The 121,896-nt window shown below is 47.7% G+C and overlaps 2 protein-coding genes across 2 annotated transcripts; one reads left to right on the top strand and one right to left on the bottom strand.

Annotated features, from left to right (window-relative positions):
- Nucleotides 1-303: 303 nt before the first annotated feature.
- On the top strand, nt 304-112,383 carry LOC144158875 (protein tyrosine phosphatase domain-containing protein 1-like). The gene is made up of 12 exons (XM_077690051.1): nt 304-1,384; nt 58,384-58,530; nt 59,394-59,474; nt 76,709-76,824; nt 81,110-81,131; nt 88,148-88,432; nt 96,402-96,440; nt 97,844-97,943; nt 102,118-102,230; nt 106,862-107,321; nt 108,166-108,465; nt 109,230-112,383. The coding sequence occupies exons 1-12, from the start codon at nt 1,299-1,301 to the stop codon at nt 109,584-109,586; spliced, it is 2,106 nt and encodes a 701-aa protein (XP_077546177.1). The 5' UTR covers nt 304-1,298; the 3' UTR covers nt 109,587-112,383.
- Nucleotides 28,128-29,847, bottom strand: LOC144158056 (solute carrier family 22 member 13-like). Its single transcript, XM_077688725.1, has one exon. The coding sequence runs from the start codon at nt 29,763-29,765 to the stop codon at nt 28,128-28,130; it is 1,638 nt and encodes a 545-aa protein (XP_077544851.1). The 5' UTR covers nt 29,766-29,847.
- Nucleotides 112,384-121,896: the final 9,513 nt, after the last annotated feature.

The following is a 121,896-nucleotide window of genomic DNA, read 5'->3' as shown; positions in this document are numbered from 1 at the left end:
AAGAAGAGACAAATGTGCGAGGAGGGGGGAAGCAGAGCCAAAGTGCCTGCGTCGATATATATATGATTCCTGCGTTGCGCCACTATATACAGAGGAAGGTTGCCCCTGGTAACGACTGTATGGTCGGGCCGTGGCGTCAACAGACCACGTGGGACCCTCCATCCGCTTTCCACGCTTTCAAGGGGAAGAGGGCCGGAAGGGAAGGGGGATACGGGGGAAGGAGAGGGAGGCAGGAAGGGAAGGAGGGAAAAAGTAGAGGCTTTGTGTTCGCTCGGGTTGAACACGCCGCAGTGGATGCCCAGCCGCATGTGCCGTGGACGTCTACACGCCTCGCAGCCAGGAGTTCGCGCTTTTGTGTGTGTATGTGTGTGGGTGCCAGCGCGCGTGTAATTTTTTTTTCCGCGCATTTTTGACTGTTGTCGCATTTTACCGCGTCGCAGTCAGCGGTGACCGTGAAATATGCAATTAAGCTTCTAAGCTTGCTTTTTGTTGTCCAGTCGGCGGTTGCTCGCGTTTGAGCCCACGTAAACAAGTCTCTGTCCTGGGACGATTGCTAGGCAGGGAAATAACGGCGACTATAGCTGTCATCCATTGTCTGGGAATTGCGACAGTTCCCAGCAAAGTTTGTCGCAGAGCGTGTCGAGCGCCACGAACAGCTCAGAGGTTTCTGTTTCTTTGAGGGACAACTTTCATCAGACAGCTGGCGTTGAAAGGGGTCATAAGACTCGACGACCCCAACTGTCCTCATCCGCTGCCGCCAACAACAACTAGCTGCATCGGAAGCCCAGTGAACCAGCGCTGAAGCCCTGCGCCACAGAAAGGAAAGCGAAGCTTGAAGAAGTCTTCACCGGGAGCTTCGGTAGGCGAACGACTTCTGGGGCCAGTTGAGGTGTGTGTTCCAGCCAGAGGAATCCGCGGAATATCTATCATTAGCGCACCAACGAGGCTGATTACTGCAGATATCTTCATCGGTTTACCGGCACATAGCTGTCGGGAGACACTTCGTTTACCAGGCATCACAGACTGTGATCCCCCAGCGTACAAGCCCCCGATGGGGAAGGAGTTGTCAGTACCCTGCCAATGTGAATGTTACCTGTTGTAGAGATCCCTATAGTTGACGCTGTCCTCACTTGTTGAGAACGTGAACTGTGCTGTGCCAGCCTTGCCGTACGGTCCAGTCGTGGTTGCGGGAGTGGCGGTCGCCTGCGCACGATGCCCTCGGCGTAGGGCAGCGTGCACGTCATGCGGTCCGTACGTGGCCGCGCCGCCCAGAGGGTACGGGACAGAGCTAGTATGCCATGAGCGAGGATCTGGAGGCTGCCCTGCCGCCTACCGACCCAGAAGGCCAGACCTGCATCAGCTACGGGAATCCGCTGCCGTCGCGGTGAGTGACAGCTGCGATGCAGCACGAAAGTTTTTAAGTTTACGGACACGATAGTTTACGAGACATTCGAAGGCGGTGTCAGAGCCATTTGTCGCTTACTTTACCGGCTGTAGACACGTCGTTTGTCGGCGTAGGTAAGTGTCTTTTTGACAGAATTCAATCCCGCACGATTAGGCGTAGGCATGTGCAGAACAAAATTTGCGAGCTCTGTCGGACCCGATAGTTTAGGAGACATTGGAAGGCGTGGTCAGAGCAGTATATCGCTAAGTTTGCAGGCTACAGACACGTCTCTTGTTGATGTAAGAAAGTTTTTGATGGAGGAACAATCTCCCATGGTTATGCGTTGGCATGTTCCTTCCGGTCAGTTATAGCGTGGCAAGTAACTAAATATATATAGCAAACGTTCTCCCAAAGAGGGTGACTTTCTTTAGGCCTCAAGACAACCTATCATCGTGAAAAACTTCATGAATTTCACCCTGTTTTATTGGAAGCAGACACCATTCGTACTAGACTACAATTGCGGCCGAATGGTGGAGGCAAAAAATAAATAACAAACGGAGCCCGCGTGTAGCTGACAAACTGCCAATTTGTAAGCCAGGGAAGGAACTTAACAAGAATGTCCTTTAATTATAAAAAAAATGTTTGTTATTGTTTGTAAGGGCGGTTTAACGCGCGTGAAATTCATTGACCGTCTCTGTCACCTTCCCTCCAAGAGCTAATCAACGTGTGTTCATGGTTTTTGCACCGAGTCAGTGACGCCGCTCGTCAGGATATATCTTGTACCTACTAGTGCTAAAGCCTTGCGGAAAGACGCTTAAAAAATCCAAGGCCATTGTGCATTGCGAAGGCGGTCCTCCAGCGAATCTGTATAACTGTGGTTACAAATTGTGGTTAGAATGGCTTTATTGCATAACTAATAACTCATTAATCATGGTCACAGCGGTCACGTTGAAGCACACTGAGTGGTGCTTTAACAACCGATCGACGACTTATTGCTTGACAATGTCTGGTTTATGCACGACCGCCGCTGCGTTGTCGACTGGCTCGTATCAGCGCGGAGTCGCAAACCAAGTTCCACCAGCCCGAACCGCGTGCACTGTTCTCTGTGTGGTCCTGAAATAACGCTACTGAAATATCTCACAACGCAATAGAAGTGATATCGTAACGAGCGATTCACGATGTATATCACAATGCCATCATTGGTCTGAACGCTGCAGATGTCACAGTCAACGTCTTCGTTTTCTTGTGGACGCTAACTTATTTGATAAACCTGGGCGCCACGAACGCTTCTTTTCTTGCGTCGTACTAGAAGAACAGCAGAACTATAATAAACGTGTTAGTAGGCGAAACCGACCTAAAATTATACCAGCTTATTCTAATTTTCTGAAACAATGTGCAGAATTTGCCTAAGAGAGCATGTTGCACTAAAGAAAAATGGCAGCATCTCCACTCCGTCGATAATGGCGAGGGTGCGGAGTACGGGGACTCGAAATGACATCCAAGTTGCGCCACGAGTGACATGCGATTTACGCCCTGACCGTCATTCGATTTGAGCCGTGAGTTGCACCTTAATTTCCTAAATGAAACTGCAACTCACGGCTCAAATCGAATTCCGCTTGACTTTCGCTTGATGGTGGTGTGCGCACGGATGGACGCGGACGGACATTGGAAGGTCCTAAGGTACTCCGCACCGTTACAGGCAAGCCGTTTGACTCTCGGGTACTAACTCGCGGTCGTAGCCCAATGGGTAAGACGACTGACACTAACTCTGTCTGGTCTACCAGACACAGGCTCGAATCCTGCCGGTGCCTGTGTGATCTTTTGCGATTGTAAATGCTATGCGCACGGACGCGGACGGACATGGGGTGGTTCTATGGTACTCCGCTCCTAAAATGGATAGTCGTTCGCGAAAAAAAAAATCGAATTACTGGGGCTCGAACCAAGGCCGTTAGCGTGAAAGCCCACGACTCTACCTTAAAGCATGCACTGAGGCCGAACAGGGGCGCCCCTATAAGCAGCTGCTCAAGAGGCTCAAGAGAACGGAAGCAGCGCTCCAAACGAGTCAGTAGGTGACGTTAGTGGGATGCGTCTAGGCGCCCAGATTTGTCAAACACGCGTCCAGTACATTCACACCACAACGCCTGTCCATCGAGAGTGTAAAGTTGGGCTTGTTGGTGATGCATTCTTGTAGGCTAAGCGCGAGGCAGACACAGGACGAGACAAGAGATGGGACGAGCGCTATCCATCCATTCATCATCTTACTGCACGCTGAACGCTTACAGCTGTCAAAAATGATACACGCAACCAAGAACAGGGACCTGCTTTAACAAGCATAGCGCTCAGATATATTTTGCCCACGGGCACGAAAATTTCAACGTACCCTAGCCGTAGGCCGCTTCGCTGCAAAAACAAAATGATTTCGTCAGTTCGGAGCCTATGCAGATTGATTCTACTCGTCCCTCCTGCTTCAAAAGCGAGAAAACATACCCCGAATGTTTCTTCGCTTTGATGACATTTATAACAAATATATCGATTAATACACACAGGAACTATTTAAAAATTACAGTACTTTGAATATAAAATACAACTTGGATATCTGGAATCGGGCTACGAAGTAAATCAGTAAATACGGAGCGATGACGACAGAAGCAGAACCGAGTATCAGTGCGGCCTGAAATAATTTAGGTCAGGGAAACCATTTAGATGGGTTATAATTTCACTGAAGTGCGATATCGAGGATATCACCTGTGTAACGTATACCTAGCTGTCTAATATTTTGTGTTTTTAATTGACTGTACAGGGCTATCAGAAGAAAAAAAAACTGTGGTTGATTCCTCTGTTACAGAAATCAGTCAAACACGAAAGTGAAATGTGCAGCGAAATCTGCAGCTGAGAATGATTTGCGGGTCAGAGGCTATCTTGTGGGTGTGCTTGGCGAGCGACGTCCTGCTGGCGGGTAGCTTCGGTAAAGGGGCACTAGCGTCATTTCCGTGACGGATATGACTTCAGTGAAATCTTGGGGTATCTCGGCATAAAACACTTTCGTGTTAAAATATAAAACCAGAAAACGAACAACCCTAAGTATAACGTACTCTTTAGTACTAACGGTTGCTTCCCCGCAAGAAGACCCTGTGTGCAGGGGTGCACCCTTTACAGGCCGCTTTCTTCGTTGTAAAGGCGTCACTTCCGTGACGGATATGACGTCAGCGAAATGTTCGTGTATCCGGGAATAAAACACTTTCGTGTTAAAAGAGAAAGTGGTAGTGGAGAGCACTGTTGCAGGGAGTTGCGAAATATCGCAGTCGGCGAGGAGTTCAGCCGAAGTAACCTTGGAGCGTTCTTTGAAGGGCTTCCCAGAGCAGTGTAATGTACACGCAGTCAATGAGACAGTGACGAGGTGTTTTCGGGATATCGCAAAGCCGGCAACCAGCAGAAGAAACGAGAACGTTTCTACGGTGGTAATGCAGCCGTGGATTAAACGGGCAAGCTTTCACTACGAAATGTCAAAAATAAAGTTTTTGCACCATTGTGAGCGGATAGAGCAAGATAAATATACATAAAAAGAAGGGCAAAAGTGTTTAATAAATACCTGTAAAGCATTATCGCGAACATTGTACATAAACAGTCTGTAACAATCTTTTATTACCATCCCTTGCAGAAGAAAGTTGAGAGAAGGGCGAAAGTTTTCTCACATCGAAACTGAGTCAAAACACCCGCTAAAAGTGCGTCTAACTTTCGCCGAAAGTGCGTCCAGTCGGTTGTGAAACCTTCAAAGATCCAAACCTCTAAACGAAGAAAGAACCCATGCGTCCATTTCTCTGCACCAAGTAAACGCATCTATGAATGATCTAAATGTAGTATACCGACACGTGGTTTATGAGATAAAGGTATACTATTGCACTCCTTCTTCATGACCGATGCGTGTATTGTCTCACCTAGAACCGTTCCTTCTTTCGCAATTCTCAAGTAAACGTTTTGACCAGATGGAAGCCCGGCTTTACGCTCGCGCCGTGTGTGCAGAGATCTTATCAGAGCTGTTCGGGCGACCAACCGGTCCATGGGGAACTGCATTAGTTTTTTGACAGGACGCCATCGGTACAACTAAGAAAGCTCTCGCTTCAAAAAGCGAGCCAATAAAAACCTGAGAGGAAACATAGATCGTGGGTGGATACTCACAAACATGACCGTGAAGAAATGTAACAACAGCATGTAATATTAAGAAAGAAAAAATCAGATTGATTACTAGCCTAAACGTTTTACTATAGAATGAAAGGTGCGATGGACCTCGGGTTCCTCCGTCTGCCAAGTCGTCGTGAAAGAGCGGAAAGCAAGTCAGCGTCGAGAGAGAGAGAGAAACTTTATTGTACAAGGAGTTAAGAGGGCGGAATGGCCGGTGGCATGAGCCTGACGGCGACAGCGGTGGCTCGGTTCACCAGGGACATTTGGATCCCCGGATCCGAGCTCCCCAGCGCCCCCTCCCACTGCTCGTCACACGATGTGGAGGGGAAGGGATCATTAGGACATGCCCATATGGAGTGCGACATGGTGGCTAGAGCACCGCACGAAGGGCAGTTGGGGGAGGGAAGTAGTGTGGGGTGAATGTGGTGCAGCACTGCACGACATGGAAGAGTGTCGGTCTGCAAGAGCCGCCACGTGCGTTCCTGTGAGTTGTTAAGGCTTACATGAGCTGGGGGAAAGGCGCGGCGGGAGAGACGGTAGTTTAGGACCAAGTCTTGATAGCTGAGGAGGCTATCTCGAGCCGATCTGGCACGGTGTGAGGGGACCAGGCTGGTGCTCGCTCGGATAGTGTTCTCGAGCAGTAGCGTGGGCCACCTCGTTACACCCCACACCGGTGTGGGCTGGGGTCCAGATCAGTTCTATTGGGGTGGTGGGTGGATTTTTGGAGAGAATTTGGTGGGCCTGCGGAATGATGGCTATAGTGGAGCTGGCGTGGGTGCAGCGCGAGCCCGTCGTCTGCTACAGCATCGTCTGCTACAGCGCAGAAGAGGAAGAAGTTTCAACAAAATGAACCACTTGTTGTTGTTGTCATTCATTAATTTAAGGAAGGTCATGCGGTCAAAATAGGGGTATGGAAAGAAGGGGAATGGAAAAGTAGCCCAGTTAACGAGGTGATGCGTTTATTAACACCGCACAGGAGTTCCCTTCCCACCGCGGAGGCCAGGCTAAGGTGACGATCTACCATTAAGGAATTTTCGCCGCTGGAGTAGGCCCCAGTCTACATTAATCTTGACACTGGAAAAAGCGTGAAATGTACGCTAGCTGCTGACTAAAAGTGTGCGAGTCCAACAGCACGGACTGGCCTGAAGAGGTCATCCCATCGTATACGTTCTCCGTACAATCTGACCGATAGAAATGCCGCGAAGGTCTTGTGGAATCGTCCAGTGGGAAGTCGTGCTCAGTGTAAAGTTTGTAGAGCATACAGGGATTTTGTATCGAGAGACGATTGCCCGTTGTAGGTACGCCGGAAACGCAAAGATTGTGCGTCTCGTCTTTGAGCGTAACTTGCTTTCGCGCATGCTGTCGCCAGTAGCGTGTGCTGTTCTTATAGCAGTCCATAGTGATGCCAAGGCAGTTTTGATGGCCCAAGTTATCATCTAATGCCATCATACCGGGATGAGGGGAGTGCGCGTGAGCCAGACAACAGGCCAGAGTTCTCTGTGAAGTTAGTTTTAGCGCCTGAAGCAACCTCTAATATACGGTCAACGACATATCCTATTGTCAATACAAGGCTTGTCAGGGAAATCAAAAACGGGATTGTCAGAATGCACCAGTAGCTTTAGTTCGTTGCCCAAAACCCTAAAAGGCATGAACGCTGCACCATTGAAGAACCGACAAGCGTAGTGGTTCCGAATAAAGGGCGGAAGGCAGATGGAATAGCGGACATCCTTGAGGGTTGTATAAACATACACTTGGAGAGGTGCTTATTAACAATTTATCTACTGCTATAAGGTATCATAACAAATGCGCACGCCTTTAAAACAACTGATTTGATGTTATACTTTACAAAGAAAACCAGAAAAGAGAGGTACATGTGATCGCATTAGCACCTTAAAAACATCAGTGTTAGGAAGGAACGAATAAAGGTAAGGGAAAGGCAGGAATGTCAACCAGGCTGTGGCCTAGTTTGCTATCCTACACGTGGGGAAGGGGAACAATGGCGGAAAAAAGATGAAAACAGTAAAAGAAGGGGAAGGTAAGGATAGAGAGTAGTCTTTTGTGCTCTTAAGGGGAGGAAACTCCTACCACGTTGATGATGCATGCTGTTTTTCAAGGCGTTTTTACAAAACAGCAGCATTACAAGTTTTCATTTTCCCGCATTTAACTGTGAAATTCAATTTTTTGCTAATATCGAAGGACCCCTGACGGTAATTGCTCGGAGGGAGCAGCATAAGCAGCATAAGCATGCATGTCCAACCGAGAAGCGTTCTCTAAACGTCCCTTACAGGCGTTTCCTAAACACGCGTTCCCTAAACTTGATAATTTAGAAATCCGAAGTCGCTTGGACGTTCAAACGCCACGAAAAGGCTTCTCTCAAGCCAAATAGCGAAACCGTCAGCAAGAGAACGTTCTAAAATCCAGGGACACCATCACAAACGAACAGTTTCGTTGGCTCAAAGTCAGAAATTTCGTTCACAATTTCATTCGTCAATGGCGGGGCCTCCACAAACTAACGTGGAACGCTGCTTGGAACGAGAGTACCTGTAGACTCCGCAGCAGCTCATTCGACGAGACCCTCCATGCACGGCACAAACACGCATGCGCGGAATGTGCATGTGTAACCGAAGAGCGTTACGTAAAAGTACCTTAGGTGCCTTAGCCGTTGCTTATACGCCTTCCTAAACAAGCGTTCCCTAAGTTCGACATTTAATGAGCCTCCTCGATTATCAGCCCCGGATCGCCCGCGGACTGCCCAAGACGCGATCCGGCGCTCGATTTTCCCATGTATTCCTATGGGACTTCCGGAACGAACGCAGTCCTCGGACTGCCCGCGGACCGTCCTGGACTGGTAAATCGAGGATGCCCTAAATTGGCTTTTCAAACGCTAGGTCGAGGCTTCTCCAGAGCCCACTACACTCTCTGCAGCGAAACCAATTCGGACGCACAAACATCGTTTCGTTGGCTCCGACTCCGAAATTACGTGCGCAATTCCATTCGCAAATGGCGTGGCCACCCCAAAATGACGCGGAACCGCTGGCTCGAACGAGAGCGTCCGTGCAGACGATGAAAGAGCGGTCGCAAAGCGGGACCCGATATGGGAACGTGACGACAGAGCGCACCGTTCGGTTCAAACGAGCACGCTGCTATACGTGCTTCGGCAGCGCCGCATCGTTATCCTAGCGGACGGGATGGGTATGCGGTATTACACGGTGGGGGTATATGAGGCACTGTAATTGATTTCCCACGCCGACGGAGGCGCTGAAAGAGCCCCGCGGAAGAGCGTGCGAAAAAAGCCACGATGGTAATCACACGCGTCGATCTGCGCCAGGTACTTATTTGACCGCCGAGGGTTTCACACATGTCTTTGTGTGCACTCATACTTTAAATGAACCATGAAGAGAAAATGCAACTTCGTTTAATTTGAAAGAACTAGGATTCAGTATCTCACTCAGCTCCATTACAGCCACAAAAGATGTTTTTTTAACGAAAAAAAAAGCAAGAAGTATTTAAAAACTTTCAAATTTTGCGCCACAGTGACGTGTATGAGCAAGAATGACGCCATACGGGCCAACAATAAAACATAATTTTCAGTACGTTAACTGCACGTTAGCATTCAAGTGATGCGGTCAAATGGAACTAGAGGCCCCATTACAGACGTCCAGTCATGTGTCGTCGCGACAGGTCAGTTAGGCGGCCGCCAATCGCACAAACAAGGTTCCGTGACGTCATAGAAAAGTTGCGGGGAATTGGCTAGGGGGTCGCGACTGCTTCACACGTTTTCTTTAATATCTCCGTTATTTGTTCGAAGATTGCGATGATATTGGTACCATTGTTAACGGGACTAAACAGTCTTTCTAATAAACCCAACTTGTATTTTGTCTTCATGGCTCCTTTAATAGTGAATGGTGTAGGGAGTGTTGGAGCTTTTTATATCAGTCTGGTAGCCAGAACGCCAGCGGGGGCCTTGACGATAGCCGGAATGTGCGTACTGTTATAGGCTTGGACACACCGAGTACAAATGTTGCGTCGCGGCGTAAATCTCATAAGGCCTGTCCAGCGCAGAAATACCGCGGCGCTTTTAAAGACAATAGCCTTTCTTGGGATAACAAAACGCAAAAAAATTGGCATGTCTGTCTGTAACCCGATTTAGCCGCCAGGCCAAAAAACGGACAAAGAACGCTTGAACACGAAGTATATTTAGGCAAGACCGTTTCGAGTAAAAATGCTGCCGTGGAACATACACGCCCGTGTTATTCAGCACAGTGGAAACGTCGGTACATTGGCGGCGAAATGTCACCACATAAAAAAAGAGTACCTCACTATTTTTTATTAAGAATACACGCCGGGGTGTTCCTTACAATAGCAAGCGAAAAAAGGAAACTATTAGTTAAAAACGCTGTCGAAGAAAGGCGACACAAATGTGAGCAGCATAACAAAAGATGTCGGCTCCTATTGCTCCAAGAGCAACAGAAACAAAAGGCCTCAACAGGTGGCGCGCGGGCAGTGCGAACGCGGGAAATTTGAATTGAATTGAGGGTACGTCTAATGCCTTCATCATTGGAAGAGCAAGAAGAGAGTGGAAGAGAGTGAGGGGTCAGACTTGAAGATAGAATGGTGGCAGAAGACTGCCGTCTTTTGGCGACATCTGCAGCTAAGCAAATATACGTGGCCAATTTCACCTGATGCTGTAAATAAAAAAAACAGATTGCAGAACTAAAAGCCAAAGAGCTTGAATTAGCCAACGTAAAGACCTCTGCAGGTATTAAATTACACCAATACGCACAGCATCGACTGGCACTATATGTCGCTGCGCAGGGACATTGCCGCTGCACGCATCGTTACTTTCATCGTGCAGCGACCTGTTTGTAAGATGGAGCACAGCACTAGCCGTTTGTTACCTAGGAAACACTCACTCAGTCTCTCTATTCTAATGGCCACTCTTTGTGACGGCACGTGTTACAGTCAGCGATGGATGTGGCAACTTTCATTCGTTGGTAAAACTAGCCAGAAGTTCGCGCTTCTTTTTTGCGTCACGCGGTTTCGTGTATGCGGTGCGCCATTGGCGGTCTGTGCATTCCTGCGGTCAGTACGCGCGCGCATTGTGTCATGCCGCAACGTTAACTAGCGTTCACACAATCAGACCGCCGAGGCCGCCGCTCAGTGCTTAAAGATCATTGCTGAAATGGATGCGTCAGCACAATATATCTACCTAATGAATGTGTGCGTATACCTTTGACGATCCCCTCTGGATGTGGTTGGCACACAAAGCTGTGAATACTAATTGACGTCGTAAGACATGCTCTGCTGCGCATGCGCACTCCCTCTTTCTCTTTGTGTGTGAGAGGGAGAAAGTGAAAAAGAGGGGCGAAAGAGAAAGACCCTACGGGGTTCCACTCTTGGAAGCGTGGCCCTCATTCTCACTAATTTAGCCTTCGAGGCAGCGTATTAGGACGTGCACGCTTGGAGCAATTACAGAACTGGGAAGCAACCATGGGTGCTCTATTCCCACTATCCCTTCCTTCCTGTCCATCGCTTCCTTTTTTTATATCCAAGAAAATGCAAGGTGTGTCGAAAAACATTCAAATTTCCCGCTACAGTGATGTATTATGGGCAGGAGTGACGTCATACGGGCCAGCACTAAAAATGCAGTTATCAGTGTGCTAACTGCACGTTAGCGCTCAAGTGATAAATAAATTAGATTAACTAGATAAATAAGCATATATATATATATATATATATATATATATATATATATATATATATATATATATATATATATATATATATATATATATATATATATATATATATATACACGGATTAGGTTACGGTTCGGGTTCGAGTGAATTTATTTCGTTCCGGTTCAGTTCCGGTTCGACTAAATCCCAACTCGAACATGTTCGCGAAGCGGTTCGGTGAGGTAAATTATAACCGAAATACGGAAAAAAATGTTTGCGGTTTAAAGAGATCATAAAAACGAAGTACAGTTTTGCTGCATTCAAAATACCTCTTTTTTCCAATAAAAGTTGGGGAATTTTAAACACAGCAGTAAGCAATCAGGCCAGGCGCTAAGGAAAACAGATGAAGTTGCGACAATTTACCAGCAACTTACCCACCCATCCCTTATGTTGTCCTAGGGATTAGTTAGAGGTAGTGTATAGGGACACCAGTTAAAGCAGCAGACAAGGGTCATACTGTCTGTGGAACATATCTTTCCCCCGCTTTCTTTTTATTTGTTAAAATCGCAATCGTCTTTCTGGAATTGCCCATCATCCTAATTAAACCCCTATAGAGAAGGCCTGCGCATACCTCCGTATATTATCTTGGGACGCGTAGGAAGAGACACGTAGAGAAAGAGGAATGGTTTAAACGTTTCGGCCGAGGGACCGGCCTTCGTCACTGAGTCAGAATAACATTCTGAATAACAGTTATTCTGACGAAGGCCAGTTCCTTCCCCAGAACGTTAGAGTCATTCCTCTTTCGACGTGTGCATTTCTTTTCATTCAAAACTTCTGCCGGTGTCCAAGAAACTGCTTCTTGTTACTATGTATATATACATATATATGCAGCTAACAGGTGAAGTTCCGAGCATGCGCAACAGCACGCGGATATAGATATAGAAGCTGATAAGCCGCTACCACGCCATCGTCGAGCGGTCGTGAGTCCTATCAAATACACGGCCATAGGTCGTGCGTTTCCGCAACAGCCCAGGAAAGTAATCTCTTTTGTTGTCTCGGGTGCAACAAAGGGTTACACAATAGGGGAAGACCATCACGCACTGTCCTCAACGACTTCCACGATTTCCCTATCGTATACGACCGACACTGCTTTCGTAAACAACCGCGCGGTTATCGAGCCATATATACGGTTCACGTCCGCGGCTTTCCCAGTGACCGGCCAAGCATCTCCGCATTTCCTTCCGCGAATTGTCGTCGTGTTCACTCAGGCGTTCGCTAAGACATCGGGCCATTGGGCGCTCAGTGTGCGGTCACACGGTAATGAAATCTTACGAACCATGTTCAGCTGCCCGTGCTGAACGTTTTTGTTTTCCATGGATTGTTGCACATTCGATTCGTTAGTCACCGGGAACGCTCGTCTGCAGACAGGCGGTAACTTCCTCGGAGCGCTACCCAACCGGAGCGTTACCGTTGTCACCGATGTTAAGGTTAGGCGATAGCCGGAAGTACCCAGCTGCGTCGCCGTCGTTGTTATTAGGTGCGGAGTACCTTAGGACCACACAATGTCCGTCCGCGTCCGTGCGCATAGCATTTACAATCGCAAAAAATCACACAGGCACCCCCAGGATTCGAGCCTGTGTCTCGTAGAGCAGACAGAGTTAGTGTCAGTCGTCTTGCTCATTGCGCTACGACCGTGAGTTAGTACCCGAGAGTCAAGCGGCTTACTTTCTACGGTGTGGAGTACCTTAGGACCTACCAATGTCCGTCCGCGTCCATGCGTGCGCACACCACCATCAAGCGAGAATCAAGCGAAATTCGATTTGAGCCGTGATTTGCAGTTTCATTTGGGGAATAATCAAGGTGCAACTCACGGCTCAAATCGAATGACAGTCGGAGCGCAAATCGGATGTCACTCGGGGGCGCAACATGGATGTCATTTCGACTCCCCGTACTCCGCACCCTCGCCATCATCTACGGAGTGGAGATGCTGCCATTTTTTATTGTTGTTGTCCGGTTCAGAAAATAGAAACACATGAAAAGTAAACCAGTTACAGTTAAAGCCCAATCCAACGAAGTCACCGGGAGCCGGGAATTATTTGGATAAATCGAGATCTTGGCGAAATCGGGAATGTCAACTTACAAGCAGTTGATTCCATAAATGCCATGTCTAAGGGGAGGTGCATCCCAGCAGGTATACCATATGGCATCGTAATCGCGGCGGCCGCGCCGTTCGATAATTTAGCAATGCGCTTTAAGTTCGGGGTGATAACTTTAACAATGAAACGCTAGGGGTTCTGGGAGAAACGAATTTGTTCCTTGCAAAAAAGCCAATGATTTCTGCCTGCGTGCGTTCAGTTAGCACTGGACGCGCAGACTTTTCGCGGCACGAAAGCGCTTTCAACGCACCCTCGGTTCCTTCGCGAGCCCCACCAAAGCGCCTGGGGCATCCAACACTTGGCCACAAGTGGGCACAGGAGCTTCAGCAGTTTCTGGGTCGTCAGCATCCTCTGACACCGCTTGTGCGTCGGAATTAAACTTTACAGTGTATCTGGTGTACAGTGTATCTGGTGTATAACAAAATTAGGTGCCTCGTTTTCTTTTTTCTGACATGGCGCAATAATCTGCGTGGTCTTCTGACGAAACACATTTAAAATTGCTCCTTTTTAAATGTGTCTGTTTCTCACCATACCTCGTTAAATCGGGAATGGCGCTGAATGTACTTCGTTAGTTCGAGCTCATAAAAGCATTGAGCCGTATAGGCACCTGCAGAGTAATCCGAATTTAGTTCATTAGATCGGGAAATTCCTATGATCGGGTTTCAAAGCAATATAGTAGCAGTGGCAGTTTCAATATAGAATAGGAGGACCCGTAGTCCAGGTAGGGGGAATGGGTGATGCTGAGGATCTATAGAGACAAAAGAATATCAGCTGCTGCCGAAGGAGTTCTCAATCAGCACAGTGAAACTTGAAAAGAAAGCTGGGTATAAATTGGAGTTGATATAGCGATCGAATCGAATATATAGAATCGAATCGTATATATATCGTATATAGAATCGTATATATCGAATCGTGTATAGAATCGAATCGAATATATAGAATCGAATCGTACATAGAATCGCATTTACAGTATACCAGCCGAGTGCGTTACCGCCACGCTAACTGAGCACGCTGCCAGGGAAAGAACAAGAGTGGGCCTATGTGCTCGGGAACAAGTTAAGAACGGCAATAGCTCGTGTACAGTATCACTCCGCCTAAGCGAAGGACCCGGATGTCAACGGGCGCGCGTGTTTTGAAAGGAGATTGCTATGAATGCGTGATATCACCTACCCTTTCTCGCGTAGTTCGTTTGTCGTCGCTGCAGTAGTTTATAAGCATACTAAGTCTAAAAAAATCTCGATGACGGCTCGGGCCATGTTCAAAATATTCCCTGTGACGCACTACTTGCGCCGCGCGGAGTAACATCCGGTTGCGGTGATGAGGCACAACGACAACAACACCATCAAGGCTGTCGAGGGGACAAAAAGAAGATTAGAATGCTGGTGGACGAAAAGCAGAGAGGGGAATATTGCCTAGGACAGTTACCACCTGTAACAGGAAAAAAAAAAGTATTTTGTGCCTAATAAGCTTTTTGTGCCTGCCCTAAGCAGCGCTAGTATTAAACCAAAAGTGTAAAACATATGTATATTAGTCCTTTTTGGTAAGATGACATGTCATCACCCCGATACAAAGGGGAAACCAATAGAAATCATCATAATCATCATCACCATCTTGGTATCAGAGAGGAAGTTATCTTCAAGGCTGTCAACGGGACGAAAAGAAGATTAGAATGCTGGTGGACGAAAAGCAGAGAAGGGAATATTGCCTAGGACAGTTACCACCTGTAACAGGGGAAAGAAAGTATTTCGGGCCTAATAAGCTTTAGTGCCTGCCCTAAGCAGCGCTAGTATTAAACCAAGAGTGTAAAACATGGTTATATTAGTCCTTTTTGGTAAGATGACATGTCATCACCCCGCTTCAAAGGGGAAACCAATACGAATCATCATCATCATCATCGTTGCCGTTCTTATGTTGTACCCGAGAATAGTGAGTGCGGCGCTGGCGTCACATTGCGTGGGAGGGGAACATGAGAGCGCGTGAGTAGAACAGGTTTTCTCCAACCCCAGAGAACTGTGATTCTGGGAAATTTGTGGCATGAAGTGTCGTCAGTGTGCCTGTAGAAGTATAACGCGCGTCAGAAGAGGATGAAACGAAAGCGAAGAAAGAGACGCGAACGCGATGTTTTATCGTCGCAACGCTTGATGCGCCAATTGAAACTTGCTTGTGCTAGAAGGCGGGGAGTACCCGCAGCACCGCAGTCGCCTCCACGGATAGCTTTTTAGTGCTGCCAAGGCATGTAGAAACGTAACTCGAAAGTTCTAAGGCTTTCTCCTTCCCATAGGTGATCACCTCTAAGTGTATCTGACTTTTTTTCAGGGGCGAAGCCCCGTAGGGGCTCGGACTGTCAGCGTCTAATGTCGTCGTCGTAACCGTCGTCTCATGTTGTCACGGTACTAAAACACCGGGACACTCGTTTGCGCTTCGGGCTAGAATGTAACGCGTACTAAAAAAACACCGGGACACTCGCTGACGCCTCGCGCTGGAACGCTTGGTGGTGGTGGTTGTGGTTTGCGACAGGAAAAGGAAAAGAAATGCACTGGGGATATTTTGAGCTCGGCAGGGAGCTCACTTGCATACAACCCAGTGCAGGGGAAGGGAAGTAAAGGGGGAGTGATAGGATAAAGGAGAGAGAGAGAGAGAGAGAGAGAGAGAGAGAGAGAGAGAGAGAGAGAGAGAGAGAGAGAGAGAGAGAGAGAGAGAGAGAGAGAGAGAGAGAGAGAGAGAGAGAGAGAGAGAGAGACTAACGCGTGCTAAACAAACAGCGGGACACTCGTTTACGCCTCGCGCTAGAGAGCTTCGCTCTTTAAAGACGAGAGACTTTTATAGCAAAGCTGTGTACCTCTACCCCCCAACGGTTTCATCTCCGTAGGCAAAAACGCCAAGGCGCCAAGAATACACATGCATGCTTCGCTCCTCCCCAGGTTTCAGGTTAATGGAGATGACCCGGGATTTTTTTTTTTTTTTCTATTTTGTGAGAAGGTACGCATTCACGGCAATGCCGATAATATGGGGCCCGCGGGACTCTGCATCCGCGCTTCTGCGTAGCTGAACCAGTTTGTTAACCTATCGGACCATGACCTCGGGGACCGTCGTTACGACTTTGGGAATGCATGTGGCGAGGATGGCGCAAACAGTGATCTTGTTGCACGCGCTGGATAGAAAGCGTTGCATAAGGTGAACGCGGGAGGGGATACTGAGTAACCGAATCACCTGCAAAGGCCATTCTAAAAGGTGTGAATTCACCTGCGAAATTGTTGTTGCGGCGCCGCTTATGCGGCAAGGCAATCTATTTCCGCTGCTGCCGCAGCTACGGAAATAGGTCGCCTTGCCGCACGAGGGGTGCGGAGCAGCGAATTAGCAGGTAAATTCGCCCCATGTAGAACTCCTCCTCACAGGCTATAGCCCTGAGGAGGAGTGTTTTGAGTACGCCAGCTTTGTGCGCCTCGGTGAGCTCTTCAAGGATGTCGCGAATACCAAGCTGGAAGCATCTTTGGGTTGATGTTCGGATATGAAGACCGAAAGCAGCTCTGTATGTTTTACGAATAAAGGCACTGTGAGTTTCGGTGTGTTTGCTGGCTTCTTGGCGACACCGTACGTGAGGAACTTTCGATAATGCAACATTTTCGATAAACGCTTTCACTCTTTCCTTCGCGTCTGGAACCACTGCGAAAGCTACAGTTATCGCCAGCACGGAGCGGCACTGCGTGATTTGCTCGTCGCATCACATACGCCTTCCGTTTCTGCTTTGTTTTTGTGGGTTTATTTTGAAAGTTGCTATCGAAAAGCGTTTATTGCTGCAACTGAAGGAAAACCGACCAACAGCTGCTACATGGCCCCAGTGACGTAATTCAGGCCGTCGAAGAACGTCAAGACCGGGAAAGAGAGAAAAAACCTTTTGAACAGGTTTTGAAGTTATCTGATGTGCGTAGAGCAGTAATTTTGGCTACCCCCTAATCTAAGTATACTGGATGTACTGGTTGACAACATTTTGTTAGCATTTAAGATTTCAAATAAAGTTGAAAAAAGTGTTTCAGGGTCTCTTTAGGGCCATAGCGTTGGTGAGTAATGCGGCGAATTAGGCCCGTAAGTCACGAGACTGTTGCCTGGTATTGTGCGATGGTACAGCGGCCGACGCCGTCGTGCTGAATTTACGAGCCGGCAACATCAGTAAAAAAAAAAAAAAATCTCTAAGGATGTCATCGTCATCTCATACTGTCGCTCCTGCTGCACTAGCTTGCCATTACGCTGTTATTCGTGCCCCAATTTCGCTGCAATGCCTTCAGAAATCTCCCCACACTCGACTTCCACACTGCGATAAAATACGGCGTGGATTAGCACTCTCTACACTCTTCCGAGGATGTCACTACGAGAGTCTTCAGCTCTTCTTTGATAGCGTTTCCCGTATGGCCGCCCCAGCTGTCGGTGAAAGAAATGAGGCCCTCGAACGGCCATCCGGAGACGTCGTTAAGCACTCACTGAATACGCCCTCCATTGTTCTATACCTTCTTTCGCTATTCTTTTCGCTTTCGTTTGAACGAACGTAGATGTTTTCTTCTTTTTGTCAAATAGACCCGTATTTTAGTTTTGTTGTAGCTTGCCTCGACAGTTTCTCTTCTAGGTTTTAGCGCCCAATATTTTAAGTGCGGCGAAGTAGCGAAAGAAACAAGGAAAAAGCACCGCTCTAGAAGTCAGAGGGGCGCGTCTCAGCGAAGGTGAAAAACGTCTAGTAAATGAGGGGGGAGCGGTCTGGGATGGGGCAGTCTTTTCGTCATAAGGACCTTTGCGCCCGCCGTCCTAATGGACGCAGCCCATCAAGCGGAGAACTCGGTAGAAGTCAGGGTACTCTCAGCCCTGCGCCGACGAAAAAAAGTAAAAATAGGCTTAGCGAAGGAGGGAAAGAGAAATCAGGTTTCTGATGTCGTATTTCTCCTTCCTTTCGAAAGACATAACCGGGAAATGGCCGCGTAGCGAAGTGCGCTGGGGCTGATGTTTTTTCTACGGTTCAGTAACGACGGCGTTGCTTTATTTGGTCCATATTCGTACGCAACTTCGGCGAAGGGGCGGCGGCTTGTTAACTCTGCCGACGCTCGTTGCCTCGCGGCAATACGCGGCAGCTGTGTACACTGCGGCGAAAACTACGGTTCGCTCCTTTCATCTCGCACTAGTTGGCGCCTATACGACGTCCATTTCGAAGGGAAAAAGAGAATAACTAGAGCAGACGTTAGGCGTCATTGCCCTACTGCGAGCTCGGCGCGGATTGGTGCCGCAGGCGCAGGCTGAAAGGGTGGTTTACCTCAGACTTTGTCGCTTTGCACGGGCCGCGCGGGGACCAAACCATTGGCTGGACAAAGCTTTGTTCAGTAAAGCACGTGGTAAGCCACACGGAAAGAAAAGACTTAAAAACAGGTAAAAAAGACCAGGAAATGCCGGATTTTAAAACACACAAAAATAAACATTGTATTTGACATTTCTAGAAAAATCTGCTTTCTGCAATTGCCGAGTGCAAGATTGTTCTTCATCAATACTCTATAAGACATCGCAATCCACTAAAGTAACACTAATTGCATTTCCGGGAAATATTCAACATAAATAGCTCACCGTCTCGCCTTCACGTCATGTTATTTTTAAGCCTCGAAGGTTTAACACCTGGGCTTCGCAGTAACAGAGAGAGAGAGAGAGAGAGAGAGAGAGAGAGAGAGAGAGAGAGAGAGAGAGAGAGAGAGAGAGAGAAAGCGTGTACGCACGTGTGCGCGCGGGTGTGCCATGCGCGCGTCCGTCCGTGCGTGCGTGTGTGCGTGAGTGCGTGTGCGTGAGTGCATGTGTGCGTGTGTGCATGTGTGCATGTGTGCGTGTGCGCGCATGTGCGCTCGTGCGTGCGTGTGTGCGTATGTGTGCGCTCGTGCGTGCGTGCGCGTGCGTGTGTGTGTGTGTGCGTGTGTGTGTGTGTGTGTGTGTGTGTCAGTTTAGAGGAGGCAAGATGGCAGAGAGCTGTGTAAGGCGGTTCCCATTGAACTACGATGGTTATGTGACGTCACTCAGGCCCTAAAATAAAGCCCAGGCCAAGAAAGAGAGAAAAACCTTATGGGGAGTTTATATAAGTTGTTTGCTGGGTGCAAAGCAGTAATGTGGCTTGGGTGCTTCAGGGCCACTTAGTCTATAAGACTGGAAACGCTTGTCGTCTGCGCTCTGCAAGCATTTCTGATGCATGTTGAAAAATTTTGAAAAAAAAAAATGTTGCAGGGAGCCTTAAAAGCAGAATTTTCGGAATTCGAACCCACAGTACTAGAATGCGAAAACAGACAAGCCGTTCACTCAAGTTCGAGTTGGTGAGTTCACTCTCTCACTGCTTATGCGTATATAAATTGGGGATTGTCTGAAGGTTTGTTTTCTTTGACCTTCAGTGGAGCGTGAGCGGCTGTGTCGCGTTCGTCCTTTTCGCTTCCGCATACCGTCTGCCTCTATCTGCTCCTGCACACCAATACAGACACAAAAAACTCCGGCCAACGAGAGGCTAGCAGCTTTTCTGTAACACGGAAGTGCGCATTATGATTACACTATCGTGAAGTTTGTCGTTCTGTGCGACCGCTTTATTGTCCAGATAGTATCGGTTCCAAATGAGTCTTTCTAGACAGCATAACTGCCGCTTTTCTTTACACAGCGAAAGCCTTTGCTACTAAGGCAATTTTTTTTAGCCTACACTGTTTACAGTGGTGCAAGTATGGTACTACGAGAAAATGCCTCTTTCGCTACACTGGTTGCACTACTGTACCTAGTGCCAGTGATAAAACAATCCAATTCCATTTCAGTCTAATTCAATTCAATCCAATCCAATTCCAATCGGTGGAGGGTGAGCGTACCGGGAAAGTGTTCCGCGAGTTGCCTGAGAATGTTTGACTTTGATAGCAGGCCTTCTGACAGCCATCTCTTGGTTCCAAACCAAAAAAAAAAAAGAAAACGAGAGCTTCCTGAATGCTTGTGCACTTACTCGACACCGACAGCCGTGTTGCAGACAATATCGCAGAAGTGCGCCAGCCTGGTCAGCACTAAAGCACCCATACGACGGCGGCATCAGGACGGCGGCCGTCGGGATAAGGCGGTTGACGTCATCGACCTGGACGGGCCATGTAGGCCGCTACCGTATAGCGTGGCTTACTTGTTTCACGCGGTCCCTCCCTCCTAATCGACCTGACCTTGACCCGAGACCGCCTTCCGCACTGGAAGCCCCGACGTTCTTAGTTTATTAATTCCTTCCGGGCGGCCGGCTATTTTCGGGAAGCGGACTGGGGAACAGTGTAGGAGTATATAGAAAGGGGGGAAAGCTTTGCGGTCTTTCCGCTGATACGCGAAGCACTGTACTTTGCGGCCACACGGTGCTGAATTTCGGTTGAGCGCGTGCACGCACGCACAGGCACAGTCTCTCGCACACAAACATACACACGCGCACAGTCTCACGTAGTCACAGAGACACAGAAACGCAGTATACAGAAACACAGTCACACGCGCACGCACACAGTCACACACACACACATGAACGTACGCACACACACAATCACACAGAAATACGCACGCTCATGCATAGAATGCACACAGACACACGCTCATGCACACAGGCGCGCACACCGTAATACTCCCATGCATACATGTGACACGAACACAGACACACACGCACGCACACGCACACACGCCGCCGTACTTACATGCACACACAGTCACACGCACACAGACACAAACACACGCAGTCACACGTACACACACACACACGCACACAGACACAAACACACGCAGTCACACACACACACACACACACACACACACACACACCTACACACACACACACACACACACACACACACACACACACACACACACACACACACACACACACACACACACACACACGCACGCACGCACGCTCGCATGCAAAGGAAAGCAGACACTCAAGAACGCCTAAAGAAGGCATAGGGGACATGTTTCGTCATTTTTGTCATGAAAATAGAAATTTCTAAAATGTTTGGATCGGTAATGATAGGCGCATTGAGCTGCAGGCGTTGAAGGAGGTATTGGACGGGGGTATTTTTGGCTAGGCGGCTTAGTTGGCTCATGCGGTGCCCCTCTATCAACTCCTGGGCAGTGCTGTACACCCCTGTTCCCTCTAGTCTGGTAGTGGAGGTGCCGGGTGGGAGTAGCAGAGCAGGTTTGTATAATGTGCGGATAAGGCAATTGGTTTTGGCCAGTTCTGAATTAGAGGGGAGGAGGTACGGAAGAGCCTAGGTGATTCGGCTAACAACGAATGTTTGAACGAGGTGAAGCCTATCTGCTTCCTTAAGCCCATGTTTTTTGGAAGCGATGCGGCGAAGGAGTCCGATGGTTTGGGAAACATGTGAAAAAAGGCGCTTGATGTACTCTGTTTGAACGATTACTGTTTATGACTAAGCCGAGGATTTTGATTTGCGGGACGATTGGCACAGGCTTTGAATCTGTGTAGATTCGGATGTTGGGAGTTGTGCGGTTTGCGCGCTCCGGAGGGAGGAGACGTAGTTGTGATTTAGATGGAGAGCATTGAAGGGCGGCTACAATGGCTCCCTCAACCACGGCTGACGCTGCTGCTTGGAGGGTCGCCTCTACTTGTGCATCACTACCTCAGCTTGTCCAAAGTGTGATGTCGTCTGCGTACAGGCTAAAGTGTATGTTGGGACTGCAATTTAGAGCCTTAGAAATATGAAGGAGGGCTATATTGGAAAGGAGAGGGGATAGCACGGCTCCTTGCGGAGTTCCTACTGGGGGTAAGTGGAGCTCGCCTGATTCAAAGGTGCCTAGTCGGAGGGTTGCGGTCCGTGAGGAAAGGAAAGTTTGACGTAATTGTACGTTCGTAAGCCAGTGGAGATAGAGGAAAGGCCATGGAGGGCTGACTGATGTGAGACCCGGTCAAAGGCTTTCATGAGGTCTAGTGCTAAAATCGCTGCTGTGCCAGACTGAGCGGGGGAAGGGGGGGGGGGAGGGGGGGATAATGTCGTGGTAGAGTACGGCTCAGAAACCGAACATGGTGGGTGGCAAGGCGTTGATCTGGTTTATGTTTAGTGAGTCTGGCATGTATGATATGTTCTAGTACTTTTCTGATGCAGGAGGTGAGAGAAATCGGCCAGAGGTGATCTAAGCTCAACGGTTTTCCGTGCTTGGGGATGAGTGAAATGTTAGCATGCGTCCACGACGCTGGTACTGTGCCTTCTTTCCAGTACTTGTTAATGTAAAAGTGTGTGAGTGTTGTAATGGTCATCAAAGTTGCGTAATATTTTGTTAGTTACTCCGTCTCTCCCAGGAGCGAAACTGGTTTTGAGAGTGAGAAAAGTGGCTCGGACTTCTGCTTCAGTTATATCCACGTCGAGGAGTGTGTTGGGTGTTCCTTGGTAGTCTGGTAGGGGGTTACGATCGCCAGTAGGGACGTATTTTTCTTAAAGGGAGAAGAGTTGTTGCGGGGTACCTGGGTAGGAGTGGGCAAGTTGGGCCAAGCGGTTGGTCTGCGCAGTTTTGGATTTATGGGGGTCGAGGAGGTGACGGGGGAGGGACCAGGTGCGTTTCACGCAAAGGGAACCTCTGAGCTGCAGATATTTCTGCCCATCGGGTTGCGGCTAATTCTGCTGCGTATATTTCCGTTTTGTGGCTTAGCGCTGCCATTTTCTTTCTGAGGTGCTTATTATGTTTATTTGTTCGCCATTTTCGCCTGCGTAGAGCAGTCCACATATTTTTTAGACGGGAGTCTAACATTTCAGCCGGGGTCTGAGTGTGAAGCGGCTGGTTGTGGGCTTTTTTGTCTCGAAGGAGTTCGGCTACACATGTATCAAGGGACTGCACTGTAGAAGATTCAGTCGGTTGTTCGTTGCGAGTGGACCTGAAGGCGTGCCAGTCTGTTATGTATTGTTGTTTGTGCTGGGGGACATAAGTGTGTTGAAGGGGGATGGTGTGCTGGATGATGCATCGGTCGCTTCCAAGAGTTTGGTCCATGTTGTGCCACTGAGCATTGGATACGTGACGGGTAAGAGTAAGATCTGGCGTTGTGTCTCGTTGTACACTATTGCCAAGTCTGGTTGGTATGTCAGGAGGGGTTCCGAGTGTGAGCCTGTGTGAGTGAGCGTGTTCCCAAAGTAGGCGACCCTTTTTCAAGATTGTAGTGTAGCCACACGCTGTACATTGGACATTAAAGTCGCCTATACTATTACGAAGGGGTGGCTTTGTGCCTCTCTCTTGGCTAGCGAGAGAAGTTTGTTGAAAGTGCTTGTGTATTCTTTGGGGCCGCTGTAAACGCCTCGAGCGCTGCCTGTAGGGGCGCCACTGAAATCCCCCTTGCAGCCCGTTTCGAAAGCAGTCGCGGGAGTTTAAGGTTCGCTCACCACTGTCGCCGTTGCTGTTGCGGCTCATTCGCGACTGATATTTTCCGTTTGTGTGCGTCGGAAATACATATTAATGTGGAGCAGTCACTTTTTTCGTAAATGTTGTGTATTTACGAGAGTGTAAATGCTTCTGACGCGATGTTAGTGTGGTCCATTCGGTCCGCATAAGCGCCAGGTGTGCGTCACAGGCCGGCCTCGCGAAACCGGCATATGCGTGGAGCTGATTGTAATTCCACGGCCCTGAAATCTACTAACAGTACCTCCGTACGCAGCATTCGTTGATATACTCAAGCTACGTAAATCGGTTTTGTGTGCTTACATTATCTAGCGGAGCACAGCTCTCTAATTACGCTTCATATCTCAGATATTGGTCACTACCCCAAACAAGCCAATGTTGCACAAATTTCACAGACATTCTACGAAATAACTACGATGGATAACCCAAAATATATGCTGGAATCAGCACACCACAAAGAATTTACTGCTGGGTCGTCTTGTCGCGAGGTCGTCTTGTCTTGTCATCTGCTACATTTATCCTCCGCTTATATATATATACGTCCGCGACTAAACGCTTCCTCGAAACATCCTCATATGAATAGATAGACTGCAGAATCTAGCAAGAAAGTTAAATCAGAGGGCCTTATCAGGTATCACACTCTTCCAACAACATCTTTTATCGCTTGTGACTACGTATATACTCACTGTATACTTCGAAAAATGCCTCCGCCGAGTGATCATCTGTTCGTTAAAGTAAAAAAACTAAATAAAGTTAACGCACAGCTTGTGTGTGTGTGATTACTAAAACGCCTATTCCTTGATTTCGCTCCGCATTTGACCACAATGATCATTAAGCGACCCCCTCCCGTACCCCCATGTTTTGCGAAATAGCAGTGCATTTCGCATCTAGTGGTCTGGTAAATTCTACCTGGCTTAACTTTAGACGAACTTCTTTAGCATTTCCGAGGTGACACTGGTTTTTTTTTTTTTAATTCCCGTACGAGCTATTTCGTTTCTCCTGGAGTCGCAGACCGTTTATTTTTCGGTGGTTTCATTAACCCACATTGGTTCTTGCTATAAGGCGTTGATGGGCACAATCTGGGTCTTGGCTAGGTTTTTTTTTTTGTTTACGACACAAAATTTTCCCAGCAACGATAAGCTAACAGCTTCGCTGTAAAAAAAGAGTTGTCAGTTGGCGTAGCGCTTTGTTTCGATCGTAAATGGTAGGGCCGAAATTTTCTTATACTTGAAAGCTTGGACTGTCACACAATCTTTTTCGCCTCATTCGCGAATCACCTGATGAAACGGGCTCATTAAAATTCAAGTGCGGGTAAGCTAAACCAGACCAGGTGCAGGAGCGATCCGAGCGTCCTTCCGCTTTTCGCGTTCCTGCACCGGAAGATGTAATGCGAAACAATGCAGAGCTGAGCGATGCTCAAGGTACACAACACTTGTGAAGTCACGCGTGTTGGGCCTGTAGTTGCACACGCTTTGATCGCTTGGTAGTGGTGTTAAGCCGCGCCACGCTGAAGAACTTTGTGTACATTTCCTCCGCACTACTATACACACAGAATAGTCTCTTTCTTGCCTTCCGCTGAGTGATATATTTTCTTGCATCACTCAGGCTACGCCCAAGAACGACGGTATCGATGCTGTACGGACAGGGACTCGTGTATTTTTTTAAGGTTGCGTGACAGTAATGGTGCGGCGTACTGTTCCGAGAACGTGCTTCAAGCGATCGGAACGAGTGAGCGCAGCGTTAAGTTGGGAGCGCCCAGACATGGTTAGCCACTTTCTCGCTCATCAAGCCTACCCTTGCTGCTGCGCGCCAGCGTCATATACCACGAACAAAATTGGCCGCGTATCTGCTCCTTGCATCGCAGATGTCGTCAAAAGACGATAGTCTTTGTAGACATTTGTCAAGGAAATGCCCCCCTTTGCTTTCCCGCTCACCTCTCATGCTGTTCCTGTTCCGTCGCGCTCATCCCAAGGTAAACACACTGAAGGTTTACTCAAGGTGATTTGAATTTACCGCGTCCCACTGCTACAGGCCGGGTTCCTCGATGCCAGCGCTGCAGTGCGGCGGAGACGCGCGTGAATCGAGGTGGCCGACTTCAAGGTTTATAGAACCGCGTTGCCGTGCTCCACGCGCGTTCCAAGCAGTACGTGGAACATAGCTAGTGGAACCTTTCGTTGCTGTTGCCGCGTGATTTCTCATACGCCGCCAGGAAGTGGCGCGGGCAACAGCAGGCGGCAGTTTTCTGCAGTAGATGTAGAACATCATTTGATATCGAAAAGCCAAGCATCCATTAATTTTTAAATAAAGGAACACTGTAATTATCCCTTGTGTACTAGTTTCCTGTCTTATATATGCGTAATGTCCTGTTCTTGTTCAACGAAGTTGACAAGTATGAACATATAAACCGGGTTTACATTTGGCTGTGATTATATAAGAATCTTGCGCAGTATCTATTTTACTTTGGCCGGGTGGCTCAATCGAGCCACAGACAGACAGACCAAAATTTCTGGGTATAAATAGTCCAAGAAAGACTATCGTCTTTAATAAGTTACGAGTAAGAGTACCGACACTTGCTGCACGCGGGTGAGCCGGGGCAGCCATTTTGGGCCCGGGCAGTGTTGCCGGTTCTCCGTCCTTAACTGCCGCCGTTTTTGACGGGCGGTTGGGGACGACAATGACGGTGTTTGGAAACTGTCGGTTAGTGTATGGTCAGTTCGCGCAAGTGCACGGTGATGCGCATTAGCTCTACACTTATTTTTTTTATTTTTGAGGAGCGCATGATGTCCGCGAATTCAATGAACTTTCTCTTAAACTAGTCAGGATCACAGAGGAAATGCGTGAATAAGCCAGCGCCAGGACACGTATTTCGAAACGCTTCGCTGCACAGCACCCCGCGTGTCTTCGCGTGATACAGAACGTTAATTAGTCATATGCTGCGTCCCGAACCTAAAGAGCCCTAAAAAATACGAAATCACCATTTATAACGAGAACTACACGAAGAATTGAGTTCTTCCGCGATAAAAAAAAAAGAATTCAGTTTACGAAAAAAAAATTTTGCAGTTAGAAAATTACAGTATATAAACCGTATGAGGCTCGAACCAACGCCCCCAGACCTCTACTCGAGGCCACACAGGGCGAAGAGCGTGGAATATTTTAGCAGGAGCTCAATAGAATAGCACGCGCATTGACATCAGACATGCCACGTGGGGCGCTGTGCAGCGAACCGTTCGGAAACACGCCGCCCGGACAGCGATACAAATACCTCTATCGTGAACCTGTTGTTCTGAATCTGTTCTTTATGGGCCTTAGCATGCATAAGAATGATTCGATTGCCGGAAAGCATATTTCAGCAAATGTTATCTAGGTTTGTGCCTAAAATGCTGAATCTGAATACTAACGATGCATATAATCCCGTGGAGCGTTGAGTGACCCCCACTTTGCAAAAAAAAAAAGCGCGGTTGATTCCAGTGTCATAGGAATCGGTAAAACACGAAAGTGAAATGTGTAGCGAAATGTGCAGCTGAGTATGATTTACAGGTCGGCGGCTGTCTTGTGGGTGTGCTTGGAGAGCGACGTCCTGCTGGCGGGTCGCTTCGGCAATGGTATACTGGCGTCATTTGCGTCACTGATATTACGTCACTGAAATCTTGCTGCATCCCGGCATAAAACATTTCGCGTTGAAATATAAATCCCGAAAACGAACAACCCTAAGTATAAGGTACTCTTTAGTAGTAAATGTTGCTTCCCCGCAAGAAGACCCTGTGTGCAGGGGTGCGCCCTTTACAGGCCGCTTGCTTCGTTGTACTAGCGTCATTTCTGTGACGGATATGAAGTCAGTGAAACCTGTGTATCAGGAAATAAAACACTTTCGTTTTAAACGAAACATCAAAAACCGTTTCTCCACTCCCCGAAACATGGCAAGATTTGCCATAGTGTAGGGTACGCTTTTGCAGCTCTGTATCGTGTAACAATCGTAAAAACTGACTGTGGCGCGGACACTGAAATTGAACAGTGGCTAAGAATGGCTTCAGAAAGCTCCAGCTGTTTTGAGAAGTGTGTGACGATGCGATATGCAGCGAAGAAGCTGCCATAATGCATTAGAAAGGATGCCAGACCAACGAAAAACGAATTCCATCATGGTATAATTTATGCCTGGAGCACTCATTTTGCCTGCTTGAGCAGGATTATGCGAGGTATATGCTGGCTGTGCACTTCAATAGGGTAATGATTCACAATAAAGTTTCAAGCAATACGAAAAAGTTTTCTGTCCACAAACAACGCTGCATCAACGCTTTGGACGGGCCCTTCGGACCTAACATAATGTCGCTTTCAGGGGCGCTGAAAGTCAGTTCCGGAAGCCCGCGGACTGGGGCTCACAGGAAAGCGCTCAACGGGTTCGTCAGGAAGCCACAGCAGGAGTATGACACTGACAAAAACCGCGAGCGCCACCAGCGCCAGACCGAGGTCTTCCGAGCGCTGTTCCCGGAGCAATTCCAGCGCCGACGCGCACACGGCGCCAACGCGACCGCTGGCGTATCCGGCGCCCACGACGACGCTTCGGATTCCCGTATGAAACGAATCGGTTATGTACAGGAACGTGGCCGCCAGCGTGACGAAGGCGCACTCCCTAGACGTGATGACGACCACCGCTACGACGGCCGGCATGTGCTCGTAGACCAAAGCGCTGTACACGCAGCACAGGATTCCCTGCAGCGGCAGCGTCAGCAGCAGCAGTTGCTTCCGCGCCACCACGTTTAGCGCCAGATACATGACCACGTGGCCGGGCACGGATAGGGCGGTGGACAGTGTTCTCGCCGAGGAATCGCGCATCGCCGGGGCCCAGGTGAAGGCGTAGAAGACCAGCGTGGAGGTGAAGTACAGGACGCAGGCGACCAGGGCCCGCTTCCGCGTGTAGACGCAGCGAAACTGGGCGGCCGGCGACAGCGGAATCCTGGACGGCGACCGCCCGCCTTTCGGACCCCTCAACGATCGCAGCAGGCGCCTCGTCGAGCGCTCCGTCTCCTCCGCAGGCAGGCCGTTCATGCGCGCCGCTGCCACCATGACGCGCCCGGCTTCCCGGAAGCGGCAGTTGGTGAGCAACCACTGCGGAGACTCCGGAATGAGGAGCAGCGCCGGCAGGAGGACGAACGTCGGGGACAGCGCGATGATCTGGAGCGCGAACCAGCCGAGGCTCTGGCGCACCAGCGCCAGCAGGAAGGCCTCGCTGAGAAAGTTGCCCGCGCCGGACGCTATGCTCACGAAGAGCACCGTCCGCTCCGGCGGGGTCACCTCGTACATCATGATGAAGACGACCACGAAGATGGTGCTGACGCAGCCGGAGGCGACGAAGCGCGCGGCCAGGAACAAGGAGTACGTGTCGGCGAAGCAGCAGCCCAGGCAGCTCACGCACAGCGACAGCACAGCGGCGGCGATGACGGGCTGGCGTCCCATGGCGTCGGCCACATAGCCCATGGCGGGGACGACGAGCAATGCGCCGCTCATGAAGACGCCGTTCCCCAGGCCGGCTAAGCGGCCCCGGTAGCACACCAGGTTCCAGTGGCGGCGCACCGTCTGGTGGGCCCGCTCGGCGTCGTAGTCCCACTCGTCGCACTCGGCGACGGCGCGCTTCTCCGAGTCGTTGAACGGCACCACGCCCGGGCGCGCGTAGACGAGGCACTGGCTGTACTGGCCGTTTCGGTCCATGGGGATGCCGATGTTCTTCCAGGCCTGCACGGAGAGATTGGCGAATCTGGCCGGTGGTTTGCACCAGTGGTCCACGGGTCCGGAGATGACGGAGAACACTTGGCTGTGGCACATGAGCACCGCGAGTCCGGTGATGGCCACGCACAGGATGAACCGTTGGAAGTTGCCGTAGCCGTAGGGCCACTGCTCCCGCTCGTGGACGTCACTTGCGGGGCTGTCGGCGGCGCTCTGGGTGGCTGGGGGGACGCTGCTTGCGGTCGCCATGGCGGGGAGGCCGCCGGTTTGTCTCTTCCCGCTGCAGGAGTAAAGCTAAAGCGAGATATAGCCGAGGTCTGAGCGGTCAGACTGGCAGAGAAGACTTTGACGCGATAGAATCAGAGGCTGTGAATGGCTCGTGCCACGCGGCGCGCTCATATATTCTTCTTTCTTTCCTTCGTCGGGAGTGACGCGTGGGGACGGGTGCGTGCACAGCCAAAGCTCTTGTAGGCCACGTTTGGATAGATGGGCTGTTACATTTACGCGTCCCTGGGATAAAACATTGGGGATGTGAAAAAAAAAAACAACAGAAGTGGGAAAGGCAACTACTCTTTTATGCTGACTATTTCTACGTTACCGCGCTCGGCGATCATTGCTCTTCAACTTGTTTTGAAAGGACGCGGATTCCATTTCCGGCCGCGGCAACCGCTTTTCTGATAAAGGGGAAAAGCGGAAACGCTCGTGTGCTCGAGATTTCGGCGCACGTTAAACATTCTCAGGTGGTCGAAATTAATCCGGCGCCCTCCACTACGGCGCGCCTCCTCGCCTGTGTAGCGTCGGAGCGTTAAACTTCACAATCAATCAATCAATCAATCAATCAATCAATCAATCAATCAATCAATCAATCAATCAATCAATCAATCAATCAATCAATCAATCAATCAATCAATCAATCAATCAATCAATCAATCAATCAATCAATCAATCAATCAAATCAAATCAACTTGTTTTGAAGGTTAATCGTTCATAAAGTTAAAGGAAATGGTGGTGAGGCTTCAGGTATAAAATGCTTTTAGCAGTACTCAACATATCCATTTCTGAACTTCGCGTCGTTGGGCACTTTTCGCTCAGAATTGAAAAATATTACGCACATATCAGTACTACGTATTATCGTAGGTGAGAACCACAGTTGTTTCTTATATACCGTATTTTTGCGATTCTAAGCACACCCCTATTCCAAGCACCCTCCCCTACTTCCGGGAAAAGAAAATTGAAAAAAAAGTTTGAATGCGAATCTAAGCGCCCCCTTTTCTAAGCAACCATCGCGAGGCGAAATCCAAACGCGTGGAAGCGGGCCCAAGTTGACGTTTTGTCTAAGCCATCTATGAAGTTTTCAATTACCGTCCGCTTCAACAGACCAGAGGACGAGCTGATGGGGGATGCTGAGATCGGCGGCCCACGCGGCACAACTTACCCGAATGACAGTGATGGTGACTGAGTATCAGACGTAAGCTGTGGGTTCACTGTCTGTAACTATTTCTATATTGAATGTTGCCAAACAGAGCATTACTCCTTGCGCTTGTCTCGTCGAGATACGGCCGCGAAAAACAGTGGCGGGGGGTAATTTAGGTTTTTCGAATCTAAGCACCCCGCTCCCTCGAGCTCACTTCGGGCAAAAAAAAAAAAAAAAAAAAGGAGGGGGAGCGGGAGGGGGGGGGGGCTTAGAATCGAGTAAATACGGTATCTAATAAATATGGTTACAAAGTAACCAGTTACTGGAAATTGCCCAGTCCGAAAGGCAATTTAAACGTGTACCGGAAGGAAACAATAAAAAAAAAAAAAAAACAACCTTTAACTGGGTACGCAGAAAGGGATACAACCAGGGCTAAGACCATTCATCCTGTTTCGACCATCTTAAAAAAAATTGCGTGAAGATACACACGATTCCAGTGGTGTGAGAAATTAAAGAACAATAAAATAAAAGAGAAATTAGAGAGCAATACAGTCAAACCCGGCTATAACGAACCCGGATAGAGCGAATTATGCTATATATCGAACAAAAATATTTCAGTTACGGAAATACATGGGAAACGTATTCCTTATAACGAAGTTCACATCCGATATATCGAACTCTGGGCGCCTAGAATGGCGGCCGAAATGTATGATCTCGGAGCGGCGATTGAGATGTGGATTGACCGCGACCACGGAGCAAGAGCCGCGACTGAGGCATTGCGCCTCGCACGGAGCGACGTGACGCCCAATACTTACCGGAACTGTTTCCGATGCGCGGGGCTCGCGACGGAACCCGCCCAGTCAGTGAGTGCGGACCAAGACAGCATGCAGCATCGGCGAACTGTGGGAAGAGCTCGCCAACGTACCCGATGATGTCGCCAGTGAAATCCGTCCGACGCTTATAACGAAGCGCTTTCGGCCGTCGATGTGCTCCGCCAATGCTTCTTAGATTTTTGAGGACACGGACTCGGAACTGGTGCAAACAATGTTTCGTGTAGAGAATGCTATGCTAGTTGAAGCCGCCAAAACGAAATTGAAAACAAAAATCCCCCCCCCCCCTTTTTTTTGCAACGTGGGCAGTTAAGGCGGAAAGTAGCTTTGATACTTGCAATAAATTGATTATTTTGGTCTGGTAATGGCTACTGTAGTGTGTTCGTTTCTGCATACGCGGATGGCGGAGTTGGGGAGGGGGCGGGGGGCTCTCGCGGGTTGCGAACTCATAACAATAAGCTCGTTATAGGCGGGTTCGGGTATATCGAACTATTGGATATATCGAACTAATCGCGGTGCATATTGCAGTTCGCTATAAACGGGTTTGACTGTAACATGTTACAATCTGAGTCCTCTTAAGCATATGAGCCTGATTGATGCACTTCTAGTTTGAAGAAGCATTCTTTGGCGTGTACCGCAGAGCCGTAACCCTGTAATGCCTTCAATTTGCCCAAAAATTCACAATTACAAAAGTTAACGAATGTAATCGTTATAATAGCGTATAATAAGATAATTGGTCTTAAGAAATTTTGATGACTAGAACGTAAAAATAAGAAAAAAATCAATAATACAATGAACCCACGGAACCAAAAATATGTACCTTATACACCACCCTCAAACGAAGAAGGCAATATTAAACAGAAAAGCTCTGAGAAAGCCAACTGAAGAACATGAATCGTGACGAAGAACTGGCCGTGGAACACTCTGCATTTGCAGAAAAAAAATATATACTTTGGGAAGTTAACATATTTATTCATTGTAATAGGGTAAGTTCAAATAATTGGCCAATGGGAACTAAAAATATCTAGAAATTGACAGATATTATAACCCTAAAAATTGTAAACACGAGCTAAGGAGATCAAACATATCAATCTTGTACAGCGTCCTCATACAATGAAGACGAAAATGGGAAAAGCGTCGAAAAATAAAAACGACCATAACACGGACAGAAAAGCCGTGAAAAAATTTGGGGAAGCTTGCACGCACGCGCAAGACTTGAATGGAGAAGCTGTTGTAGGTGAGCAATGGAGGACACATAGCGAAGTTTCAGTATCATATTGTTTATTTGCATAGTTGCGGTGTGTCATATGCATCGAAGAGGTCATCGTCTTCTTCGGGGTGAGTGGTGGATGCAAAGTCATCCTCAGCATTGTAGACTGCCACCAGCGCTTCGTCATCGACACGAGGCAGCGGTGGCGGGATCTGCAAGTCGTCTCGGGAAGGAGTGGAACACTCGTAGCCATGCTTTCAGTTATCTGTAATGGCTTCTAGAGAATGCGGCGACCGTGGTGACCTCTCCCTAGAAGAATGCGTTTTAGGGGCGAAGCTCCTAAAGCCATGGGTCTGTCCATCCCTTGTGTCTCGTGGTACGTGACCGCCGCATGCTTTCGGAGATGTCGCCAAGTGGGCCGCATTGCACGCGCAAGAACCGGCTGCAACCGGCAGCGCAAACTCGGCACCGGGAGCGCGAGCTTGTCTGTGTTCGCCAACGGAGGCGCGAGCGCACGTGCACTGCGAGGGGGAGATCACGCAAGAGATCACGCCACGAACGCAGGCAGTCGTTCTCGGATATCGAACGAGACGCAAGGACCTTTGCTCGTTTCCTCTCGTCTTGTTCGGGCACAAGTTCGCCCTAAATAAAAGTTATTTCTTTACCGTTGTGTCCCATCCTACGTGACAAATTGTGGTTGAGGTGCGGGGTAGTCCTCCATGGCGCGGGGTCTTTCACCAGGTCTGGGCCTGGGAGCATTGACTCCGAAAATAAAAGTTGATTTGTACAATGTACGCACACAGTCTTACGTCTTTCTTAATGATGTAATGGGCGAACTTTCACGGGAGAGTGACCTTTACCGATGATCTTTCCCTCTCGAGCTTCGCCCCACTTATCATCATTCATTCCGTGGATATGGCGTGATTTTTTTTACCTTCTTTTCTTTTCTTTTTATTTTTCTTTTCTTTTTTTTTTTTGCCGCTAAAGCCACTGAGCGAGCAGGGGACTCGGCGGTTGTTGTTGTTGTTGTTCCTTTGTTTGGGGCGCATAGCCACTTGGGGGATTGGCCCGGATCGGGAGCTTTATTGGGCTAATGTGCCCGATTTAGGAAACTAAGATTTTGCCGCGTGGCACGTGCTCACGAGCGCTGGGCATTTTCTCGCTCCTCGATGTTTTTGCTCTTTTTTTTTCTTTTTTTTTTTTTTTTGCTAAAGCCACTGCGCGTGCTGGGAACGCTCGGCGGTCGCCGCGGGGCACGCGCCCACAAGAGCTCGGCATTCTCTTGTGATATTTTTTTTTCTGCAACGGTGAAAGAACAGCTCCGCTGTTAACGAGCGCCAACGATGTAGAGTAATACCTCGTTAACTCGAACTCGCATATCTCGAAAAATCGGCAAAGTCGAAACTTTTGCTCTTTATTTCGAAGTATTTTTGGGGCCAAACTGCGGATATCTCTAAATCTTGACAGAGAGTAGACAAAAATTTCGCCGCCGTGGACCGCTTCACAACATTCGCGCGACGCTGGGGCACCTAAGTCCCTGGTATTTTTTCTCTCGTTGAGCCGCGCCTACCACAAAGCCTTCCCGGCCGCGGCGGCCGCTTTTCTGATGGAGGCGAAAAGCAAGAACGCCCGTGTGTACGCGATTTCGGCGCACGTTAAAGATCACCAGGTGGTCAAAATTAATCCGGAGCCCTCCACTACGGCGCGCCTCATCGCCTGCGTTGCGTCGGCTCGTTAAACCCTACAATCAATCAATCAATCATCAATCTACCACAAAGCCGAACGTGAAGTCTGAGCCTAGAGGCATATCAACTTCGTCAAGCCATCTTGCCGGTGAACGTCTCTTGTATGTTTTTTTTTCTGTTTCAAACCATTATGAAAAGCAAGATTGGAAGCTGCAGTTAAAGAGCCGGTAAGTTGCAGCGCTTTTTTTCTGGAAATAACTCGATATTTAATGGCAATCCGTGCAACTTTGCTTATCTCGAAAATCCGCTTATCTCGAAATATTTCCCGGTTTCTACCACTTCGAGTTAACGAGGTATTACTGTACTACAAAACGGCATAATTGACGAAGTTGAGTCACTTAATCGCTACAATAGTGTAAATGGGCGTCATTGACGAAAATAAACAAAGGAAAACAAAAAACAAGAAAATTACTGTGTATTTTGGCTACTGTTTGCCAAATCTGCCTATAAAAAGCTCTAAATAAAGACAAGAAACGTCGAATGCTTTCGCATTAGTGTACAATCCTGGGAATTTCCGCACATTTTATTTGTTTGTCGTTGCACATGGATGCTAATGTACAAAAAAAAAACAGCAAGAAGAAACTCAGACAACGGTCTCGAAGATAGCTCCTTTCTCTCCTAATAGTTGCATGAAGACACAATTTTAAGTAAGCACATTAGTGCCTTGAACATTTGTGGCACAAACTCAAGCGCAGACCGTAGGACAAGATGGTTCATGCTTGCAGCAGCCTGTTCATTAAATGTGTCGGCCTCCGTTGAGAGATGTTGGAGTTGCTGTTTGAGTCTCGAGGAAAGATACGAAGGGGCACGTCGGCGATTCTTTAGAGTTAAGACGAAACTGGGATCGTTGGCGTCCTCCTGTCTACGGGACTGAATTCCTGCACAAAACAAAGAAAGAAAAACTCCCCCCACCTCCCCGAAGGGGATCGTGCGGTAATGCGAATGCATTGGGTGCACCGATGAGTGCGCTGCGGCAAGCAGTAACGGAGAGAGGCGTGCGCTCCACTGCATTTATATACATTTTCCGAGCGCAGCGAGCGGAGAGAGGGTGCGCGGAGAGGAGAGAGAGACCCGCGCAACACGCCCGCCCCGCGCGCGAGCTCTCTCTCCCGCCGAGCTCTGCGATGCGAGCGCCCTCACACGCCCGAGCGCGCTCCTCCTCTCCACTCACTCTCCGCTACTCCGCCCGAGCTCCGCGATGCGAGCGCCCTCACACGCCCGAGCGCGCTCCTCCTCTCCCCTTGCCCTCCGCTACTCCCGCCCGAGCTACCACCTGCTCCGGTTGCTAGGCGTGCCACAGCTGTTGCTAGGGGCGAGGAGGAGCGCGGAGAGATAACACCTGCGGGCGCACGCCGACGGAGCACGACAACCCCCGACTAAGAAATGCATTCGCATTTACGACGACGACGACGACGAAGGCAGAATTACGAGGCGCGCGCTCACGTGCGCTCGCGCTGGAGGAATGCAGGCGCACGCCGGCCAACACCTGCGGGCGCACGCCGCTCGATGGACGCAAGACAACCCCCGACTAATAAATGCATTCGCATTTAAAAGAAGAAAGGGTGAAATTAAAGGGAAGAATTTGCAAACAGCGTTTGGGGAAATTCAGCCACGCAGTTTTTCTAACGATAGAGACTGAATGTTAAGTTCGCGCACCTCACTTACTCGACGAAAACCACCAGGCAGCTTGATATCGGCACATATTTCACGACGCAGAGCATTCTAATATACTTAACATTTTCGCGTGGCCTGTATTCCTATAAAAGGCACGAGTTGCTGTCCGGCATTCGGTAATCACATATCGAATCATATTTTTCTAGTACGTATATTTTAGAAACAAATCCGCATTCGTTGTACACGCTGTCGCCGACGCCCGTAAGAGCGGCGAAGAAGCGCGCACTCCGCGTCTCCGGATAGGTCTTGTTGGCGTTCGAGCACTCTATCAGGAAACATCTGTTTTTTGAAGAGCCCTAAACGTACTATTAGCTTATAGACATCACCATAACAAGTTGTTTATGGAGCCGAAAACAAAAAGGAATCGAAAGAGAACCCGAAATACTGCATGAGCCGCTACCAGCTGCAAAGCGGCAATCCCGTAAGCGCCGCGGAGAAGCGGCGGCAGGCGGCGCAGCGATCGCGAAGCTCGAGGCGTACATGTTGAGCACGTGCCGTCGGGGGGAGGACGGAGCTTTGGGGTAAATGATGACCATGTCGTGAGTGATGGAAACTCTGTCAAAATGCACTCGCTTTGCTGAGACGTTACGGTGTACTAAGACTAAGATTGTGGTGTATGGGTTACGGGGGTCTTGGAATAATTGGTAGCCACCTGGTTTGGCGTGCGGACCAGGTTGTTGTAGGGCTATTATTGAGGGGGGTTGGTCGGACGAGGCAGTTATCATTTGTAAGTGGGCGTGTTTTCGTTGGAGGCCGCTACAATTCAACTGCCAGACTAAGAATTCTTTACGGGATGGGGCATCTGTGATGGGGGCATCTTATACTGGAGCTACCGGAACGTTGGTGGTGGTAATTGTTCGCTGGAGGTAGCTATGCATTTCCGCTCTTATTGCCTCTATGGTTCCCTGCACGGTCGCCTGATTGGTAAACAGGGATTGGTGGAAATTAGTGTACTCCGCTTTTTGTTCTTCCAGGGTGTGTTCTAGCCTCCCGAGACGTGCCTCTAGCTGCTGAGGTGGCTATCGCTGAAGTTCATCTTGGGAGGCGGAGCAGGCTTTCCGTTTTTGTGGTGGGGAATTTGAGTTCTCCTGCCGGGAAGGGGGAGCTGAGTGCGATTGATTTTGTAGCAAAAAGTTCTCGTGCTTGAGAGCAGCGTTTTCCTGTCTGAGAGATGTGATTTCAGCGCGGATGGACTGAAGTTCTTCAAGTACGTCTGCTATGGAGGTACCTATATGGGTTTTCCGGGAAGCGTGTTGGAGCTGGGAGCTGGGCGGGGCGCTTGAGCTGCTCACCTGCTGGGTCTGTGAGCCAGGAGATGACTTGAGGAGTTGGCGCTGGGGATCAAAGAGGGCGCCCTGCTGCCTGTTGACTTGTGCGATGCGGACTTCCAGTCTTGGGCTTGCATTGGGGGAAGGAGTCAGGTAGCGGAGGGCAGCTTTGTGACGTGGCTTGTGCGTAGGAGAGCGTCCGTGGTTTGGGTTGGTAGCAGCGTGGGCAGTCCGCCGAACCTGTAAGGTGGCTTCCTTCACACACATGCAGCGTGGGTTGCAGAGGGGATTTTCGTGAGCGTTGGTAGCGCCATAGCAAGAGCAGCGGGTGACAGTTGGTTGCGTAGGGCACACGTCCTGGCGATGACCCGTTTTCCAACGGCTGGTGCATGCTTCGGTTTTGCGTCGGAAGGGTCGGCAGCGATAGGTGGCGGCCCGGTACCGAACACAATACGGGACGTGAGGTTCGTCGAAAAGTATTTGGGCCATGTTGGAGCTGTTCAGTCGGCGGACGTCGAGGATTTTCAAGTGGGGGTTATAAATGATGCTGTGAGCGATTTGTTCAGGAGAGTCCGTTTCCGGGATATTGAAGATGATGCCCAAGGAGATATTTGCCGGGGCCGGGAGGTGAGCCGCGACGTCGTACCGATGTTCTCCAATGAGCAGGAAGGAGATTCTAGCATACTTCATTGCACGCGACTCCGAGGGAGTACTGATTAAGATGAATTTGGATTTGGCGTGAATGCGTATTTGATCCTCACCATTGGGTTCAACATTTGCGTGCTGTTGGATTGTATCGGCCAGAAGCGCAAGGGATAACTTGGCGAGGGCTAGTCCGCCTCGCGGATGCAAGGCAATCTTGTCGCAGGAAGGGGTTCGACTGGAGTGATTCGACGCAGGGGCTTTTTACGGCCTTTGCGTACAGAGCTTGCGGAGGTTGCTGGGAGACTTGCCTGTTGGGATTGTCTCTTGGTACAACGGAGAGCATAGTTTTCCATATTGAACAAGTGTGCGAAGCTGGGCGAGTCTAATCATGAATAGTTTTCCAGCCCGGTTGAAGCAGTTCGTCCGGGGTGATGGGTTCACCGACGACTTCGCTTTCCATAGCGGTGGGGCGGGTGGCGTTCACCAGGGAGCAGCCAGGGAGGCGATACACAACTTGTGTCCCAGTGCTTCGCACCCTCCGAATCGTTCACGGCGCGGAGATGTGTGATTTTTTTTCTACAACCCTTCAATAGTCGTCGACCTGCGGACAACCCGCTTATGCTAGTATACCCTTGGCACGAAGGCTGCCAGAACAGAGCCCCTCGCTATGCATTAATATACTAATTAATAAAGAGGAGCTTGTTGAAGGTCGAGTGCGCCATAGGAGGGCATAGGGGGAGTAGTTTATTTGTTCGCGTAGCAGCAGAAATTTCTGAAATGTTTAAAAGAAAGGAAGAATGGAATAAATAAGTAACAAAAAGACAAGGAAGGGGAGAAAACCGTGTGGATATATGTTGGGGACCGAACCCACGACCCTCAATTTGAGAGCATTGGAGCTATTATGCTGCCTGGATGTTTGCCAAGGGGCAACTGTTTGCGACTGACTTCGAATTGGCTGCCCACATGTACGCTGCTGAGACGCCACATGCTAATTAAGCAAATGAGCTTCGAAGGGAGAAATTGATTCTCGCGACATCAGATGCGGATCCGGATTGCGGTGAGTACATTCGATGGTCGCTTGGTGTTGCAACTTCCGAAGGCGCCGAGAAGAGGCAATCAGCGCCCAAGTTCCGCCACTGATAAGAACGCGATGAGGATGTTGCCTCCTTTTTATCGCCCCACGGCGTAGTTTAAAAGGTCGCTCCTTGCCACCGGTGTGCGCATTTTTTTTTAATGACTTCTCGCCACGAAACGAGACCCTCGCGGCGTCGCAGACACGGCTGCACTGCGTCGACGCGGCAGCAGTCATGGGCGCGGGCGGCCAGCGATGGTGCCCCTTCGCCGACGGCACCGGGTCACGGTTGAGCTGCAAGCTCGCGCTGAGCCGGAATACCAATGTCGGCGGGCCACCCTTACGCACGCACACCCACATGAACAACCCCCCGGTTAACAAGGCCGCCCCACATTACGCCAACAGTCTAACCCCCGCCGTGTGTTTTGCTAGCTGAACATGCCTCCTTTCAACCTTCACGTGATGGCGCTTCTATACGTCTTCTAAACTTGGAAACTGGGACTTCTGAGCGGTTACTCAAGCCTTGCGTTTATCTAGGAGGCGTTGCCCACAAACACACGCAAGCCGGCAGTGCCGAGCGGGCAGACACTTCGGCTCGGCGGCTTCCGAAAGCCCCGGCGCTCCTGCGCGGTTAGTTCGAGGAGAGGTGGGGGGACCGGCAGAAGTGATGCGGCGCTGGCCGGGGCGTGAGAAGCAGCAGGAAAGAGAGGTCATTACCTGGAGGAGAGAGAGAGGGAGAGAGGGGCTCTCGGCGGAGCGAACGGGGCGATTCTTGAACCACTCTGCCTTGACCAGTGGCGCGCCCTTCGGATACAGAGTTGCTGTGGGGTAGAAAGGATGCCATACTTGAGGCTGCTGTGAGCGGAATCATCAGTTTTGATTGGTTCAAATCAAAACGCGTCATCGGGGGTGGAGCTATCCAGCCAATAGTTGCTGCGTAGAAAAGTACAGTGAAGGTGCGCTGCCTCGCTGGCCTTGCGTCGTGGGGGAGTTTGTGTGCAACTAGCTTTGCTGCTGATGCTGCCTACATGATAGGGTTGGTAAAGAGCCAGCAAGTATAAACGGATCGATCCACCCTGAAGATTGAGAGAAAAGATGCAGTAACTAGAGAAGGTGCGAGATGTTGAACGGGTCGGCGTGATGATAAAGTACATAGGCGGCAAGTGTGAACTTGCACGCCTCGAACTGTGAGCGGTGTTGTATGTGGCCAATGTCGGCATGCCAAGTGTTATACTTCCGGGCCTCTCCCTTTTTAGTGGTTCGAATGGTATAGAAGACCATTCGAACCTGCCGGCTAAACTAAGTAAAATATTGGTAAATGTAGTAAAAGGGGGAAAACTACGTTCATTTCATTGTAAACTAAGTATCAAGGGTGAGCATGCTTGTGCATGGTCATTCATTCTCGGGCAACAAAGCAAAGCTTTAAGAAGAGAGCAAAAGACCCAGACCGGATTCAACGTATTTATAAGAACCCTGTACCTGACAGAGGTCGAGCGCCGCACATTTCCTAATAAAGTTGCCTGTAGCGCACGCTGGGGCATTGACAAAGGAGCGGTGATTTCTCGATCCGTTATCACCCACTGCCTGCAGCGTCCCTTGCCAGCGGTCTACGGCAATGACACTGAGACAAGGCGTAAAGGAAGACAGCCGTGATGAATGCATCCATTACTCCTTGCCTATTTCATTACCTATAACATAACAGGTCGGCTGCAATATCAGCGACCGACGTCCTGTCACATGCGCCGCTTAAACTGTTCGTTCGTCGTGGCTTTTGTTATGACATTACCAAAGAGCCTTGTGTGTATACGGGCGCATGATTCTTCATTCGTTATAACCATGGCTGTTGGGATGCCCGTCAGTGCGGCGACGTTTAAGTAAATTGAATGTTGCGAACACAGGTTGTGATGAACATGAAATCTTTCACAATAGAAATGGTGCCCTGAGCTCCCAGGATATGAAAAAATCCCGGACCATCTCCACCAACGTGAAACCTGGGGAGGGGCGAAGCATGCAGTGTATAAGTGTATGCTTGCCGCCTTGGCTTTTTTGCCCACGGAGATGAAGCCGCCGGGGGTAGAGGTATACAACTTTGCTGTAAATGTCTCGTGTCGTTGAAGCACGAAGCTCTCTAGCGCGAGGCTCAAACGAGTGTCCCGGTGTTTTTTTAGTACGCGTTACGAAGCGCTCCAGCGCGAGGCGTAAACGAGTTGTCCATGCACTTTATAAGCGACCCCAAACCATCCACCGCCGGCGGCGTTGGCGTCCGCAGTGCTCCTCTATATTTGAAAAAGAAACAGCATCCGGCGCCAGGTTTCGATCCGAGGACTTTGCGGCCGCAGCGCGACGCGCTACCGACCAAGCCACGGACGCGACGCTGATATCGGTGTCAGTAACGCGCCTTATATCTTTAACGCATTCAAACTACGTCGTCAGCGGCGTGCGTTGGCGACTCAGCGGCGTTATAGCGGCTTGATAACTGCGTGGTGTACACGTGATACTACAAACCCGATGGAAGAGATGGAAGAGAAGGCGGCGAGGCGGTGGGCTGCGGGGGCCGAGCGCAAGCGCCGCAAGCGGGCCGACAACCGTGCATTCGCACTTTCACATTCTCCCCCTCGGGGAAATGCGGGGGAATTTTTTAGTACGCGTTACGTTCTAGCGCGAGGCGTAAACGAGTTTCCTGGGGTTTTAGTACAGCGACTTCATGAGACGACGATTACGACGACGACGACAGGAGACGCCAACAGCCCCTGCCCCGATGGGGCTTCGCCCCTAAAAAAGCGCTGCTGCTTGTGCGGCAAACATGAGCGCAACGTGCCTATAAATACCCTCTAAAATGACGCCTACACAGCATAGTCTAAAAGCGTCAGAGCATTAAAGAGAGCTAATCTCTGCCCGGCTTATGCATCCAGTGCATTAGTTTGATAGGAGTCGTTTACGTAACTCGGGGCAGCTTGTCATAAAGCCGTCTGTGTCCGCGTTGAACGTGGCAACATCACAGTACACAGCCGAGGGCCGAAAGTATGCAAATTTTATTTTTAAACGTTGTTTGTTGTTGTTGTAGTTGTTTATTGATTCAAATGGAAAGGAGAAGGGAACTATGCACTGCGTTATTTTAGAAACGTGCGCATGTAATGGACCCCAAGCTGTTTAGCAATTCGTTGACTCCGGCGTTTCAGAAAACTCAGTATAACAGTACAAAGAAAAGAAATCACTGGTACCGGCAAGATCCCAACTCGTGTTTGATAGGTCAACGGAGTTAGAGTCAGTCATCTTACCTACACAGCTACGGCAGTGAGTTTGTAACCGAGAGTCAAACGGCTTACTCACTCGGCTGTGACTGCGGGGAGAGGAATCACGCTACTTGCTCGACACGGAACACGTAACAGGAACCTACACGTTGCACCTGCGGGGCCTAGTTTAGTTGTGCGTGTCCCGTTCGTTCGTTCTGCTTCTTCGATTTGCTTCTTCTTTGCCTTTAAAGCAACAAAGACGGAGTAAAGGTAGTTGTGGCAGCAAAAAAGAAGCAAATCGGCTGCAATCGTTGACTTAAACCATCGTGATGTTCATAAAGGTTGCGTACAGCTTCGCTACTTTTAAATCTTACGCGTTAATGTGAGCTTACTTCATTTTTTTCTGTTGATTTTTTTCCTGTTGTGTTCGGGTCACTGATGTCAGTTGGACACAAAATGATATAAAAATTGATTTAACGGGATTTGATCTCTCATCACAAGCTATAGCCAAGTAACAGCAGATGTATTTTTCTATGCACGACGAATGTAACGAAATGGGTATGCTTCTTGTAATTCTATGTTTTATTTGCTTTTTATTTAGGAAGTATTGTTTGCCGACGTTGTCGCATTCAAGCGAAGCAGTTCACTTTTCGCCCAGGCCTACCGCATCGGAAGGATGTAAACAAGTAAATTGAATTGAATTAAGGTCTATATTTTTGTTTAGTTGTTTCGGGGCCCCGATCACAGAAGCAGAAGCGATTCCAGCACCACACCAACGCATATTGCTTCGTTAGTAGCATTTTTTAATATGTAGACAAAGTTGCTTGTGATTCTTACCAATGCGCCTACTATTAATAAGCGCTACACTACCGAATTATTACTGTCTGGATAGCGTAATAACAGGGGCATCAGCAAAGCAATCTGGGCGTATGAAGCGAGAAATTAGTTGCAGTTGACCACCTTTCAACTCTACTAGCGTTTATCCCATACGTAAAATTACAGGTGCTACCTGTATGTATTATCGAGGACAGATTCCGTGAAACGCGGTTCCAGCTAACATTGTTTCGCTAGTTGTGTTCTGGTAGATGAGTTATGTTCTTGTAGAAGCTTAAACAATGTAATTGGACGTGTGATGCAGGGCACTTAAGAACTTGAAATTGCGTGCCGCGCTAACTGGCAGGGTATAACTATAATACATACTACACATACATACATACATGCATACATACATACATACATACATACATACATACATACATACATACATACATACATACATACATACATACATACATACATACATACATGCATACATACATACACACACACATACACACATACAAAGAATCAGTACAAACATTAGTTTCATATATGCACCTGCCTGCAGAAATTTCAGGTTGTCTTCAGTCGTTTCAATTAGATCTTGGCTGTAAGTGAAAACCCGGCATATTTTTTCGCTTGCTTCTAGTAAAAACGCACAAAAGCGCTATTTAAATTTGCGCTTTAAGAAGGCCGAAATTCACTTACAGATAATAACCGAAAGAGATACGTCGTGTTTAAAAAAAAATCTGAACTCCAATCTATTTGATGCTATTGTAGGGATCTCCACAAATATCATTTTCTTCACTCTCTGTCAGCATTCAAGCGGTAAACTAGGGGAGCCACTACAATTGCACAGTCCTGTTCTTGTGGTTGTGGCTTTAGTAGGCGGCCGACAATGGCACATAGGGCCATTTTCGTTATTAGATTTATAATAGTAAGTTGCTAGTTGGTCGGCATTATTTTATCTGTTTTCATGATTACCTAGATTGATTGTTTAAAGTCGGACATTAAATTGGTATCATTATTATTAGGACATAGCAGTCATTTCAATGAACTAAACCTGTATTTGGCTTCGGGGGCTTTTCTTTAAGGATGAAAAGCTAGGAAGTTTTCTGCGGGCTTAATTTGGGCAGCATTTTGAAAACAAGGCTCATATGCAGTTCGGTCAACAAACTTCGTGAGGCACGCACATGGTACGACGTACACTTCTGTAACGTGCAAAATTCATGCGGTGGAAACTTGTTGCAAAGAAAATTGACGCGGAGTAAATTTGGTGCACGTAAACTCGGTGAACCCTGAATTCAGTGCAACTCAAGCTGATGCGGTAAAAACTTGGTGCAAATGAGCTTCGTGCGGCATAACCTTGGTACACGAAACTGTGTGCAGTATATACCTAGTGCAAGTCAACCTGTGCGGCGTAAACTTGTTGCAAACAAGCTTGGTGTGGATTAAACTCAATTCGCTCAAACTCGGTGTAGTACAGTCAAACCTGGATGTAACGAACCCCAATGTAACGAATTACTGGATTTAACGAAGTTTTTTCATTCCCCATTGCCAGCCGCATTGAAACAAATGTATTTGCGACCTATATGTAACGAAGACGCTTTGACGGTAAACCGTGATGTAACGAATTCGTTACGATGATGAGCCGTTGTTTTTAGCACTTTTTCTAGAAAATCGGCTGGAGAAACGCAATAATTTAGCAAACTTCGCCTGCACTGCAAACTACCGTGCGTTTGCAGTGTCAGTGCGGTGTCGGTTAGGTGAGTCGGTTAGGTTAGGTGATGGTGTTCTGGTGCCATAAAATGAAAAAAAAAAAGTCTTGTCTTCTCAACACCAGCTCATAATTTTAAATGCCGTCTCCGCCGACGAGAAAGAAGAAGGTCGCCGCCAGGCATAGTGTCCCTCTAAACAATTTTGAGTGCGGCAATGAGCATCAAGTTCGTGAAAAGGCGCCCTTTCCAAATAGGTTTGGTGCTTGAAACGGGTTAAGGCCGTGGAAAGTGCCATAAGGCAAAGGATACTTAAGTTACATTTGTGAATACGGGTTAAGTGACCCCACGTTTTTGGAGTGCCTTAACTCAAAACATGCGTGTGGCAAAAAATTTGCGAATTTTTGACAACTTCGTTACAACCAGGTTTGCCTGTATGAGCTTCGTGCAAGTGAACTGGGGCGGTACAAACTTGTTGCAAATAAGCTCGGGGCGACATGAACTCGGTGTCCGTAAAATCAGTGTCTCATCATGAACTCAGGGTACCCGTGCCACACATACCACACATACACGAAAAATGACATTAAGTGCTTAATGCATTAAGTTTTAATGCCATTGTTTCGCTGGTACACGCTGGTACACGCAAATCTGTAACGCCATTTTTGGTTTAAGGAGTTCCGCACAACTCATTCGCCTTCACAAACGCCTTAAATCTGGCTACTCTCGAACGCGATGGGCACGAAATGGAACCAACGAAATTCTCAGTACCAGCGTATTGACTCGCAAACGTAGCTGACCTTGAAATAAAATGATTTTTTGTGCCCTCTTGGTGGCGAAGTTCTGAAAAAGACAAAGTTCGCTAAAACCGCGGGAAAAGGCAGAGCGTCATGTTACTTGTTGTTTTGAACATTTCGGATTTGGCTACCGCTGGCAGGCGACGGCAGCTGATGAAGCCACTTTTAGAAGCGGCTCACAGCATATGTTTAGAAAACACTCGTCTTCTTTCTCAAAAACATTTTTAACCCTTCTAAGAAGTTTTTCTCCGCTTTAAAGGCTTCTAAAACATAAGCACATTTCCCTTTTTGGTCATTATCACCATCATCCCTAACACATTTAATGGCCTTGCGTTTTGGCATGTAGCACGGACCGCCCAAATAATGCCATTCGCTTACTTAATGCCTTAAGCACTTAATGTCATTTTTCGTGCCCGGGTGGTACGGGTATAAGTCAGCATGGTACGGTAAGACCTTGGTTCAGATAAGCTTGGTGTGACATAAAGACGCTCATAAGCTCCGTCTGTTAGCAACTCAGTGCAACCCGGTGCGGTAAAAACTTCTTAAAAATGAGCTTCGGCGCTACGTAAACTTGGTGCATGCAAACTCGGTTGAATTCAGTTCTCGGTATAGCATGAACTCGGTGCGAGCCGTACTCGTGCAGTATAAATTTAGTACAAATATAGCTGGTGCGGCACTAACTTGGCGCACGTTAACTCAGTGTAGTACGAACTCAGGGCAAGCCAACCTGATGGGGTATAAACTTGGTGCAGATAAGCTCGGTGTGGCATAAACTCAGTGTAGCATGAACTGAGTACAAGTCATCCTGGGGCGGTATGAACTTGTTGCAGATAAGTTTGGTTTGACATAAACTTGTCGCACGCACAATTTGTGTGGTACGAACTCAGTGCAAGTCAACCTGTTGTGATAAACTTATTTCGAACAAGCTTTGTTCGCGTAAATTAGGCGCATGGAAAGTCAGTCTACTATGAACTCAGTGCTCGGAGTAGCATGAACTCAATGTAAGCCAGCATGTGCGGTGTAAACTTTCGGAGCGATCAACAGCGTGGAGACAGAACGACAGGGTAGCACGCAGACACAGCGCTGTATCGCAACTGACATCGCTTAAAAACTAATAAATAAGGAAAACCGGGAACACGCAACTTCGGACTCTAGGAACAAATTACAAACATACATTAAAGAGTACAATAAAAACAAAACGGAAATCTATAACACAGCGATCTGCACTGCTGAGACATCTGCATCCGCCAGAAAACCTCATATAACAGCACATGCACTCTCTCCCCTATCCCTCAAGAAAATCAGTTTCCTTCTCCGTGAGTGCAAGGGAAGGTGGTCATCCTGTTTCGGGGGGTGGATTTCCCATGCTTCTCTTATCTCTCGCCTAATCCGGTCTGGGTAGCACGTGGCTCGCACTTAGCTAGCACGTGGTACGTACTGCTCAAACGAAGGGGAGCAGCTCGGGCATACGCGTAGCAAGCGGGATACGCAGTCACATGCACATGAGACGTTTTTTTTTTTTTTTTTTGAATGAGCCAGATCCAGAAACCGAAACTAAATCGGATAAAACTACAGTGACCAGAAAAAACCGGAAACTTTCCACTAAAAAAGGGGTGGCAAAGAAATAGTAAAGATAACGGCCTGAAAACGTGTACGAAAATCGCAGTTGGTGTAGAAAATGAGCCAGATCCTGTACGTTTCCCGGGTCAAAATGAGTCAAATCCATTTGCCGAATGGGAGTTTGCTTTTGGCTTGACAGCTGAACTGTTTCATAGGTGTTTTCGGAAGGTTTTTTATTGTTTGCTTTCGGAGCTGGCTTATTACGTATTGAGACGGCAATTAGATCGGCGATAGATCTGTCCTCAGATGCCAACAACGAAGTGAACGAAAGAAGAAGGGAACGAAATGAAACGGAGAGATGTGAAACAATGATTTCAGTTCGTCTCACCCGTCCCTACGAATGTTTTACTTCCATATTTACCATTTTAGTACTTAACTAAATACCCCCCTCCCTTCCGAAATCTGAGAATACGAAGGACTTCATTAAGGTGACGAAGAAGATATCAGCAGCCTTCTTGTGAAGTGTTTTGGAAATTCATGGCAAAGCAATGAAGAGCTTGCTTACTTCGTGAGTGGCTTCAGGCGTGCCCAAGAAAATTCGAAAAGAGCTACTAATGGTGCCAAGAATGCTCGCCTGCTCTGCATGTATTGTTCTACAGTTCTTGAAGCCCTTTTGCATATGTTGAGTGCCTTTTACACCAAAAGGCAATCGCAACATGCTTCAAATTCAATTTAAATAAAGTTTTCATAAGAATGCCGCGTCAACTTCAGAGTGTCAATTCAATATCAGCCAAATCCAAACTTATCACCTCAATATTGCTCAACTTCACCGCATAATTTTTAATTACTTCTGGCCATAAACTGCCCCTAGCTGACATGTAAAATATATGCATCGTATATAAGCTTTGACAGCGTTGCATTAAGGTCCGGTAATAAACTTTCGCTTCTTTCTCAAATTCGCGTTAGGTGGATCTGACTTATTTCGAAAAAAAAAAAAAAAAAAACGCCTCGTATGTCTTTGTGTATGCGTAAACTCATCCAGACATGGACACACATAGACACAGCGCTGTGTCTGTGTGCTGTCCTGTCGTCCTGTCCTTCCACGCTGTTGATCACGCCGATATGTACCACCTGTCTCGTCTACAATCCGGGTATAAAATTGGCGCAAGTAAACTCAGTGTATTATGCAAGTAACCGGCGCGGTATAAACTTAGGGCAAACAAACTTTGTGCAGCATTAGCTTGATGCAAGAGAACACGGCGTAATAACTCAATGCCAGTCAACCTGCTACGGTATAAACTTGTCGCCAAGAAGCTTGGCGCAGAATAAACTTGGTTCACGAAAACTCGGTGCAGTATGAGCTCAGTGCAACCTGACGTGGCATCAACTTGGGGAAATGAACGCTTTACGCCACAAGCATGATTAAAAAACTTCGCAGCGAAATAACTTATTATAAAACACTGGGCTAAATTGATATTGACGAAGCAAGCTCTCATTGGTCGCGAAATAACGTGGCGTGAACAAACTTAGTGCAACATCCACTTGGTGTAAATTAAATCGGTTCAGCGAAAAATTAAAAAAAAAAGGCCGGCGATTACGATACTCGCTAATGCGATATTTCGGCGCAGCAGCAGTGCGCTGTTGCATCCCTCACTCGCGGGTTCTCTCGACGGCAGTGATGATGAGCCTGTGCGTCGGCGGCGACCGCGAACTGCGTCTTAAGCGAACGCACATCATAGTCACGCGCACAGCCTCCTCCCGTTTTCGCCAAAGGTCGCGCCGTCGAGGGCCTCGTGCGGGCACAGCATACTGGCCCCTCCCCTCCCCCACCGCACACTTTCGGAGAGCGCTGGCTCACGCCGCCACCGCGAACCACCCTCCCCTCCCGATTTCGCGACACTCTCCACCTTTTCTCTCTTTCATCATTCGCTTGTTATTTCACTCCTCGGCCTTGCCATCGTCCACTCGGTTACGCCGACAACGCGGCTCAGCCAAGAGACGGCCGCCAAAGAGCTGCACCCTAAAAAAGAGATTGGGGCAGCATAAACTTGGTGCACGTTAATTTAGTGCTAGCAGACCTGGTGAAGTACGAACTTTGCACAAGCAAACTTGATTCCCTACGCTTCTTCGAAACATGCCTGTGTCTGACACAGCCGCAGCACGAAAATTAAGCAAAAATATAGCCCGTACTTTTGAAATCGTGCATACCCGTTCGCGTATCGCGCTGTGTTGTGAAACCTCGCGACGTTGTTTCCTTTGTATGCCGACCACAAACACTTCACGCTACTTTAACTACGCAGCTCGTACCGTAAGCTTCTATCTGGCCACACATAAAAAAGGGAACCCCACGTGCCTTCCAGTTCCTCGAAAAATACCAGTAATTAAATAAGTCAGGGCCGAGCTGTTCCCGTTTCTGTGTTCAGCTGCCTGTGCGTGCGTGTGCGTTGCGTTGTATAACAAAGCCACACCGGGCGTCGCGGGTCAGCGCTGCCTTCCCTCGCTCTGACAACTCTGGCAAAGCAGCTAAAGGGATAAACGGGCTGACAACGCGGCTCTTTTTTGGCCAAGGTCGCCCCTACAACACCCGGCTTCCCGCGCGCGGACGCTGGGCAAAAAAAAAAAAAAAATGGGGAGGGGGGGGGGGGGGGCTAGCTCTCTCACCCTTTTTCCTTCGCGGTCGGCTTCCCCTCAGCACATCGCACACGCGTCGCACGTCGGCGGCTTGCGCACTGCCCGTGTACACGTAGCAGCAAGAAACACACACACGCTGGCACATGCCGGGACTGAATTGCCCCGTGGAGACAGTGATACCGCGTTTGCGCGACTGTAACCAGTACTTTTTGTTTCATATTTGGGGAAGAAAGGAAGACATGTGCAGGCTATCCGCAGTAGAATGCGCTCAGTTATACTGTAGAAGCGAAAGAAATCTTGAAACGGATAATGAGTGATTATATGAATTTATAGGAGTGTTATTGAGGGGGGAAAGGCAAAAGCCATTGCTCTCAGTGGCTAAGGCGTTGCGCTGCTGAGCACGAGGTCGCGGGTTCGATTCCCAGCCGCGGCGGCCGCTTTTCTGATGGAGGCGAAAAGCAAAAACGCCCGTGTGTAATAGATTTCGGCGCACGTTAAAGATCCCCAGGTGGTCAAAATTAATCCGGAGCCCTCCACTACGGCGCGCCTCATCGCCTGCGTTGCGTCGGCGCGTTAAACCCTACAATCAATCAATCAAAAGCCATTGTTATGGGGTAATGCAAGCTGGGGACATAAGAGTGCGAGGACTTGTAGCAAGCAGATATAACAGCTCATTATAGTTGATCTTCACTGCAGTCAGTCTTAACGTATGGACATTTTTAACGTCTTCATACTTTTTGTCAGTGGGTTGGGCTTACGGCACTAAATTTGGCGTAGTCGACAGGACGACATAACTGCGCGTGCGAAACACTACCCACAACATGTCCTGACCTTGTCGAGAATGTAAAGGTTTATTCAAATTGCGCTGGACCACGCTTAACCGCGATGATTAAGAGCGACGTAAAAAAATTTGCAGCGTAGCACATTTACTCCTCGTTGTCGGGAGACCATGATATGACTCCGTCGCTCTCGGTACGCATTAGATTATCACCATCACTATCATGGTCTCCTTTATCGACGCAGGACATTGGCCAACAATCTTGGCCAGTAATGATTGCGGCCTTGGTATTCATTGATTATTGGGCATTCAGCAGCCAAAAAATCATTGTCATTGCCCTTGTCGTCCCTGTCGACGCAGGTAATTGGTTACGAAAAGTAAATGTACCATAACTCTCCGCGTGGTTCTTGTCGATGAGGGGACAGTCAGCACCACTGCACAGATTTCCTTCAGTGCATTTGCCTTACATGTTGCACAGGAGACCCGTCAGTATTTTGCAATGCAGCATTGGCGAGATAACACTCCGCCTCCTCGATCAATCGGTCAATCGGCGCACACGAAACCGACGCGGTTCACCGAGCCGGAGGAGGGTAGAGACAGCATGCGCCCACGTTGATAGTGGATCGGCGGAGGGCAAAGAACGTGTTTAAAAACAAAATATTTGTCGTTCGCCCCTTTTTCTCGTGATACGTTTTGACAGATCGTGCGCGTGTTTTTACAGCCAAAAGCTGCGAGTATTTGTGCAGCTAAATGAGGTACATAATACTTCGTATCGAACCTTCTACAGCAACCTGGGCACGATAATTTCCCATGAGGGGCGGGGGGATGCGAGTGGAGCGGTGTTTCTCTACCTCCCCTATTAGGGGCGAATCACCCTAGGGGCTCGGGCTGTCAGCGTCTCCTGTCGTCGTGTCATGTCGTCACAGTAAATCAAGTTGTCAAACTATGGTAAAAAAACGAGTGTATAAGGGATAAAAAACAGGTTCAAAATAAACTTACGTGACTTAAATATTTAAGATACAGGAATAACCAGGATTTAATTGCATTAATAACAGAACTGTGTTATATTCCGTCTCGAAATTGGTTTGAAAGGCCAGGTTTTCTCCTGTAAAGCATACTTCTTAGCATGCTGCGGCGTACAACATGGAGACAACTTATGGGCAGTCTGTCGCTCATTTAATCGCCTAAATCCGGTCCAACGCAAGAGAGGGCGCCACCTCCTCAGCAAGCGCGCGATTGCTCCGCCCACCGGCGCTTCTCCGGTGCCTAATCAGCGCGCGCCGTGTGGAAAGAGAGAGACTTGCAATCTTAGAATGCACTTGTACACTGCATGCTTCGCCCCTCCCCAGGCTTCACGTTAGTTGAGATGACCCGGTTTCCTGTCCCACCTAAGTGAAGCGCAGTAGGGCCGCCAGCAACTATTGTGAACGAGATCTCCGGCTTAGCCTCGCGTTGCTCATCCGCCAGTTACTGAGTCACCGTCAGAATGACGGATATGATGCTAGTCGTGATGTACGGACGTAGGAAGCCATGTACACGACGTATTTAAAAATAAAACTCTTATCCTCACAACGACATACACCAGAAACTTAGCCGAGATTCCTGCGAAACTTGTATACACCAGGAACCTAGCCGAGATTCCTGTGGAACTTACATACACCAGGAACTTAGCTGACATTCCTGCGAAACTTGCATACACCGGGAACGTAGCCGAGATTCCTGTGAAACTTACATAAACCAGGAACTTAGCTGACATTCCTGCGAAACTTGCATACACCAGGAACTTAGCTGAGATTCCTGTCGAACTTACATACACCAGGAACTTAGCTGACATTCCTGCGAAACTTACATACACCGGGAACGTAGCCGAGATTCCTGTGAAACTTACATAAACCAGGAACTTAGCTGACATTCCTGCGAAACTTGCATACACCAGGAACTTAGCTGAGATTCCTGTCGAACTTACATACACCAGGAACTTAGCTGACATTCCTGCGAAACTTGCATACACCGGGAACGTAGCCGAGATTCCTGTGAAACTTACATAAACCAGGAACTTAGCTGACATTCCTGCGAAACTTGCATACACCAGGAACTTAGCCGATATTCCTGTCGAACTTACATACACCAGGAACTTAGCTCACATTCCTGCGAAACTTACATACACCGGGAACTTAGCAGAGATTCATGTGAAACTTGCGCACCGGCAGAATTTCTGGACAGCTGCCAGTACTCTATGGCCTATAAGGTGCTGGGCCCTGGATTAAAATGTGGCGGACGCAGTTCGCGAATTACGGACAAAGTTTTTCCCGGGGCCAGTCACAGGAAAACGTTACGAAAACGAAGACAAATACTCAGAACTCTACCACTTTACAGACGGCCGAATCAGGGATGCGATGCTGCTCGCATCGATGTAGCAGCTACAGTTAAAACAGCGGTGGTTTCGTAAGCGTAGGGATTCTTGCGATGGTGATAGGAATTTTGGCGATAAGAATTCGGGCGATCAATACCAGCTTACTAAGTTTGCTTAATGACGGCGCACTTTTGAGTCGTTTATCCTATAGAGTTTCATACTAATATATACTAGAGGGAAATCTGTCGCTACAGTCGCGGGCCTCTAACGACTTTAGTTCACTATACTAGCGACGTTCCTCGCCTACTTGGCTTAGCTAGCCATATGGCTTCTTTTTTGTCTCGAAGACAAAATAAACAAAAAAGGGTGGCACTTTTTTCATGTTCGTCGTGCATGAAGCTTCTACATAATCACTGACAAATTAATCTTTTTGGAGGTTTAGTTTTATAATAACAAAACAAATTTCATGAACCTTCTACAGTAATATTGTTGCTTTTTTGCAGCCAGAGCCAACTTTTCAGCCTGTCCATGAGTCATGCCAAGGATAAGTGGAACGTGCCTGCCATAGAGTTTCTGACGGAACGCTCGCCGAAGCGCGGCGCGCCTAGACAGTGGCGCGAGATTTCCCTCTAGTGTATATTAGTATGAAACTCTATGGTTTTTCCCTCTGAGCTGCCAACTGCGGCTCAATGCGCCGACACACCCTTCCGATCTGGCGCGACGGGCACGACCACGTGCGCGACGTATCGACGAAGAGCCCCGCTTGGTGTCGATCGACGTGGTGATGATGCGGGTGAGCTGTCATAAGCAACGCGTGCTGTGGAAGTCTAAGCGATCGCTTCCAGTACGCGCTTTCAGCAGGCATGGGAGGAGTGGCAATTTGACTGAGTCGAAATTATACATCGGGGCTTGGTTAGATGGAGCAACAGCTGGGGTATCTGGTACGCCGGTTACAGCTCTGGTTTTAGAGAAAAGCCTCAAGTTCCCGATTCAAGCGCCGTTGTTGTTGCTAGGTCGAGAAAATGGCCGCCCCTGTAATTAGAGAGAGAGAGAGAGAGAGAGAGAGAGAGAGAGAGAGAGAGAGAGAGAGAGAGAGAGAGAGAGAGAGAGAGAGAGAGAGAGAGAGAGAGAGAGAGAGAGAGAGAGAGAAAATAAATAACAAAGAACATGTGTGATCGGACGGGGTTCGAACACGGGACTGCACATGCTCTACCAACCGGGCTATTTCAGCAAAAATATCGACATTCGGGCAATTGGTGTTGCTTAAGTATCTTGAACAGGAGTGCAGTAGACACAGACACGAGGGAAAAAGACGACAGAACGACGCTGTCGCCCTGTCGTCTTCTTCCCCTTCTTCCCCTTACCCCCACCTCTCTCTCTCTCTCTCTCTCTCTCTCTCTCTCTCTCTCTCTCTCTCTCTTCGTTGTCATCGCAGGACCAAATTTGTTGTCGTTATCGTTATTTGTTGTCGTTGTCGTTGTCGTTGTCGTTGACAGGGTTTATATTTCGTGGCACATAATATTGGCAGGGATTCGGGAGCTTTGAAGGGCTAATTCGCCGCTTCAAAAATTCACAGAACCATGAATTCGAAACACAAAGTTCTAGAATATTGTTTGCGGCGCGACACCTGAACATGACGGCTCGTGAGTAGAACAGGTGTACTACAGCCACACAGAACCCTGATTCCAGGCTAGCTGTCGCGTGTGCGTGCTGTCGTAATTCTGGCGCAAGACGAAGACACGAAAGGAAAGAGAGGCGCGTACACGGTGTAGGCCGAAAAAAGGCGGATGAAGTAATTCGCGCCTAAAGACAACAAAACAACAACAAAAGCGAAGAAAGCTGCGCAAATTCGATGTTGCAGCACAGAAGCTGTTAATAAGTATCGCCAGGCATTCGCCTTCAAAGCATTCAAGCAGACCCAAGTGCTCCGAGGAAGTTTTCCCACGCAGGATCTGTAAATAAAGTCTGTTCTCTCTCTCTCTTAAGTGCAGAGCACTTTATGGGCTCGCCTTGTCCTCTTAGCTCACTAACGGTCGATGCGACTGCCGGGTGGCGCACCGTGATAACGGATCCAAATAGAGCCTTCTGTACCGGGGTCAGGTAGTCACGCCGAAGCTTCGAAAACCACGCGGTGCAAATAGTCATAACCGTTCAAACCTCGTGAACCGCTGGCGCTTGTTCCGTTGCTCAGCGCAAAGCAATAACACTGCAGATACATTTCAGGCAAAATATGTGTAAATAACCGGCAGCCCCCGCGTTCCTTTAGGAACGCTCGTTAGGTTGGTTTTTGAGATAGTACGCGAAAAAAGCGGCCGCGCAAGAAAGAAATGACGTGTTCGAAATGCCGCATAAAGGCCCCAGCCACGCATGAAAAATGGCGCATAAAGGCTCCAGCCGCGCAAGAAAAAAATTGCGCGTTCGAAATGATGCGAAACAGCTTTAGCATACAAAATTAAAGCAAGCGCAAGAAGAACAGAACTCCCGCTGGCGCAGTTTCAGGCAGGGGGCGCGCGAGCACTGCGAAAGGCGGGAAATACTATCGCAATAATAATAAAAAAAGAAATCGCCTGAAAATCCGAAGCAATAGTAATCGTAATAGTTTATTTCATCTCTTGAAATATACAAATCCACAAGGGGTCAGCCCAAGCCATGAAAATATTCAAAAATATTTTTGGCTCAAAGTGCCAAAGTGACAAAGTGGCTCAAATATTCTCAATTTACTAGTACGCTTACTTCTCATAATAAATCTTAGTACTAAATACATTTATTAAACAGCCTGTAACAACTACCGTTAACGTGTACAACAAAATGCTTGGAGAGGTGCATGTATATAACGTATTCGTTATATTCGCATGTATATTCGCATGTATATAACGTATATAACGTGTCCGAGGACAGTGTATTTCTCGGACACGTTGCCATTCCAAACGACGAGAAACAAGTTAAGCGTAGACTACATATGCGTAGAATACATTTATGAACAGTGACTAAAAATAAAAGTAAATTACAGGCCACGCGTTCTCTCAGTGATGATTTGTGGAGCCGATAGAGGTGTCTTTCATTTAGTGGCGAATATAGTCGAACTCTGCAGGATGGTAGGGGCTCGAACTCTACCGGAGAAGTCTTTGTCATGCTGTGGACGTAAATAGGTGGATGGTGATGATTGCTAGGGTAATGAACGCAATGATATCGATGGAGCTGTTAGTGACATTGACTTTGATATACCGCTTTGTCATCGAATGCTTCGGACCCAGTACAATTTCGGAACTTTGTTTGCGCAGAAATAGTTTCCTATTCCAATAGGTTCAACGTGCATAAATCGCATGTAACCGCTATTCTACCAAGATCTCGCGCACTGCCATGGCTCCGTCCTTCCGATTTCAGCAAACAGACCGGCGCGCGTACAACGAGGACGGGGGGGGGGGGGGGGGGTGGAGGCGACGTTAAAAGAGTGCTATTACGGCACTATAATACGGTACCCTCTCCTCCACTTAGATTGCCTCTCGTATATCGCAAACCCCAGATCCCCCTATCGCCTCTCCGCTTTCTCCGTTCTCCAGCAGACGTTTTTAATTAGAGGCTGGTCGTCGTGTCACCCATGACCGCACGGAGAACGGCCACCCACTCTACCTCCCTCACTTCCCTCTCGTCATTTCCTCCTCTATTATAAACCCTGCTGTCAGACCAGGGGGCGTGGTTCAAACGGCACTTCGCGGTCGTTAAAGAACCATACTCACGGACAAAAAATATATAAAGTACGCAGGGTAGAATGCCGCCGAGGACCGAGGTGGCGCGCCGCTCATTAAACAACGCAGCGCGGTGTTTTTCGCAACTCGAGTACGATCTCCTCTACATGCGTACCGCAGCGTTTGAGGGGAAGCCAGGCGTGGAAGCGAACGCGCACCACGAGCGCTTTTCTAGGTCGGCTCCTCCTACGGTAGCGCAGGCGGCTCTACAATCACCTCGTTGATGGCGAGAAGCATGTTTGCACAGTCAGCCCCCGCTCTTTGGAGATACCATTTGTCAGATTAGAAGAATTAAATGTCAGGAAACGTCACCACGAACAGGCCGAAATAAGGAGACCCCCCCCCCCCCCCCCTTTTCCCACGTATGGAAATGGGAGGAGGTAGTGGTGAACATGAGGTCCGAGGCCTTTAGATCTAGAAGGCGTTGTCTACCCCTGTTTTGTTCCCTAAGATTCCCCCCAGAGCTAAATCATTCCCGTACGATGCTAGGTACACACGTACGGTAGGAACACAGAGAACGCAGCCATCACGTAATAGGGTATACTATAAATCCAGCTTTGTATAAAGCCTGATTGCAGTAGCCCGAGAAACACACAAGCAGACACACACGGCAAGGAATTGGTGTTTCAACGATTATGCCGTACGTCGGGCGTGTATTAAACGTTTTAAAGCGAAGCTATCTATACCTCACTCGTGGCGTCGTTCCTCCGAGTAAAATGCACTGAAGGAAAGCTAGCTTCACACAGTGGGTTGCACAAAACGATGATGATGATAAGCTATAGCGCATCAAGAAAAAAAAAGAACGCTCACCGTGGTGGGGATCGAACCTCGGTCTCTCGCGTTGTGAAGCCGACGTCTACCCAATTGCGTCACTCCGATTTTTTTTTAATACATGGGAGAATACGCTCAGATATACAAGCAAACAAAAGAATACACTGAAGTTATGAGAAGCACATATACGTCAAAATTCAGGCAAACACACACAAGCGTTCGAAAGAGGGAACCAGTCAGGTGGTTGGTCAAGCAAACTATACACACTATGTACAAATGCCACAGTTTCTCGGAAATAGGACTTAGTTGATCTTGGTGGCTCAGCATGCCTATATGGTCGAAGCAGTTCGGATACTGAACTTTGACTTTAACTCAGGTTGTGTGGGAGAAAGCTTCGCGCTTTAACTATCTTTGTCTTACCATAGGTCCTCCATTTTTTTATCAGTACCCCAGCAAATAATTGACCGCCCAAATTAGTGCTTGAATTAAGTGCCTCCACTTATGGCGAATCTCCCGCTATAGCGTAAACTTTTTTTTCTGCCCAGACTCACCAACCATAACGGGATTGTTCCGCTGCATCTCTCTCTCTCTCCCTCTCCTCCTGCGCAGATACACCAAGCTCTCGGAGCGCCTTCGACGCAGCGCACCAGGGGAGTTCCAGTGTCAGGTGTTCTGCGGCGGCGTCCACTGCAAGTACGAGTCTGGCGCCACTTGGCCGGCCGAAGACTGCGCCATCACGGGACTCTACTCTCACTGGTGCGCGGATTCGAGATGATCAGGCCTTGCAATAAGCAGCAGCTTCCTTCTGCTACCATCCCGGGCAGTATTTTTTCCTGTTTTTTATGGCATTACCATGACATTGCATTATCAGTTTTAGGTCGTTGTCGGCCTAACGATTCTTTTTTTGCGGCAGGGCGTCAATCTAACTTTTACAACGAGGGGGGAATGGAGTGGAGAGAGAGAGAGAGAGAGAGAGAGAGAGAGAGAGAGAGAGAGAGAGAGAGAGAGAGAGGAGAGAGAGAGAGAGAGAGAGAGAGAGAGAGAGAGAGAGAGAGAGAGAGAGAGAGAGAGAGAGAGAGAGAATGCTCTTTAATGTGAACTGGTGAGGTCAGCCCTGCCAGGGACAAGGCTTGCTACACCAGATGGTGGTGGTGGGGGGGGGGGGTGACTACGTTGATGCGTGGTGAATATTAGACATGAAGACAAACAAGAAACGCTAAAAAAAGGACAGAAAAACAAGACAATGCTGGCAGCAGAGTCCGGACAAAAAAACACAATTGAAAAGAAAGTCGTTAATAGAAACGCTGAAACAAAACGAAAAGTAAATGACGCAAAAAAAATGAGTAACAACACAAGCCCAAGAAAAATAAATAGATGAACGCCACAGTTCGAAAGAGTAGATATCGTGACCCACTTGCTCTGTCTGTGACCTAAACAAATTTGCCTAGTTCAGTGTCTCGTAGAAACAGGAGTAGAACTTTCGTACTTAAGGTACTGTCAGCAGGCTATGGGCGAAACTTAAGTGAGGGGAAGGGGGGGGGGAAGCGAAAGGGACAGTTTACAACACAAATTTATAGGACATCTAAGTATAATTTGTGCGCTGTGCGTTTGCTTCGCAGGATAACGGACGACATTCTGGCGATGGCGCGACCAAGCACTGAGGCTATCTTGCGCTACAACATCATCCAGCAGTTCAACGAGTAAGTCTCCTCCGCACACTGGCCCCCTATGCCTTCAAACAACGTAATTTTACTTCTGAAAAAAAAATGACGCTAGTCCTTCCGCCGGAAGAGTCGAGTGCATGAAATACTGATATCAAACCTTCTAGTGGCCGTACAAAGAAGTTATCGAGCAGGCAATCAGACCACGTGACATATCGATTTGTCCATACTTGAGTAGCCGCCAGTGCGGGCATATTCCACGTGTGCATATTTGATGACTTACTTTGCGGAATGCCGGAAGTTTTCCTGGGGAGGCGATTTCTCAAGTGGTCTCACGTCATTTACTTCGCGTGCAAAAACGTCGCCGCGTGTAACGGCGTGCAGAGCCAATCACGGGAGACCACTTGAAAAATCAACCCCGCTGGAAAAGTTCTGGCGCCCTGCAGAATTTGACCCATGGTATTATGTCTTGCAAGGAATTTCGTCCTGCTATTTCTAGCCAATTACCGCAAGACTGTGTAAGCGACGTACCAGTATGTCTCAATCGTCCTAATACAGTAACGGCTTGCTTGTAGTTCTATTAGCATTGTTGCTATTTTTAGTGAATTCGTGTCCTCTGCCTAACCATTTGTTTAACCACTTTCCTATGCTAGTGTACCAACTGCACCTTCGAAAGGGGGAGAGTGGAGGGAGTGAAGTGAAATTCATCAACGCAGGCCTGTCTTTCAACGGGGAGAATGCTACTTGGTTTGTGGGTATCCATATGAAATTTTTTTTCTTGTTTTCGTTGGGACGGAGTATAAGCCGCAATGAATTGTTCCGCTGCACCCGTTATAGGATCCCGCTTCCTGAACCCTATGACAGGCCATAAAGCTTGCATATAAAATGACGCAGTTACTCCTTTTTACCCACAAGAAATCTTTACCGAGGGGCCGTGATCCCTTGCTCAAGTAAAGGAGTCTGGATGCAATCAGAGGAACTCGCGAACGGCTGGCAAAAACATATTTTTCATTTATGTAGGAGCTTAAGGCGCCGCCGCATGTATGCACACAAAAAAAAAATCACGAAAATTCTCAGAATTCTGTATTAATACGTAATAATTCCTAGGCTGCTTCAATAAGTTTTGACTTTTTTGTAGCCATATTTGGTTAAGAGTAGCCAAATTGACCCTCCTTAGACTGCATTGGGCTACTCCTTGTCTATAATAAGTAAGTTTTTGTTTCATTTTAGTTTGGTATTTTCGTTTTCTTTGTTTTTAACCAATGATGTACGTTTACGCCGTTATAACAACGAAATATCTTAACTTCGCCAATTATGCATTTTTGCTGCTACAAGGCCTTGCACGATTGATGCTCTAGACTCAGTATTCGGCAAAAATACTTGCGCTTTAATACAACAGCCCATCCCCTACCAAGTACGTATCACTGTTTGACAGACAGACAGACAGACAGACAGACAGACAGACAGACAGACAGACAGACAGACAGACAGACAGACAGACAGACAGACAGACAGACAGACAGACAGACCAAAATATTTAAAATCTGTTGCTGCGTGCCAAGAAATGTTTGCCAAACAAAAAGAACAGCTTCAGAAAATAAAAGAGTCAAAGTTTTTTAAATAAGAGTACGACCTTTGAAGAATTGAACAAAGTACTTTTATCAACTCAGAAGCAAGATTCGACGAAACAAATATAGTCCCCAATAAGGCGCGAATATTTGCTGAAACTGTTTCTGAATTTCTGAACACATCCATTTTCTCTGCCACTATATGTACAATTCCAGTAACAGTTGCCTCGCCCGCAGTTCAACCGTTTTCGTTCCCCACACACCTCTTATAGTCACTGGTCTTACCACACAACGATTCCTCAGTTACCTGCGCTCTCAAAACATCACCGCAGGGCTCCCCGTAAACCTTTTGGCGTCACGCTAGAAAGCCATTCAGTCAGCTGGAAAACCCACCTGGCCGAGGAAAGTTTCGCCGGACGTCGATGAAGCAACGTCATTGGTTTCGCGCGGTTCACCGCACTACAAGCTCCATCGCTGTTCGATCGCAGAAAAGTGCCCGCCCGCTCGGATGTCCTGTTTTGCTGCTGCTGAGAAACATGCCGGCTGGGTTTCAGTCGGGCCGCCGTTTCGCAGCTAAATTGGGACCATGAAGACACAATACGTTTGGTTCATTAACAAGACTACTTTGTCACGATAAAAAGGGTACCAGTTTTACCGCAAAATTCGAAGAAAAATCTGCAGAAATTTAGAGAATTGTCAATTAACGCGTATCATTCTTATGCCACTTGTCTAGGGTGTGAGTTTTTTACAGCCAAATATAACTATGAGCAGCGAAAGACGTTGAATTATCACTGCGAAGTAATATGCCTGTACCATTCAAGCAAATTTTCGTGGCGATGTCAGCAGAAAACTATCACCATTAAGAAGGCAGGCACATCATACTTACCCAAGGGGACTGGCCATAGCGGTGAAGATTATGGTTGTGTCAGCTACTTCGAGTGAAAAAGTACCAAACAGCATAGCAATTGCGTAGTGACGCCACCAGGCTTTCATATGTGAAAAAGGAGGTCGGTATAGCACCTCCTTCAGTTCATTCCACGCTACCTTGGGAAGACCACGGAAGAACAGCCAGAAAAAGAAGAACGTAAAGTAGTCGTGGATGTCACTGTGCAGTAATAGAAAGTGAGGTTAAGTACACTCCATCTGCCTCTGGTTTCACTCTTTGTAGTGGCTAGTGTGAAAATTCAAGTGACGTCGCTGGGTAATCGAGGGTCCCCTTTCAGTAAATTGACTCTGCGACCCTCGTCTGCATACTAATATGTTTGTATTCCTTTTTTGTAATAAGCTTTCTTTCCAACTAAACTCAAAACCGTTGTGGGTGTCGTTTACAGCTTCGCAGTCCAATCACCTTCACAGTGTGGATTGGAGCCACATTTCTTTTTCGTTCTTTTTAAGTTTGCTTTTGTTTATTTTCTCAAATGATGTAGATTTACACTGTAATAGCGATGAAGGGCCTTTACTTCACTAATTATGTTTTTTTCCCCGAAGATGTAAGGCGTACTGCAGAGTTGGTCCGTTTACACTGTTTTTTATTCGTATTGAAATGTTTTTTTTGCGGACTTTCTTGTTTATTCTATTGTTTTGGAGGGAGATGTATAACGTGCATATTTTTTATTTTGCCAGATCATTTATGTCAAATTTTTAGCTTTTTTGTTTTTTGGGGGGTTTTGGGGGGTTTTTGGTTTTTCGAAATTCTGTTCGACCAAATATCTCCATTTACGCTATTATAACAATTAAGGGTGTTTGTTCGGCAAAATATGCATTTTTGTGGAAATGCAGGGCGTTACACGGTCTTGGCTGGGGGATGAGGATACTAGCGAAGAATGCTACTCATTAATGACCGATATATTAAGGATAATACAGTGCCCGACCGTTTTTTCGGACTCGGAAAATTCGGACTTGCTGGATATTCCGGACTTCCCCGAGAAACAGCCAGTTGTCCCATAGAAGTAATGTGTCGTGGATTTTTCAGACTGCCGTTTTATTCGGACAATTGCTCGTTCCCCCCTCCTTGTCCAAAAAATCGGTCGGCTACTGTATATGAAGCAGTGGCTAGACCTTAGGCACATTCCGACGATTTATCTGTCGTCACCGAATATAGCTTCTGCGATTGGCGGCAGCCGACCGCCACGAAACGTGACTTTGTGACTGTAGTGGGGCCTCTAGTTCGATTTTATTGTGTCGCTAGAATTCTAACGTGCGGTTAACACACTGGTTTTTAATGCTGGGCCACATTGAGTCACTGGTGTCCACACTACGTCACTGTAGGGGGAAATGGGAGTTTCTCAGTATTTCTTGCGGTTTTTTTTTTTCGGCGAAAAAAACCTCTTTCGTGGCTAGAACGGCGTTTAATGAGTTACCAAAGGCTAGTTTTTTTTTTCTTTTTTGAAATTTAAAAACGTTATAGTTTGTCTTCGTGGCTCCTTTAGACATCGAGGGCAGTGATTCATCATTTTTAGGAAAGGAGCAAGCAACCGGGAGCATCGCTTTCGAAATTGTATGTTACAGCTTTGGCGGTTACTGGGAAGGTGTCAGGTATCATAATGTCCGTGCACGAGCATCATCATCACTCACGTGACCTCATAGAGGAGCGGTAATTATGAATTTGATTTGCGGTAATTTCGAGGATAATGCAAAACCCCGTTATAACTTTATTTGGTCCAAAAAGCGGGTGACCAAGCCGGGACCATCACTCACTCACTGGCTCACTCACTCACTCACTGGTTCACTCACTCACTCACTGGCTCACTCATTCACTCACTGGCTCACTCACTGGCTCACTAACTCACTCACTCACTCACTCACTCACTCACTCACTCACTGAATCACTCAGTCACTCCCTGGCTCTCTCGCTCACTCACTCACGCACTCACTCACTGGCTCACTCACTCACTCACTGGTTCACTCACTCACTCACTCATTCAATCACTGGCTCACTCACTCACGGAATCACTCACTCACTCCCTGGCTCTCTCGCTCACTCACTCACACACTCACTCACTGGCTCACTCACTCACTCACTGGTTCACTCACTCATTGGTTCACTCACTCACTCCCTCACTCACTCACTGGCTCACTCGCTCACTCACTCAGTCATTGGCTCCTTGGCTCACTCATTGGCTCACTCACTGGCTCACTCATTTACTCACTGGCTCACTCACTCACTGGCTCACTCACTCACTCCCTGGCTCACTCGCTCACACACTCACTCACTGGCTCGCTCACTCACTCACCCACTCACTCACTGGTTCACTCACTCACTCATTCACTCACTCACTAACTGGTTCACTCACTCACTCACTCACTGGCTCACTCGCTCACTCACTCAGTCACTGGCTCCCTGGCTCACTCACTGGCTCACTCACTCGCTTGCTACTCGCTCATTCGCTCACTCACTCACTCACTGGCTCACTCACTCACTCACTGGCTCGCTCACTGGCTCACTCACTCACTGGCTCACTCACTCACTCACTCACTCACTGGCTCACTCACTCACACACTCACTCACTGGCTCGCTCACTGGCTCATTCACTCACTGGCTCCCTCACGGGCACACTCACTCACTGGCTCACTCACTCGCTACTCACTGACTCACTCACTCAGTGACTCACTCACTCACTCACTCACTCACTCACTCACTCACTCACTCACTCACTCACTCACTCACTCACTCACTCACTCACTCACTCACTCACTCACTCAGTGGCTCACTCACTCGCTCACTCTCACTCACAGTGGCCAGGAAATATCAGTCATTCGAGTGTCTTACGGCAAAATACACTTCAGGGAGTGCGTTTTATTTGTCTGTTGTTTTGGTTAAAAACAGGATTCTTCCAAAACGAGCGTTGTACTTTTATTTTCGTATTTCGTCGTAATTTCGTTCGATGGCCCAGGTTGCGCTTATGTCAGCGAGGGGTATAATATTTTTTGATTGACTCATATCCTGTGTCTTAGATTTCAGAGTAAAATTATCTACGTCTAAAACAAGTAACTGAACGAGGCTGAATTTGGGGCAATAATGAAAATGTAAGAATACTGTAAGAGCGAATAATAGGCATAAAAGTAGAAGTAAAAAAAAAAAACTTTGTACGTATACGATCGAAAAAATAAAACGGTTTACCCGCTATAGCTTACGTAATTAGTCAAGGAGGGCTTTGAAATAATAGATATAAGCAATACTCACCGATTAGACATCAGTAGACAGACGACAGTTCCCAATTGACCAATTAGGGAACCCTTTTTAGATTACTAAGAAAACGGTAACTATTTAGCAAGAATAAACAAGCGTAGTTAAATCCCAAACACTGCAACGTAGAAGCATCAGCGTATGTCTTGACTCAGCGGGAGGGGCCATTCTCGCCGTCGGGAATTTTCATGGACTCGTCATCGTGTTTTGAAGGTTTGTCTGATTGACTGTGAGATCTGACACGTCTTTTCGGATGACAAATGTCACAAGTTGAGTACCGGAAGCACGTGACAAAACTGAGAGCCAACTAGAAACGTTTTCGAAGCAAGATGGGAATTTCACGCAAAATTCCCGTGAAATTCGCCGAAACGCACGGGGAAAAAAGTCGAGAATGAGTGGTCAGGGGTTGCACATTGAACGTCAGACGACAGTTTCAGACGACGCTATGAATGATAGAAATAATGCACTGACGGTTATCACAAGAAAACCGAATAAGCTGGGATACTCAGAACTGACAACAACAACAAAAATATAATAATACATTGGCATCATCCCCCCCGCCATCCGAAAAAAAATTGCGCCCACCTCCCCGCGATGGGAACCCTGTGTAGATGCGACGCATCGTGGGGGTTCACTTGGTGTTTCCGTTGGATTGGTTCTGAAATCGCGTGAAACGTGTCGGGAACGCGTATGATTATTATGTTTTATGATTATTATTATGTTTTATTGGCCAATCTTGGTCAATCTCTCTAAGTGGTATGCTTGGGGCTTCGCTGTCGCAACGACCTTTACTCCATCTTTGTTGCTGTAAGTGGGAGCTTCTTTTCTTTTATTGCAAGTGTTAATCATTGCCCCATCATGTGTTGTATCAGTAGCTTCTTGACGTAGTTTGAATGAGTCAAGGATATAAGGCGCGTTCGTAGCTTTTGATTCTGTCTCGGTTTTGTGGCGCAGTGGGAAGAGCACCATGTACCTCACGTTCCGCCCACAGGGTCGTGGGATCGAAACCGGGCGCCGCTAACTATTATTTTTTTGTTTAGTGTAGGGGGAGGGGTGTGGACGGACAACAACGCCGTATGTAGGGACAAGGCGAGTGAATGAGGTGCAGTCGCATCTAAAAACACGTACTATTGATATTCGACAGAGACCTCCATATTCAATGCAAGAGGTAAGCCCTATGCATGCGTGAAAACCCGAAGACTACAGTCAATTATTTGCATCGTTTCATCACATACTGTCAGCGCAGCACACAAAGCAAACAATAAGCGTAGTTTCAGCCAATCGATATTCAAGGGGCGTGAGCCAGGTAAGCAGCGCGCCGACAATAGCACTGTACTGTAAACACGCGTTCGCTTTTATTCACCGCTCCGAATACAATTCCGAGAACGAACGGTCTGTTTGAGCCGGAGTAGTCGCATTCATCGAATTTCATGTGACTGCAGTGCACTCTGCGTGGCATGCATAAAAAATCATTAGCCCTTCCACTGCGTCAAGAAGAACGAGTTGCGAAACTGCGGTGTGTTTTACCTCGAACGACGCATCCGAGCACGAAAAAAAAAAGACATTTGTTCATAATTTTTCATTGAGCTTACTTCCCAGTTAATTAGCTGAATGAAACTTGAAAGAACTAGAGTTTTATTATAGGGGACAAATGTAGGGCTGTCTTGCTCTGCCGAGCCCAAGGACGCGGGTTCGATTCTCGGCCGCGGCGGCCGCTTTTCTGATGGAGGCGTAAAGCAAAGACGCCCGTGTGTTCGAGATTTCGGCGCACGTTAAAGATCCCCTGCAGGTGGTCAAAATTAATCCGGAGCCCTCCACTACGGCGCCCCTCATAACTCAAGTGTAGCTTCGGGGCGTTAAACCCTACAATCAATCAATCAATCAATCAATCAATCAATCAATCAATCAATCAATCAATCAATCAATCAATCAATCAATCAATCAATCAATCAATCAATCAATCAATCAATCAATCAATCAATCAATCAATCAAAATATAGGGCTGTCCGTTTTCCTGCTGTAGAAGAGCAGACGGGAATCCCACAATATTTACAACTTCATTGAGAACTACGCGATTATGAAAAGTAGATGAAATTCGGGGTGATGTGACAGACGTCTTAGCGGCTAATTACTAAATAATTTGTTTCGAGACAGTTTCAATAAATAGGAGTTTAAGACGTTTCTTGTAATCGTACAACCTCCGCAGACGGGTGTATGGACAGCAGGCGGGAATTCTGCAACGTTTACATATTCACTGCGAGCTTGTTAGGACACGCAAATGAAACTGGGCGTAATGGTGGGGTCGTCATAGCGGCCAATCTCAGTATGATGTGTTTATGTGTTTCAAGATACCTACATAACATTGAGAGCTATAGAGCATTCGTGATAAAATGGAGATAACTTTTTCATGCCAACTTGACGCGAAGGCGGAAGACATTGACCACCTAACAAGCTCACGTCAGCTCAACGGGGCCGTTTTTCAAAAAAAGGTAACAAAGAAGCTGTTCATTTACAATATAGAGAACGCTATCGAATCAACTTGATGAAGTGATATTGTTACTACGCACGGTGTGATTTAGTCCAACAGTCTATCGCTCCAAATTATCAACAATGTTCTTGTACCGAGTTGACGGATAGTATAATTGCTGTGTATTTAAGTTGAGACACTGCTGTCCGATGAGTTAAAAGCGTGGCGTCGACCCCGTGAGGCGACGCTTGCGTCTCCCCTTGCCATGCCCGGTGGACATAATGCGCCTTGGGTTTATGTTCAAAATAAATATTTGATTTGAGTTGATTTGACATAATAGTCATCATGATGGGTTGGATATGCAATACGAGCTCGAGACCATGGCCGTGTGCGTGCGTGTTTTCTTGATCGCTTAGTGCGCCAGCTTTGAGGTATATGGATGCAAGGTCGGCGATAGCCGGACCCACTGAAACTTCATCCCCGCTACACCGACGTAAACACAGCCCCATCATTCTTTTCCCAGCTAATTAATCGACGGGCTATCTCCGTCCATCGCATGTTGTCCTCGGCAATGCTGCAGGCTGTACCTATAAACTCTTTCGAAACTGCGAGATCGGCCTCTTCGACCACTTCGCTTCATATTTAAAACGATGCTCTTGTAGGATCGATCGACCCCTGGGTGCGTGTTCTTCGTCGTCCGCAGTCAACAAAAACCACCGTCAAAAGAAAAGAAAACATGAGGGTCACTGTTTCGTTGCGCTGTTTTATCGATAACTTGCCTTACCTTGTCCGCGCACTCGAGTCACTGCCTTTCGACCCATAGAAAACACGAACACGAAGGTACCTGTAATCGAACTGGCGAACTCGAAGCAGCGTAAGAGAGCTTTAGCGACGCATTTAGTTCCTTCAGCTGCCGCAATAGCGCTGAAGACACCGCCTACCTACTTTTGATAAACTACTTCTATGTTCTTGCCATCTGTGGCCGTGTTTCAACGGCAGAGCTGATTAAGCCTGAGCTTGGTTCGTTGGCGTTTCAAAAAATACCAAGAAAAAAAAATCACGCCATATCCACATAATGAATGATGATAAGTGGGGCGAAGCTCGAGAGGGGGAGATCATCGGTAACTGTAACTCTCCCGTGAAAGTTCGCCCATTACATCATTAAGAAAGACGTAAGACTGTGTGGGTACATTGTACAAATCAACTTTTATTTTCGGAGTCAATGCTCCCAGGCCCAGACCTGGTGAAAGACCCCGCGCCATCGAGGACTACCCCGCACCTCCACCGCAATTTGTCACGTAGGATGGGACACAACGGTAAAGAAAGAACTTTTATTTAGGGCGAACTTGTGCCCGAACAAGACGAGAGGAAACGAGCAAAGGTGCTTGCGTCTCGTTCGATCTCCGAGAACGACTGCCTGCGTTCGTGGCATGATCTCTTGCGTGATCTCCCCCTCGCAGTGCACGTGCGCTCGCGCCTCCGTTGGCGAACACAGACAAGCTCGCGCTCCCGGTGCCGAGTTTGCGCTGCCGGTTGCAGCCGGTTCTTGCGCGTGCAACGCGGCCCACTTTGCGACATCTCCGAAAGCATGCGGCGGTCACGTACCACGAGACACAGGGGATGGACAGACCCATGGCTTTAGGAGCTTCGCGCCTAAAAAAAAAAGCTCCGCCGCGCGCCGCCCGGCACGACCTTCGCCAGGCCGTGTAGGATGAGCCAAGCTATGCCTAGTTATGACGTCATTGCGCGTGCCGGCACAGCTCGACTTTCAAGAACACTGCCCAGCGTTTCTGGCGTGATGTCTCGCGTGCTCTTCTCCTCGCCAGTTCATGTGCGTTCGCACCTGAAGTGGGAAGCACAGACGCCGAATTCACGCTTATAGCACGGGCCTGATTTTAAGGCCCCGGCCCGGCCCGAGCTTGCTTTATGAAGCCCGAACCCGACCCGGGCCAGTAACACATAGCCCTAGCCCAGCCCGGGCCCGGACGTCCATTATTAGTCTGGACCGGGCCCGGTCATTTATTTTTAAGCCTAGGGAGGCCCGCGTGTGCGTGACCACGTCCGGGCTTAGACGCTGAAAATTTGTTTATTATATTTGGTTGAGTGTCTCCGTAGCGGCCAGTCAGACGGAGCATCTGGTTTGTACAAGCACGTCATGAACTGAAATGCAAACAAGTTAGGGTTAGGTAGTGCACGCACTTTAGTTTATACCGGTGCTACACGAGTGTTTGAAAGGACATTTGAGGCAAATGGCCTTCGAAATTTCAAATGCCATTCGAACTGGAAGGAGTTCAGCCGTTCTACACGGCAATTCTTGAAGGCAGGTGAAAGTTTTGGTCGCGACACTAGCCAGCCAAGCTATGGGACCAAAAATGTTTTTTTTTTCGAATTTTTTGTACAACACGATGAAAGTGACAATAAAGAGAAAAGTTTCCACGTTCACCCTCCCCGTTTTGGTGTCGCCACTGCTGCCGAGTTTCGTTCCCGTAAAATCACACAAAAGATAATTTTAAAGTTAAAATGGGCCACAAAAACACATTTAATTAGGGCTAACATTGATTATAACTTACATGAACGAGCGAAACATGCACAGCATAGGCAGTTTTTTTTTTCTTTTTTTTTCACCGCTGGTTTTGGGACTACCAAACTACTTTCTAATCGTAGACCAAGTAATAGTAAACAAAGACAACAAAATAGTGATGACAAGCGAGTTCCTTAAAAACTAAGTTTTGTGAATAAATATTTTTGTAAATACGCCAAGCAGAAACTGCGTGCGAGAGTACAAGCGTTCGCGTTTCAAAGACCTTCGAGATTCCCGAAGATCGGTTGTCGTGCTCCTTTCACTCAAACGACATTTCAGCCAAATGCCTTTGAAAAACGTCGTGTAGCGGCTCAAAAGTGGTATTTCAGTCAAATGACATTCCATTCAAAGGCCTTGGAAATGCTCGCGTAGCACGGGTATTACACCGCCTGCAGTTCGCATCACATCAGCGTATTAATATACCATATTCTTACACGAGAGACACCATCACCTTTGATGACCAGACTCTTGGCAACTTCACGCTGTTGTCTCAGCCAGAAGTTGTTCTTGCTGAAATTTTTCGCTCCGCGTTTCAATACAGGAGTATGTACGTGTATTGAAACATTTGACCTGCAGTGGTTGCTCAGCAGTGGTGTTTTTCTAGCACGCGAGTTTGATTCCCGGCCCCGGCAGCCGCATTTCGATGGCTGCGGCATGTAAAACATGCGTGTATATAGACATGGGTGCAAAGCTCCAGGTTCTCTGAATTAATCCCTTCCCCGCTAGGGCATTCCTTGTAATCGTATCTTTGGTATGCCATACCCCAAAAATATAAACTCTTGATGCAGTACATGAAATGCCATTCAAATTACAGTATAGTGAGTATCAGACCTAGCAAAACACGTTTCTTTTAAACAATGCGTACAAGGAACATCAAGAAGCGCGTAAAAATAAATTCAGAACATTCATTTTATGCTCTTTTATACAGTTCACTTCGGAACTATTAACGGCCGGGCCCATGAATTCGAGCCCGCCGATTTTCGACTTCGAGCGGGTTGGGAAATCCGTGTGTGGTGCAACAGCCGGGTTTACGACGAAAGGAGACGGGCCGCCAGCACTGCTGTTTCTCCAGCCTTGCACCAGTAATACGAGCTGCGCCACGTTTTTTACGGCCGCGACAGAACTGCGCAGCGAAGCCAGTTTCTGTCGCGTCGACGACACGTAACCGGAACGCTGCGCTCGGGAGTAGCCGCGTGCCGTTTACGTGTCTTCGGCGCGAAAGGAACTGGGCTGAAGTCGGCAGGCCACGCTCGTTGACAAAGCTGTCGTTTTTCGAATAGAAAGACAGAAAATCCATAAAAAAAGTAACATGGTTGTTGTTAGCGGTGACTTTTCTTGTCAGTTGAGGACATGTTGCCGCCAGCAAAGCATTGTAGTGCGGGGGCAATAAATGGTTAATTGAGAGAAAAGGACGGCATCGGCGTCGGCATCGGCGTCTGTAGTAAACGAAACGGTTCCTTGACCACGTGTTTTGAAGCGTTGCCTACAGCGGGGCGTTCCTTAATTTAAGTTCAAAAGCACGAAGAAGTACCCAGGGGTCCTCGGACTTTTCATTGTTTGTTCAGTGCAACGTCGAAAGCGTTTTAGCAGGGCTGTTAATAAATGCAGGGTAAACAAAACAATGCACGGTACTTTCCTAGTTTCAGCCATTCCAGTGGAACAACCTCGAAGAAGGAAAGTTAGTGGACCCGTCATAGCGGCGTACATGCTCACGGAGCTCAATTTTGCAGCGGAGCTGTTAATAGGGCTGTCTCACGTTCTTTTTTTTTTTTTTTTTGTGCTCGTAGACCGAGAACAGCCTCTTCTCTCCTCCTCACTTTTGCACCCCTTCTGCCGTTGCCTACGTGTTCGTCGCCATCGCTTCATATATTGACATAAGATGGCATATATTGCCCACGAACAATGTTTTAGCAATGCACTCGTGTTTAGAAATGAAGCCGAACTTTAACAAGCCCGTGTAAGTTTGGTTTTTGTGCGCTGCCTTTCCCGCATTGTATATCGAACAGTGAAGCCTATACTCACAAGAAAAAGAAACTTTACCACCCCTTTCTTACGGAAGTTGAGAAAAGCGTGGAAACTTTCTCACCTTAAAACTGCGCCAAAAGTGTGTCGAAACATTCGCTGGAAGTGCGTGCAATCGATCGTCGAACCTTCAAAGACCCAAATCGTAAACGAAGACGAACCCACGCGACGATTTTTTGCGCACCAAGTAAACGCATCTACGAACGATCTAAATGTGTACCGACACGTGGGTTATGAAATAAACGTACACTATAGTACTCCTTCTTCATGACCGATGCGTGTATCGTGTTACCTCGCAAACCTTTCCTTGTTAACCTTTCCTTGTTAACCTTGTTAACCGCGTTAACCTTTCCTTGTTCTCGATTTTCAAGTAACCGTTTTGATACAATGGAAGCCCAATTTCACGCACGCGACATGTCTCCAGAGATCTTATCACAGCTTTTCGGTCGACCAACTGGTCTATGGGGAAATGCATTAGTTTTATGACAGACAGGACGCCATCGGTCACACTAAGAAAGCTATCGCTTTAAAAAATAGGCGGCAATGGGCGTGAACGCCGCTGAAGGAGACCACCGACGACGATCGGGCCGCGGACTCCAAGCGTAAGCGCGATGTCCGTCGGTATCCCGAAAAACACGAGGCGGAGAATGCAAGACGTCGGTGTGGCTGCAGTTATGCTGAACGCGTCCTCGGAGGGATGGAGCTGTTGGACCGGAAGTTTGTGGCCAACCGTTAACTTACAAACTGCTTCGCTGGTCACCCATCTTCACCGAGTGAAATGGCACTGAATTGTTCTCAAACTCTTGCATCACAGCTCCACTACAAAAAACAGCTTTTCACAATTCCCCTCCATATTTTGGATCCTTGGATCCAAAATATGGATCCTTGTTTAAATATGGATCCTTGTTTGGATCCTTGTTTAAAAGTCAGTGTGCCATCTATTCAAACTAATTTGTACCATGACTCTTTCATTTCCCGAACAATCTCGCGTCAAAAACTTCGTAGGTAGACTATAACAGCTTAACAGTAAAAAATTGTCGAAGCTTGCACTAAGTGGCTCAAGGCTTGAACCATAGCGAAGCTGGAGGACTTCTTTTCATGTAAGCACTGAAGGACATACCACGACGCATTGCATTAGGTTTGAAATTGTTTATTTACATGTTCCACCGTCGCTTTTCACTGTGGTCCCCGTTGAGGCGTGGACGCACGTGAATTGTTTTGTTGGCATTTTTTGCGAGCGCCACGCGCAAGCCTGGACGACGCTGGGCGCTCGTCGTGAGGCGCTTGCTCACGTGTGCGGTAAGCGGCGGGAGTAACTATGACGCAGTATTTTGATGACCCTGCTCACCGCACACAGTACGGCCAGCAACAACAGCTTCGCTGTTCTGTCCTACGGAAGTCTTCCTCACACTGAATATAAAAGCGGAAATGGTCCGTTATGGGAAACTTCCGTGGTCAGCGTTCATTTTTAATTGTAGTAACTTTGCTAATTAGTTTGCAAGTTTTCTAAGGTTACAGCCACGCTAGCACGCACACTGAAATGAGAACAGACTACCAACTGACACTGAATCGCTCAATCCTTCAGCCTTTTTTTAGCCTTCCAATTGTTACATGCGTGCGTCCTTTTGCAGACGTTAAGATTCGCTGAATCGATGCAGGCCTTAAGAGTCGATGAATCGATAAGACACGTTCGCCTTTCGTCCGTCGCTGGTCAGGCCTGCTCGATTTTCATTGGCGAGTGGCGAAAAGGAGGTTACGTTTTTGCCTTGCTGGAAGGCAAGGTGAAAGGCAAGGGAAAACTGAAAGATGAGACCAAGACAACAAAGTTATGGGAAAGAGATGTTCTATGGTCACTTGGCGTATGCGGAAGCCTGAACGTTGGAGCTACGGGGAAAGGGGGAGGTGTCATTTGAGGGGGGGGGGAGAGGAAAGTCTATAGCCGGCGTGCCACGCCCGAGAAACGTAGCAATCGGAAGAGGCACGCAGATCGGTCTCTCCTATTCCTTCCAAAGTTTGTCTCATATATATATATATATATATATATATATATATATATATATATATATATACATTACGTAATATGGTTCTAAAAAGCGTGAAAAGCGCGCGTTTCACCTTGTTCCACCGACCCGTCCTGCAGGCTCGGCGGATCAATGAAGTGGATCGGACCCTTTGTAGTGGCTGGCTTTTCTCAGTACTGAATAGATAGAGCGTACAGAGAGAGAGAGAGCAGTAGGTCAATGCCGATCGTATCTGTTCCTTGCTTGCCGACTTCTTAACTTTATTGATTTATTTATTGTTATCTATTTCTTCAGTTCTCGCTTTAAAAAAATTTTCTACGTCTGTCGTGTTTCGCGAGAGTAACGGTACCTGGATGCCTACCGAACCGCGCGACTGGCGTTTTGATAAAAGAAAATGTTTCGCTTATGGGGCTGGAATGAGAAACGCATTGAACACGTGTCAGAACGAAATGCACGTTCCCCTTGTAAAATAATTTACGCATTCTGAACACCATTACAGAAAGTCGTAGCTCTTTGAAACGCACAAGGTCGCTGGTGAGGTTGTCTGTCGTGCAGATTGTACACCCCTGGATAATTTGAAAGTCACAGATAGTTTGTGTATGCGAGGGGTCGATGGGAACACCGTGCAATCTACATTAGTTTTACGCATTCACTGAAATAAATAAATAAATAAATAAATGAATAAATAAATAAATAAAAATAAATAAATAAATAAATAAATAAATAAATAAATAAATAAATAAATAAATAAATAAAATAATAATAAAAAAAATAAATAAATAAATACATAAATAAATAAATAAATAAATAAGTCTTTCTGCATATTTTATTTCTTCATATCTACTCCTTTTCCACCTCCAAACCCCCTAAGCCCCCCTCTGCATTTTCCCCAGGAGCGTTTTGTGACCCAGTATATTAGCGACAGCGGTGGTTCGTGCTTTCTTTCCTTAATTAACACTATACACTGTCTTCTTATACTTCTTTCATGATAACCGCACCGTTGATTAAGTGTTTCTTTTTAATTCTTTTTCTAATTTAAGGTGCTCACCAGCCTCTTCGACAAATTTGCTTCGTCCCCCCAAATGGCTTCTCTCCACACTGAAGCCCATTTTCGGTCAGCCGCCCGGCAGAACGGCCCTAATACAACACACAACCGGGACCAGCCGCCACAACGTAAACTGTACAACGTAGCGAAAAAAGGATCTAGAGGGGGATATATCATCTCTAGTTGGCGCGATTTGCCTTATTATTTTGTTACACAAACAACCGGGACGCCTCGTGAGTGTCTTTCGTGGCGCGTATTAGATGAGCCGTGAAGACAAAATACAAGTTGAGCTCATAAAAAAGGCTGCGTTGTCCTCATAACGTTGTTGCCAATTTCGTCACAAACTTTGAACGAATAATCGAGATATTAATATAAAGCAGCAGTTACTTCCCAGCCACTTTACGGAGATGTTTCTATGACGTCGCATAGTCTTGTTTGTCTGATTGGGGGCCGCGGACTTAATAAATGTATATATTATAATGGGTATATATATATATTATATATAATTATATATCTTATATATATATATACGGTGGCAAGTTTCTTTGCTGAAACTTTGACAACAATCGTGCTCGCTACCCGCTACCTTCTTCGAAGTTTTCTTTTCTTGTGTTCTCTATACCATCTTCCAAGCTTTATTGCTGCATATATATATATATATATATATATATATATATATATATATATATATATATATATATATATATAGTAAGGAAATGAGGGGCTCGTTGAGGAAATACAGAATAATAGGTCAGCAGTCTACAACGCCAAAGGAAGCATAGGGGTGTGGTTAGGCTCTTTTCTTTTTCACTACGGTTAATGAAGTAAACATTTTTTTTTAATTATACAGAAGAAACACTTTCTTTCTTCTGTATAATTAAAAAAAATGTTTACTTCATTAACCGTAGTGAAAAAGAAAAGAGCCTAACCACACCCCTATGCTTCCTTTGGCGTTGTAGACTGCTGACCTATTATTCTGTATATATATATTTATATATATATATATATGAAGTCACTGGCAAGAGAAACATGACTGGACGATTTGTTGTGGGGCTTGCACTTCAATTTGACCGCATCTTTTGAGTGCGAAGTGCAGTTAACACACGTATAAAAATGTTTTAGTGCTCGCCCATATTACGTCACTGTAGCGCGAAATTTGAAACTTTTTCAATATCCCGTTTTTTTTTTTGCTTTTGAAAGCGTTTTCCGTAGTTGTAATAGGAGCTGAACCAGTTACCAAAGGCTAGCTCTTCTAAATCAAACTAAGTTGTTCTTGTCGTCATAACCCACTTAATCCGCCCGAGGCTGTGTGCATACAACTACAAGACTGTGCCAACCTCTGGCTGATTGTTTCTTCTTCCCTTCTCGGTCATTCGGTGCCAGCCAGGGCATTCGGTCCGTCTTCAACCTTCAGCTGCCCGGAGAACACGCCCACTGCGGTAATCCGCTCGAGAGCGGGGGATTCTCCTACGACCCGCAGGACTTCATGGACAACGGAGGTATACCCGTCGCCTAATGCGCTATATAACATACTGCCCGGGCGCGATGCATGGCGAAAGCCGCGAACAAGGTTGTATGCTTTGTTGTCCGCGGCTGCGGCGGGTTAGGTTGACCGCGCGTCCATCTTATGCAAGTATCTCGACGTGCGGCGTTTATGCGGAGCGGCAGTACATTTGTCAGCACAACTGACGAGCTGCTTTCTTTAAAATTGAACATAACTTGTATTTCAAGAAAATTTGAAGCAACATGGCATAGGTACGGGATATATTGCTAGTAGGGATTCGAGTGGCGGGAGATTTGAACGTCGGGGTCAGAGAAGGAGTAAAAATAAAGCTGTTGAATGAGTAAAATGAGTGTTTTTGAGGGAAGAATCTATGCAAAGGGACCAAACACAGGAGCAGTCTGCTTGACGTGGTAGGCTGGGGGGTAGCCGGGGGATGGGGGGGGGGGGGGGGAGGGGGATTTTGTGTGAGAACACTCCCGAAACTTTATTAAAGCAGAAAATGCACTAAGCTGTTGTGTGGGCGGATCTTCGCTTTCTGTTTACTTTTTTTTCAGGGGAAATACTACCGGAAATATTTCTGGCTACGCCACTGGCAGTAGGCGACCCCACGTTGTTCAAAGAAGAGAGTAAGGGGAGTTAAACGCAGTTAACAGGTATAAGCGTTGATTTAGGGCGGAGTCAAGAGAACAAAAGAACTTAATACACAGTCACCGTACAGGTTGCGAACTGTTGGACCAGACTACTTTGTAGACAATGCCAAAAAAAAAACACACATTTTTTTAAAATATACGGTGGCTTGTCGATAGTGTCTATAAGACATTCAGGTGATAAGAAGCACGTTTCAGGTTCGTAGAAGCCCCGCTTAAAGACGAATGGGAACCTTCTCCTAAAAATTTTTGACTTTAGGTCGCGAGCAAGATTGAAGCAAGATTGTGTGGCACTGTCCAAAACGACAATGCGAAAAGGTCCGAAATATCATTTTTGACGACACCGAGCTCCTGTTCACGTAGGTAGTAATAGTTAAGAAGGAGGGCCACTTTAAGAGCAAGGAATTGCATAGCAAGACTGTTAGCGACAATTAAAGGTCACTGAGCAAGCAAAAACGAAATGAACAAGTGAACTGAGACGGGCTAGTTGGTGCATGATGCTACTTAGAAAAAACAGCGCCAAAAAACAATACGACAGGGAGTAAAGACATTCCATTTTGTGTGTTTGTGTTATGAATTTTCTTCTCTCCTCCTTGTTTTTGATTCTAGTATATATTCATTGTTCTTCTGAATAAACCTCAGTTGGCAGTTAAAAAAAATCAGCGCAGTGTTTGTTTGTACTCCCTGTCGTATCATTTTTTGGCGCTGTTTTTTCAAAGTAGCAAAAACGAAAGCTTTGACGTTTTGCCACCATCACAGGTACCTCGTTCACAATCGCGGCTTCCCCTCCTCTTCATACCCCTCTTGTTTCGTTATCAGCCCCATCATCCCGGAGTTTATAATTCATCTCGGAGGGTGAATACACTGGTACTGCCGTTCCGCGCAGCTCGCACAAATGCGTCCTCAACCAGCTGGGCAAAGTAATCGGCGTTCGCCGCCGACCCGCAACAATAGGCAGCTGCTTCTGCAGCGCATTTGATCCATCTTCGTGATGAGCGCCGTCTCCGGTCGTGCACGCGTTCTCACGCCGAGAGATAAGAAAAGATCTCCGGGCGGCCGTTATAACCAGAAGATGGGCGACCTTAATCGACCCTATATAAAGTCCGCCCACCCTCCGAGTGACTCGCGTGCAGGTGCGCAGGATTTGGGGTGAGGCAATGCGTGCACCGAACGTCTTCCTTTTTTATTGCCCGAAGAGCTCATAAGCCTGTGTACCTAACGAAAAATGACTTCTTAAAGGAGCCCATGAAGACAAAATACAAGTTGGGTTCATTAGAAAGACTGCTTAGTCCCGATAACAATGATACCAATATCATCGCAATCTTCGAACAAATAACAGAGATATTAAAGAAAACGTGTGAAGCCTTCGCGACCCCCTAGTCAATTTCCCGCAACTTTTCTATGACGTCACGGAACCTTGTTTGTGCGATTGGCGGCCGTCTAACTGACCTGTCGCGACGACACATGACTGGACGTCTGTAATGGGGCCTCTAGTCCCATTTGACCGCATCACTTGAATGCTAACGTGCACTTAACGCACTGAAAATTATAATTTATTGTTGGCTCGTATGACGTCATTCTTGCTCATAACACGTCACTGTGGCGCAAAATTTGAAAGTTTTTAAATACTTTTTGCTTTTTTTCGTTAAAAAACATCTTTTGTGGCTGTAATAGAACTGAGTGAGATAATGAATCCTAGTTCTTTCAAATTAAAGTAAGTTGTATTTTCTCTTCATGACTCCTTTAAAGCGGCCACATAGACAAAATACAACTTTAGTTTATTAAAGGGACCCTTAAACACTTTATTTAACTTTTTTCCATATACTAAATGCTTGCAGAACGTAGTAAACCAGCTCATCCACTACTCGGATTAGGTGGTCGCAAAGTGCCTCAGCATAAAATTACTGCTCTATACCCGTCAGATAACTTAGAAACTTGCTTAAACGCTTATCTCTTTTCTGGTCTTGGCGTTCTTCAACCGCTTGAATTACGTCACTACAGCGGTGTAACGGCTATTGGCCGGCTTTCCTTCAGTTTCAGCAATGAAGGCATTCCATAGTCACTTCAAAAAGAAATTCACAAAAGCAAGGCAGAAACGGAAGGCGTATCTGCTGCGACGAGCAAATCACGCGCTGCCGCTCCGTGCAGGCGATAACTATAGCTTTCGCAGTGCTTCCAGATTCGAAGGAAAGAGTGAAAGCGTCTATCGGAAGTGTTGCAGAGTCCCTTTAAAAAAGGCTGTTCCGATAACGATGCAACCGATTTTGTCGCAACTTTCAAACAAATAATGAGGATAATAATGGAAACAGATGGCGCATTGGCTACTCACCAGTAACTTTGCGGCGTTTTCCCTGTGACGTCACCGAATATTGTTTGACGTTACCGTGACGTCATACTGTGACGTCACCGAATTGGCGACAGCCGACATAAGCCAGCGCTAAGATGCATGAGTGGACGATTACAGCGGGACCTCTATAGTTCCGTCTGATAGTATCACGTGAATTCTATAGCGTGCAGTTGGCACACTGATAACCGCGTTTTCAGTTCTCACCCATATTACGTCACTCCTTCCCAAAATCCCTCACGGTAGCGGGAAATTTGAAAGTTTTGAAATATTTCTTGCGTTTTTGCGGCTAAAAATCGCATTTCGTGGCTGTAATGAAGCCGGGTTAGTCACCGAAGCCTAGTTCTTTCCAACTGAACAAAGTTGCGTTTTGCCTTCATGCCCCTTTAAGAGGTCTTCGCCAGGCGTTGCGATATTATCCCAATGTCATTGCAAATGAATACAAGGTTTACGCCGAGTGAAGAGATCTCGCTAAGAGTGCATCGAAAGTAAGCACCTTCGTTCAAAGTAGCGCCTTCATTCTTGATACCCCTCCCCCTGAAACGCTGCCCGAAGCTAATTTTTTATTGCTTGCTAATGGAATGAAGAAATCCAAAAGCTTGAGTACTGACAAAATTTTCTATGGTCGTGCATTCAGAAGATTAGAGAGAGAAAATACATTTTTATAATATTTTACAGGTGTTAAATTTCTTTTCGGCGTATGAGTAGCTGCTGGAAAAGCTTAGTTACACATAGTTCTGTAAGGAGATAAACAGCTGGAGGAGTGGCAGCTCGAAGATAGATGTGCGGGGAGAGAGGTATACCGACAACCGACACAAACCTTCCCCTCCCCTCCGTCTACCCTCCATCTTCCCGCTATTATGGAAAGCCACCTGAAGCAACGTAAATGCTTGGAGGGCACGTGTCATGTATGCAAACAAACGCGTGGGTTTCTTATTACAAACGCATTCAAGTGCTTAGAAAATTAATTTATGGCCAAATAAGGGTGGCTGGTGGTACTTACATAAGCAAATGGCTTACGAACACCAAGAACCCAAATATCCCGTGCGGACAATGCTCATATGGCTGTTTCACTTCAGAGTTTATGAGGATTTTATAGCTGATTTTAGCCTGGAAACTTCGATTCCAAACAAGGTTCTGTCTGTTATTCGTGTTGGAGCTCCTGTTAAAAAATAAAATTCACGCCGCTTTAAGCTCACATTTTAGTTAAAAGTTATTCAATGGTAGTGCTAATCATCGATGTTTGTCTCTCCCTGCCACTATGCTGCCGAAATCGATGGACGCCGCAGTGTTCTTCTACAACTTTGGCTGGTAAGTGAAAAACGCAAGAAAAAACAACGCGACGAGGTCTACTCAGCTCGTTGCCTTGTTGGTAGAATGGCCGTAACGTTTGACGGTTGCTCTACACGTAACAGGAAAGAAACACTAGGCAGGGGTGCGTCCGGCATTACCTTTTCTGTCTGTGTTTCTTATAATTTTATCTGATTTACGTGAGACATATTAGTGGACAGTTTTCAACATATAAAGCGCAAAGGGAATGTACAAATTAAAGGGACCCCCCAAATCGCGTGCCATCGTAGAACCGCCTTTTTCTCAGCATTTTCGCACTTAATTCCCTAAAAATGGTTTCGCGGCTGTAGCGTGCCAACACTAAAATACCGATTCTTTCTATACTTTAGCAGATTTTCATGTTCAAACTTAGTATATATAGAACTCTGGTTAATATACAGTGTTTCAGGCAAAATGATTTAAATTTTGAGCACCGCTCATTGTGGTTATGGTTAGGCTTGTCATGTGCCGAGAATCAGGGAGCAGCCCGTGGAGTGCGGCCGAGCAGCGCGGAGGCCATGATGTTCTGTGGCGCGTGGCTCGCCGTGTGTCGAGGCCATGCGCTGCTGACGATGAAGGCAGCGGCCGATGATGATGATGGTGGGCGCTTGCTGTTGATGACGAAGTGGCCGCTACAGGCTAATGGCTTACGACGTGGAATTTCCGTGCCATTTGATATTTATAACGATCTAGATGAAATAATTTAATTTCAAATTGTTGTTTGGTATAGCTAAGCGAGGCTCACAAGTTCTGTTCTTACATTTTATTTGCGAGAGAGAGAGAGAGAGAGAGAGAGAGAGAGAGAGAGAGAGAGAGGAGAGAGAGAGAGAGAGAGAGAGAGAGAGAGAGAGAGAGAGAGAGAGAGAGAGAGAGAGAGAGAGAGAGAGAGAGAGAGAGAGAGAGAGAGAGAGAGAGAGAGAGATTTAATGAGTACGGAAGAGGTTAGCCCCACAGCTTTGGGTTACTGAGGCCCAAATTTTAAAACCTTCCTTACCTTACTAAGGTCGCCTTAGAACTCGCAAGGAGGCCTTAGTTCAATTTTGGAACGTTCCCTACTGAGGCTTCCTTACGAAACGCTCCCTTGATGTCTCCTTACTGCAAGGTCGCTCGCGGGCTACCTTGATGCGACCTTACCCCGCTCTTTCAACTGGACGCACACTTCTCCGCAGCACTCGGCACACGCCTCGTTAAGGCGCGTTCCCACTAGGCCGACACGACGGCGACGACGACGCGACGGCGACGCCGACGAGTCGCCAAACCATCGGCCAACTGCCGAGTTGACCGACCGCGCCGGGTTGACCGAGTTGACCGACGCGTCCGGCGACCGGTCGTCCGACCGGTCGCCGGACGCGTCGTCGGGAATCGACCGAGAAGCGAAAACTGCTCCCCGACAACATTCGTGCCGCAATGAATGCGGCTCTATTTTGATAGTTTCTGGAGTGTAATAAACTCAGTAACGTCCACGAAGCCCATACAACTCAACACTAGCGCTAATGCAATCCGTATTTTGGCGTTCGAGGCTTCGGCCGTGCTCTTCGGCGACGCCGCTACCCCGGAGCTGCAACCTGCAAATGCGTGTGCGATCGGCTCGCCAGTAGAAAATGTAAGGTCAGTTTCGTGCAGAAGAAGAGTTACGTAGGGTAATTTTGGTAATAAGGCATCAACATCGGCCAAGGTTTTTCATGTGAAACGTAAAACCAAAGTACAGCAAGCACTATCCCCGCAGTGGGAAATCGCAGTCGCAGCCGGCAGCCCTGCACACACATTATTGCGAGCGCTTTCGCGAAGCAGCGGAGTTGATGGCGATAAGCTATTGTGGGGGCTTCGGGGAACGTTGCTATGCAAGCGCTATTTAAGAAATTTCAGTTTACCAGCCAGGAATTGTGTAAACCAGCTAGTAAACACCGACGTATGACACGGAAGGATGGGCCTCCATCTATTACCCAGGCTATTTCGCAATGAAGCACCATTTGGGCAGTGGCGTAGTGCTCTCGCGCGTCGCGCCCGTGCGCTGAAGTTGGGGTTCAATTCCCGGCGGGGTGAGTTTTTTTTTTTTTGCGCGTGTGTGTGTGTGAGCGGTTGTTTAGAGGGTATGGTTTGCGCATCCAATTTGGGAATCGCGTGATTTTGAGAAGCAACCTCGTCAACGTTTCGCAGCCCACAGTCAGCAATGGGCTCTGGGTAGTTACGCAGGCGGTGTGCTTGCGCCTGTTCCCAAAGTACGTCGGCTACCAAACGCAACGAAGAGGAAACGCTTATGACGCGGAGTTGTTTTACATCACGCGGGCACACGTTGGGCATGCTGTTGTATTCGTCGCAAAGTCGCTTCCACACTTTAGGTTTCGCGTGCAGCGACATGGCGTTGCTCTTGTTGCACTCTACAAAGTTTTTGTATTTTCGTACCAGTTCTTGGAGAAGTTCTTTTTCTTTTCTTCTGTGTAATACACTTTCCCGGGCATGGTTACACTGGCGCTACGCTCGCACAAAACGTTGGCTCGCACGTTTCGACGCTAAATGCGATGTTGACAAAAATCAACGTGAGATTGTTGCCAGACTAGATTTGACTTACAAGCAACTGCAGTAACCGACCGGTACAACTTGTTTCAAGAACTGCGCAATAAGCAAACATTAAATATATATGCCCGTATAAATGTAAAACACGACAAATTACATGCCTATCACGGCTAATGAAGGCACATTTTAAGAACAAATTGCGCTTACCCTCGCACCCATGTGCACGAATGTCTTCCTTGACGGGAGTAAGGGCGCCCTTTGGTAAGGAAGGTTGAGGGAGGCTTTAAAAATGAGAATCGGAGCTGCAAGGTCGCCTCACTGTAAGGGAGCATGAAGGGCTCCTTCAGTAAGGTGAGGAAATGGGGTAAGGTAAGGAAGGTTTTAAAATTTGGGCCTGAGTGGGCATCTCAATCTAGAGATTTTACGCCAACCAGCCTGTACTTCCTTACACCATCTCTTGCGAAGCTTTACTACAGTATATTACAGGGACCGTAGCGTTACTAAAAGCAGACCACCTAGCTTCTTACCGGCCCGCTTATTTAGCGCTACTCATAGCTGGTTTTTCAAATGTTCTCGTCAAATATGCATGACATTATCACATAACCTTTGCGCATTTTGAAGAGCGGCCAGACGCAGTTTTCTGCAATAATACAATTGCAACGCCTCTGACGTCATGCGGCGCAACTCCTAGCTTGACATTTTTCATTTCGTTCAGAACTTGAAAACAGATCGTAGGAGTTTAAGAAAAAAAGTAATCGACGGCAGTCGCGAGGGGAAGCGAGCCTTCAATAATGCAGGACAACCATTAGCTCGGCACGGTCTGAGGAAGCCAGGGCAGAGCTGTTCCATTACGTGGAGCTGAAAGGAGGGGGGGAGGGGGGAGGGGGGGGAGGCAGTCCAAAGGTGGTATCGACCGTATTTAGCTGCCGGTCGGGCCAAGTATATTTTCGGGGCGTCGGAGAAAAAGGTGCCATACAAGTCGCCGCCTACACAAGAGGTGCTACGAGACAGGCTCCCGACATGGGTATCGACGTCTCCGGTGTGAGGTGCAATCAATTATTTCTGACCATCTCTGCCTCGTCTCCGTTTTTTGTTTGTTTGTTTCACCCACACGACTTTGAGGTGTAGCAGTCACTCAGCCCCAAGCGCGTTTTGTTGCGAAGGTAATCATAAAGGGCGATTAAAAAAGAGAGAGCTAAAGGGGGAATCTGTTTTTTCGGTGGAGATAATTCTTTACGCCGCATACATTGGACTGGCATTAGATTGATTAATGACTGCAGATGGTTTCCGTGGATAGCTCAGTGCACTTGCGTGAATTGGGAACATAAACCCTTCCGTTTCCCCTCTTCTGCTCGGCAAATAACGGCTGCTGTTTTGTACTTCTGTTGCTCCAAGATGATAAATTGCAAGACACACATTGAATGAGCCACTAAAAAATCTTTGGGAGGGGGTGGTGATAGAAAATGGATTGTGGCAGTTCGTAGTCACCTTGGTATCCGTTGCTATCCGCAGTGGCGTAGCTAAGGCGGATTATAACTACGCAGAGGTGGCTGGATGCACGAATTCTCCCACACTCCCACTTGCATAAAAAAGGCGACCTGAAATTTTGAGTCAAGCAATGGTGCTCCGCTGCTCAGCCCGTCGGGCAGTTAGTGCTACAGTCATCATTACGCTCCATGCTGTTGCATGTGACTAGTTCTTTTTAATTGCACACATAATAATTTGTTTAATTAGGGGTATACATTGTAATTGCCTCAATTTGTTGTGCATGACTTCTCTAATACCTGACAAGTTGCTGTGCATGAGAGTGGCTTTTCTTATGGCGCTAAAATGACTTAGCACTGCAAATGATGAAAAAATATCTGCGGCGTACCCCTGCGCAGGTGAAACCCCCATCCTCTTTTGCAAACGAAAAGCGTGTGCTGGCCTCCACGATTTCAATAAAGAACCCCATGGTTTCATGGGTTTTTCTCTACATATTGTGGAATTGAAGAGGGAAAATTTTGGTTTATGCCGTTCTAGTCTGTTTATTCCACCCCATTCCACCCAGCTTCTTTTCGTTTTATTATTTTTGTCTGCAGTGGTAACCTCACATACCGAACCCGGGCATTTCGAATTTTCTCTTACACAGAACAGCCTGACAATTCCCGCGCAAATGCGCACACATAGTGCATTTCATACGTCAAATTATTGGTTTTACAAAACTGTTTATATCGCCTTCGCAGTCAACATATGCGGGTTCGACTGCGTTTTGCCTTATTCCCTTCCTGTCTAATCTTTCTATTCCACCGGGTTATTGCGGGGTGCTATTCCAGAAGGCCCGAAATTGAGCGGAACTCGGAAAACAGGAGCTCTAGCGACGCCAACGCAACGTAATGATGTTTCGAGAAGGAGTTCAAGCGCTTTAAAAATTCAATTCATGCTATTTGCTGTTTATTGGGGTGACGTAACTGGCCCAGGGCAGCGCGTTCCAAGGAGCCGCGAGTATAGCGAGGCGCATTTTTCCCTGCGTTCTCTCGTTCCGCTGCTGCACTGGTGGCTACTGGGGGCGAGCAAATCCAACTACTTTACTTTATCGCGCTTTTATTTTAATCTGTATTTCACTACAAAGTTCATTAATTTTGTTATTCTAGGCGTTCTTGTGAGCTTTTTGTTTGAAATTTGCAGACCTATGAAGCAAGTTCTGCCAATTTCTGCCGTCGGTGGCACACAATGCAATCACGTGACTAAGGCCGACTGGCAAAAAAAAAAAAAAAAAAGAAAGCGGGTGATGGAAACTCGCCACATTTAAAGTAAATGCTGCTCGGTGTTATCGAAACCCTCCGTCCGCTTAGAGATACGAAATTCCCGAGGGGCACTTAAGTATGCTTACGTGGTTTGAAGCTTGGCGATAGTTAATAACAAATGATACATTGTACTTGCCATACTTATTACCAACTCATAATTGTACCTGCGGTAATTCTTAACTGATATATTGCATTTGCGCATTTTTCCTCGCTTTTATTTATTTGTCTTTCGGCATGAATTCTGACATTACTTCGACCGGCTTCTTTCCTGCTATACCGTGTTTGCGCCAGTTTCTTCTCTTTCATTTCATAGTGAACTCGTCAGCAAGAAGACTGGCACACACCACAGCCTCCCTATAATCGGGTGTCTGCGTGGCTGGTGTGCACCTGTCCTTCTCATGTGCCATCACGTTCACGTGTCACGCGGCACGCATTATTCTACAACTTTTGCTTCTCCAATTCACATTTTTGTGAATTTTCAAAAACCGAGCCCATTCGCTCCTCAAAGCTACCAATTGTGGGCAATTCACCCAATCGGCCATGTGCTACGGAGGAAGGAATAGCAACAAACACAGCTTTTCAAATTTGTCTCCTTTATTTCACTTTGCTCTTCACAGCTCTTGTTCGACGAAGCTCTGTACAGTTCTTGGTTTTTTTATGGGCTCTATACCTTCACCCTCCTTCTGGCGTCACGCTGTTTGTTTCGGCCTCAACTCTTCCCTTCACAAGCTTTCCATGCTCTGCTTCCTGCCAGACGACAAAGACGCTGGACAAAACCCGCTGAAATGCGTAAAGATCGCCTCCGGTAATAGACACACGCCCTTGATTACATACTATCCTGCGAGTAAAGTTTTTGCAAGGAGGGTGTGACACGCAACGCCTCAAAAGAAACCGTCTGCCGCGCTGACGATAAATGAAGCGCACGGTCATGCAACGCCACATTGGAAAGTTTTGCTAGCAGACGATAACTGAAACACGGCCACTCGATCGAAACATCCTTTCCGTCGAGCTGTCGCGACTGAAGCGTACGCCCAGGCTGCAGACGGATAAACGCATGGTAGAACCTGCGGAAGCCATGTCCGGCGAACCACCTAAAAAAAGGCGAAAAAGATGTCTGCAGTAATCCTATTGCGCAAACACCGGCTGACTCTCCACTGGGGCGGTCGCTGGTGCGGTAGCTACCAACGCTTCTGTGGAAGGTGTCCGTCGCGTAGAACCACAGCGCACACACTTGCTCCTCGGCAGTCATGGAGGGAAAGCCCCCTTAAAGTTGTCGCAAAGGGGGTTGGACTCCAGATGGCTGCACAGCCAATGCATAGTACTTTCGAGAGACGGGGCTTGAAAAAAAGACTCTGTAGGGATAGATATTGCCTGCTACGGCGCCCGTGAACAATGAACCACGCCGCAGCAGTCACCAACACGAGCGTCACGAGTTCAACTCGGTCGTGCAATATCTATCCTGAGTTTCTTCCGAGTCCTCGTGTCAATCACACACACCCAGCCCATTTGTGGGCGCGGCGTGTGTGATTCTATTCTATTCTATTCTATTCTATTCTATTCTATTCTATTCTATTCTATTCTATTCTACCCTACTCTACTCTACTTTACTCTGCTGTATTCTTTTAGAGAAGGCCCACAAAACGCTGCCGCCGCCGCTGCTGCTGCTGCTTCTCCTCTAACTGCCCCCCCTTCCCGCAGGCGCGACTACGGCACACCCAGCTGCTCGGCGCTGCTGGACATGGTGAAGGTGATGTCGTTCGCCCTGGGTGAGGGCAAGGTGGCCGTGCACTGCCACGCGGGCCTGGGCCGCACGGGCGTGCTGGTGGCCAGCTACCTGGTGTTCGCGCTGCGCTGCCGGCCCAACGACGCCGTGCGCTTCGTGCGCCTCAAGCGCCGGGGCTCGGTGCAGACGCAGAGCCAGATCGACTGCGTCCAGAAGTTCGCCCAGTTCGTGCTTCCGCTCCTCGTCGTCTACCCCATCGTGTGAGTAGAACTTCTCCGTTGCCGACCCGGAAACTGCCGGGGATGGTTGACCGTCCCACGGTCTCCTCTATAGGCGCTGTTGCGTTGTCAAAGAACGGACCCGAGTTTACGGTGGTTTTCACCAACGTCCCACGTTTGTGGAAACCGCGGTACACTCGGGTGTGTGTAAAATCTTTTGCTAAAGCCTGTCGCGGTTAGTAGCTCATGGTTTGTCGCAGCTGTCGGAGGGGCTGTCGCGGTGGCGCGGACATTGGGGTTTAAGTTTGTCCCTGCCATCGTCCTCGTATACGTTGTTGAGCCAAAGAATGAGACCAAGTTTACGGCGTTTTCACTGATGTTTCATTTGTGAAACCGTGCCAAACGTAGGTCTATACCTTGGTGAAAATTGTCGCAAGGTCTGTCTAGTTGTACTGGGCTTGTCGGAACTGTCAGGTGGGCTATCACGGTGGGGAGGAAACTGCCAATGAAGGTTGTAGGTCCTACTGTCTTTCTTAGGCCTGTCGCGTTATGAAAGAATAAATCCGAGTTTCTTGCGGTTTTCACCTTTTCACCAATGTCCCGTTTGTGGAAACCACGGTAAACTGGGGTCAATGCACGCCGGTGAAAACTCTCGCAAAGCCTGTCAGGGCCGGTAGGGCTTCGCTTGTCGCAACTCTCAGGAGCCTATCGCGGCTGCTCGCGCACCGCTTAACACCTTGAGGACCCGCAGAAAAATGACCAAAACGCAAGGCATCACGGTCCATGCCAAAACCATGCGCATGCGCAGTTTGCTACGATAAGATACGTGCATTGGGTGGTTAAAAAAAGCAACAGTCATTACTTTCAAGGGGAAGAGTCGAGCACAAAATGTGAACCTGTAGTGTTTGAAGGTCGAATACAGTGCTCGCCGAAGATTTCAGGTGTCTGAGTGCACCGGGCGGCCGTTGTATGGCACCACCGTCGTTTCAGCGAACAGCGCCGCCCGTGGCGAATCGCTCGTCAGTGGAATGCCGGTGGCGGTCAGTGCAGCGTAGTTGTGCATGGCTTTCTGTCGTTTTTCTGCGGTGCAGCTTGCAAAGCGTACGTAACCCCACGTGCAGTTTTCAGATCGGTAAATCTTGAGCGCCTATGTGACGTTTACGAGGCATGCCATGTGTGTTATTTACGCCCATACTCAGTATTTGCAAATAGCAGACGACGCTCAATGCGCCAAGCTGGAAGTCAAGCTGGAAGTGAAAGTTCCTTGTTTCGTGCAATTTTTTCATGCCTGCATGCAGTTTCGCGAATCGAGGAGTATATTGCCGCTAAATGCTCCCACAAAGCCGGTGTGTGCAACCGATCTAGGAATGCTGCGGCGCTGGCCTTTGGCAGTTGATGACGATACGGCGTCGACGTCGTGCACAAGCGAAAGACAAAGTTGGGCTGTGTCTTCGAAGATTTACCTCAAAACAGAAATTGTGACGGACGACGCTTCCGTAACTTCATTACCTACGGCTGAAACGTGTTTAATTTCACAGAAATGCTCTTACTACAGTCATCGGGAATCGTTGATAGAATAAATACCGCATATGATAGTAGAACGTTATTGCTTGTCGTGGAGAAGCATTGCTTTACAAGAATTGTAATGGTTGCTGGCTAGTTGGTAAATGATTTTTCAAAAACCAATTCCTGCGTGGCTGAAGGACGAAAGACAGGAGGGTGCCCGAAACCTGTACTCAGCTTCACAACTGAATGCTGCGGTCGGTTTACAAGCTGCCACCTACACTTGAAAAATCATGCACACCTCCGTCTAACGACGATGATGGTTTATCGCAAAGCTCTATCGTATGGGTTTCCTTGGTTGCCTTCTGGATTTAAACTTTGACTAGTTAAGCGTCGAATTTGACCAGCACGCAGTTTGGTCTTTTGATCGCAGTGTCTTTGACTTTGACCATTTCCCATTCGATTTAGCACGAAGAAAGCTTTGCGTTCAACCATCATAATCATTAGACGGAGGGCTAGATGATTTTGCTGTTTAATTTTGAACTTCCACGCCCCCTCTCCAAATCTAAACTTCTTCCAGCGTGTCGGAAATGTGTCTGTGGTGGAGGACTCGGGCTCGTGCACTTATATTTGAGGCAACTAATCGCGCGTTTTTGGTGTCTTCACCAGGCATTACACGATATTTTCAGGTACTCTGTAAAGAATACTTAAGCATTAAAAAAACACCGGCTGACGTTAACACTGCCACATTTTTAAACTATCGATGCCAGCCTTTATTCTACGGAGGGAGTAAAACGGGAAGGGGAGGAGGGATGGTTTGTAGCTTGGGCTGTTGAGTTGGTGAATAACTTTGGCTCTTGATAAAATGACCACCACAAACGTGGGATTTCCACTTCGGCTTTCAGGCTCCCATGCTGTCACAGTGTCGCTTACCAAAACCGAAGGTACAAAGCTCACGGTTATAGACAGTGTAAACTACCGCAACATTTCTACGGCTACACGGTAATCCATCTCGTATGGATTATTTTATTTAAAGCACACGTATCTAGATATCCCAGCGCTAAGGCTGGCGTGGAAACCGTAGTCATTGAAACCAGTGAAGATAATTTAAAGTGGTAAAAATGAATTCTAATATTGCTAATAGTTTTATTCCTACTCAGATCGCGCGGAGCCAGGCGCAGAGCGCTGCAAAAAGCGCTCGTGTCAATGTAGCCCTTCCCCAACCTTACAAGCACCCAATATGTTTGCGTAGCTGTTAGTGCATTTAAGAAGAAGAAAATACTAATAATAGTAGTTTTATTCGTACTCAGAACGGGTAAAGCCAAGCGCAGATCACTGCAAAAAGCGCTCATGCCATTGCAGCCGATACCCAACTTTAGACGCGTCCGACAAGTTTACGTAGTCATTACTGCATATAAGAACCCAAAACATCTGTCTAGACTTCGTTTCATCTCACATGTCTGCTCACAACGCCACCAAAACATACAAAGCACCGAAGCAAACACGACAAAAACAACGGGAGGCTGTGTAGTCCAATGCACCGGCTCATTCCACTGACGAGGAGAGCGCCGAGTGGTGGCGCCACCCGTCCAGCTGCCCGGTCCCTATAGCGTATGAGGAACGGGAGGACAATCACCGTTGTAGGGAAACGTTTTCTCGTAATGTCGATGACGGTACGTCATGGCGGACGTATGCTTGTTTAGAGGGCAAGAATAAATTTATAGTATATTGATACGAGGAAGGCGATATCTAGGCTGTTATGGAGAAAGGGGTAGCGGTGAATACGAGAAGGGAAGACATTCAGTGCAGGCAGTTTGGGTCAGCTGAAAACATGACGGTGCTCGCTGTGGCCATACGGCGGTCTAGCCGGATGGGGGCAGGCCAGCGTCCCTAAATAAAGGCTTTCAGAGTATCGGCACTCTTTTCTCTCATTGTTATGTGCCGCCATGATTTTCATTCGTCGGTATATGGGCGCAGCCATTTTGTTTCTGGGCGCCTCTTCTCTCCTCTCCCCCTCTTCTCTCTCTCTCTCTCTCCCCCTCTTCTCTCTCTCTCTCTGCTGCGCGGACGCTAGAGCGGCCGGTCACACTCTGCCCGTCACAACCGGCGGCGGTTTCGTAGGGAGAGATGGCAACACTGCAAACCAGAAACAAAATGACCCCCAGACGCTTCCGGGTGCACGAAGTGGCGATACTCTTAAGCGTAGCTTATTTAGTGACGCTGGGGAAGACCTTCCCTCACATAAATCTTCTCCCCCATACTTGTTGCATACTAACAGCATACTCCATACTCGTAATAGAGTAGTTGCTTGATTGATCTAGAAATTCGGTATCGTGGTAAGGGGTTATTTTCGGTAGAAGAATCAGTCAAGTGGGGCAGTACTGAAAAGCCTGGCAATGGCCGGTGCAGGTTGGATAGAAACGGAGAGTGACAAAACGGGCGTTAAGCATGGCGGAACCATTTTGGAAGAATGTAAGGAGTGGAAGCAGCGTTTGCCGCTGCTTTGTCTAGAGAGAGAGAGAGAGAGAGAGAGAGAGAGAGAGAGAGAGAGAGAGAGAGAGAGAGAGAGAGAGACTTTATCGTCATCCCTTTTAAGACGAATGCACCGTGCGGAAATGTCCGGTATCTCCGTCCCATCAGACGGCGGGCAGGAACCCTTGGTCTCTGGCGGAGTCCTCCGCCAGTTGGATGACAGCCGCTTGTATCTCGGGAAGGGAGCTGAGCAGTGCGGCGTCCCACTGCTCACTACTTCTTACATGTATTACTTGTTCAAAGGCCCGTGGTTTATTGGGGCATGGCCAGACCATATGTTGTAGTGTGGCTGCTGCAATGTTGCCCCACTTGCATCTGTCCGTGTACCTATCCGGATAGCTGCGGTGACACAGGGCGGGGTGAGGGAACATATTTGATTGCAACCTGCGCCAAGCAACTGTCTGCCATTTGTTTAGAGCAGTGTGGGCAGCCGGAAATTTCAGTCGGCTCAGCCTATAGTGTTGAGTAATCTCTCGGTAAGTTGCCAGTCTCTCCCTCCCCCCCGTCACAGACGGCACGCTGTCGGATTCGAAGTCAGCCCGGTTCGTGTATCCTCGGGCTGCTTCATGTGCCATCTCGTTCCCCGGGAGAGACGAGTGAGCTTGTCAACAAAAATATCCGAAAAACGTGCTAACGAGGGATGTAGAAGGAGTACCCCACTGGCGTCGCGATTGCAACGCTTTTTTTTTTTGGCTGAGCGTGGACGTGAAAGAAAAACTTTACCGTCCCTTCCTAAACAAAATTAAGAGAAGCGCGAAAGCCTTCGCACATCCAAACTACGTCAAAAAGTGTGTCAAAACCGTCGCTGAAAGTGCGTCCAATCGATCGTGAAACCTCAGTAGGGCTTGATTGCTGGCTAGTTGGTTCATTCGAAGGGACAAGTTAGCGCATAAGATGAGGACGAAAATAGAGAGGACTGGACGAGGACGAGACGTCAAACCTTCGAAGACCCAAATCGCAAACGAAGAACGAACCTAGGCGACAATTTTTCGCGCACTAAGTAAACGCATCTACGAACGATCTAAATGTGTACCGATACGTGGTTTATGGACAGAGGTATACTGTTGTACTCCTTCTTCACGATCGATGCGTGTATTGTCTTGTCTAGGACCGTTCCCTTTTCGCGATTTCCAAGTACCCGTTTTCACACAGTGGAAGTCCGGCTTCACGCACGCGCCGTGTGTCCAAAGATCTTATCAAAACTGTTCGGTCGACCAACCGGTCCACGTGGAAATGAATTAGTTTTTTGTCAGGACGCGGTCGGTCCAACTGAAAAAGCTTTCGCTTTAAAAAAATATTTCAGCATTTGCAAATATCCCGTTGTGCATATGTGGCATTAGTTTGCGGAAGCGGAGGAGACCAACTACAGTTAAACCCGATCTCAGGAAGTCACTGGGAAGCGCGCGAGTTCTTTTGTTAAATCGAGAACTTCGTAAAATCAGGACTGTCATTTTGCCAGCAGTTGATTCCATAAATTCTATGTGCAAAGGGAGACGCATCCCTGCCGCTACCATGGCGTCGTAACTGCGGCGGCCGGCGGCGCTCGCCTGCTGATAATTTAACAATGCGAAGAAGCCCGTGGTGCAAATAATAAGACAGCCGGGAATTGCCCTGAAGTCGTCGCATGCACTCTAGCAGACGCGCGAAACACAGCGATTCTTAAGTGCAGAGCACTTTATGGGCTTTCCTTGTCGTCGTCGCTCGCTAACGGTCGACGTCAAGCGACTGCCGGGATCAGACGGCGCAGCGAGATAACGGGCCCAAGCAGAGCCTGGTAAACCGTAGTCAGGGGGTCACACTGAGGCTTCGAAAACCACGCGGTTTAAATAGTCATAACCGTTCGAACCTCGTGAACCGCTGCCGCTTCTCATACATCTCACCGTTATTTAGCGCAAAAAAAACAACTGCAGATACATTCCAGGCAAAATCTGTGTATAAAGCGGCCGTGCCAAAAAAAAAAAAAAAAATGGCGCGTTTGAAATTTTGTTGAAAGGCTCCAGCCGCACAAGAAAAAAATCACGCGTTCGAAATAACGCAAAACAGCTCCAGCATACGAAATTAAAGCAAGCACAAAAAGAACAGAACTCCCGCTGGCGCAGTTTCAGGCAGGGGGCGCGTGAGCACTGCGAAGGCGGGAAATTTGAATTGCATATTCATCAAGAGAGGAGTGAGACAGGACGGCGAAGAGCGTGATGGGTGGTAGCAGTGAGCGGATAACGCTGCCTCCACCCATTATGCCGAATCACTGCTCTGCGCTTCTTACAGCTTTCACATTAGGTGAACGACTTTAATTTTTTTTTGTTCCACTTACCCGCTGAGCGAAACGTTCTCGGCTCTCATATCCTTGAACCGCGTAAACAAAGCTTCCTCCAACTTGGAGTGGGGTTGATGTTCTCCTCCGACGCAAATCCAGACGAAGTGGCATTGATGACGGCGTCCTTTTCCTTCAATATTGTGGAAAACGTGCTGGCCGGGAAGCCGTGGTCTTCGGCAAACGGAGTGTTGAGTTTATCTTATAGAGCTGAGTAAAAACGAAACTGGATGCCTAGTTTTTTTTTTTTCGGTGTGGTGCAATACTCTTCGTGACGTGCTGACTAAACACACTCGAAATTGCTCTTTTTTTTTAATATGTCTGTTTCTCGAAATACTTCGTTAAATCAGGAATGGCGCTGAACCTATTTCGTTAGTTGGAGTTCATGAAAGCATTCATTTGTATATGTACCTGCGGGGAAAGCGAATTTGTTCGTTAGATCGGGAAATTCGTTAGATCAGGTTTCGCTAGATCGGGTTTTGACTGTGTACCTCTCAAAGCGCGTGTCTCGGGGCGAGTGAGCGAGCAGTTCTTGCAGATTTATGCCTTCCCAAGTTTTTTTGTTTAATGTGCATCATTCTTTGCCGAGTACCCCCACGCCAGGACCGTGTAACACCCTGCATTTCCACAATAATGCAGATATCGTGGAAGTTCCACATGTAATCGCTATAGTAACGTAAATGAAAAAAAATTGGTCGAACGAAATTTCGAAGAAATAAAAAAATAAGAAAAATGTAAAATAGTTTTGGAAGCTGGCGAACCGTGTAACGCCTTGCATTTCCGCAATAATGCAGATTTTGGAACAGCTCCAAATTTAATCATTGTATCAACGTAAACGGAGATAATTGGACGAAAGTTTTTCAAGCTTTCGCCCGACTTTATAAGAAAAATATAAGAAAAAAATACGGACTTTGTAAAAAATCTGAAATTTATAAGAAAAATATAAAAAAAATTACGGAAAATGTCAAAACGTATAACGCATCACATTTCCACGATATTGCTGATTTTGGAAAAGTTCCACCGGTAATCTTCATAATAGCGTAAATGAAGATAATTGGCCTAACTAAATTTTGAAAAAATAAAAAATTCAGAAAAATATAAAGTAATTACGGAAAATGGGAACCGTGTAAGCCCCTGAGTTTTCACAATAATGCAGATTTCGGAGAAGTTCCACCTGTAGTCGTTATAATAGCGTAAATGGAGATAATTGGTTGAATGAAATTTCGAAAAAATAATAAATAACAAAAATAGGAAAAAACGGAAAATTGCAAATCGTATGACGACCAGCATTTCCACAACAAAGCATATTTTGCGGAAGTTCCCCTGTAATCGTTCCTCTTCTAATCGCTATAAGAGCGTAAATGGAGATAATTGGTCGGACAGGATCTAGAAAAACCTATAAATTTGGCTGGAAAAAACTCCCACTCGAGACAAACGGCACAAGAATGCTACGCATTAGTAGATAATTCTCTGAATTTCTGCCGATTTTTTTTTAGTTCGTAGTACTTACGGCGCAGCCATCCTGCAGCTTTCTTTCTGGTTTGTTCGCCATCGATATTTGCAGGCTGTAGACTGGCCTTATTGTCCCTCGCTAATGTCATTTGGCTTCCGTTTCAGACGCCATGTTCGACGAGCGAAACAACAATCTTTTGTCATTTTGTGCAGGTACACAAGTAGAAGGCCAACGAAAGCGGACAAATACCGGTACGTAGTTCCACAATGTGCGATCTTAGTAAATTTCTTTGACTAAATGTACTGTACATACGAGACAGAGGATAAATGAATAATTGATTTGAATTGATTGTTTGATTGATTGATTGATTGATTGATTGATTGATTGATTGATTGATTGATTGATTGATTGATTGATTGATTGTAGGGTTCAACGCGCCGACGCAACGCAGGCGATGAGGCGCGCCGTAGTGGAGGGCTCCGGATTAATTTTGACCACCTGGGGATCTTTAACGTGCGCCGAAATCTCGTACGCACGGGCGTTTTTGCTTTTCGCCTCCATCAGAAAAGCGGCCGCCGCGGCCGGGAATCGAACCCGCGTCCTCGTGCTCAGCAGCACAACGCCTTAGCAACTGAGCCACCCGCGGCGGGTAAGCTTAATTGAGTAGCAATTGGCATCAACTAAATCGGGAACAGTAATCGGAATCTTTCCACCAAAGTCATGCACTGCGTTTAGTGCTGCTCTTGAGTGCACATAATGCAGTTTTTCTTACAGTTATGTCCTTAGAGCGAAATCTTTACCCCGCCATGCCTCGCAAGGTAATTCATCACGTCGCAATGACCTTGAGCCGCCGCAGCACAAGTGTGGCAGGTGTGACGTCACGCCACATGGTCCGCTGTGGAGAGGTGTCGCAGCTGCGCTCACTCGGAGCCTCGCCGCAGCGGTACCACGTGATTAAGCTAGGGTTGAATGGCCGTTGCGGCGGCGCTTGGTCGCTCAGTGTTGCCGTGGATGACGTGCCTGCTGGGACGCCCGTGCGTGATCCTCAGCTTAGGTGAATCCAGTTACCCAGTAGATTCTAGATGGCAGGCTGCGGAATCTCAAACAAAGGCAAAATTGGCCACTGAAACACCGGAGCAAAGGGTGGCCAGATTAGTGCGTACTATATAGAAACTAAGCGGGGAAGCGTGCCAAGATGGGAGCTATTTGCAGCCACCGCTGTCGTTCAGCAACACCAAAACAAAGACAACGGCGCAGAGCCGTGGATACAAGCAACGCTTGTCGCTTGTGATTCCAAGCGTTACAAGGGTTAAACCTTACCCGTTTTTTTACGGGAACCCACTGCATCTTGATAGATTATTCCAAATATTCATTAGATGCTCCGTCACGCCTACACACGCGGGCGAAAATTGAGCAGTTTAGTCTACATTAAGCTGGTTTGTTCTGATGCACCCCTAACGGTCGGCTAAAAAAGTCAAAATCAATCAATCAATCAATCAATCAATCAATCAATCAATCAATCAATCAATCAATCAATCAATCAATCAATCAATCAATCAATCAATCAATCAATCAATCAATCAATCGATTTCCATTGCCAATTCAGTTGAACTATTACCAAAGCAAATATTTGTGCACCCCTCTTTCCTCACAGGCCTGCCAAAGCCACCGACTTCACTCTCATCCAGTACCTAGCCAAGCAGCGAAAAATTCTGCACGGTACAGAAGCGAGGCATTTGAGGTACATTCCAAAGGTGAGACCACCCTTAACACTCCGTTTTCTAAACCCCGAGGGAAGCAGTTTTGGGACACAGATTTAATGGCAACGACGCATGCTATTGTCTTTAAAAACCCCTCCTGACTAGAGGATGGGAACTGAAGGATGATCATCTCTTTCACCGTCCTGCTTTCCTAACTGCCAAATATGCCGTATTTCCACGATTCTAACGCCCCCCGATTGGAACGTACAGGTTAATTTATTTATGAAAATTTGAAAAAGAAAAACTTGAAGCCGATTTTACAGCGGCGATGTAAGACATGACGCCACGTGCTCTGCAGAAGACGTTTTATTTTACGCACGCCACGGTGGCAGAAAATCCCTTGTACTTCATAAACTCGCTTATCCAGCTCCTGCCGGCACTAGAACAACAGCGGGCAGCACTATATTTCGATTTAGGTTTTTAGCCCGATTTTATCCCGCACGCAAATTTTAAGGCTCCCTTTAGCGAAAACATTTACATTCCCTTCTCAAAGAAAGTTGAGAGAATCGCGAAAGCTAAAAGTGCGTCCAATCGATCGCCAAACCTTCACAGAACCAAATCGCAAACGAAGAACAAACCTATGCGACGTTTTTTCGCGCACTAAGTAAACGCAGCTAAGAACAATCTAAATGTTCACCGATAGGGGGTTTATGAGATGAAGGTATATTATTATGCTCCTTCTTCATGATTGATGCGGGTATTGTCTTATCTAGAACCGTTTCTTTTTCGCGACTTTCAAGTAACCGTTTTGACGCAATGAAAGTCCAGTTTCACACACGCGCCTTGTGTCCAGAGATGTTATCAGAGCCTTTCGGTCGACTAACCGGTCTACGGGCAAATGAATTGGTTTTCTGTCAGGACGCCATCGGCCCCACCGAGAAAGCTTTCGCTTAAAAAAACCTCTCCTGCGTAGAGGATGGAGAACTGTAGGATGATCGTCCTTTCACTGTCCTGCTTTTTTTAACTCACGAGTATTGTCAACTCGTGGTTCGTGACGGGACCATAAGGATCTCTCTTCCACATGTCAGCGCTGTGGATGCATACAACCGTGGCCAAAATGGCTGGCACGTTTACAGACATACTTAGTGATTCCCGGTGAATATAGCGTTACTATTTTGCATATGCTGTCGAGCCTTTCATACCACCGGTGCGTACAAATCTGTGTATACCCGCTACCCTAATGACTATGAGGTAAAGTGAATAAATACGAAACGATCAGCGACATCAAGAACTTCGCTTGCGACGTAAAAAGTTAACTTCGTACAAGCGCCAGCGTACGAACTTGAAATGGCGTGTCCGTTAAAGTTCACAGAGTGCAGCCCAGAAAATGTTCTGAGATGGCATCTGCAAGATCAATGCCTATGTCTTACGAACGTGTTCCTCCACGAGTATGAGCAGGCACGTCGTAAATGGATCGGCCAAAACACGGAAAGCACGGCACTCGATCGAACTTCCGTACAGTTCGAATTAAAACCTGCCCGCGAAACTTCGTTCTTGAGATAATCGGAAATTAGAGGCCTTTTTAGTTTCCCCTGTTTCTTTTTCATCGTTACGACAACAAGGTTTCTCCTAGTATCGAGGCAGCAGCGGCTGTGTGTGCGCAAGTGCGCGCATGCGTGGTTGCGTAGGTGTGACGGTATGTTTCCTCTCTTTTACATTCCTGAATTTTTTTTTACCTTTCGCACAAAAAAATAATTCACCAAAATTTTTTCACTGGTTTACTGACACCAGAAACAACGATACGCCAATACTGTGCCACTAAAACGTATACAGTGCCGTCTAAAGCTCTACATTTAATAGAATCATCACACCTATGAATAAATATCTCGAAGTTCTATTCTCGAGTAAGATATAGTGATACAACAAATATGAAAAAGATGCCAACGCAGCTTCGATTCGGGCTATCAAAACAATATCTTTCAAAATGAAGCGCGATTCTGTTCGTCTATTTAAATTTAAAGCCGCCTAGTGGCGAACTTTTCGAAGCCCAGCCACGTGGTCGAAGGTTTAGACTCAGCGACACCAGCAATCCATACCTCTATACAACCTACACAACGACACGCAAACACAGCCCAAATAGCGTTCCTCGCAGCAAACGGAATGGCGCGCTACCGGCCACATCGCCATGAACCCCCGTAGCACGCCACCCCACGCACAATCTTTTTCACTCAATATAGTGCTCTCTGCACCAAAAATGTATTTTGTTTCGCACAGATACGCATATTTTGGCCGACAGCTGCACTTGACAGGCTATCCCGGTTTCGCCCCACCCGCCGTCCAAGCCGAAAATAACCTGTAAATAATGCTTCACAGCAAGTGCACGCGTTATGATGGAAAGCCAACTGTACGAAGGAGGACGTCACGGCGCTGAGTGTGAGCCAAAAGAGGCTTTAAATAGCACTTTGGCGCAAAGCTCGTCGGTGTTGTTTTGCGCAAACAGAACACCGTTACGGCAACTACATTCCTAGGGGATTGGTTAGAAAAATGAGTTCGAGCCGAAAGCAATTACTACAAAAGGATTTGGAACCCAATAAACCGCCTCTCTGTCAGAAAGCTAGGGGCGGAAACGTGTAATGGCGTATGGTTGGTCATGTCAGAATGTTCTTTACGTGTGTGCTACACCTGCGGCAACAGTTCTAATCATACATTTTGCTCCCTTCTTAAAGCGAAAGCTTTCTTAGTGAGACCGATGGCGTCCTGTCAAAAAACTAATGCGTTTCAATATAGACCGTTCGGTCGACCGAAAAGCTCTGATAAGATATCTGGACACACTGCGCATGCGTGAAAAAACCGGGCTTCCATTGTGTCAAAACTTTTACTAAAAATCGCGAAAAGGGCATGGTTCTCGATGAGACAATGCCCGCATGGATCATGAATCACAGTTAGGGTGAACACGGGAGCGCGTGTCATTCCGTGCGCGGGAGCCGCCTGTTGGCGTTCGCGGTAACTTCTCACGCATGGGCAGTTCGTTTGCAACGAGACTATGTGATGCGCGTGCGAAGTTACCCGGAACGCCGACAGGCGGCTCCCACGCACGGAATGGCACGCGCTCGCGTGTTCACCCTAACTGTGATCAAGATAGTACACAAAGGTATACCTCTATACCACAAACCACGTATCTGTTTACTGTTAGATCATCCGTAGAGGCGTTTACTTGGTAGGCAAAAAATCTTCGCACGAGCTCGTTCTTCTCTGGCGATTCCGGTCTTTGGAGGTATGACGATCGATTGGACGCGCTTTTAGAGAAGTTTGGACGAACTTTTGACGCGCGCCTCCCAACTATCTCGAGGAAGGGATCGTAATTTCTTTTGCTCCTTCCGCAGCTAGTGTTTTTAAACGAGAAATTGATATAAACGTAGCAGAGGACGACAGCTGATGGGAGCGTTCATAAGCGAGCCAACACACAAATTTATCTCGACACACGGCGCAAAAACGTACAAGCTCAGGGAAGGAGAGACACAGAAGCGACGACTATCAACTCGTTGACCTCAGTCCATTTGTGTTTGCGCTGTTTTACGAGATAAAGCCATACCAACTCGTCCAATTCGATACGTTACACAAGTTCAGTGTTCCATTGTGTCACGTGAAGAAAGGGAGTAATTATGCCTCTCTCAAAGCGGAAAGAGAAAAATCTAAGGTTGGTTCCTCTGTAATAGGATACAGTAAAACACGAAAGTGGAATGTGCAGCGAAATCTGTAGGTAAGCATGATTTACAGGTCGGCGGCTGTCTAGTGGGTGTGCTTGGCGAGCGACGTCCTGCTGGCGGGTCGCTTTGGCAGAGGTGCACTGGCGTCACTTCCGTGACGGATATGACGTCAGTGAAATCTTGGGGTATCGCGGCGTAAAACACTTTCGTGTTAAAATATAAAACCCGAAAACGAACAACGCTAAGTACTCTTTAGTACTAAATGTTGCTTCCCCGCAAGAAGACCTTGTGTGCAGAGGTGCACCCTTTACAGGCCGCTTGCTTCGGTGTACTGGGGTCACTTTTGGGAGGGATATGACGTCAACGAAATCTTTGTGTATCCGGGAGTAAAACACTTTTGTGTTAAAAGGGAAGGCTAATTTTGTCTAGGAGAACGCCTATATCGTATTTTCCGTTCTTACGAAAGACAATTTTCCAAGCCAGGCAGCATGAACCTGGCTCACCCTCCCTATGGTTCGCAGATTCTGTACGCCCTGTGTGAGAGGATGCTACGGTTGAGCCAATCCAAGGGGGGGAATCTGAGCTCGAGCAGCGTGAAGAGCTCTTCGAGCAGCAGCATCAGCAGCCGTTGCAGGTGAGTACCATGAAAATTAGGTGCCTTTTTTTACCGCTTCTCGGCTTGTTTGTTACGCGTGGAGAGGAGTAAGACTGTAATGTCACTTTGCGTTTGCACTCCAAGAAATAAGCAGCAAAACGGTAGACACGCTCGGGCCAGTCTCTGTTGTGTGGCGAAGAATCGCTGCTCTTCGGTCCTTTAACCAGCGAAACAACCGCAGCGAAAATTCTCAGCAATCTGTTTTCTATGAGTTTAATCAGTTCGTAGTCTACGGGTGCGTCCTAAAAAAGAAGCTGTCGTCAGCCCTCTGAAAACCAGACTCTCGGCGGCCATTTTCGGTGAAGATTTTGTCACTGGTCTTCTCTGTCATCGGCTCACAAGGCGACTAAGGAAGTCACACGCTGCCTGCGGGAGACGAACTTGAACACAAGACTGTAGACTGAAAGGCTCCAGTGCAAATAAGTGAGCTTGAACATTTAGTGCTTCAGCGCTGTACACAACTGTTTGCTCCAACTTTCCTCCATGCTTTGCTTCCTCTATTTTGCCTGTTTTTCCTTTCCCACGAGCAGGATAGCAAAACTAGGCTATAGACAGGTTCTGCATCCTTCCTTCCTTCCTTGCCTGCGGGTGAGAATATTTTAGGCGTTTTTGTAGTCAAGATTGCTTTTTTGGTTGTAAGACGAGTGGGTGTTCACGGTACCAACTGTACACCAAATTTGTCATTGCGTCAAATTAAAACACGATTCACACGACCACACCTTTCGCGAAATGCTGTTGCTTGTGCCTACACCTAACACGCGGTTTAAGAGATGACGTTTTCGCCGCTACTGGAACGTATACCGTTGACGGTATGCTCTGTTATTCAAGGGCCGAGTGTTTTCAGCAAGCCGCGGGTGTTTCAACCAGCTTTTCACGATAGTAGAAAAGATAGACCGAACCCTTCATTTCGTAAAGTGCCAACAAAACTCACCGGTCAATGCACATACTGCAACCTATTATTATCTACACTGAGATACGTCGATTACTTGCAAACTGGCGGACCCATACTTTACCGTGAACACCCCACCTTTTCCAGTGCTACTGAAACAAAACGCTTGGAGGTGGTGATTAACCCAGTAAACGAAACTGTGAAGCGGACGTGGCTTTGGCAATGCTGCCAGCGTTGGTGCTAAATATATACGCTCGGCCTGGCGTCTTTGTGTCCTTGCGGAAACGCGTTTTGTTTCGCAACGTTGGCTTAAATTAGTCCTTTATGCATTGTTCGCGCGGCTGCGTTCAGGCAGCCGCGACAAGCCAGTTTCCGCAAGTCCGAGCGTTGGTTTGCTGATAAAGCACACTCAGCAGAGGAAGTAGACGTGGGACTGGACGCCGTGCAGATAAGTGGATAGCCCCGAAGCATGGTCAGGAAGCTACTGGAAGCTGCTGGCGGAAAGGGATTAGTGGACCCGGGAGACTATTATCCGCATCAGCCTTATTGGGTGCCCGGGAATTGTGGCCAAAAGAGACTTATTGGAGGGGAAGGTCATTAACTCGACGGAGAGACGAAATAAGGAAATTCGGGGGCAAAGAATGGACTCGGCCGGCGCAGGACAGAAAAGCAAATAGGTCAGTAGGAGAGGTCTTCGTCTTGCAGTGGAGCAAATAGGCTGTTGCCGTTGTTATTGATGATGATGATGATGATGATGATTATGGTGATGACGACGACTCTAAGATTTGTCCCGCGCATCAGGCAGGTGAGTAGACAAGCGCTTGACAAATTTAAAGGGACCCTGCAACACTTTTTTCAACTTAGTTTTTTTCAAAATTCGAAATGGTTTCAAAGCGTAGTCCAGTACTTAGATCTATTAGGTAACGTAGAAACTTGCTCAAAATATTGTTCTCTTTTTCTCGATCTGGGGATTGTTCTTGAATGACGTCACTCGAGCTGTATCGCTGTTATCAGCCGGGTTCCTTTCATTTGCAGCAATAAGAACATTCGATAGCCACTTGAAAGAAAACCCTAAATAAAGAAAAGCAGAAACTGGAGGACGTATCTGCTCCAACGGCAAATAACGCAGAGCCACACTGAGAGAGAGAGAGAGAGAGAGAGAGAGAGAGAGAGAGAGAGAGAGAGAGAGAGAGAGAGAGAGAGCTCTTCATCAGAGAAGAAAGCCGAGAGGTTTGCCGGAATCGTAACACCGACATGCTACTCGGCGGGGGAATAGGTAGGCGAGGGTAGAAAAGGCCCTATAGATAACAGGGCGGAAGAAAGAGAAGAGAAGAAGTAAAGAAAAAAAGCAGCCATCATGGAGTTTGTGTGAACAGTTCGACTAACGTCACGTTCTCAGTAGTAGTTTAAATCAGTTCAGTGACGCCGATCTCGTCCAGGTATTCAAACAACGCCATTAGTGCTTTGCGTTGAGCTGAACGGGTGTGCCATGGACCAAGGAGCACTGTTAGGCTGATTGGTCCTGGGCGTAGGTGCTCGATCTCCTGCTCCAAACGGCACCTTGCAAGCATGTAAGCGGGGCACTCTAACAGTACGTCTTCCACTGTTTCCGGCGATCCGCAGTTATTACAGCAGGATTCGAGGTTTCACCGAGTCGAAACAGGTATGTTTTCGTAAGCGCTGCATTGAGGCGTAATCGGTGGCACAAAGTTTCTAGTCGGCGCGGAAGTCGCTCTGGCAGCTTAACACTAAGCTCGGAGTCTATGTATTGCAGGAACGGATAATGGTGCTCTGGAAGAGACCAGAGACGGTTCAGCTCCATTAAAACAAGTGCCTTCGTCATAGCTGAGGCATCATGCTTGGTGAAGGAGACCTTCCTGTGCAGGAGATAACTACAGCTCTTAAAGTGTTTGCAGCCTCAAAAGAAAGACTGAAATTGTTTATCAGCATTGTTTCAGGGCCCCTTTAAATCAAAAAAGAAAAGATGAAAGAAAGCGTAAACTCTGCGCCATAATATCTGATGTCAGACGCCCAGTAATGCCTAAAATAGGCCCCCGGGGGGCACATTGTGAAACAATTGAAGCCACGCGTCGTGGGTATGCTACGGGGGGAATTGAAATCCGCAGTGTGTGTCATTCTGTTTTCAGCGTGACCTAAAAGGCGTAACACAGCCACGATTAAGTATGTGACAATTTACTTCATTGGCGGCAGATCACATTTGCCACTGAAACAGCAGCGCAGAAAAAAAAAAGTTAAAAAATGGCAGCCTCTCTACTCCTTGGATGATGGCGAGGGTGCGGAGTACAGGGACTCGAAATGACATCGAAGTTGCGCCCCGAGTGGCATCCGATTTGTGCCTTGAGTTGCACCTTGATTATTCCCTAAATGAAACTGCAACTTACAGCTCAAATCGAATTTCGCTTGATTTGCGCTTGATGGTGGTGTGAACACGGATGCTCGCGGACGGACATTGGGATTTGCACTTGATGGTGGTGTGCGCACAATTGCTCGCGGACGGACATTGGGAGGTCCTAAGGTACTCCGCAGCGAGGTAGCAAATTGGGCGAGTTGGATAGCATTCATGGTGGTCAGCGCGAACGGAAACAACACACAAAGAAGAGAATAGATTCTCTATTCTCTGTGTCGTCTATTCTCTTCTCTGTGTGTTGTTTCCGTTCGCGCTGACCACCATGAGTACTCCGCAGCGTTACAGGCGAGGGAGTAAGCTGTTTAACTCTCACTGTCGTAGCCCAATGGGTAAGACGACTGACACTAACTCTGTCTGGCCTAGCAGACACCGGCTCGAATCCTGCCGGTGCCTGTGGGATTTTTTACGATTGTAAATGCTATGCGCACGGACGCGGACGGACATTGTGCGGTCCTAAGGTACTCCGCACCTAAAAACTCAAGGCGCAGTTCGGCTTGCGTATTTGAAGCACAGAAAGTCGAGGCTTTACCTTTTAGTAACTGGGGATCAAGGAAAATGTCGTTTTAGGCGTTAGTCGCTGAGGTGTCAGCGTTAGGAAACTATGTTTCAGTTCTGTGATTGCCACACTGTTTGTACTAAAGTCCTTTGTGCCAGTTAGTCGTTCGCAGAAAGGAAGCGTATAAGCAGGTGCCTTTGCAGCCTTGTGGCCTGGTAACGAAGACGGCCTAAAAAGCAAGATCATCTCCTTAAAAAGCCGCCGCCGAGAATATCGGTTCCGCTGAGTTGGCGAAAGCTTTTTGCCCTTAAATGGCAACATGTGCACTTGCATAGAAGCTGCCATATGGTCTCCGGAATACCGCAAACTTCGCACGCCTCACTTGTTGCCATTCCGATCAAGTATAAAAGTAAGCACTTGTGAGAGCCACCCCAAGCCGGATACAGCAAAGAAGGCTTGCATCAGATCGTGGCAGACTTAATGGGAGGCACGGAAGGTGTGGATCAAGGACACCGATAAATACCACTGATAAATACTGAGCGCTCGTCCTTTTAATTCTTCGTCTTCGTGTGTTTATATTTTGCCCAATTCGCCCATGCAACAGCAAATTATATTAGCTGCAGGTACACTATTATGTGCTCAATTTAGACAGCGTAATCTCCTAGAACAAAATCACCGATAACTAAAGGATAGAAATGTTCAGTCACAAAACCAGATCAGTGTCTCTTCTGACAAGAAATGCTATAACTTCCTTTACGCCTCCCCAATGTGCTCATCGCCAATTTTCCCTGTTTCAGCACAACCGTCGGTTCCAGTTCCAGTGCGTCAAGCAGCGCGCCGGGACAGCGCCCCAGCTTCGAGCTGACGGAACTGGATCCCTTCTGGAACTACTTTCTCTGCTCATCCGTAAGCCGAGACCGCTGGAGACCCATGACGCAGAGCGACCGGGGCGACTCGGCCGTCACGAGTAGCAGCAGCAATTCGACGACGACGAGCGTCGATGACGTCCTCTCTCCGTCCCCCGATGACGACGACGAAGACCCGTCGGACGCGGACGCCGTGCTGGACTCACTCCTCATCGCCGGTCTGGCCGGCCTCTTCGCGTCGACGCCCAACAGTCCGGATTTCCACAGCTACGAGGACGACGACTTCGAGGCGAGCGAAGCAGGGTGCAGTAGTCAGGACGACGAGACGCTCACACAGAACGCCTGCTTCAAGGAGCTCTCCTCGCAAAAGGAGTTGCGGGCCCGACGACAGGTAGGCAATTAAGAACGTTTCAACGCAAGCTATACCTGGCACGTTCTCACACACAAAGGTAGTCGGCATTAACACAGGAACTATACTTCATTTCACCAAAAGCGTGTAGCTATGTTATTGTTAACAACCCTACCACTGTGCCACCTATCTCACCACGGCGAAAATCGACAATAGGCGTTGGACTTCGTGGTTCCTCCTGCCCAGAGAGAAGACGAAAATGTCCTTCTAAGGCCCTAACTCCCATTGTCGATTGTCTTCGCAGTGAGTGGGTGGATTGTTGACAACCATGTAGCGTCGACTGAGCTGCACGCAGGTAGTGAATTGAACTACACGCTCTCTTTCTTTTCTTGCGTGCATGCCAATCCATTTGCCCTGTGCAACCATACTTTAAGGGCTGAAGACAATTTATATGTAACACCAACCATACCTCTTTCCTTATATTATCCCGCTGGCTTTCAGCTAAGATGATCTGAAGCCCCGCTTAAGAGATCTCTGTAAGGGATCTCTGGGCTCAAGGTACCATGCTTCACGGCGGAACTTGCTTGGAAAATGAAACTGGCGCTGTGCGAACAAATTTCCCGGCATGCAATGCAGACCAGTTACATGCATGTGGCATGCGGTCTCATTCTCCTTCATCACGGAATCAAACTCGCAGTTGTTTCTTGGTATCCACTCCACGACAACGTCCGTATTCAGTGTCGAGAACAGCTGAGCCAGGAATCGCTGCTACGTTTGATTTGAGAACGCATAATGTTCTGTGCCCATGGCGCAATTTGTAGCACTTCTTTTGTGCCAATACACTACGTCTTCATCGGTGCCTTTCCTTCGTGTGGTCTAATCGCAGGGCGAAGCAGCGTGTTCTTCGGTGGCCCTGACCCCGTCAGACGTAGCATCGGCGCTGCTCCTGGAACACAAGCTACTGGGACCGGCGTATCTGGCTCGACTGCGGAAGTGCCAGCGTGAGCTAAACACAAGGGGCGCCTCGTGGGACAGACTGGCCGTCGAGGATGACCCTGTTCTACTGGCGGGACTCCTGTGGTTCTGGCTGGACCAACTTCGGGAGCCTGTGCTCAGCAAGCAGGACTTGACATCAGTCGTCATCCGCTCCACTACTCCTGTCAAAGTCCTTGTCAAGCTGAACAAGGTACGGACTTTGTCGAGTGTTTACGGAAGCAGGGCGAGGTTGCACGTCATATTGAGTGGTTACAGCGCGAAGGAGAACAAAGGCTACATAGACGTCCTATTCGTCTTCTTTTCATTTCGCGCTGTAACTTCCTATACTTACGGAAGTCAATATTTCGGCTTCATATTCATAAAATAAATTATCCCCGCCGAGATTAGACATAAGAGTTTACATGAGAAGAAAGATCACCTAACGTGACACGATAGACCGGCGTCCGCTGTTCGGTACCTAAAAACGATTTGCCTTTATTGCGTGGTTGAAACAACTGACAACATATTGATTAACATGCGTTTAATTGATTCAATGGATATAATATGAATTGTACAATTTATTATGAATGATATTTCTCAGATATTAGTGACTAAGACGTTTCCGTACCGTGAGAGGAGCAAGCATGCGCTGCCAGGGGTGGCTGGGTGCAGTGGAAGTGCCCTCGGCTCTATGCCTCTATCTACTAAGGACATCCGCTGGGAGAGATACAGTTGCGCGCAGCGTGATTGGCCCCTGCGTTCCTACAACTTGACTGGATTATAACTACATTAGGGAAGACGGCTAGCGCGGCGCCGTCGGTCCTCTAGGCTACGGAAACCTGGGAAAAGTCCGTTACTTCGTTTAAAGCATGCGCTTTACGAGCATCTTATGTTCTCACCGCGCAAGATTCTGTATAACGAAAATATTGCCTTAAGCAACGACTCTCACTTTGCCGAGGATTCTTCTTTCTGCAGGCGACTCGCTTCACGACCGAGTACCTGGTGCGGTTCGTGGCTCGGTTGAACCTGCCAACCCTCACCGAGCGGCGCAACGTGCTTCGGCGGTTGACCAGTGCCCTCTGCCACCAGACGCTGTCCATCGACGGCATACAGCGGCCAGCCGTCGCCGGCTGGGTCAAGATGAGACAGGGGACAGCCACGCGCGCCACAGAGTTCATGGAAGTGTTGTACGATGCCGTGAGCGCGCCTCCCATCAGCCAGCGGGACATGACGTTGCAGAGGCAGAACGGGTCTCTTACAAACGGGGCTTCCACGTCCAAGGACAAAACCTTCCGGGGAATCAACATCATGGCATCGGCGATTGCCAGGTAGCATAGATGTGGCTGGAGGCGTTTTGCCGCTGCCGTTCAACTGAATCGAGCGGAACTCCCTGCTATGCTCACTCGCCGATCGCTGCAAGGAGGGTTTAAAAGGGCCGCCTCCTGCTGGCACGGGAACTAACGTGGAGTCAGACTATACCAAACTCAGTCTTTGACGACTGTGACTCAGGAGAAAGTTACCCGTTGGAGGACTTTGAGCAGTCTTCTTTCTTCGCACAAGTCCCGCACTGTCGTCGCCGATGCATGCATGGCATGTCCGAATTTTTCCAGAATGTTCACAACAGGGATGACTGTCCTGGCGACATGTGTTGGATTTTCATGCATGATACTGAGCCGCTTAGCCGCGCCCCTTCAAATGCCTGCTCAGACACGTTCATGAACCGGCTTGTCACGTGACAATGTACAGTGTATTCACGCATGCGCGAATAGGACTTCCTAATTCTGGAACTTAGGTTCCCAAAAACGTGTTGGCAATCGCCACATCCAGGCGACCACCTTACGTACCCCTAAGTGTGCCTATAGCTTCCAAGAATTAATGATTCCCCCATACCGATGTCCGTGGGCTCGTACGCAACTGCGCTACACACACCGTACTAATTCACACTCTTTCGGAGTGTAAGTTTTAAATCAGCAAGCGCCTGGTGCGAGTTTCAGTGCTTCAGCCGTCATTGTTGCAATATGTTTGTTGCCCGAAGGCGTTCTTCAATGTCTTCTATTTTCAGGTGTCTTCGCAGTCCTCGAGCGAGCCGCATGGACAGTTAACTCTTCTTACATTGTTGTGAATTTTTTTTACAGTGCAAACAAATTCAGAGCAAATACCACGTTGCACCCGCCCAGCTTGTAGGAACACTCATTTTAACGTACATTATTCACACTTACCTTGGAGTACTTGAATTGTACAAAAGCCAAAAATTGGATAAACCTCCAGACTAGCAGTACAGCAATTGCACTGATTTTTATTTGTTAGTTGGATGCTCATACAGGCAGAGATGTGATATTTAACATACGACTAAGGTCGAGACATGTAACTACGAAGATTGTGGACAAAGTGTTTTCCAGGTGTACACCCTCTGTCAAAACTTTGTGGGCCAATCCTAAGCCTTCTCGACAACAAAGAATTCAAAGAATTGGCTTTACCTTTAAATTTGACAAAAATATTTTAAGGCAGTAAAGAGGAAAAGGTGTTTTCTCTATCTTTCCTGCACAAAACGTTTCAGTCTCACTGGGGACATAAGCTTGTACATTGAAATTTTTACAGTCTGCGTGTTCCCGGCTTGGCCCACGAAATTTTGACAAAGACTGTACACTTGTGAGGCTCCTTGTATGAGATAATGGGCGCGACAAATAGAAAACATGTTACAGGGCAGACAGGTTTCGCAAAAGTGTCATGTCTTTTCTTGTCGGTTGTCTGCGTTGCACATCTTATGAATGTCACTCCCATGATCTCTGACTTAGTGGCGTGAAGATCAGCGTCGTGGAGTGTTCACCTTACAAGTAATTGTTCTACACATAATAATTAGTTATTATTGTGGCAAATTGTTCCAAACGTAAAATAAACATCTGAAATTTTGTCCGATCCGCAGAGTGTTTTTTTATTGAATGTTCGTTGGCTCGACACACAACGATGCCCGTATATGTAAAGCACGAATAGCTTGTCTGTTGAGCTTGTTTTAGGACGACTTCACTGTCAGGGTTAAATTACGGCAGGCGCTGAACGCATGTGTATATAGACACTGTAAATTATGTGTAATATTTTAGAACAGTTGAATATATATAATGCTTTTGTAAACACCGCTTACCTTTTCAAGTATATGGCTCACTGAAATGTATCTGCTAATAGGTGACCGGTAAAAAGCGCAAAGGCTCATGGCTGCGTCGTCTGCTCTTGCCACATCCGGTTCGAGATCTCGCCTGGCCTCCCGTACGCCGACGGCTTTTACGCACGCGTGTGCGTGTTGTTTATTCGTCGTAGAGTGCTTACCTTTCAGAGGAGCCCCAAGTAGGATTCATGGTTGTTATTCATTGAATGCGCGATGCATGAGCGTTGTTTTTTTCGCTGGAAAAAGATAAACAACAAGCACACGCTCGCGTGAAAGCCGCCGGCCTACGGGAGGCCAGGAGAGCTTTCGAACCGGAAGTGGCGGGACTCCCCGGGAACAGACAATGCACCCATGAGCCTTTGCGCTTTTTACCGGTCACCTATACACCCTTTAAAACAGCTCAGAAAGTTCTATCAAGGTGGTTCTGTTCTTTAGGATATCATAAATCAGACCGTTAATGTCTGTACTCGTTGTCCCTACAAATTAGTGCCCTACGTTGATGGAAACGATAGTTCCTTTTGTTGTACTTGTATATACTTGTACTTGTATACCACGCTGAACACCAAAAAACGTATAATAATATAAATTGGGTGAGTTGCTTTCTAGCATGGTCAATTAGATCAACATTCCAAAGTTCTTTTGCCTCTTTTAGACTTCCCGACTGTGTGCCTCGTGTCGTAATTTGTCCACACCTTGTACAAAGCACTGGTTCGCACAATGGTTCTTCCTTCCAATGGTCGTCCAAATAAAACGATTTAAAATGCACCTTGCGTGTCCTGTTGTGGTGTGTATAGTGTCACTAGATAAAGTTACAGAGTATCGGCACTCTTTTCTCCGACTGTTCCGTGCCGCCGCCGTGATCATTGGTCAGTTCGCATCACGTGACATTTGTTTACACTGCGACGGTTCATGGGGGCCGCCATTTTGTTGTTTATGCGTTTTCTTTCGGTCAACTGCGGTAGGCTTAGCTTGTCCTTCCTGCTGTGCGGCTGCGCGCGACTGGCGTCGTTCCGAACGCGAATCAAAGATAACACGCTTATCAGCATTTCAGCTGAAGAAGTGTGTCCCAAGATGCCGTATTGCTGCGTTTTCGGCAGTGGTGTTTACAAATGACCTCCTCCAAATTAGCGGTGAGGCCGCAGAAGCGGCAATCTGGCACCACTGATAAACACCGAAATGTCTGCCGCTTCTCACTTGCGCGCCTCAGTGACGGTACTATGATACCTCATCTAGTAACGCTAGTGATGTGTATACTGACAGTACACTGTCAGTATCAGAGCAGCAAGCGTCAAGTGTCGAACACAAGAAATAAAAACACCCGGTGGTCGTCCTCAGTTTGTTCAGCCCATGTTTCTTGCGCTCTTTCTTCCACCACGATTCATGACGAACTAGGCCAACGTCAGAATTCAGGGATACTTCGATTCGTAACGGGACTCTGCAACACTTTGTATAAACGCTTTCACTCCTTCCTTCGCGTCTGCAAGCACTGCGAAAGCTATATTTATCGCCAGCACGGAGCGGCACCGCATGATTTGCTCGTCGCAGCAGATACACCTTCCGTCTCGGGTTTGCTTTTGCGTTTTTTTCTTTAAAGTGGATATTGAATGCACTGATTGCTGCAACTGAAGGAAAGCGGACCAATAGCCGCTACACCTCTGTAACGACGTAACTCCAGCGGTCGAAGAACGCCAAGACCGGGAAAGAGAGAAAATTCTTTTGAGCAAGTTTCTAGGTTACGTAATGGGCATGGCATACAACAGTAATTTTTGGCTGAGGTACTTTGCGACCCTCTAATCTAAGTACTTGATATGTTGGTTGCCTAGCTTTCTGGAAGCATATAAGGTCTCGAAAAAAAGTTTAAAAGAGTGTTACAGGGAACAAGAAAACATTGATTTTGTCATTCTATTTTTTTAGAAATCACCAGAACGGGCCCACGTCTTCTACACAGCGGCTACAATTCCGTCTTCATAAACACGGTTGTACCAAAGGTGCTTTTTTTTTTCTTTCGAGTGGCTAGGCTGTCGGGAGCTGGGAGCTCAAATAAGCGTAAGACAAACGACGCAAAAAAAAAAAAAAACAACACCTAAAAAGGTCACCTTCCCTCCCTTCCCCCTACCCCTAAAAAAGAAAGACGCGGAAAAAAAATCAGCCGTGTTTGTGCATGCATGCAGAACTCCGTAAAACTCAGCCCGTAAAGCGCCGATTTGCCCCACTTATCAAGCTTAAAGGGGCGTCGTCCACTCATAACGCGGGCGCGCACGCAGAACCGTTTGGTTTTCAACGAGCGCATAAAACCGCCGTTCGGCGACGCACACGAACGGGGGGAATCCGGAAGGTTGCGGCAGATAAAACACCAAGACCCCCACGTCAGTCTGGCTCACGAGGCAAGTGCGCACAACAGGCTTTTAGGGTTAACGTCCAGAGCAAGGAAGGGAGACGGAGGAGAGAGAGAGAAAGAGAGGTACCGCAAAACGGTTTTTCGACAGTACTGCGACCGTTCTGGCTTTACCGTTTTTTTTTTGTCAATGTTTTTTCTTCAAGGAATGCACGCGCAACTGCCGCGAGCAGCGCACTATTTTACGACGTTTCGTGGCCACGCCGAGAGCAAGAAGCAATAAAACGTCAGCTGCGGCATCCAAAAGCTGAAAAGAAGCGCAAAAATGAAAATGCCGTAACAACGGCCGAGGCAAATGAGAGAATGAGGAGAAATATATCCGGGCGCGAAACTGGAGCAGGTCCCGACCGACGTGTGCGGCGACGTCCGTGTGAGGCTTCTTCGTCGTTCGCCACGGGCTTTTCTTCCCGCTGTAATTTTGTGCGGGCCGATCCGTGAAGCAGCCGAAAATACGAGTTGCCGAGGAGAGGCGTATAGTCGGCGTAGAAAATACGGGGCTGAGAAGAATGAATAAAAAAAATTGTAAGTTGAAGGAACGTCTGAAAGCAACGAACGAGGGGCGATTTTTACGAACGGATTGAGCTGCTGCGTGGTTTTCAAAGCGAGAGAGAAAAAAAGATGACAAGGAGGCTTTATTTTTAGAAGCTTTGCTGCACTTTAGACCACACTCGGTCTTCCTGCTTCTGGGGTGCAGAGTGCAGCGGTCTCGAGAGCCGAATAATTATTGGTGGCTTACCCTTCCTATACGCCCTCCATACTGAGTTACCGTCTGGGTCTTACTGGGTTGTTCGTTTTCGGGTGAAACCAGATTTTAGCCGATTCTTACACCCCGAACATACAACACTACATAGACGGGTTTCCGGGCACACCAAAATGCTCACACTGCGACCGATACCCCAACAATGAACACACCCTCTGGACATGCCCAAACATACAAAGCACCCTGACATCTTCCCTGCAACCAATTCCTGCCACAAAGCGCCCTACTTGCTGGGGGCATGGGTCACACCGCCTAAGGAGCTTGAAGAGCTCTATTGGACCACGCTTGTGAACCACGTTAAAAACACGCCAGGACTATAGACAGCCAGGACTATAGCCTGGACTATGGTCCCTATAACCCAACCAATAAGCCGAGCAGTCCTTTGGACACAGGTTTCAAAATAAAGTCTCTCTCTCTCTCTCTCTCTCTCTCTCTCTCTCTCTCTCTCTCTCTCTCTCTCTCTCTCTCTCTCTCTCTCTCTCTCTATCTATCTATCTATCTATCTATCTATCTATCTATCTATCTATCTATCTATCTATCTATCTATCTATCTATCTATCTATCTATCTCTAACTCTCTCTCCCTCTCTCCCTCCCCCAATGCACCTTTCAAAAGTAGTAATCCGCTCAATCGTGCGCTGGCTGTCCGCCGTGCTCGCCCAGTACATGCTGGAAGCAAGCCCCACAAACACAGCTTCCGAACTCATTCAGTATTGGAATGACTGTACCGCTCGCTACCTCAGGCTGGCAAAACGCTGCCTGCACTGACATTGTTGTGCTCAGCTGATGGAAGCTGCGCAGTCAGGAGAACTTTCTCCCAGTTGAGATACGTCCAGAGCTAGGTCAGACACGGCTCGAATGAAGACCGCCGTGTTGAGAAAGCAGATAGTATAGTGTGTTTGAACAAGAATGAGGGAAAAATCGATGACCAGCTTTTCGTGAATATATTTTTTTTCATTTCTTAGAAGTTATAAATGCTCGTTTCAGTCATCAGTACTGATTCATTTCTAAACAGATGGCCAATTTCGGACTGCATTTTCTAGAAAATAGTGATTTATCCCCGATTACCTGCTTGAAATAAACGCCAATTGTAACGCGTTAGAGTTAAAATGCTAGTGATACCCTCTTAAATAACCGGAGTGCATTACTTAGTGCGTCTGTAGATTTAACCCCCCCCCCCCAAAAAAAACCCCCGAATTTCGGAATGGTTTTACAAAACAACCAGAATCAGTTCGAAAAATAACTCCTGAATTTTACCCCCCGATTAAAAAAGAATGTAAAACCCGAAAACGAATAACGCTACTTATATATAATACGAAGGTTGTTACTCACGCTAGTAACGGCAACATACGGTAGGTCTATCGATTAGTCGGTCTTTGCCTGCCCGACTGCCTCGACCTGCCTCTGGAAAACGATTGATCGACTTTTGAATTTCCGCTTCCACTCATACTCATTATTTCCTAAATCGGCATGCTCATTTTCATGCCAAAATTTGTCATGAATTGCATGCCCCAAAACGTTAAAGGGATTCTGCGACACTTTCGATAAACGCGTTCACTCTTTCCTTCGCGCCTGGAATTCTTAAGCACAGCGAAAGATCCACGGAGCGACACTGCGTGATTTGCGCGTCGCAGCAGCCTTCCGTTTCTGCTTTGCTTTTGTGGCTGTCTTTTTAAAGTGGCTACCGATTGCGTTCGTTACTGCAGCTGAAGGAAAGCCGGCTAATAGCCGCTACGCCTATGTAGCGACGTAATTCCAGTGGTAAACGAACGCCAAGACCGGGAAAGAGAGAAAAATCTTTTGAGCAAGTTCCCAAGTTATTTGATGGGCATACAACTAATTTTTCGCTGAGATGCTTTGCGACCCCCTAATCTAAGTATTTGAGGTGTTGGTTGACTACGTTCTGCAAGCATTTAGGATTTCAAAAAAAAAGTAAAAAATGGGCTGGCGATTACGATACTCCCTAATGCGATATTTGGGCGTAGCAGGAGTGCGCTGAGGGAGTGCGCTGAGAGAACCCACTCGCGGGTTCTCTCGACGGCAGCCTCTGCGTCGGCGGCGCGAAGTTCGTCTCAGGAAGGGACCGCGACCCGCGTCTTAGGCAGGGAATGCACACCATCGTCACGCGCACGCCCCCCTCACGTTTTCTCCAGCGTCGCGCACGCGAGCGTCTCGAGCGGGCACAGCATACTGCCCCTCCTCCCTCACCGCACACTTTTGAAGAACGCTCGCGCCGCCACGGCGAACCGCCCTCCCCAAACAATTTCGCGATACTCTCCACTTTTGCTCTCGTTCACCATTCGGTCTTGCCATCGTTCACTCGGTTACGACGGCGTGGCGGCTCAGCCCAGAGACGGGCGCCAAAAAGCTGCTCCCTAAAAAGTGTTGCACGGTCATGTTACTAATACAGCAAAGCAGACCGCTTGCGAGCAAAGAAAATAACGACGGGACACGAATTTTCAGGCGCGGAGTACCTTAGGACCGCACAATGTCCGTCCGCGTTCGTGCGCATAGCATTTACAATCGCAAAAAATTGCCCCCACCTCCCCGAAGGGAATCGTGAGGAAGTGCGAATGCATTTCTTGCGCCGAGAGTACACGGCGTAGTAATTCTGACATCGCCTTGAGAGGCGCCCAGCCAGCGAACGGTCTAAACTGGAGCAGAGCGAGCAGGAGACTGTAGCGAGAGAGCGCGCGCGAGCCGACCCACGGAGGTCTGGCGGTTTATCGCTGCATATAAAGGGGGGTACGCCGCGCTGAGCGCGCCGAGCCAGGTGGCTGAGAGAGAAGGCGGGCGCGCGAGAGAGAGGGGTGCGCGCGCAGCTGCAGCCAGCGAGGAGAGAGGAGGAGCGAGCGAAGGGGGAGGGGGACGCGCGCAGCGGCGCACGGCAGCTGCCGGGAGAGGAGAGGGATGCGCGCGGCGCACACCGCCGCGCCGCGAGGGAGCGGTGAGGGCGTGGCGTCACGTGGTGAGTGACGTCACTGCGCCGTTGCTACCGACGCTCCTCTCCGCTCTGCGCCGTTGCTAGGGAGAGCAGGGCTGCGGACGCCGCCGCCGCCGGCGGTGGATGGTTTGGGGTCGCTTATAAAGTGCATCGCACTTAAAAATCACACAGGCACAGGCAGGATTCGAGCCTGTGTCTGGTAGACCACACAGAGTTAGTGTCAGTAGTCCTACCCATTGGCCTAAGACCGTGAGTTAGTACCCGAGAGTCAAACGGCTAACTCCCTCGCCTGTAACGGTGCGGAGTACTTTAGGACCTCCCAATGTCCGTCCGCGTACATCCGTGCGCACACCACCATCAAGTGAAAATCAAGAGAAATTCGATTTGAGCCGTGAGTTGCAGTTTCATTTAGGGAATAATCAAGGTGAAACTCACGGCTCAAATCAAATGACGGTCGGGGCAAAAATCGGATGTCACTCGGGGCGCAACTTGGATGTCATTTCGAGTCCCCGTACTCCGCACCCTCGCCATCTTCCACGGAGTGGAGATGCTGCCATTTTTTAACTTTGCTCAGTGCTCAGCATCCGTGAAGCGTTACTCGGTCATCGTCGACGACCGTGGGTCATCGTCGACGACAGACCGGGGCTTTATTTCCCAGAGCGGGCATAACTCTCTTCTTCGTTTGCATAACTCGGCAGGGTCGTACCAGGCAGAATTGTTTGTCCTTTATCGACCTGAAACGCATCTAGTCAATCAAATGCGTTGTAGTTTTTGTTTTCATTTCCGAACGAGTTTTCTTTTTCTTGACCGAGCGAGCCAGCTCGTCAAGTGACCATACACTGATCGATGTATAAAAACACTACGAAAAAGAAACCACATTTGATCAAATGGAGTGCTGGGCGCTGTTTGCGTGGATACCATGGCTATCGCGTTGGCAATCGCATACAAAGGCGCCAGTGGAGTTCATCTGAATGAAACAACCGATAAAGGCGATAAAAATGAGCCGGAGGGTGCCGTGTGTATCTGCTTTTTTTCTTGTTTTTTTAGTTGAGCTGCAAGGCTCAGAAAAATGATGCGGATCGTTGTATATATCATTAGCCACGAATAAGCGCATTTTGTTTCTATGAAAATTACCGCACCCCACTCCAAATTCCTGCTCTAATATAACAGCTTCAAATTTGAAAGCATTGAATAGCGCATTGAGTGAAAAAGCAGGCTTCCGGGTTTTGTAGCACCAAAATTACTCCCAAGTCTCCCATTGGGTGAGACGCGTTCCATGGCGTGCGCTTCGAATTATTGAAACGCAAAGGAGCGCGTGCTGTTAGGCAACGCCTGCGCATGCGCGGGGCCACGACTAAAGTGAGAGTGTGGTGGTGGTTGTGGTCGCGTTTATGGGCCGCAACTACCACCGCACTCTCACTTTACTCGCAGCTCACCCCCACCGCTGACCAAACCCAGCGGCTCAACGGTCACCAGCCAGCCAGGCCGACCTGCGCGGCAGTACGTACCGGGTCTAAGCTGATCTACACAGTCGCCAGCCGCTACATCGGCAATGTCCAAAAGTGTCCGTCGAAGTCACTACTGCACCGCATATACTCCGCAGCAAAATTACATTACATTACTCGCAGCGCAGAACTCGGAGGTGCACTCGGGAGCATTCAATTGGACCTTCCCATTCCCTCCTCAAAGAAGTGGTTAAGTGTGCTCGGAATTTTAGGGGCTCGGGCTCTTGGCGTCTCCTGTCGTCGTCGTAAGCGTCTTGTCATGTAGTCACGGCACTAAAACACCGGGAAACACGTTTACGCCCCGCGCTGGAACGTAACGCGTGCTAAAAAAACACCAGGACACTCGTTTACGCCTCGCACTGGAGCGCTTCGTGCTTCAAAAACAAGAGACTCGCAGCAAAGCTGCATACTATACCTGTACCCACCAACGGTTTCATCTCCGTTGGCAAAAGCGCCAAGGCGCTAAGAGTACACTTATGCACTGCATGCTTCGACCCTCCCCAGGTTTCACGTTAATGAAAAAGGCCCGGGATTTTTTGTTTCGCATCACTTAGTCTAACAAATGGCTAGTGAAAAGCTGAAGCCTTGGTCTAATCATGTCAATTAATAACATAATTGCTCAAAGTATGAGCCTACTCAGTGTTTTAAAGGGATATACCAGTAAGTTCCAAGCAATGTTCAATTACTTTCTTTGCTCGATCGAAGTCCAGAATACGTAGGCCATGTCATGAGTTTGTAATCTGCTATGCTCTACAAGTGAGAGAGAGAGAGAGAGAAAGAGAGAGAGAGAAACAACTTTTTTTTTTTTTTTCCAGAAAGCGAGAAGGGGAAGGAGTGGATATTTTCCCGCCCTTCTTTTCAGTCGTCGGCCAGAAGTCCTTGACTTCTGACGGCTTCTTCAGCTTCTTGGATCAGTAGTAGTTGTAGTAGTTCTTCGGAGCTGAGCAGCGCCGTCTCCCATTGCTCCTCATTAAAGATGTTTATTCTTTGTGTGTTTTTTCGCTACTCTATGCATGCCAATATTATGTGTTTGAGGTCTGCCCTTTGGCCGCATGTTTTGCAAAGATCGCTGACTGTCCCGGGGCAGTAGTAGCATTACAGAAGTAAGTTGGGGAAAGTTCCTGTCTGTATTTGTCACCAAGCGATGGCCTGGGATCTATTCAGATTGCCGTGTGCCTCTGGGTACTTCTTCCTGCTGCATCTGTAGTGGTACAAGATTTATCTGCACGTTGTGAGTGGGTCTCTGTCATCCGGACTTCAGCGCGATTCGCCAGGGAACGAGAAACAGCTTCGGAAGCCTTTTTGCGACTTAAACGACGAGGTGCGATGGGGGTGGCGGCTCGAACTTAGTCATTTCCTAGTTCTCTGGCGCTGTCATATCGAGGTGGCGCTTCGGCCAAAAAAAGTTGTTGACTTTCGCCGCGGCCTCAGGGCAAAATAAGGTTTCGTCATCCCCCCAGACATACCGTCACTTTTTGTGTAGAGGGGTTTTAGTTAGGTTTACATTTCCTCTGCGCAGCGACTTAAATGTGGTGTCTTAATCCTACTTCCCCTGCTCTTTTTGCTACCCGGTGTTCAACCTTTTTTTATTTTTTTTTGCTCTTTCATCTTACTGTACATGTTTATCGCCATCTGGAGTAGCAAGCCCTGTCATTAATGTGGCTGACTTCCTCGATTTTAAGGGAAATCAGAAGCCGTTCGAAACATGATTAGGCCCGCCGCGGTGACTCAGTGGCTAAGGCGTCGGGCTGCTGAGCACGAGGACGCGGGTTCGATTCCCGGCCGCGGCGGCCTCCTTTCTGTAGAGGCGGAAAGCAGGAGCGCCCGTGTGTACGAGGTTTCGGAAGATCCCCAGGTGGTCAAAACTAATCGGGAGCCCTACAGTACGGCCCGCCTCATCGAATGCGCTGCGTCGGCGCGTTAATTCCCTACAATCAATCAATCAAATCAAATCAAACCTCAGATTTATGCGGCTATTCACTGGGGTATGCATCTTGAGTGGGGTATTTATTCATAGGCACAATTTCCGCGATCAGTAGAACCAAATTAGAATGCACGTGTCTTTCTTAGGTATGACTGCCATCCCCGCTAAACCGAAACAAAATTTGCTCGAACCACGGTCGCCTAAATTCTGGGTCACCTCTACGTCGTGCGCTAAGCTTCACTCGTCGTCCGCCTAAGCAGAGTGGAATGACTCACAATTAATTATTAAAGCTTACTATCTCTCTCCCTCCCTCTCAAGAGTAGAAGTTCGTAATAATTAAGAAAAACGGTTTGGTAATCAAGATGTTTTTTTATATTCTAATCCCCAGTTGTATTTGGCGGAAACAACATACGCGTCATAGTACTTAAAAAAAATACATTTCGAACAGCTTCGTGACTTTGTGCTCTAAGCTTATCGCGGTCCATGCGACGTTATACTTCCCTCGGTATAAAGTAACCCCTCTCTAAAGCGAAATCTATTTATTGGCACTCTCGCTCTAAGTTGAAGTTTTTGCAGCCCCAGCTGCTGTATAGGGAGGGAAATTATTCGCCGTTTTTAACGAAGTACCGCTTGTTATCTGTCCAAAGGACTTTGTCATAGCGAGGGTTCACTGCATTGTTCCATTTTAAAATTGAACATGTACCCCCGTCTTGGTGGTTGGAGTACGAGCTTCCGCTTTAGGTTTACGCGTTAACGAAGTTAGGTGGCCCTCCGAAGTCCCAATGATTCTCCCTTCACGTGCCTGCGAGAAAAATCCGGAGAATAAGTAGAAAAAAGAAGAAGCTTGCCCAATTTTAACAAAAAGGTCCTCACATGATTATAGACGACCCGTTTGTCCTCCAGTCTGCGTAATTCTTTTGTTTCAACAACAAAAATATAAAAAGAACTGCCGAGG

Source organism: Haemaphysalis longicornis, unplaced genomic scaffold (genome assembly GCF_048455015.1).
Source record: "Haemaphysalis longicornis isolate Haplotype H1 unplaced genomic scaffold, Haemaphysalis longicornis Haplotype H1 scaffold_10, whole genome shotgun sequence".
NCBI classification, from domain to species: Eukaryota; Metazoa; Arthropoda; class Arachnida; order Ixodida; family Ixodidae; genus Haemaphysalis; species Haemaphysalis longicornis.
Note: the sequence above shows the minus strand (reverse complement) of the source record. Positions and strands in the feature narration are given on the sequence as shown.

Coding starts and splice junctions, on each gene's coding strand:
- LOC144158056 (XM_077688725.1), bottom strand. CDS start 29,765: ATGGCGACCGCAAGCAGCGTCCCCCCAGCCACCCAGAGCGCCGCCGAC.
- LOC144158875 (XM_077690051.1), top strand. CDS start 1,299: ATGAGCGAGGATCTGGAGGCTGCCCTGCCGCCTACCGACCCAGAAGGC. Junction 88,433..96,401: donor CTCGTCGTCTACCCCATCGT/GTGAGTAGAACT, acceptor CATTTTGTGCAG/GTACACAAGTAGAAGGCCAA. Junction 107,322..108,165: donor AGTTGCGGGCCCGACGACAG/GTAGGCAATTAA, acceptor GTCTAATCGCAG/GGCGAAGCAGCGTGTTCTTC.